General features: G+C 48.6%; 6 protein-coding genes and 1 pseudogene across 7 annotated transcripts; 3 read left to right on the plus strand and 4 right to left on the minus strand.

The window, feature by feature from the left end:
- Positions 1–2,428: 2,428 nt before the first annotated feature.
- Positions 2,429–3,622, minus strand: LOC141022931 (uncharacterized). Its single transcript, XM_073499219.1, has 2 exons — positions 3,031–3,622; positions 2,429–2,670 (listed from the first exon to the last, which is right to left on the minus strand). The coding sequence occupies exons 1-2, from the start codon at positions 3,620–3,622 to the stop codon at positions 2,429–2,431; spliced, it is 834 nt and encodes a 277-aa protein (XP_073355320.1).
- Positions 3,623–26,111: 22,489 nt separating this feature from the next.
- Positions 26,112–30,105, minus strand: LOC109762070 (putative disease resistance RPP13-like protein 1). The gene is made up of 4 exons (XM_020320888.4): positions 29,864–30,105; positions 29,337–29,775; positions 26,554–28,999; positions 26,112–26,426 (listed from the first exon to the last, which is right to left on the minus strand). Exons 2-4 carry the CDS (start codon positions 29,745–29,747, stop codon positions 26,368–26,370), a joined length of 2,916 nt encoding a protein of 971 aa, XP_020176477.1. The 5' UTR covers positions 29,748–29,775; positions 29,864–30,105; the 3' UTR covers positions 26,112–26,367.
- A 1,080-nt stretch (positions 30,106–31,185) lies between these two features.
- On the plus strand, positions 31,186–92,836 carry LOC120965224 (uncharacterized). The gene is made up of 3 exons (XM_073499220.1): positions 31,186–31,252; positions 90,380–91,245; positions 92,810–92,836. The coding sequence occupies exons 1-3, from the start codon at positions 31,186–31,188 to the stop codon at positions 92,834–92,836; spliced, it is 960 nt and encodes a 319-aa protein (XP_073355321.1).
- A 27,804-nt stretch (positions 92,837–120,640) lies between these two features.
- On the minus strand, positions 120,641–125,237 carry LOC109762073 (putative disease resistance RPP13-like protein 1; annotated as a pseudogene).
- A 173-nt stretch (positions 125,238–125,410) lies between these two features.
- Positions 125,411–128,995, plus strand: LOC109762084 (uncharacterized). The gene is made up of 7 exons (XM_020320901.4): positions 125,411–125,724; positions 125,814–125,904; positions 126,971–127,150; positions 127,243–127,434; positions 127,995–128,156; positions 128,237–128,391; positions 128,585–128,995. The coding sequence occupies exons 1-7, from the start codon at positions 125,669–125,671 to the stop codon at positions 128,730–128,732; spliced, it is 984 nt and encodes a 327-aa protein (XP_020176490.1). The 5' UTR covers positions 125,411–125,668; the 3' UTR covers positions 128,733–128,995.
- A 98-nt stretch (positions 128,996–129,093) lies between these two features.
- On the minus strand, positions 129,094–134,115 carry LOC109762063 (pentatricopeptide repeat-containing protein At3g49170, chloroplastic). 2 transcript variants are annotated; one of them, XM_020320881.4, is made up of 3 exons: positions 131,455–134,113; positions 129,670–129,834; positions 129,094–129,387 (listed from the first exon to the last, which is right to left on the minus strand). In XM_020320881.4, the coding sequence occupies exon 1, from the start codon at positions 134,038–134,040 to the stop codon at positions 131,539–131,541; it is 2,502 nt and encodes an 833-aa protein (XP_020176470.1). In that variant the 5' UTR covers positions 134,041–134,113; the 3' UTR covers positions 129,094–129,387; positions 129,670–129,834; positions 131,455–131,538. The 2 variants fall into 2 exon arrangements, with proteins under 2 accessions (XP_020176470.1, XP_020176469.1); XM_020320880.4 differs by lacking the exon at positions 129,670–129,834 and having other exon boundaries at positions 131,455–134,115.
- Positions 134,116–136,807: 2,692 nt separating this feature from the next.
- LOC109762071 (ankyrin repeat domain-containing protein 2A) lies at positions 136,808–140,940 on the plus strand. Its single transcript, XM_020320890.3, has 8 exons — positions 136,808–136,963; positions 137,791–137,909; positions 138,074–138,283; positions 138,369–138,517; positions 138,593–138,764; positions 139,631–139,723; positions 140,263–140,402; positions 140,495–140,940. Exons 1-8 carry the CDS (start codon positions 136,954–136,956, stop codon positions 140,592–140,594), a joined length of 993 nt encoding a protein of 330 aa, XP_020176479.1. The 5' UTR covers positions 136,808–136,953; the 3' UTR covers positions 140,595–140,940.
- The last annotated feature ends 2,559 nt before the right edge of the window (positions 140,941–143,499 follow it).

Raw genomic sequence — 143,499 nt, forward strand, 5'->3', positions numbered from 1 at the left:
TCACGTGCAATCAAAATATGTGACATGATATGGCCATCATCATCTTGTGCTTTTGATCTCCATCTCCAAAGCACCGTCATGATCTCCATCGTCATCGGATTTACCCCTTGATCTCCATCGTAGCATCGTTGTCGTCTCGCCAACTATTGCTTCTACGACTATCGCTACCGCTTAGTGATAAAGTAAAACAATTACATGGCGATTGCATTTCATACAATAAAGCGACAACCATAAGGCTCCTGCCAGTTGCTGATAACTTCTACAAAACATGATCATCTCATACAACAATTTATATCTCATCACATATTGACCATATCACATCACAACATGCCTTGCAAAAACAATTTAGACATCCTCTACTTTGTTGTTGCAAGTTTTACGTGGCTGCTACAGGCTTCTAGCAAGAACCGTTCTTACCTACGCATCAAAACCACAACGATTTTTCGTCAAGTGTGCTATTTTAACCTTCAACATGGACCGGCCGTAGTCAAACTCGATTCAACTAAAGTTGGAGAAACAGACACCCCCTAGCCACCTGTGTGCGAAGCACGTTGGTAGACCCAGTCTCATGAACGCGGTCATGTAATGTCGGTCCGGGCCGCTTCATCCAACAATACCGCCGAATCAAAGTAAGCCGTTGGTGGTAAGCAGTATGACTATTATCGCCCACAACTCTTTGTGTTCTACTCGTGCATATCATCTACGCATAGGCCTGGCTTGGATGCCACTATTGGGGAACGTAGTAATTCAAAAAAAAATCCTACGATCACGCAAGATCTATCTAGGAGAAGCATAGCAACGAGAGGGGAGAGTGTGTCCATGTACCCTCGTAGATCGAAAGCAGAAGCGTTATGTTAACGCGGTTGATGTAGTCGAACGTCTTCATGATCCAACCGATCCAAGTACCGAACGTACGGCACCTCCATGTTCAGCACACGTTCAGCTCGATGACGTCCCTCGAGCTCTTGATCCAGTAGAGGGTCGAGGGAGAGTTCCGTCAGCATGACGGTGTGGCGACGGTGTTGGTGATGTGATCTGTGCAGGGCTTCGCCTAAGCACTACGACAATATGACCGAGGTGGTAAACTGTGGAGGGGGGCACCGCACATGGCTAAAGAACAATTGATGTGCCTTTGGGGTGCCCCCCGCCCCCGTATATAAAGGGGGAGGAGGAGGCCAGCGGCCAAGGAGGGCATGCCAAGCGGGGAGTCAGGATTCGGCCCCCCTCCTTCCAATCAACGGAGAGGGGGAAAGGGGAAGGGAGAGAGGGAGAAGGAAAGAGGGGGGCCGCACCCCCTCCCCTTGTCCAATTCGGACTTGGCAAGGGGGGGCGCATGCCTCCTCCTGTGGCCTGCCTCCTCTCCTCCACTATGGCCCAATAGGCCCATTAACTTTCCCGGGGGGTTCCGGTAACCTCCCGGTACTCCGAAAAATCCCCGATCTTCTTCGGAACCATTCCGATGTCCGTATATAACCTTCCAATATATCAATCTTTACCTCTCGACCATTTCGAGACTCCTCGTCATGTCCGTGATCTCATCCGGGGCTTCGAACAAACTTCGGTCACCAAAACACATAACTCATAATATAAATCGTCATCGAACGTTAAGCGTGCGGACCCTACGGGTTCGAGAACTATGTAGACATGACCAAGACACATCTCCGGTCAATAACCAATAGCGGAACCTGGATGCTCATATTGGCTCCTACGTATTCTACGAAGATCTTTATCGGTCAAACCGCATAACAACATACGTTATTCCCTTTGTCATCGGTATGTTACTTGCCCGAGATTCGATCGTCGGTATCATCATACCTAGTTCAATCTCGTTACCGGCAAGTCTCTTTACTCGTTCTGTAGTGCATCATCCCGTAACTAACTCATTAGTCACATTGCTTACAAGGCTTATAGTGATCTGCATTACCGAGAGGACCCACAGATACCTCTCCGATACTTGGAGTGACAAATCCTAATCTTGATCTATGCCAACTCAACAAACACCTTCGGAGACACCTGTAGAGCATCTTTATAATCACCCAGTTACGTTGTGACGTTTGATAGCACACAAAGTGTTCCTCCGGTATTCGGGAGTTGCATAATCTCATAGTCAGAGGAATATGTATCAGTCATGAAGAAAGAAATAGCAATAAAACTAAACGATCATTATGCTAAGCTAACAGATGGGTCTTATCCATCACATCATTCTCTAATGATGCGATCCCATTCATCAAATGACAACACATGTCTATGGTTAGGAAACTTAACCATCTTTGATTAACGAGCTTGTCAAGTAGAGGCATACTAGGGACACTCAGTTTTGGCTATGTATTCACACATGTACTAAGTTTCTGGTTAATACAATTCTAGCATGAATAATAAACATTTATCATGATATGAGGAAATAGAAATAACAACTTTATTATTGCCTCTAGGGCATATTTCCTTCAAGAATGAGGCCTTTGGCCCGCTCGACCTGGCCGTTGGACTGCGGGTGCGCCACGGAAGCCAGGTCGAGGCAGATGTCGGAGACGGAGCAGTATTGTGCGAGCGCGCCCTTGGCGATGTTGGTGCCGTTGTCCGTGATGATGCTGTTTGGGACGCCGTAGCGCACCGCGATATCCTTGATGAACCGGACGGCCGTTGGCCCGTCCAGCTTCTTGATTGGCTGTGCTTCGATCCATTTGGTGAACTTGTCCACCGCCACCAGGAAATGCATCATGCCGCCTCGAGCGGTTTTAAAAGGTCCCACCATGTCGAGTCCCCAAACCACGAAGGGCCAGGTGATCGGGATGGTTCGGAGTGCTGAGGCCAGCTGGTGGCTGCGCTTGCTGAAGCGTTGGCATCCCTCGCACTTGAGGACAAGCGACTCGGCGTCTTGGAGGGCCGTGGACCAGTAGAAACCATGGCGGAAATCCTTGGCCACCAGGGATCTTGAGGCGGCGTGGTGCCCGCACTCGCCCTGATGTATGTCGAGGAGTATCTCAATGCCCTTGTCTTGTTCAACACAGCGCTAGAAAATGCCCGTCGGACTGCGCTTGACGAGCTCGTTGTTGATGATGTTGTACGCGGACGCCCGGTGCTGCACTTTCCGGGCTTCGGTCTCGTCCATGGGGACAACCCCGTTCTCCAGGAACTCCGAGATGGGTAGGGCCCACGACGGGGCCGTCACCACAGCGAAGACGGCCACCATGGCGGGTTCTTGGGCGGCAGCCCCCGAGCCGGTGGCGGCAGCCCCGGGGTCGGGAACGACGACGGCCGGGTCGAGGACGACGGTGGCCGGGTCAAGGGCGGCAGCCCCTGAGCCGGGTTGGGCGGCTCCTGGGCCGGGTTCAGCAGTCCCCGGGCTAGGTTCGGCGCTCCCTAGGCCGGGCTCGGCGGTCCCCGGGCTGGGTGGAGGCACAGCCGGGTCGTCGGGGACGAAGATGGACTCGGAGTCCAGAGACGGCTTGACGGAGGGCTTGTGCAGGTGCTCGAGGGAGACGCCGGACGAGATGGATTGCCGGGATGAGCCAATCTTGGTTAGTGCGTCGGCGGCTTCATTCTCCGCGCGTGGGACGTGGAGGAACTCGCAGCCATCGAAGAAGCCGGACAGCTGCTGGACGAGGAAGCGATAGCTTGCCATGTTGGCATCACGGGCGTCCCATTCGCCGGAGCATTGCTGCACCACCAGGTCCGAGTCGTCGTATCACAGGATCCGCCGGATGCCGAGCTCCTTGGCAAGCCGGAGGCCATGCACAAGGGCTTCGTACTCGGCTACGTTGTTGGAGGCGCATCTTGGAGCCGTCGAAGTGCATGCGGTAGTGTGTCGAATCCGGCGGCGGCGGCAAGTACTGGGTCTTGTTCCAGTCGACGAGGAAGTCGGCCAGGGCCTGGGACTTGATCGTGGTGCGGGGCTCGTAGAGGATGGTGTGGCCGGCTAGCTCGATCGCCCATTTGGCAACCCGGCCAGAGGCATCCCGGCAGCCAATGATCTTGCCGAGAGGGATCTTCCTGTGGCAATGGATCTGTGGACGCCTCCCCTCTGGGGTTGAAGTCCTCAAGCGTAATGGCCCGGGCGATGGGCTGTGCCCCATTTGTGGCACGATTGAGGATGCTAACCACATCTTTTTCTCATGCCACTCTGCCCAGTTCCTTTGGGCCTGCTTCCGCGAAACGGTTGGCGGACAGTGGTGTAATACCAACTTTCCTGACCTGCTTGCCGAGCTTAACACCTGCCCTGCTCGCTACCGCCATATTAGATGGCTGTGCGTTGGGGTTCTCGCCTGGACGCTTTGGAACATTCGAAATAAGCTTATTATTCAGAAGGTGCCCCTCCGTCGTGCGACTGACGCAATCTTCAAATTGTGTGGTTACCTGCAGCTTTGGCGGCCGCTTAGCCGCCCCCAGGACCGAGATGTCATCACCGCCCTCCTCTCCGATCTTCGCTCGATGGCGCTCCGCGTGGCTCCCCCGCTGCCGCCTCCTCCACCTGAGCCTGACTAGACCGCCTGGCGGTTATGTGGTTTGTGGCGTGTGTGTTTTGGGTTTAGGGCTTGTTGTGCTGTGCCCTCAGCATTGACCCTTTCATGTACTATTTGTCCCTGTGGACCTCCTTATGTGTGTGCGTGTGTGTGTGTTGGACCTTGTTGGATGCTTGTTGTGCGGTTGGCTTTATAATATAAAGCGGGGCGAAAGCCTTTTTCGGTAATACACGCCGTAACACATCTTCTGGTAGTGCGGGTAGTTCTTCTTGAAGGCGGAAAGCACCTCACTCAGGTAGTAGACCGGGCGCTGGACGGCTTGGACCTTGCCCTTCTCTGGTCGCTCGACCACCATCACTGTGCTGACCGTCCGCGAGGTGGCGGCAATGTAGAGCAACAACGGCTCCTTCTCGTCCGGTGCGGCCAGGACGGGTGCGGTGGAGAGCATGCTCTTGAGATTCTGGAAGGCTTCGTTCGCCTAGTCGTTCCACTCGAACGGCGTCGTCTTCTTCATCAGCTAATATAGGGGCAAGGCCCTCTCGCCCAGCCGGCTGAGAAACCGGCTGCCGAGGCCAAGCAGCCGGTGAACTTTTGGACATCGCGCAGCTGAGCCAGCTCGCGCATGTGCTCGATGGCCTTGATCTTCTCTGGGTTTGCCTCAATGCCGCGCTCCAAGACGAGGAAGCCGAGTAGCTTTCCGGCCGGGACGCCGAAAATGCACTTCTCCGGGTTGAGCTTGATCTGGTACTCGCGCAGGTTGGCGAAGGTTTCCTTCAGGTCGTCGAGGAGTGTGAGGTGCTGCTTGGTCTTCACCACGATGTCGTGCACGTAAACGTGGATGTTGCGGCCGAGTTGCGGCAGCAGGCATTTCTGCATGCAGCGCTGGGAAGTGGCGCTGGCGTTCTTCAGGCCGAACGACATGGTGATGTAGCAATACGCCCCAAAGGGCGTGATGAAGGACGTCTTCAGGGCGCCGGCCGGGTCCAGATTTATCTGGTGATAGCCGGAGTAAGCATCCAGGAAGGACATGAGCTCACAGCCGGCGGTGGAGTCGATGACTTGATCGATTCGCGGGAGGGCGAACGGGTCCTTGGGGCAGGACTTGTTCAAGCTGGTGTAGTCGATACACATGCGCCAGGTCTTGTTCTTCTTCAGGACGAGGACTGGGTTGGCCAGCCACTCGGGGTGGAACACTTCCATGATGAAGCCGGCCGCCAAAAGCTTGGCGACCTCTTCATCGATGGTTCTTCTCTTCTCCTCGGAGAAACGGTGCAGGGGTTGGCGAACAGGCTTGGCGTCCTTGCGGACGTGGAGTTTGTGCTCGGCGTACTTCCTCGGAATACCCGGCATGTCCTTTGGGGTCCATGCGAAGATATCCCGATTCTCACGGAGGAAGTCGACGAGCTCGCCTTCCTATTTGTTGTCGAGGCGGCTGCCCACGACAACGTACTTGCTGCAGCTGGGGTCTTCCGGTTCAGCTTGACCTTCTTGGTTTCCTTGGAGGGCTGGAACAAGCCCTCGTCGGCCGGCTCCTTGGCCGAAGCCGGCACGACCGGTATCTCGTTGGCCAGCGCGACGATCCGGTCGAGCTGGCGACGCTCCTCAGCTATGAACAGCGACTCGGCCAGTCGGGCGCCGCCTTGGGCGCACTCCAGGGACTTGCGGTAGTCACCAGTGATGGTGATGAGGCCCTTCGGGGCCGGCAGCTTCATCTTCAGATAGGCGTAATGGGGGACCGCTATGAACTTGGCGAGTGCGGGCCGGCCCAGCAGCACGTGATACGCGCTGGACAGATCCACCACCTCGAACCAGAGCGGCTCGTGTCGGAAGTGGTCACTGGTGCCGAACAGGATGTCGAGCCGGATCCGGCCGATCAGGGAGCAGGAGAGGCGAGGAACGATGTTGTGGAAGATCGTCCGGGTCGGCTCCAGGTCTTTGGCCTCGAGGCCGAGCTTGGTCATGGTGTCGCGGTAGAGGATGTTGATGCTGCTGCTGCCATCGATGAGGACCCGGGAGAACTTGCACGTGTGTCGAGGCGTGACAATGGTGGGGTTGAGGACGAGGGCGCATCCACCCGGGTTCGGCATGACGGCCGGGTGGTCTTCCCGGGTCCAGGTGACCGGGCGCTCCGACCAGTGCATGTACTCCGGCTTGGCCGGGACGACGGTGTTCACCTCCTGCCGGAGCAAGCGCTCGCTACGCTTGTCGTCATCGAGGCTGGTGAAGACTACGTAGGTCGCGTTCTGGTTAGGGTAGACGTCGTCGCGCATCGCGCTGCCTGCCGGAGGCGGCGGAGGAGGAGGAGGAGGTGGCTGCCCCGCTCCCGGAGCCGGAGCCGGAGGGGGCGGGATGTCACCCCGCATGATGCGCCTAGTGATGGCGCACTGCCGAAGCGTGTGCATGGACGGACTTGCGCCGCTGTAGTGCTTGCAGGGAGCGTCGAGCATCTCCTCAAAGCTCAAGGCGGGCTGCCATGCCGTCTTGCCGGTTTGCCGGCGTTTGGCGGCCGGCTCGGCCGCGGGTGCCTGCTCGGCGGCCGCGACGAGCCGGTTGTCGTAGCGCTGAGCCGAGTGGTCGGCCTTGCACTTGTTGTTCTGCTGATTGTTCTGTTGTCGGCTGCCTTTGCCGGCCGGCTTGGGAGGGGGAACCGGCTTCGCCTTGTTGGCTTCGTCCAGCGCCACCTGGATCTTCATGGCGGAGTCGGCGTTGGCGTACTTGTCCGCCGTCACCATGAGCACGGCCATAGTGGCCGGCTCGGAGCGCAAGAGCTTGTGCTTGAGGAGGGTGCCGTCTCGGCACCCGATGACGAAGTATTGGATGGCCTGGACTTCGTGGATGCCCTCGCAGCTGTTCCGGAGCTCGGTCCAGCGCGCGAGGTACTCACGACCGGTCTCCGTGGGCCCCTGCACGCACATGGCGAGCTGGCTGGGGTGGCCGGGTCGCTTGTAGGTGCCGGTGAAGTTGCGCACGAAGGCCTGCTCGAAGTCGACCTACGCGTTGATGCTGCCCACCGGCAAGCTGTTCAACCACGTGTGGGCCGAACCCTGGAGCATGAGCGGTGCGTAGCATATGGCGAGACGGCGGTTGCCGCCTGCGATGCCGATGGCGGTGGTGTAGTCGATGAGCCAGTCCTCCGGCTTGACGGTGCCGTTGTACTTGGGGGTGTCGCGGGGGAGCGTGAACCCTTTGTGGAAGGGCCCATCCCGGATGCGCGGGCCGAAGCATGCCGGCCCAACGACGTTGTTCTCCTCCAGCTCCAGGGAGAGGGAGAGTTGGTCGAGGCGGTGGCGAGCGTCGGTGTCATCGATGGCGCGCGGGCCCAGGCGGCTGACGACCGCGCCGCGAGCGGGCGGGTCGGCTGAAGCCGGATGTCGGCCGGGTTGCGGGGGAGGATCACGTCGGCGCCGGTCTTCCAGGGCCGGCTCATCGCCCAAGCCGTCGGCAGTCGCCGGAGCACGGTTGCACCGGGTCCGGGTGCGGCCGGAATGCGTGTCGCCGGGTGGCAAAGACGCCGTGTTCTGCTGGTCCTCGGGACCGTTGGTGTGGATGGAGCCGGATCCCGCCGGCTTGGCGAGTTGGTTGAGGCGGTCCTGCTGTGCGTTGGCCGCGTCGAGGAGGTCGTTCACCCGCTTCAGGCGGTCCTTCAGCTCCTCGCCGGCGAGCTGATCCAGGCCGACCACGGGCGCCTGGGCGGCGTGCATATTCTTCACGGGGGTCTCGTAGACGGGAGGGATTGCGCCGAAGGCGCGGCCGATCGCGCCGCCCCGGGCCCGCACGTTGGCGACCCGGCTTGGCTCGGCCGCGGCAGGCGTGAAGCCGTAGGCGGCGTTGCGCTCCAGCTGAGCGGAGTCCAGGCAGTGCTGCGTGGCAGCGAGCGTCTCGGACAGGTCCAGTAGGCGCTGGCGGTCTTCCTCGAGCCGAGTCCGGGTCTCGGCGATGTTGGAGGCGTCGACATCGGTGGTGATGGGGACACGAAGGCTCTGCATTGTGCCACGCAACGGGTTGGGCGAGTTGGCATGACCCGCTGCGGCCCTGGCTTCGGCGGCCTTCCTTGCCGCGCTGGACGAAGAAGAAGTGCCGGTGTCGGTGACGAACACCTCCACGCAGAGGTCCATTGCCCCGGCGGCAGCGGCGCCGCCGAGGGGGGTGGGGGAGTCGGAGATGTCAAGTTCCTCGCTGGGGTACTCATTGGTCGCGGGTGCATCGGAGATGCGGAGCACGGCGAAAGAGGCGGCGAGCGCATCGATGACGTCATCCGCCAGCGTGACGGGCTCGTCGGAGTCGGAGAGGGGCCCTGTCTGGAACATGTCTCCATCCGGGACCTCGAGTTGCCCCACGGTGGGTGCCAACTGTCGTGGTGGGCGCACGGCAGATGCCAAGGGATGGCTAAAGAGAGGAGGAGGCTCGAGGGCACCGATGGGCTCCAGAGGCGAGGTCGGCATGAGCGAGCGAGGGACGCAAGACATACCCAGGTTCGGGGCTCTCCGGAGAGATAACACCCCTAGTCCTGCCGAGTGTGGTTTATATGTAACAGTATAGAGTTGCTCCTTGAGCTGTATGGAGGAAGAAGAAAGGCATGCCAAGGCTTAGGCTGCTCCCTCTCCTGGTGTGTGTGTGTGTGAGTGGTTTGATCAAGTGTTCTCGTGCTCGTATGCATGAGGGCTCCTGGGGGGTTTTATAGGTCAACCCCCCAGGGATACAATGGTAATGTTACAAGGCCATGGGGCCTGGTTGTCATTGTCTGGGAAGCCGGTGCTGGGACCCGCCGGGTGTCAGGGCTCGCCGGATTCTCCTGGTGTGGGCCCCATGCGCCAGGGGGCATTGTTAGCCGTCTTGTCGATCGTCACGGAGTGGCCGGGTCGAGTCCGCTACAGTGGCGCACCGTCAGGTCGCCGCTTGCTGTCATCAGCAGTGATGATGGGTGCACTGTAGCCATGCCGGCCCTGGTCAGCAGGGTAGGTGGGGCACTGTTGCCATGCCTCGGCTAACCAGAGGAGTTGGTGGGGCACTGTTGCCCTGCTCACCCTTGGATGGAGACTCGTCCCATCGTACGGCCGGGACGGGACGGGAGATGACCCGTGGCCGGTTTGAGGAATACGCCAAGGGGAAGCTGGCTTGTTGGAGAAGTCTTGGTTGTGCCGGGTTCGGCTGTTTCGTGCCTGCCATTGGGGCCGGGTTGAGGAGTTTGGCCGGGTTGAGGGACTCGGCAAGGTTGAGCAACCCGGCCGAGTATGAGCCGGTTTGAGGGGCGTTGCTGGCCCCGATGTTTTTGAAAAGGATCCGGGTTCCGTTTCCTGCCCGGGGTTCATCCCCCCGACAATGATCCTACCAAGATCTTCCTCCAGCAGCCCGCATCGGAATTCCAGCTGAGCTGAGAATCCTTGCTAGAAAGCTTTCTCGACAAGTGCTCTTGATCCTAGATGCGAGCCACACACACTTCCATGTATCTCTGCCAACAACATTAGTCCATCTTCTAGACTGTTACATTTCAACTTTACACCATTCAGCCTCTTTCTGTACAGAGTGTCATCCACAAACTGGTACATACTTGATTGGCGAGCTACCTTTTCAGATTCCTCAGGATCATCGGGAAGTTCTCAAGTTTGCAAGATATGATGTGCTCATGCCAGAGCCTGAGGCTCGATGACAAGGACTAAAGACATCACCTCTGTTGTGGGAGTGCTAGCCTCAACAGCGAGAGCTCGAGGCTCCGCTGGAGAATGCAACTCACCAACCAACATAGGGCTCTCCCCGGCAACCTTCTCACCAGCGGCTTCAGGGAGCTCTGCCGGGAAATGTTTGCCGGTGTTTAGTTTTCTTCTCTTTCTGGCCAACGTTGATGGGGAAACTGATGGTCGAGTTAGATGGAGTACAAAAGTTCCTGGTTCCACAAGGAGCTTCTGAGCAGCGCACTTTGACAGGTGGTCGACAATGCTATTTTCTGCACGGGGCATGTGCTCTGTTTGCAACCCGTCAAAATGTGCTTCCAATTTTCTCACCTCTTCTACGTATGCTTTCATCAGCGGGCTCTGATACTCCTTATTCACTTACTTTACGACGAGCTGAGAATCACCACGGATAACTAGGTTCTTTATCCCCAGTTCTATTGCAATCATGAGGCCGGCAAGCAACCCCGCATACTCTGTTGTGTTGTTGGTAGCATCTTCCCTGGGATGGTGCATTTGGATAACATACTTGAGGTGCTCTCCGATGGGTGCGACAAGCAGCACTCCAGCCCCGGCATCTTGTAGCGAAAAAGCACCATCAAAGTACATTATCCACTCCTTGGGGGCCTCCTTGCCGGGGAGAATTGTCTCCAGTGTCTCTTCATCAGGTGTTGGCGTCCATTCTGCAATAAATGCTGCAAGTGCCCTGCTTTGGATGGTTGCCATGCTCTCAAACAATTATACTCAGCCAAAACGTATATGCACACTAGAGGAGTAGTGTACGTCTACTCCCGCTCGCTAAAGGCTCTGTCACCCTGGGCTTGGCCCACTTAAATTTTTCTTTCCTTTTCTTAGTGTTCAAAAAATATTGCATCAATTGGGATTCAAACTTGAAACCTACAGGTTTAGTTGAACCACAGTTAGCAGCCGGGAATGATAACTGGTTGTGAATAGTTCTATTTCATCTTCTTGTTGTGTACATTTCGCGTTCAAGTTCTGCAAGGTTTTTCTGGGAGATTTTTGTTTTTGTTTTTTCAAGCATGGTTTTCCCTTGTTTTTTCTCTTAATTTTTCGTTTTATTTTCCTTTTAATTTCTATTTTTCATGAATTTTCTTTTGGATTTGACCATTTTCAAAATTTGTAAAACATTTTTTATGACATCTGGCAACTTTTAATAAACTAGTGGACTTTTTAAATTCGTCAACTTTTTAAATAAACTCATGAAGACTTTTTAAATTCATATTTTTTCCAAATCCAGGAACCTTTTCTAAATTCATGATATTTTTTAAAATTTTAACTCGTAAAATTTTCAAAGTCGCAAAATTGTTAAAGTTTAACTTCTGAACAATTTTCAACTTTGAAGATTGTGTTTTAAACTTGTGAACTTTTTTCAAAGCTAGCGTGCAAAGCCGATGAGTAGGCGAGCGAGCTGACGCAATATTAGGCAGCGTCCGACGGGTGTGCGAGCACCAACTTCCTAACCGGCGCTTAAAGCGCTGACTAGGAGCTCCCCAAATAGACGACGCCACGCACAGGAATTTGTTTGAAATTTCATAAAATGTTTGCCATTTCAAATTTTGTTCAAAAATTGCAAATATTCACATTCTTTAAAATTGTACAGAATTTTTTTCACAAGCAAATCTGTGTTTCAAAAATGCTCAGCTCAAAACACGATCAATTTTTAAAAAGAGCAAACAAAATGTTGAACATACACAATTTTTAAATTTTATGAACTTATTTTAGAAACACTAATAAATTTGGAATTTAGTTTTTTGGAAAAATACGAGGAAAAATTTGAAACCAATTTATTTTTATGAATTTTCTCTTTTTTTGTATCTGCATCGAATTTTCTTATAAACTGAAACATTTTTGAAATTCCAAACAAATGTTGAAAGCACGAACATTATTTGCAATTCTCAGAACATTTTTGTAGTTTTTGAACAAGTTTGAAAATGGAATATTTTTGCATTTGTCAAAGAATTTTGAATACATGGACATTTGTTAATCAATGAACTTTCTGCTCTTTTTACTTAATTCAATTTCTCCTTTTTGAACTATTATTCTAAATGAAACCTGTTCAGAAAAATTGAAATATTATTTGCAATACCAAAATAACAGTTTCAAGTAAAAAATCCAAACATTTATTAAAGGCTTTTAAAAAAGCATTTACTGTTTTGAATTTTATCCCTTTGTACTATGTTAAATACTTAAAATAATAGTTTTAACTTTTAAGTACATGCTTAAATTATGATTTTAAAATATATTTTCTTTCAAATCTAGCATGGACGTCTACCATGGTCATGCCCACCTGCTCGCAAAAGTTGGGATTGTTTCAAGAATGTTCAAAAAAAAGACATGTTCAGCGTAGGTTGTCCGGATAGGCCATATCCTCTGTTTGAGAGCACGTTGTTTCTCGACATGCGTCAAATGACCCCTTTTTTATTGGCTTGTATGACCAATTCAAGGCACCATGTCGATTTGTTTTGTTTTTTCGATAAATTTCGTAGTTTCTAGAGTTTTCACGGTAAAAAATGGCCGATAAATGGCCAGATGTGTCGCAACTTGCATACGGCCTCGGAAATCGTTCAAAACTGACAATGGATGCCTATCATGGCCATGCCCACCTGCTTGCAAAAGTTGAAGTCATTTCAAGGATGTTCAAAAATAGACCATGTTGAATAGTGGATGTTCAAATAGGCCACAAGGCTCCGTCCGAGACCACGTTGTTTCTCGACATCCTTGAAATGACCCCAATTTTTTTCCATGACCTTGTATGATCAATTGCATCCATCATGCCATGTTGTTTTGCTTTTCAACAATTTTTGCTTTTTATGGATTTTTCTCGGTAAAAAAGGACGATAAATGGCCGGACGTGTCGCAACTTGCATACAGTGTCGGAAATCGCTCACACCTGACATGGATGCCTACCATGGACATGCCCACCTGCTTGCAAAACTTGTAGTCCTTTCAAGGATGTCCAAACGCGCCCTTATTTCTAGCAAGATGGGCCAGCCCAAACACGTGGGAGGGCACAACCTCATCTTTTTCACGTTTCTTTTATTATTTTTATTTCTTTTGACTTTCACTTATGCTTCCAAATATTCCAAATAGATATATTATAAACACAGTTTACATAAAACATTTGACAAGAAATGTTAATTAAGTATTTGAAAAATGTTAAATGTGTATAGAGAAAATGTTCCTCATGTATACAAAAAAATATATAATGTGTGTTAAAAAAAGTTTAACATGTATTTAAAAAGTTAATCCAAGCATTTGAAAAAAGTAAAACAAGTATTTAAAAAATGATATTCAAGCATTTAAAAATGTTAATGTGTATATAAAAAACGTTGACCATGTATTAAAAAATGTTAAAAAATTATTTGAAAAATCCAAGCATTTGAGAAAATGTTAAACAAGTATTTCAAAAATGTTAATCAAGCATTTGAAAAATGTTAAATGTGAATAGAAAAAATGTTAATCAAGCATTTGAAATATGTTAAATGTGTATAGAAAAAATGTTGACAATGTATTAAAAAAGTTAATCTTGTATTTGCAAATTGTTAATCAAGCATTTGAAAAACATTTCATGTGTATAGAAAAAATACTGACCATGTATCTGAAAATTATTAAATGTGTAATAGAGAAAATATGTTAACCAAATGGGGACATTTTTTTCCACACACTGGCATCACCATGGAAGGCATGCATGCCAAGTTCTGTTGCTTTCTGACATTATATCCATTTTCTAGGGATTTTCGAGTGAAAAAACCTAAAATACTATCTGCACATGATGCAGCATGGGTTTAGTGTCTGAATTCTTTCATATTTTGCATAGAGGCCTTCTATGGGCATGTCCGCGTGCTGGCTGATAACCCACAAGTATAGGGGATCAGTTGTAGCCTCTTTCGATAAGTAAGAGTGTCGAACCCAACGAGGAGCTAAAGGTAGAACAAATATTCCCTCAAGTTCTATCGACCACCGATACAACTCTACGCACGCTTAACGTTCGCATTACCTAGAACAAGTATGAAACTAGAAGTACATTGTATGTGAAAAGGGATAGGTTTGCAAGATAATAAAGAGCATGTAAATAAAAACTATGGGCTATTTAGATAAAGAAACAACTTAGTTAGTTTTAGTGGAGAGCTTTTTGTCACACAAGAAAGTAATTTGTCCCTAGGTAATCATTATTGCAATTTTATATGAGGGAGAGGCATAAGCTAACATACTTTCTCTTCTTGGATCATATGCACTTATGATTGGAACTCTAACAAACATCCGTAACTACTAAAGATCATTAAGGTAAAACCCAACCATAGCATTAAAGTATCAAGTCCTCTTTATTCTCATACGCAACAACCACCTTACTCGGGTTTAACCTTCTGTCATTCTAGCAACCCACCATAAGCGAATCATGAACGTATTGCAACACCCTGCAGCGGGGATCCCTCACGCTTGGGCGACACGGAGAGCACCATAGGACAACACCAATAATAAAACATGCAACTCAAACCAATCATGATCATCAATCAACCCATAGGACAAAGCGGATCTACTCAAACAATATAGGATAGCCATACATCATTGGGAAATAATATATAGCGTTGAGCACCATGTTTAAGTAGAGATTACAGCGGGGAGAAGAGGTGTTACACTGCTGCATAGAGGGGGGGAGAGTTGGTGATGACAGCGGCGAAGTTGTTGGTGTAGATTGCCGTCACGATGATGTCCCCGACGGTGTTCCGGTGCCAGCGAGAGAGAGGGGGAGAGAGCCCCCCTCCTTCTTCTTCTTCCTTGACCCCCCCCCTAGATGGGAGAAGGGTTTCCCCTCTGGTCCATGGCCTCCATGACGGCGTATTGGATTTCTCTCTCTGTTTCCTTCTGTTTCTGCGTTCCTAGATTCCGCCCTTTCACCATTTCTTAAATTCCTGGAGATCCGTAACTCCGATTGGACTGAAATTTTAACACGATTTTTATCCGGATATTAGATTTCTTGCAGCGAAAGAAGGGCACCAACCGCCTTACGGGGTGACCACAAGGGCCTAGGGCGCGTCCTACCCCCTGGGGGGCGCCCCCTGCCTTGTGGCCCCCTTGGGCATCGTCTCGCGTTGATTTTTTTCTCAAAAATTACATATATTCCAAAAAAAATCTCCGTAAGTTTTTATCACGTTTGGACTTCGTTTGATATGGATTTTCTGTGAAACAAAAAACATGCAACAAACAGGAACTGGCGCTGGGCACTGGATCAATATGTTTGTCCCAAAAATAGTATAAAAAGTTGCCAAAAGTATATGAAAGTTGTAAAATATTGGCATGAAACAATCAAAAATTATAGATGCGACGAAGACGTTTCAGCATCCCCAAGCTTAATTCATGCTCGTCCTTGAGTAGGTAAATGATAAAAAAATTGTTGTGGAATGCTACCTAGCATAGTCTTGATCATATAATCTAATCATGGCATGAATATTAAGACACGAATGATTCAAAGCAATAGTCTATCATTTGACATAAAGACAATAATACTTCAATCATACTAATAAAGCAATCATGTCGTCTCAAAATAACATGGCCAAAGAAAGTTATCCCTACAAAATCATATAGTCTAGCTATGCTCCATCTTCACCACACAAAGTATTTCATCGTACACAACCACGATGACAAGCCTAGCAATTGTTAATGTTCTCAAGCCTTTTCAACTTTCACGCAATACATGAGCGTGAGCCATGGATATAGCACTATAGGTGGAATAGAATATGATGGTGGAGGTTGTGTGGAGAAGACAAAAAGGAAAAAAGTCTCACATCGACGCGGCTAATCAACGGGCTATGGAGATGCCCATCAATTGACGTCAATGCGAGGAGTAGGGATTGCCATGCAACGGATGCACTAAGAGCTATAAGTGTATGAAAGCTCAAACGGAAAACTAAGTGGGTGTGTATCCAACTTGCTTGCTCATGAAGACCTCGGGCATTTGAGGAAGCCCATCATCAGAATATACAAGCCAAGTTCTAGAATGAAAATTCCCACTAGTATATGAAAGTGATAACTCAAGAGACTTTCTATATGAAGAACATGGTGCTACTCTGAAGCACAAGTGTGGTAAAAGGATAGTAGCATTGCCCCTTCTCTCTTTTTCTCTTTTTTTTTGTTTTTTGGGCCTTCTCTTTTTTGGCCTGTTATTATTATTATTATTATTATTATTATTATTATTATTATTATTATTATTATTATTATTATTATTATTATTATTATTTTCGTCCGGAGTCTCATCCCGACTTGCGGGGGAATCATAGTCTCCATCATCCTTTCCTCACTGGGGACAATGCTCTAATAATGATGATCATCACACTTTTATTTACTTCCAACCCAATATTACAACTCGATATATAGAACAATATGACTCTATATGAATTCCTCTGGCAGTGTACCAGGATGTGCAATGATCTAGCATAGCAAAGATATCAAAAATGGATAAGCCATGAAAATATCATGCTATCTATCTTACGATCATGCAAAGCAATATAACAAGGAATGCTCAAGTCATGTATGTGATGATGATGGAAGTTGCATTGCAATATATCTCGGAATGGCTATGGAAATGCCATGATAGGTAGGTATGGTGGCTGTTTTGAGGAAGATATAAGGAGGCTTATGTGTGACAGAGCGTATCATATCACGGGGTTTGGATGCACCGGCGAAGTTTGCACCGACTCTTGAGGTGAGAAAGGGAAATGCACGGTACCGAAGAGGCTAGCAATGATGGAAGGGTGAGAGTGCGTATAATCCATGGACTCAACATTAGTCATAAAGAACTCACATACTTATTGCAAAAATCTATTAGCTATCAAAACAAAGTACTACACGCATGCTCCTAGGGGGATAGATTGGTAGGAAAAGACCATCGCTCGTCCCCGACCGCCACTCATAAGGAAGACAATCAAAAATAAATCATGCTCCGACTTCGTTACATAACGGTTCACCATACGTGCATGCTACGGGAATCATAAACTTTAACACAAGTATTCTTACCAATCCACAATTACCCACTAGCATGACTCTAATAAAACCATCATTATATCGCAAAACTATTGCAAGGAATCAAACATATCATATTCAGTGATCTACATGTTTTATATAGGATTTTATGACTAACCATGTGAATGACCAATTCCTGATGACTCTATAAATAGATATAAGTGAAGTAAGAGAGTTTAATTCTTTCTACAAAAGATATGCCTATGCTCTAACAAATATAAGTGAAGCAAAATAGCATTCTACAAATGGTGGTTTTCTATGTGTAGAGAAACAGGCAATCCAAACTTCAAATGATATAAGTGAAGCACATGAAGCATTCTATAAAGCCATACTCAAAAGATATAAGTGAAGTGCAAAGAGCATTCTATAAATCAACCAAGGACTATCTCATACCAGCATGGTGCATTACTAAAAGAAAAATAAAAAGCACATGACGCTCCAAGAATTATGCATATCATGTGACGAATAAAAATATAGCTCCAAGTAAAATTACCGATGATCGTTAGAAGAAAGAGGGGATGCCTTCTGGGGCATCCCCGAGCTTAGTTGCTTGGGAGTCCTTGAATATTACCTTGGGGTGCCTCGGGCATCCCCAAGCTTAGGCTCTTGCCACACCTTATTCCTTCATCCATCGTGATCTCACCCAAAACTCGAAAACTTCAATCACACAAAACTTAACAAAACCCTCGTGAGATCCGTTAGTATAATAAAACAAATCACCGCATTAAGTATTGTTGAAAACCCATTCATATTTTGTTTTTGCATTATGGCTACTGTATTATAACTTCTCCATCGCTTATACCACCGATAAAATCGATAGTTTCATCAAAACTAGCAAAACAATGCATCAAAAACAGAATCTGTCTTAAACATGACAATCTGTAGTAATCTAAACATCTACGATACTTCTTTAACTCCAAAAATTCTGCAAAATTAGGACAAAATAAACAATTTAGCAGTACCGTGTAAAAATTTCAGAATTTTATCACGTTGCAGTGAATTTAAACAATTCTGTTTCTGGGAACAAAAGTTTCTATTTTTGCACCGCACATACCAAACAAGCATCTAATCATCCTAAAGGAAAATCTTGGCACATTATTTTTATAATACAATGGATTTATACAAGGGGATAATTATTTTTGTTGAAAAGTTTCTGTAATTAAGATTCACAAAGTTTCCATGGGCATGAACAAAGTTCAAGGCTAGCTCCCACTTTAATAATGCTCGTCTTTCTCACTTTCACTTTTCTTTTTGAAAAAGTTTTAGGTTCCCCACTTTATTTTTTTGTTTTTAAACTTTTTTTAAAAGCACTCAACAGAAATAAATGACTCTCTAAAACTTCCGGGTTGTCTCCCTGACAGAGCTTTCTTTAAAGCCATTAATCTAGGCATATAGTGCTGAAGTAATGGATCCACCCGGATCCCAAGGTATATCAAAGCCAATTTTAATTAACAATGATTTGTAATTTAGTAGTGAGCACAAAGCAACATATATCATGCAACAATGAAGTCTAACTCTTTTCCTATGCATCGGCATGTCATAAAAGAACAATTCATGCACATCAAGTAAAGGCCGATACATAGCATAAACAACTTCTTGCAATTTTATTGTATTGGAAACATGAGGCGGAGATGTAGTTCCTCTCTCATAATAATTGCAAGTAGCAGCAGCAAGCACATGCATATTATATTTATCAAAATCATCATGTGTAGTAGTAAAACGCAACCCATCAATATAATCCTTAATAAGCGCAAACTTCTCCGATATAGTGTAGTTGGGAGAATTCAAAAAGATAATAGGACTATCATGCATGGGTGCAATAGCAACAATTTCATTCTTAACATAAGGAACCATAGCAAGTTCATCTCCATAAGCATAATTCATATTGGCATCATGGCCACAAGCATAGCAAGCATCAATTTCATCAAAAAGGGATATTTCAAACGAATCAAAGGGATCTTAGCAATTATCATAGCAATCATCCTTCGGTAAGCACAAAGGGAAATTAAACAATGTATGAGTTGAAGAGTTACTCTCATTAGAAGATGGGCACGGGTAGCTAATCCGCTCTTCCTCCTTTTGTTCTTCGCTCTCCTCATCATGTTTTTCATCCAATGAGCTCACAATTTCAGCATTTTCTTCTTCCATAGATTCCTGTAACATATTATTCTCTTCTTGGACAGCGGAGACCTTCTCAATAAATGCATCAATATCAACATTGTATTCATAACTCTCATAGCAATATTTAAGTATAGCAAAATTTTCAAGCCTATAAACATCATCATCAAAAGCTACATACTTTTCAAACAAAGATTCAATTTCATAAGCACCATCAAAAGCAACGAATACTTCTATTCGTTCCACATCATAATAATCATATATACCATTAGCATAAGAAGCCAAGGTTTTATTATCATTAAATTTGCATGAAAAGGGAAGGTGTGGAGCCTTCATCCTAGAGCAACAAGTAAAATCATATCTCAAGCATAAATTCCGAGCATACCAATGCAACATATGAATTTGATCCCATAACAGTTTCCCTTTTTGAGTCATGCGATAATCCCTAAAGTATTCACGTTGATCCAACGTGTCTCCCATTATATAATTGAATGGGGTTTTCTTAGGATTATTAAAGTAGTGCATAATATCTTTCACATAATGAGCATCGAGGGTTTTAGGTGGTTCCCCATCTCCATGAGTAGCAAGTACACCTAATTTTTTGGGTATTTATTGTTCCATATCCATAACAAAGAACAACTTAGAACAGCAAATAAAATCTACTTAGTGATAAAGCAAACAAACACACACGAGAATATTCACCCCACGCTATTGCTCCCCGGCAACGGCGCCAGAAAAAGGTCTTGATAACCCACAAGTATAGGGGGTCAGTTGTAGCCTCTTTCGATAAGTAAGAGTCTCGAACCCAACGAGGAGCTAAAGGTAGAACAAATATTCCCTCAAGTTCTATCGACCACCGATACAACTCTACGCACGCTTAACGTTCGCTTTACCTAGAACAAGTATGAAACTAGAAGTACTTTGTAGGTGTAAGGGGATAGGTTTGCAAGATAATATAGAGCATGTAAATAAAAACTAGGGGCTGTTTAGATAAATAAACAACTCAGTTAGTTTTAGTGGAGAGCTTTTTGTCACACAAGAAAGTTATTTGTCCCTAGGTAATCGATAACTAGACCGGTAATCATTATTGCAATTTTATATGAGGGAGAGGCATAAGCTAACATACTTTCTCTTCTTGGATCATATGCACTTATGATTGGAACTCTAGCAAACATCGGTAACTACTAAAGATCATTAAGGTAAAACCCAACCATATCATTAAAGTATCAAGTCCTCTTTATTCCCATATGCAACAAGCCCCTTACTCGGGTTTAAGCTTTTGTCACTATAACAACCCACCATAAGCGAATCATGAATGTATTGCAACACCCTACAGCGGGGATCCCTCACGCTTGCGCGACACGGAGAGCACCATAGGACAACACCAATAATAAAACATGCAACTCAAACCAATCATGATCATCAATCAACCCATAGGACAAAGCGGATCTACTCAAACATCATAGGATAGCCATACATCATTGGGAAATAATATATAGCGTTGAGCACCATGTTTACGTAGAGATTACGGCGGGGAGAAGAGGTGTTACACCGTTGCATAGAGGGGGAGAGAATTGGTGATGACGGCGGCCAAGTTGTTGGTGTAGATCGCCGTCACGATGATGTCCCCGGCGGCGTTTCGGTGCCACCGGGAGAGAGGGGGAGAGAGCCCCCCTCCTTCTTATTCTTCCTTAACCTTCCCCCTAGATGGGAGAAGGGTTTCCCCCTAGACGGGAGAAGGGTTTCCCCTCTGGTCCATGGCCTCCATGGTGGCGGAGGGGTGAGAGCCCCTCCGAGACTGGATCTCTCTCTCTCTCTCTCTCTCTCTCTCTCTCTCTCTCTCTCTCTCTCTCTCTCTCTCTCTCTCTCTCTCTGTTTCCTTCTGTTTCTGCATTCCTAGATTCTGCCCTTTCATCGTTTCTTAAATTCCCGGAGATCCGTAACTCCGATTGGGCTGAAATTTTAACACGATTTTTATCCGGATATTAGCTTTCTTGCAGCGAAGGAAGGGCACCAACCGCCTTACGGGGTGACCACAAGGGCCCAGGGCGCGCCCCCTGCCTTGTGGCCCCCTCGGGCATCGTTTAGGGCGCGCCCCCTGCCTTGTGGCCCCCTCGGGCATCGTCTCGCGTTGATTCTTTTTCCCAAAAATCGCATATATTCCAAAAAAATCTCCGTAAGTTTTTATCGCGTTTGGACTTCGTTTGATATGGATTTTCTGTGAAACAAAAAACATGCAACAAACAGGAACTGGCACTGGGCACTGGATCAATATGTTAGTCCCAAAAATAGTATAAAAAGTTGCCAAAAGTATATGAAATTGTAAAATATTGGCATGAAACAATCAAAAATTATAGATACGACGGAGACGTATCACAGGCAAATTTTGGTGTCATGTCATGCATGGCAGGACCTACACCATGTTCAACCGGGACTGTTCGGGTCTGTTCGTAGTGTAAGTCTCGAACCAGTATTTTTCAAATTAACCAAATGGAGCCGAAAAATCACACACTAGCATCACCATGGAAGGCATGGATGCCAAATTTCGTTGCTTTCTAACACTATATGCATTTTCTAGGGTTTTCCGAGTGAAAAATCCCTAAAATATTGCCCGCACGTGACACAATGTGCGTTTGGTGTCCGAATTCTTTCAAATTTTGCATGGAGGTCTTCCATGGGCATGCCCACACGCTGGAAATAATTGGTGCCATTTCGTGCATGACAGGATCTATACCATGTTGAACCGGGACCGTTCGGGTCTGCCGATAGTATAAGTCTCAAACTAATTTTTTTCACATTAACCAAATGGAGCCAAAAGAAATTCCACACACTCGCATCACCATGGAAGGCATGCATGCCAAGTTTCATTGTTTTCTCACATTATATGCATTTTCTATGATTTTCCCAGTGAAAAACCATAAAATACTGCTCGCACGTGATGCAATGTGCGTTCGGTGTCTGAATTCGTTTAAATTTTGCGCGGGGGACTACCTTGGGCATGTCCACATGCTGGCAAAATTTGGTGTCATTTCATGCATAGTAGCAAACACATAATATACGACCTGAACCGTTCGGGTAGGCCGACAGGGCATGTCTCGAAGCACTTTTTTTACCTCGACCAAACAGACCTAATTTTTTCACACATTGGCATCAGCATGGCCAGCATGCATGCCAAGTTTCATTGATTTGTGACATTTTGTGCATTTTCTAGGGTTTTCCGGGTGAAACCCCCCTAAAACACAGGTCGAACATAACACAACGTGCGTTCGGTGTTCGAATTCATTCAAATTTTGCGTGGGGGACAACCTTGTTTTTTCACATTAACCAAATGGATGCAAATTTGGTTGCATGTGGGGAGAACCCTAGAAAATGCATATAAAGTTGGGTAGGACAAAAGGCTCCCTCTGAGAGCACGCTATTTCTCGACATTGTTTTTTGTCCATCAACTAGCCCCAAAATAGTTCCATCAACTTCTTTGATGAATTCAAGGCATCTCAAAAGGTTTGGATTTTGACAAGTTTTGCGTTTTCTGTAATTTTCTTGGTGAAAAGGGGCCGATAAATGGTCGGACGTGTCGCAACGTGCAAACGGCGTCGGAAGTCATTCAAACCTACCATGGACGCCTCATATGTCCGTGTTAGGCTGCTCCAAGAAGTTGGGGTTATTTATCCATAGTCCCAAAAAAAATACCAGTTTTAGGAGTGTGCTATACTTCGGGTGCATCCGTGGCCATGTAGTTTTTTCTAATTTGAATGCCTATGGTATTTGCAATTTCAGTCATTATTAATCAACATGAATATTTTCTTATATCCATGTAATTTCTTGAAATTGGTCAACAATTTTGGAATTTCAAATTGTGTACGAAAATTTTATAAACTTGAACATTTTTTCCAAAATTGTGAACAAATACCCAACAATTGATGTTGTACACAAATTGCAAACTACATACTTTTTTAAAAATCTATCTATTTTTTTGAAACGCAAACATTTCTTAACAAAAAAAATTCGAAAACAGGAACATTTTTTGAAAATCCAAAACATTTTTTAAAATTATAAACAATATTTTAAAACAACAATAATTTTTGGTGTTCCAAAAATATTTCAATTTTTAAATAGGTTTCTAAAATAATAATGAAGTTCAAAAGGAGAAAAATGATTTAACGGAAAAAGAAAAGAAAACGAAAAAATTAAGAAAAATGCTCAGGCCTTGGTTCAACTAGGCGCCGACATCACTCCCGTCGGGTGCCTGTTGGGCCGACCCAAGCATTCGCGGATTTAAAAAAAGTTCATCAATTTTGAAAAAAAATGTTCACGAATTTGAAAAAAAAACACGGGCTTTGACAAATGTTCGTAAAAGTTGAAAATAGTTCTTGGATTGAAAAAAGTTCACGGATTTTAAAATAAAATTCACCAATTTAAGAAAATATTCATGAATTTTAGAAGTTCACGGTTTTAAGAAAAGGGTTGATGTTTTAAAAATAGTTCACGAATTTTAATAAAGAAAAGGAAATGAACAAGAGAGAAAAATAAAAAAATAGAAGGAAAACGAGACAAACAAAAACCGAAAAAAAATAAAACCACAACATGTTTTGAAAGATGTTTGGAAATTGTTCATGTTTTGAAATTTTGTTCAAATTTCGAAAACTGTTTGCTAAAATTTCGTTGTTCGGCGTTTCAAAATTATTCACATTTTTTAATAAAATTTCCGATTTTTTTAAAAATATTTCATATATATTAGCGCCCTTATGTTTTCTTATATTTCGCGCTAGAATATATCACATACAGTGGTGGGGTGAAGTGGCTAGCAGCTCGCGACATACTTTTGAAAAAGACGACCTTGTCCATTTTAAAAAGAAAATTTGTATAGGGTAATCTCAACCGTTAATATTAGCCCTTGGCTTCTGGTCAGTTAGTTCCCTCCACTGTCATATTCATACATAGCTGCCGAGTTCAATCAGCAACCAAGCAGAGTAGAACGCTTCACTTTTTAAACAAGGGAGGAGAGGAATCTATTCCTCTGCTTCTACTCTGTTCGTTTCTTCATGGAGAACAATTCTACCGTCACCATTGTCTGCCAATTCCTTGCCTTGTTTCAGTTTTTTCGAGTTGCTTTGATCCGTAAACTGTCATTTAACCTAAGCCCTTCCTGTCCGTATGTGCTCGCTCACAAATGCACATCTGCTACATCGAATAAACACACCGCAGGGACAGAACAACGAATAAACACACAGGCAGAAAATACGTATATATGATAACGATAAATTGAATGTTGAGCATCTCCTCCGCAATATTACAAACCAAGGGAAACACGCGAGTTCAGTGTTCAATGGTTTTTCACACTATTTTTAAAGGGCGGTGCTAGGCTCCGGCGCACCGGCCGGACGCTTCGGCCGGTTGAACCCTAGCCGTCAGATCGGCCCATTCCGATCCGTTGGATCCTTATCCAACCAGGGCGTCGTTTTCCTCTCGCGAGCGCGGACGGGAAAGGAACCCCGTCTCGTCGCCCGTCTTCGCCGGCCGCCCCACGCTCCGGCACTCAGCTCGCCCTGCCCGCTCGCCGCCCCGGCCGCCGGTTGGAGCTGACCGCTCGCCGCCTCGGCCGCCCGTCGGAGCGCCATGGATGCAGCTCCGCGACTCAACTCGTCCAAGTCCGCTCGCCGCCCCGGCCGCCCGTCGGGGCCGCCCCGCGCTCCGGGACTCAGCTCGCCCCGACCGCTCGCTGCCCCCGCTACTCGTCGGAGTGCCATGGATGCAGCTCCGCCTCACCGATGATTGGTTCCAGCAAAAAACAGAGATGCCCCGTGGTAGCATTTTCCCGTGTCAGTCGTAGCAAATGAAGACAATGGTTGCAGCAAAAAAAAATCCATCAGCGTCGCCATTGTAGCAAACATGTTAATCGGATGTAGCAAAACACATCGCCAATGGTAGCAAAAAAGAGGTTGTTGCAACAAAAAATGTTCATCCTCGTCGTCGCCGGTCACACCTCAGTCGCAAAAAAGTACCATGGCCGCATGAATGGATGTAGCAAAACACACAGACGGTAGTAGCAAAAAATTGACACGGTTGTAGCTTTTCCCCTCTACGGTGGAAGCTTTTCTGTAAACGATTGAAACTTTTTTCGTTTTGAGCAGCGCCTGGGTGAAAAATTCATCTCTCGTTCGGTTGAAGCTTTTTTCATCGAAGGTTGTAGCATTTTCTGTAGACGGTTGTAGCTTTCCTCGATGGCACTGAACGCTTGCAACTTTCTGATATCCGATGTAGCAAAACTCGGCGCCGGTTGTAGCTGAGTGGTGTGCCAGTTGTAGCAAAATGTGATATAGGTTGTAGCATGTAACAAAAAAGCGCGATGTCTAGTGTTTGCTCGCGATGACGATGACACCGTTTTGCTGCAACAGTAGTAGATTTTTGCTACCACCGGCGATTGAATTTGCTACAACCGGTTCTAACAAAAAATCACCGTGGGGTGTAGTCTGCCATGGCTGGGGAGGCTCGAGCGCTGCAAGGTCTGGCGAGGGGCGGCCGGGGCGGATTCCAGGGAGAGGCAGAGGGGCGGATTCTGGGAAGAGACAGAGGGGTAGTAGTCTGGCGAGGGGCGGCCGCAGGCGGACGAGATCCGGCGAGGGGCGGCCGCATGCGAACGAGATCCGGCGAGGGGCGGCCGCACGCGAACGACATCCGGTAAGGGGCGGCCGTACGCGGACGACAAGGCGCTCTTCTCTGGCGGCGGCGGTCGAAGGAACCCGCTGGTCGCCTGGCCCGCGCGTGGTGCCTGCCGGCTCTGGTGCCCTCCTGTACGTGCGCTGCGCGAGGAAGAGGGAGACCGGCCGAATCGTTCCGCCGATGCCCCGGCCCCAAACGTTTCCCATTTTTAAAGGATATAGTTGCACGTCTCGTTATCAAGGACCATATATAGCCCACTGGGAGGGAAAAAAAGATAAAACCAGTGTGCATCATTTGCATACATCATCAGATTCACCGTGTAGCCAGCCGATGACGCGGCAGCACCGCTTCACTCACAATATCAGTGGCATACAATGGACCAAGTATATTGGTAGGCAGGTTTATGGATCACACGACTTCACGTTCTAGGGGGTCTCAGGCTCTGATGAAGAAGTATATTGGGCTCTGGTTTCCAGCCGGTAGCCTGGTGTTTGACAGTTTAGCAAACTGATTAAGAAACGATCATAACAACACTTGACATGGAAGATATATATGGTGATGCTATGCAGACACAAAGAAACTGATATTATTGTGAGAGCAATTTTATTTACCATCAACATATGCTACAAGAATGTGCTGAAGCTTTTCCCAAATGGGATCTCCAACTGTTCTGCACGAACTCATCAACATCTCATTGGAGCGACTGAGTTTGAAGCACTCAAGAGACTGCGGCAGCCTTGGAAGCGACCGAATATTCCGGCAGCGATTGAGGCCCAGGTCCTTCAGTGACGTCAGGTGCTCCATGTGATCTGGCAAGGTGTCCCAGCTGCAACTGAAGATATAGAGTGAACGGAGGTGAGAGCAAAACCCACCAAGTTCTGGGCCAAGTTCTGTGCTGCAACAGTGCAGGCTGAGTGTGTTCAGATACTTTGGGCCACCATTGTGCTTACCCATCATCCAACTTGGGTATCTCAAACCATCGTATGAGTACATAGTCAGTGATTCTAGAAGCTTCGGTGGGCATAGACCCTCTAGTACCTCCGTCTGAACTTCCTTTTCTTTTAACTCTGCTGTCTCATCATAATTCCACCACAGTTCCAATGTTCTGAGCCCTTCTTTATCGGCTAGGTTGGCTTCAAGAGCTTCCTGCTGGCTTTCAACGTTTTGGAGGCCCATGATTCTCAGTTTGCCGCAAAGCTGGTTTAGGTCGCTGAGTTGCTTTAACTCACACCCTTGTTCCTTTCTTACTTCAAAAGTTTCCAGCGTTCGAAGTAATGTCAGCCTGCCAATGCTTCGAATTTCCCGAAACGGCACTTGGATTATATGTCGCAAGTTGATGAGGCTAAACATATCTTCACACGAGTCAAACACCAAATCACTAATATTACCAAAATCTAGAACCTGCATGTGGTAAAGCTTGGTCAAAGTGCCTGGTAAAACCAGCCTGCTGTCTGAACCATATCTAGTCATAAAAGCAAGATATCGTAGATGCCTTAGCTGACCAATAGATTCTGGGACCGACAACATACCTTGATCACTAGCTATGATAAGCACCCGCAACTTTCTTAGCCTCGCAAACAGATTCTTGAGGACTTTCTCCTCAACTGGTTTTCTCCATTCTGCACTATCAATGATTAGAGTGCGCAGGTTGTCCAATTTACATATCTTCTCAGTGATCAATTCGGAACCATAGGTCTGAACAAAAACATGGCGGACATCTAGGGGAACTTCATCTTCACATCCTTCCATTGTCCAGTTATCTCCTGACCTTTTCCACTGATTCTCGATTCTGAAACAATCACTTCCAGCGACCTTATCCGCTAAATCAAGCAACAGATCATGAACTATATAAGCGTCCATTTTACTGGAGTACTTCCCTACTTCAGGTTGCAGAAATGAGGCTGACACTAGTACATCAAAGTATCCCTGGCAAACATCTTCCGGATCCTTCCCTTCATCGCTACTTCTAGCAAACCCTTCTGCAGCCCAAAGCTTAACTAACTCATGTCGTTCCAAGTAACGTCTTCGAGGAAAAATACTGCAGTAAGCAAAGCATCGTCTGACCTGTTCATCAAGATATTGGTAGCTCCACCACAGAGCTCCCATGGTGTCATCCAAGTGGTTCCCATCTCGGGAACTTCTCCAGTAATCAATGTTTGGCCTCATACGTAGCTGCCCTCCAACAATTTTGGCCGCCAGGGGTGATCCCTTCAGCTTTTTTGCAATGTGAGTCGCAATGTCTTCGAGTCTTATTCGGTCATCTGCAGGAACGCACACGTTGTGAAATGCATAGTGCTTGAACAATTTCAGGAAGACATCTTCACCTAGGACTGACATGGGAATACATCTCTGCTCTGCAGCACCCAGAGCTATCAATGCATCTTTAGTTCGACTAGTCACCAGGATCTTGCTTCCTGCCTCTCCGGCGTTCAGCGGTGAAAGTATCTGTTGCAGCTTCTCATACTGCCTCACATCTCTATTATTGTACCAAACATCATCTAGTACCAAGAGGAACCGTTTTCCATGCAGTTTCTTCTCCAAATTAGTCTGTAAGGTGTCAAGATTATTGAACTGAGGGCACGGAGTCCTGCTAGCGGCCTCAGACATCTGCCTGAAAATGGTATCCACACTAAAATCCTGCGAAACGTGAACCCACATAACAAGGTTGAAATGACCATCCTTTTCCTCACGAGCACAAACAAGTTGCGAAAGGGTTGATTTTCCAGAACCACCGATGCCATGAATGCCGATTATTTGTGGCCGTATGCATCGTTCTGATGCAGAGGCCGGGGAGTGAGCCCTATTGGTGTCTGGTTGAGCATCTTCTTCCTTATCATGAAGCATTGCAACTATGTTATCACAATCTTTATCTCTTCCGATTACCAGAGGTGGAGGCCTCGCCGTAGTGACCGCACCTCGTGAGTTGGCAGGTTTGCTCAAATTAACATTGCTTTTGTTTGGCAAGTTCATCTGTTCAAAAAATCCACATGCATCATTTATGACCTTTTCTATTTTTTCTAGGCTCTGCTTCAACTCGATTTTTGACATGCCACAGTCCTGCAAAACAAAATACCAAGCGAGGAAATCGATGAATGAGAAAATATTTCTACGGATCCGAGAAATATACATTAAAAAAAACTGAAGTTAGTTTTAATTTTCAGCTTGATTAGCAAAATAAGATTATTTTTAATATTATCCAACTCAGTTTTTGTTCGTCAGCTTGATATGGTTGCTAAGTTGTAAAGCCAGTGAGCCCCAAATAAACCAGAAAATCAAAGGTAGAGTTGATACTCGCCTTTTGCAATTATTCTAACATGTTTTCATGCAACAATTTAACAAAAAAAACCTTTTTATGCCCGAGATAAAATACAAACAAATAGAGGCAGTAAAGGACCTGATCTTTCAGGAAGTTGCACTTTTTCATGGCAGACGTCAAGAGCTTCTTCACATGATTCTTGTTGCGTTGAGGCGCAGCCACCTCTAACTTGTGATAGTCATCTTGTATCTGTTTCTCTAGGAGGTAATACTCAACATCATCCAAGATGTCCTCTGCTTGGTAGAAAGCAGACTTAAGATCGTTGAACAGCTGCTGCAGACGAGGCCTGTAAGGGCTCTCCTCAACTATTTCCATCACGCGCTGTAGCAGCAAAATCTTTGGCTCCAGTTCCTTGAGCTTCTGCGATGCATCAAAGTTGAGGAGGGAGGAGGCTTTCTTGTAAAGCTCGGAGATGATGGGCGAGGCAACCCACCCAGCGGCCTTCATGGCCCACCCTACAGCGACAGCAGCGGACACCGGATCCGCCATTAGAAGCCGCAAGTCGTCCGGCGATTTGCTGGAGAGATGAGAGTAAAATCCACATGGAACTCAAAAATCAAGCGTAGATGGGGTTGATCTAGAGGCTGCGGGTGGGGGGAAATTACCTTGGCAGAAACCGGTGAGGGCCTGGTCAAATCCGGCGGCTGAAGGTCAGGAGATGGTGGAAGGTGCTCGGCTGATGGAGGTCCGGACGGCGTTCAGCGGCTGGAGATCGGGGACGGCCGACGGTGGCTGGATGCGGTCGGCGTGTCTTGGTTTCCGGCAGCGGAGCCGGAAATGCAAGGGCGCTGGACTCTGGAGGCCGGACGAGAGGTGTGGCGAGAGTGAAGTCTCAAGTCTCCCTCCCTCGTTTAACTTTTCAAACTGCCCCCCTCAATTCTGGTGCAGTACAATTCCTCGCTCAATTCGAAGAAAGAAAAACCTCACAGCTGTCCCCTCAAACGCGTGACAACAGTCAAAGGTGGTCTACATCGGTTTTGACATTCTATGAATCTTTCTAGAATCCTTTTCTCTTGAATATCAGTTAAGAGAGTCTCGAGGAATAATGACAGATCGAGAAGCTCGACTAAACAAAATTGGGGGAGAAGCATCTACAACCGGACCCATACCCGCCCGAACGGATTGCCTGGTAAGTGACCGAACACAAAAATTGCACCTACCAGGCGCCCCAAATCAGGCCGGGATGCCCGGACTAACTGGCAACCCTCATATCCAGTCTAAATTTTGTGCGCATATGGGGACGCCCGGACGCGGCTGGGCATGCCTGCCCGTCGGATCTGGCTCATCCAACTCCACATAAAATGGACCCTATCTGCACCTTCGGTCGAAACCCTAGCCGCATTCCACTCCACTCCCTCCCCTCCAGTCCACTCAACTCCGCCACCCGAGCTCTTTTCGGACGATCACCGGCCTTCTCCGGCATGGCGGGCAGCGGATCAGAGTCCTACACCTCCAGATCCGTTGACCCTGAGCTCATCCCACACGACCCCGAGGAGGAGATGACCATCCAGTTTCCGCTCCGCCGCTTCTGAGAGGCGGCCGCCTGACAGGTATCCATTTGCGTCCGCCCAAATGACTCATGGATCCACCGTGAGGTGTGTCGTCGCTGCCTCACCATAGGTGGTGCGGTCCATCTGGTGTCCGAACGTGTTGGCGGACGCGCAACCCCTCTGTTGGCGTCCGCCTGGGCATCGTATGCCGCAAATATGGCACGTCGTGCCCGCTAGGCTAGGCAGCGGCAGCCCTCGCGGCAGTGGACATTGGCGAGGCGGAGTCGTATTTTCCGGCACCCCGTATGGTGCACCAGTCCGAGCGCCGCAACCGCGTTGTGGTGGACATCGCCGGCTCCTCCCAGGTCAGATTCAGCATCGATCTCACGTCCACCGGCGCCGTGAAGGTTACGGACTCCAACGAGGAAGAGTAGGCCATGGGAGACAGCAGCGCCATGACTCCTGTGAGCCGGTCCGTGTCCCATGTTCGACTCTACCTCGCTGGTGACCGGACCAACACTCTGAGGGGCGCAGCCGGTCGCTGGACTTGGGCACGGCAGAGCCGGACGAGCTCCACTTAGATTAGGTTTTACGTCTGTATGTAATAATATGAATTAGGTGATTTGGAAATGGTGTTTGTGGTTCTGGAATCAACTTTTTATGGGTTGTTCGATCACTGTCTGGACGCGCCCGGGCGCGTTCGCGGGCGTTTGGGGTGGGGTCTGGGGTCGGATTTAAGCAACTACGGTTGTAGATGCTCTTAGGGTTTCCCTCCTAAAATTTTGCATATATTTACCATATTTTAGCAAGCCAAATGTGAGATGAGATAAGGACGTTCGCAGGTGAGGGTGTTCGTGAAACAATGGTGTTAGTGTAAAATCAGGCAGACCCCTCAATAAGATATCTTTTACCATTTTGTTTTTAATCAAGTGTGTTCCGTCGGATATTGTTCTAGCTGGTAAGGTGCCACTATAAGGAGTCATTTTCTTTTATTTTTCAATTTCTTTCCTTATTTTTGCCATTTTTTAGTTTCTCCCACTATTTTTATTTTGGTTTATTTTCTTTCACAACTCTTCTATTTTTATTTATCTCAAGGAAGCTATGATGATCTTTTTGGAGTAATTACTTATCAAGTTATTTTAGTTTTTTAGCATCTCATCTCAAGTTTTCTGTTTGTTTAGCTCCTTCCCTCTTCTTCTCATTTATTCATTAGAGTTAATTACACCGGTGATGCTAGAATTGGCGTAAATAGTTACTTTAGTGCTAGAACTTGCGGTATACATCAAAGTGATGGAATAACTTGAGTTTGTCATGCAAATACGCTGCAAATCTCGTTGTATACGATCGCCACCCTAACAAGGCATGACAGCGTGGCGTAGGGCCCGCTGTCAGTGACTGCATGGTGAAGACGAGGTGTGTAGCGTGCCCTTTTGGCGAAAACCCCCACGACGCCCCCCAATTCAATCGTACACTAATCATATACGCAAATGTGTACGATCAAAATCAGGGACTCGCGGGAAGATATCACAACACAACTCTAGACACAAATTAAAATAATACAAGCTTTATATTACAAGTAAGGGGCCTCGAGGGCTCGGATACATCAGCTCAAATACAAACGAGTCAGCGGAAACAACAATATCTGAGTACAGACATGAGTTAAACAAGTTTGTCTTAAGAAGGCTAGCACAAAAGTAGTAACGATCGAAAAGGCAAGGCCTCTTGCCTGGGACCTCCTAACTACTCCTCGAAGCCGAAGTCCACGTAGAAACATCCTCGGGATCCTCTGGCTCCTGGACTCCATCATCTGGTTGCGGCATCCGAGAAAAATGGAAAAGGGGGAAAAAGGGGAGCAAAGCAACCGTGAGTACTCATCCAAAGTACTCGCAAGCAAGGATCTACACTACATATGCATTGGTATCAATCAAATGTGTAGTATCTGTGGACTGAACTGTAGAATGCCATAATAAGAGGGGGATAGCTAGTCCTATCGAAGACTACGCTTCTGGCCGGCTCCATCTTGAAGCATGAAGGAGAGAGTAGCAAGTGCAGCATCAAGTAGCAACACATAGCATAATCCTACCCGACGATCCTCCCCTCGTCGCCCTGTGGGAAAGGATCACCGGGTTGTATCTGAAACTTGTAAGAGGTGTGTTTTATTAAGTGCCCGGGTCTAGTTGTCATAAGGTCGAAGTACAACTCCGGGTCGTCCTTTTACCGAGGGACACGACTATTCGAATAGATAAACTTCCCTGCAGGGGTGCACCACATTACCCAACACGCTCGATCCCTCTGGCCGGACACACTTTCCTGGGTCATGCCCGGCCTCGAAAGGTCAACACGTCGCAGCCCTATCTAGGCACAACAGAGAGGTCAGCACGCCGGTCTAAATCCTAAGCCTGCAGGGGTCTGGGCCCATCTCCCGTTGCACACCTGCACGTTGCGTACGTGGCATGTCAGCAGACCTAGCAACCTCCATTACAAAGGAAGTTGCGCTACGCGGTCCAACCCGGCGCGCGCCGCTCAGTCGCTGACGTCAAGAGGGCTTCGGCTGATACCGCGACGTCGAGTGCCCATAACTGTTCCCGCGTAGTTGGTTAGTGTGTATAGGCTCGTAGCCAGACTCAGATCAAATACCAAGATCTCGTTAAGCATGTTATTTTGGAGTAACCGCGGACGCCGACCAGGGACCAGGCCCACCTGTCTCCTAGGTGGTCGCAACCTGCCCTGTCGCTCCGCCACAAGTAACAATCAGGGGGCTGCCGGGAACCCAGGCCCACCACTACCTGGGTGGAACCAGCTGCCCCTTCAGCCCCCCATCTCCGAATCATCAACATAAGTATGTAATATTATAGTATATACCCGTGATCATCTCCCGAGTGATCACGGCCCAGTAGTATAGCATGGCAGACGGACAAGAGTGTAGGGCCATTGATGTAATACTAGCCACCTATACTAAGCATTAGAATAGCAAGTAAAGGTATCAACAATTGTAGCAACAATGATAGGCTATGCAACAGAATAGGAGCAATCGAATCAACAACAGTAGCAAACCTAATGCAAGAATAAGAGAGAAGAGAGTGGGCGATATCTGGTTGATCAAAGGGGGTTTGCTTGCCTGGAAGCTCGGCAGAGAAGGACGGGTCGTCAACACCGTAGTCGATCGAGGCAGCAGCAGTGGCTTCAGTCTCGAAGTCTAACGGAGAGAAGAGGGGGAAGAAACAATGAATACAATGCAAACAGATGCATGACGATGCATAACATGACATTAAGTGGGGCTAGGTGTGCCCTAACGCGGTACTAGGTGCTACTGGCGAAGGGGGAAGACATCCGGGAAAGTATTCCCGATGTCTGGCATTTTCGGTCAAACGAAACGGAGGGGAATGGTTGCAGGTTCGCTATGCTAGGGACACGCGACGAACGAACGGACTGCGCATTCGGATTTGTCTCGAAATTCTGAGCAACTTTCATGTACAAAGTATTTTCATCTGAGCTACAATTTATTTTATATGAATTTTCAAAGTTTTAAACAGTTTCTAGAATTTATTTTAGTTATTAAATTCGAATTAAAACAGTAAATACTCTTTATACACAGCAGCAGCCAGCAGCTAGCCACTGTGTATGACATGTGGGTCCACTAGGGCTGAGTCAGCCCAGTCAACTATTGACCAGTTGACTGGTCAACTAAGTCAAACGGGGCCCATTTGTCATCTGGCCGCAGCCACTGACGTCTGGGCCAGTCAAAGGCCACATCAGCAAGGTCAAAACTGACGCGTGGGACAGGTCAATTAGCTAACACTAACCAGAAAGTTAAGCAGGGTTAATTAGTGGGTGGGGCCGCTGTCAGTCTCTCTGTGCTAATCTAAAAGGCGTCATTAGTGACTAACGACGCCGGACAGGTCAGCATCACTGGATCTTCGCTGGCGACGACCAACCGACGGAGGTAGTTCATTGTACGGTCGATATAGGGCCCCAATCTTCACGCGGTTTGCGGCTACGAGAAGCTGGCGCTCGCGTGTGGCCATTGGGACAAGCGGGAGGAGCTGGGGTGGACTGTGCTCGCCGGAATCGAGCTCACGGCGGCTGCCGGAGTTCGGGCGTCGAGCGGGTCGCGCGCTGGGGCTCGGGTTTGACAAGCGGATGGGTCCGGCGGCTTCACCGGGAAGCCCTGAGCACACTGATGTCTACTATGCAACTTTATTCTTGTAGACTCGTGTTGGGCCTCCAAGCGCAGTGTTTTGTAGGACAGTATCAATTTTCCCTCAAGTGGATGACCTAAGGTTTATCAATCCGTGGGAGGTGTAGGATGAAGATGGTCTTTCTCAAGCAACCCTGCAACCAAATACAAGAAATCTCTTGTGTCCCCAACACACCCAATACAATGCAAATTGTATAGATGCACTAGTTCGGCGAAGAGATGGTGATAAAAGTGTAATATGGATGGTAGAAATATATTTTTATAATCTGAATAAATAAAAACAGCAAGGTAGCAAATAGTAAACGGGCACAAAAACGGTATTGCAATGCTTGAAAATGAGGCCTAGGGTTCGTACTTTCGCTAGTGCAATCTCTCAACAGTGCTAATATAATTGCATCATATAACCATCCCTCAACGTGCAACGAAGAATCACTCCAAAGTTCCTATCTAGCGGAGAACATGTTGGGGAACGCAGTAATTTCAAAAAAAATCCTACGCACACGCAAGATCTATGTGATGCATAGCAACGAGCGGGAGAGTGTTTGTCGACGTACCCTCGTAGACCGTAAGCGGAAGCGTTATGACAACGCGGTTGACGTAGTCGTACGTCTTCATGATCCGACCGATCCTAGTATCGAAAGTACGGCACCTCCGCGATCTGCACACGTTCAGCTCGGTGACGTCCCACGAACTCTCGATCCAGCCGAGTGTCGAGGGAGAGCTTCGTCAGCATGACGGTGTGATGACGGTGATGATGAAGCTACCGGCGCAGGGCTTTGCCTAAGCACTACGACGATATGACTGAGGTGGATTATGGTGGAGGGGGGCACCGCACACGGCTAAGACAATGATCAACTTGTGTGTCTATGGACTGCCCCCTCCCCCGTATATAAAGGCGTGGAGGAGGGGGAGGGCCGGCCCTCTCATGGCGCACCCCAAGGGGAGTCCTACTCCCACCGGGAGTAGGATTCCCCCCTTTTTCCAAGTAGGAGTAGGAGAGGAAGGAAGGAAGAGAGAGGGAGGAAGGAAAGGGGGGCCGACCCCCCTCCCAATTCGGATTGGGCTTGGGGTGGCGCCCCCTCCTAGGCCGCCTCCTCCTCTCTCCCACTAAGGCCCAATAAGGCCCATACACTCCCCGGGGGGTTCCGGTAACCTCCCGGTACTCCGGTAAATGCTCGAACTCATCCAGAACCATTCCGATGTCCAAACATAGCCATTCAATATATCGATCTTTATGTCTCGACCATTTCGAGACTCCTCGTCATGTCCGTGATCACATCCGGGACTCTGGACAACCTTCAGTACATCAAAACACATAAACTCATAATACCGATCGTCACAGAACGTTAACCGTGCGGACCCTACGGGTTCGAGAACTATGTACACATGACCGAGACTCATCTCCGGTCAATAACCAATAGCGGAACCTGGATGCTCATATTGGTTCCTACATATTCTACGAAGATCTTTATCGGTCAAACCGCATAACAACATAAGTTGTTCCCTTTGTCATCGGTATGTTACTTGCCCAAGGTTCGATCGTCGGTATCTCAATACCTAGTTCAATCTCGTTACCGGAACGTCTCTTTACTCGTTCCGTAATGCATCATCCCACAACTAACTCATTAGTTACATTGCTTGCAAGGCTTATAGTGATGTGCAATACCGAGAGGGCCCAGAGATACCTCTCCGACAATCGGAGTGACAAATCCTAATCTCGATCTGTGCCAACTCAACAAACAGCATCAGAGACACATATAGAGCACCTTTATAATCACCCAATTACGTTGTGATGTTTGGTAGCACACAAAGTGTTCCTCCGGTATTTGGGAGTTGCATAATCTCATAGTCATAGGAACATGTATAAGTCATGAAGAAAGCAATAGCAACATACTAAACGATCAAGTGCTAAGATAACGGAATGGGTCAAGTCAATCACATCATTCTCTAATGATGTGATCGCGTTCATCAAATGACAACTCATGTCTATGGCTAGGAAAATAACCATCTTTGATTAACGAGCTAATCAAGTACAGGCATACTAGTGACACTCTGTATGTCTATGTATTCACACATGTACTAAGTTTCCGGTTAATACAATTCTAGCATGAATAATAAACATTTATCATGATATAAGGAAATATAAATAACAACTTTATTATTGCCTCTAGGGCATATTTCCTTCAGTCTCCCACTTGCACTAGAGTCAATAATCTAGATTACATGGTAATGATTCTAACACCCATGGAGTCTTGGTGCTGATCATGTTTTGCTCGTGAGAGAGGCTTAGTCAACGGGTCTGCAACATTCAGATCCGTATGTATCTTGCAAATCTCTATGTGTCCCTCCTTGACTTGATCGCGGATGGAATTGAAGCGTCTATTGATGTGCTTGGTTCTCTTGTGAAATCCGGATTCCTTTGCCAAGGCAACTGCACCAGTATTGTCACAAAAGATTTTCATTGGACCCAATGCACTAGGTATGACACCTAGATCGGACATGAACTCCTTCATCCAGACTCCTTCATTTGCTGCTTCCGAAGCAGCTATGTACTCCGCTTCACATGTAGATCCCGCCACGACGCTTTGCTTAGAACTACACCAACTGACAGCTCCATCGTTCAATATCAATATGTATCCGGTTTGTGACTTAGAGTCATCCGGATCAGTGTCAAAGCTTGCATCGACGTCACCATTTACGACGAGCTCTTTGTCACCTCCATAAACGAGAAACATATCCTTAGTCCTTTTCAGGTGTTTCAGGATGTTCTTGACCGCTGTCCAGTGATCCATGTCGGATCACGGGTTCCGGCAAAACCCTTAAGGTTCGAACTCTGGGGTGCGCGCGGAGATTTCCTCCCTACCGATCTACGCCCTAGCTCGCTAAGATCTCGCGGACGAACTTGACGAACTCACAACACAAGGGACACAAGATTTATACTGGTTCGGGCCACTGTTGTGGTGTAATATGATACGTCTCCATCGTATCTATAATTTTTGATTGTTCCATGCCAATATTCTACAACTTTCATATATTTTTGGCAACTTTTTATACTATTTTTGGGGACTAACATATTGATCCAGTACCCAGTGCCAGTTCCTGTTTGTTGCATATTTTTGTTTCGCAGAATATCCATATCAAACGGAATCCAAACGGGATAAAAACGGACGGAGAATATTTTTGGAATATTTGGAGAATATGGGAAGAAGAATCAACGCGAGACGGTGCCCGAGGGTGGCATGAGGCAGGGGGCGCGCCTGCCCCCCTCGTGCCCCCCCCCCCCCCCGTAAGGTGGTTGCTGCTCTTCTTTGGCCGCAAGAACGCTAATTTTTGGAAAAAAAATCTCGGCGAAGGTTTCAATCCAATCGGAGTTACGGATATCCATATATATATATACATATATATATATATATATATATATATATATATATATATATATATATATATACACGAAACGGTGAAAGGGCAGAAAACAGAAGGCAGAAACAGAGAGAAATAGAGAGACAAATCCAGTCTCGGAGGGGCTCTCGCCCCTCCCATGCCATGGAGGCCAAGGACCAGAGGGGAAACCCTTCTGATCCCATCTAGGGAGGAGGTCAAGGAAGAAGAAGAAGAAGAAGGGGCCCCCTCTCCCCTTCTCTTCAGGTGGTGCCGGAACGCTGCCGTGGCCATCATCATCACCGCAATCTTCACCAACAACTTCACCGCCATCATCACCAACTCTTTCCCCCTCTATGCAGCGGTGTAACCTCTCTCTTACCCGCTGTAATCTCTACTTAAACATGGCGCTCAACGCTATATATTATTTCCCAATGATGTATGGCTATCCTATGATGTTTGAGTAGATCCGTTTTGTCCTATGGGTTATTTGATGATCAAGATTGGTTTGAGTTGCATGTTTTATTATTGGTGCTGTCCTATGGTGCTCTCCGTGTCGCGCAAGCGTGAGGGATCCCTGCTGTAGGGTGTTGCAGTACGTTCATGATTCGCTTATAGTGGGTTGCTTGAGTGACTGAAACACAAACCCGAGTAAGGGGGTTGTTGCGTATGGGATAAAGAGGACTTGATGCTTTAATGCTATGGTTGGGTTTTACCTTAATGATCTTTAGTAGTTGCGGATGCTTGCTAGAGTTCCAATCATAAGTGCATATGATTCTAGTAGAGAAAGTATGTTAGCTTATGCCTCTCCCTCAAATAAAATTCCAATAATGATTACCGGTCTAGTTATCGATTGCCTAGGGACAAATAACTTTCTCGTAACAAAAAGCTCTCTACTAAAATTAATTTAGTTGTGTCTTTATCTAAACAGCCCCTACTTTTTATTTACGTGCTCTTTATATTCTTGCAAACCTATCCAAAAACACCTACAAAGTACTTCTAGTTTCATACTTGTTCTAGGTAAAGCGAACGCTAAGCGTGCGTAGAGTTGTATCGGTGGTCGATAGAAGTTGAGGGAATATTTGTTCTACCTTTAGCTCCTCGTCGGGTTCGACACTCTTACTTATCGAAAGAGGCTACAATTGATCCCCTATACTTGTGGGTTATCAAGACCTTTTTCTGGCGCCGTTGCTGGGGAGCAATAGCGTGGGGTGAATATTCTCGTGTGTGCTTGTTTGCTTTATCACTAAGTAATTTTTATTTGCTGTTCTTAGTTGTTCTTTATCTTTATTTATGGATATGGAACACGAAATAGCAAAAAAATTAGGTGTACTTGCTACTCATGGAGATGAGGAACCTCCTAAAACCCTCGATGCTCATTATGTGAAAGATATTATGTACTACTTTGATAATCCTGAGAAAACTCCATTCAATTATGTAATGGGAGACACATTGGATCAACGTGAATACTTTAGGGATTATCGCTTGACTCAAAAAGGAAAACTATTATGGGATCAAATTCATATGTTGAAGTGGTATGCTAGGCAACTATGCTTGAGATGTGATTATACTTGTTGCTCTAGGATGAAGGCTCCACACCTTCCCTTTTCATGAGAATTTAATGATAATGAAACCTTGGCTTCTTATGCTAGAGGTATATATGATTACTATGATGTGGAACAAATAGAAGAATTTGTTGCTTTTATGGGTGCTTATGAAATTGAATCTATGTTCAAAGAGTTTGAAAATCTTTATGATGCTGTTTATAGAACTGAAAATTTAGCTATCCTTAAATATTGCTATGCCAATTATGAATTCAATTCTGATATTGATGCATTTATTGAGAAAGTCTCCGTTGTCCAAGAAGAGACTAACATTTTGCAGGAGCCTATGGAAGAAGAAATTGATGAAACTATGAGCTCATTGGATGAAAAAGATGATGAGGAGAGCGAAGAACAAAAGGAGGAAGAGCGGATTAGCTACCCGTGCCCACCTTCTAATGAGAGTAACTCTTCAACTCATACATTGTTTAATTTCCCTTCGTGCTTACCGAAGGATGATTGCTATGATGACTATGATGATCCCGTTGATTCTCTTGAAATATCCCTTTTTGATGATGCTTGCTATGCTTGTGGCCGAGATGCCAATATGAATTATGCTTATGGAGATGAACTTGCTATAGTTCCTTATGTTAAACATGAAATTGTTGCTATTGCACCCACGCATGATAGTCCTATTATCTTTTTGAATTCTCCCAACTACACTATATCGGAGAAGTTTACCCTTATTAAGGATTATATTGATGGGTTGCCTTATACCGTTGCATATGATGATTTTTATGAATATAATATGCATGTGCTTTCTGCTCCTACTTGCAATTATTATGAGAGAGGAACTATATCTCCACCTCTCTATGTTTCCAACACGATAAAATTGCAAGAAACCGTTTATACTATGCATTGGCCTTTACTTTGTGTGCATGAATTGTTCTTTTATGACATGCCGATGCATAGGAAGAGATTTAGACTTTGTTGTTGCATGATATATGTTGCCTTGTGCTCACTACTAAATGCCAAATCATTGCTAATTAAAATTGGCTTTGATATACCTTGGGATCCGGGTGGATTCACTACTTGAGCACTATATGCCTAGCTTAATGGCTTTAAAGAAAGTGCTGCCAGGGAGACAACCCGGAAGTTTTAGAGAGTCATTTATTTCTATTGAGTGCTTTTATATAGTTCAAAAACAAAAAAATAAAGAGGGGAACCCGAAACTTTTCAAAAAGAAAAGCGAAAGTGAGAAAAACGAGCATTGTTGAAGTGGGAGTTAGCCTTGAACTTTGTTCATGCTCACGGAAACTTTGTGAATCTTGATTACAGAAACTTTTCAACAAAAATAATTATCCCCTTGTACAATTCCATTGTATTATAAAAATAATGTGCCAAGGTTTGCCTTTAGGATGTTTACAATGCTTGTTGGTTTGTACGGTGCAGGACAGAAACTTTGGCTGTAGTGCGCGATTTTACATTTTTAACTGGAATGTCAAATGGTTCTGATTCTTTTTGAACTGTATTTATATACAAAATTTTTATTTTTCCTAATTTTGGCAGAATTTTTAAAGTATCATAAGTATGGTGAATGTTCAGATTATTACAGACTGTTCTGTTTTAGACAGATTCTGTTTTTGATCCATAGTTTGCTTGTTTTGATGAAACTATCAATTCCTATCAGTGGATTAAGCCACGGAAAAGTTATATTACAGTAGCTAATGCAAAAACAAAATATGAAGTGGTTTGCAACAGTACTTAGATTAGTGATTTGCTTTATTATACTAACGGATCTTACCGAGTTTTTTGTTGAAGTTTTGTGTGGATGAAGTGTTCGATGATCGAGAAGGTCTCGATGTGAGAAGAAGGAAGAGAGGCAAGAGCTCAAGCTTGGGGATGCCCAAGGCACCCCAAGTAAATATTCAAGGAGACTCAAGCGTCTAAGCTTGGGGATGCCCCGGAAGGCATCCCCTCTTTCTTCAACAAGTATCGGTATGTTTTCGGATTCGTTTCGTTCATGCGATATGTGCAAATCTTGGAGCGTCTTTTGCTTTAGTTTTCATTTTTCTTTTATGCACCATGCTGGTATGAGATAGTCCTTGGTTGATTTATAGAATGCTCTTTGCACTTCACTTATATTCTTTGATTATGTCTTTATAGAATGCTTCATGTGCTTCACTTATATCATTTGAAGTTTGGATTGACTGTTTCTCTTCACATAGAAAACCGCCATTTTTAGAATGCTCTTTTGCTTCACTTATATTTGTTAGAGCGTGGGCATATCTTTTGTAGAAAGAATAAAACTCCCTTGCTTCACTTATATCTATTTAGAGAGATGACAGGAACTGGTCATTCACATGGTTAGTCATAAAATCCTACATAAAACTTGTTGATCACTGAATATGATATGTTTGATTCCTTGCAATAGTTTTGCGATATAAAGATGGTGATATTAGAGTCATACTAGTGGGTAGTTGTGGATTAGTAGAAATACTTGTGTTGAGGTTTGTGATTCCCGTAGCATGCACGTATGGTGAACCGTTATGTGATGAAGTCGGAGCATGATTTATTTATTGATTGTCTTCCTTATGAGTGGCGGTCGGGGACGAGCGATGGTCTTTTCCTACCAATCTATCCCCCTAGGAGCGTGCGCGTAGTGCTTTGTTTTGATGACTAATAGATTTTTGCAATAAGTATGTGAGTTCTTTATGACTAATGTTGAGTCCATGGATTATACGCACTCTCACCCTTCCATCATTGCTAGCCTCTTCGGTACCGTGCATTGCCCTTTCTCACCTCGAGAGTTGGTGCAAAATTCGCCGGTACATCCAAAACCCGTGATACGATACGCTCTATCACACATAAGCCTCCTTATATCTTCCTCAAAACAGCCACCATACCTACCTATTATGGCATTTCCATAGCCATTCCGAGATATATTGCCATGCAACTTCCATCATCATCATATACATGACTTGAGCATTCATTGTCATATTGCTTTGCATGATCGTAAGATAGCTAGCATGATATTTTCATGGATTGTCCATTTTTTGATATCTTTGCTACGCTAGATCATTGCACATCCGGGTACACCGCCGGAGGCATCCATATAGAGTCATACTTTGTTCTAGACATTGAGTTGTAAGTAAATAAAAGTGTGATGATCATCATTATTAGAACATTGTCCCATGTGAGGTTATCAAAATAAAAGAGGCCAAAGAAGCCCAAATAAAAAAAAGAGGCCAAAGAAGCCCACCAAAAAAATGAGAGAAAAGAGAGAAGGGACAATGTTACTATCCTTTTACCACACTTGTGCTTTAGAGTAGCACCATGTTCTTCATATAGAGAGTCTCTTGAGTTATCACTTTCATATACTAGTGGGAATTTTCATTATAGAACTTGGCTTGTATATTCCGATGATGGGCTTCCTCAAATGCCCGAGGTCTTCATGAGAAAGCAAGTTGGAAGCACACCCACTTAGTTTTCAGTTTGAGCTTTCATACACTTATAGCTCTAGTGCATCCGTTGCATGGCAATCCCTACTTCTCACATTGACATCGATTGATGGGCATCTCCATAGCCCGTTGATTAGCCGTGTCAATGTGAGACTTTCTCCTTTTTGTCTTCTCCACACAACCTCCACCATCATATTCTATTCCACCTATAGTGTTATGTCCATGGCTCACGCTCATGTATTGCGTGAAAGTTGAAAAGGTTTGAGAACATCAAAATTATGAAACAATTGCTTGGCTTGTCATCGGGGTTGTGCATGATTTGAATATTTTGTGTGGTGAAGATGGAGCATAGCCAGACTATATGATTTTGTAGGGATAACTTTCTTTGGCCATGTTATTTTGAAAAGACATGATTGCTTTATTAGTATGCTTGAAGTATTATTGTCTTAATGTCAAATGATAGACTATTGCTTTGAATCACTCGTGTCTTAATATTCATGCCATGATTAGATACATGATCAAGATTATGCTAGGTAGCATTCCACATCAAAAATTATCTTTTTTTTTATCATTTACATACTCAAGGACGAGCAGGAATTAAGCTTGGGGATGCTGATACGTCTCCGTCGTATCTATAATTTTTGATTGTTCCATGCCAATATTCTACAACTTTCATATATTTTTGGCAACTTTTTATACTATTTTTGGGGACTAACATATTGATCCAGTGCCCAGTGCCAGTTCCTGTTTGTTGCATATTTTTGTTTCGCAGAATATCCATATCAAACGGAATCCAAACGGGATAAAAACGGACAGAGAATATTTTTGGAATATTTGGAGAATATGGGAAGAAGAATCAACGGGAGACGGTGCCCGAGGGGGGCACGAGGCAGGGGGCGCGCCTGCCCCCCTCGTGGGCCCCCCGTAAGGCGGTTGCTGCTCTTCTTTGGCCGCAAGAAAGCTAATTTTCGGAAAAAAAATCTCGGCAAAGGTTTCAATCCAATCGGAGTTACAGATCTCCATATATATACAAAATGGTGAAAGGCGGAAAACAAAACGCAGAAACAGAGAGACAGATCCAATCTCGGAGGGGCTCTCGCCCCTCCCATGCCATGGAGGCCAAGGACCAGAGGGGAAACCCTTCTCCCATCTAGGGAGGAGGTCAAGGAAGAATAAGAAGAAGGGGCCCCCTCTCCCCTTCTCTTCCGGTGGCGCCGGAACACTGCCGTGGCCATCATCATCACCGCAATCTTCACCAACAACTTCACCGCCATCATCACCAACTCTTCCCCCCTCTATGCAGCGGTGTAACCTCTCTCTTACCCGCTGTAATCTCTACTTAAACACGGTGCTCAACGCTATATATTATTTCCCAATGATGTATGGCTATCCTATGATGTTTGAGTAGATCCGTTTTGTCCTATGGGTTATTTGATGATCAAGATTGGTTTGAGTTGCATATTTTATTATTGGTGCTGTCCTATGGTGCTCTCCGTGTCACGCAAGCGTGAGGGATCCCTGCTGTAGGGTGTTGCATTACGTTGATGATTCTCTTATAGTGGGTTCCGTGAGTGACTGAAACACAAACCCGAGTAAGGGGGTTGTTGCGTATGGGATAAAGATGACTTGATGCTTTAATGCTATGGTTGGGTTTTACCTTAATGATCTTTAGTAGTTGTGGATGCTTGCTAGAGTTCCAATAATAAGTGCATATGATCCAAGTAGAGAAAGTATGTTAGCTTATGCCTCTCCCTCAAATAAAATTCCAATAATGATTACCGGTCTAGTTATCGATTGCCTAGGGACAAATAATTTCTCGTAACAAAAAGCTCTCTACTAAAATTAATTTAGTTGTGTCTTTATCTAAACAGCCCCTACTTTTTATTTACGTGCTCTTTATATTCTTGCAAACCTATCCAAAAACACCTACAAAGTACTTCTAGTTTCATACTTGTTCTAGGTAAAGCGAACGCTAAGCGTGCGTAGAGTTGTATCGGTGGTCGATAGAACTTGAGGGAATATTTGTTCTACCTTTAGCTCCTCGTTGGGTTCGACACTCTTACTTATCGAAAGAGGCTACAATTGATCCCCTATACTTGTGGGTTATCATAATACTCGACTCCAGTGTGTGGTGAATGGATTGCCTCTTGGGCTGATGAAGAATAGTACAAGGGGAAGAACAGCCTCCTGAGGTTGAGGTGTTCTTGTGCTTGCCAGCTTGTGGGAGAGGTGCTTCTCGATGAGTTATCAGATGCCCCCTAGGGGAGTCCTGGATTAGGGGGTCCTCGGACAGCCGGACTATATACTTTGGCCGGACTGTTGGACTATGAAGATACAAGATTGAAGACTTCGTCCCGTGTCCGGGTGGGACTCTCCTTTGCGTGGAAGGCAAGCTTGGCAATTCGGATATGTAGATCTCCTCCCTTGTAACCGACTCTGTGTAACCCTAGCCCCCTCCGGTGTCTACATAAACCGGAGGGTTTAGTCCGTAGGACAACAACAATCATAATCATAGGCTAGCTTCTAGGGTTTAGCCTCTACGATCTCGTGGTAGATCAACTCTTGTAATACTCATATCATCAAGATCAATCAAGCTGGAAGTAGGGTATTACCTCCATCGAGAGGGCCCGAACCTGGGTAAACATTGTGTCCCCCGCCTCCTGTTACCATCCGCCTTAGACACACAGTTCGGGACCCCCTACCCGAGATCCGCCGGTTTTGACACCGACATTGGTGCTTTCATTGAGAGTTCCACTGTGCCGTCACGATAAAGTCTTGATGGCTCCTTCGATCATCGGCAACGATGCGATCCAGGGTGAGGTTTTTCTCCCCGGACAGATCTTCGTATCCGGCGGCTTCGTACTGCGGGCCAACTCGCTTGGCCATCTGGAGCAGATCAAGAGCTACGCCCCTGGCCATCAGGTCAGGTTTGGAAGCTTGAACTATACTGCCGACATCCGCGGACACTTGATCTTCGGCGGATTCGAACCCATGTCAGGTGCGCCGCACAGTCACGATGAGCATGACGTAGCTCTGCCGTCGGGCGGTGTTCGGGAGATCACACCTGTAGCTACTCCGGCCCTCAAGCTGGAGCAGATCGTGTCGTCCGAGGACGGGTGTATAGACCCCGCCACGGAGGCCGCACACTCAGCGGCGATAGAGCTGAATACTGACTTCACCTCCTATGAGACCTGTATTGCCGGACCCTTGGATTCGTCCCCGGCCACAGGCTCCGAACCGCTTGCGTCCGTGCCTATCGAATCTGGTTGGGCACCGATCATGGAGTTTACCTCCACGGATATTTTTCAGTGCTCGCCCTTGGGCGACGTGCTAGATTCATTGAGGTCTCTCTCCTTGTCAGGAGACCCTCGGCTGAACTATGTCCGGCTCGAGTGGGAAACGGGCGACGAAGAAATTCGTTCCCCACCCACCACCCACTTAATAGCCACTATCGACGACTTAACCGACATGCTTGATTTCGACTCCGAAGACATCGACGGTATGGACGACGATGTAGGAGAGGAACAGGGACCACCGCCCACAGGGCGCTGGACAGCCATTTCATCACACGATATATACATGGTGGATACACCCAAAGAAAATAACGACGAGGAACGGGAGGAAGTTGCGAAGGAAAGCTCCCTCGAGAAGCAACCAAAGCGACGACGTAGGCGCCGCTCCAAATCCCGCCTCGGCAAAAACAGCGATAACAGTGCAAGAAAGAATAATACCTCGGTCGACCCCAAAGGAAACGACGACCACATGGACCCAGCGATGGAGCAGGATGAGCCAGCGGACGGCGAACATAGTACGGAGCCGCTGTCCGATCACGGCGATGCCGAGGGTAAAGCTCATCAGCATGTCTCCGGAGACGAGAACAATCCGGACGACGATGCACACATCATCCCGGAAAGGCACATGGAACAAGAGAACCTCCATAGAAGGCTTATTGCCACCGCGAGGAGTCTGAAGAAGCAGAAGCAAAGGCTTAAGACCGCGCAAAATACGCTCAACAACAAATGGAATAAAGTGCTTGACACGGAAGAAAAGTACGGCGGCAGTCGCCACACAAAGAGCTATCCAAAGCGCAAGCTGTTGCCTGAATTCGACGACGAGGCTTTAGAGCCCACTCAGCCGAAAAATAAAACGGCCGATCAGCCGGACCGACCACCCCGTGGCCGCGACAGGGCGGCTAACGATGTCGCACACAAGTCAGCACACGTTTTACGTGAGGACCCACACAAAAAGTCCGGTATGACCAGGTCCATCTACGGATCTAGGAAGCACGTTCCGGCACAGAATCATCGCCGCCCAAACGACTATATTGACCGAATAACAGTTCAGAATCAAAACCGAACACTACAGTCGTCAGAATACCATGACACATCCAAATACTGTTGGAAATATGCCCTAGAGGCAATAATAAAATGGTTATTATTATATTTCCTTGTTCATGATAATTGTCTATTGTTCATGCTTTAATTGTGTTATCCGGAAATCGTAATACATATGTGAATACATAGACCATAACATGTCCCTAGTGAGCCTCTAGTTGACTAGCTCGTTGATCAATAGATGGTTAAGGTTTCCTGACCATGGACATTGGATGTCATTGATAATGGGATCACATCATTAGGAGAATGATGTGATGGACAAGACCCAATCCTAAGCATAGCACTAGATCGTGTAGTTCGTTTGCTAAAGCTTTTCTAATGTCAAGTATCATTTCCTTAGACCATGAGATCGTGCAACTCCCGGATACCGTAGGAATGCTTTGGGTGTACCAAACGTCACAACGTAACTGGGTGGCTATAAAGGTGCACTACAGGTATCTCTGAAAGTGTCTGTTGGGTTGGCTCGGATCGAGACTGGGATTTGTCACTCCGTATGACGGAGAGGTATGTCTGGGCCCACTCGGTATTGCATCATCATAATGAGCTCAATGTGACTAAGTAGTTAGTCACGGGATCATGCATTACGGAACGAGTAAAGTCACTTGCCGGTAACGAGATTGAACGAGGTATTGGGATACCGACGATCGAATCTCGGGCAAGTAACGTACCGATTGACAAAGGGAATTGTATACGGGATTGCTTGAATCCTCGACATCGTGGTTCATCCGATGAGATCATCGTGGAACATGTGGGAGCCAACATGGGTATCCAGATCCCGCTGTTGGTTATTGGCTAGAGAGGTGTCTCGGTCATGTCTGCATGATTCCCGAACCCGTAGGGTCTACACACTTAAGGTTCGATGACGCTAGGGTTATAAGGAAGGTCTGTATGTGATTACCGAATGTTGTTCGGAGTCCCGGATGAGATCCCGGACGTCACGAGGAGTTCCGGAATGGTCCGGAGGTAAAGATTTATATATGGGAAGTCACCATACGGTCACCGGAAATATTCGGGGGTATACCGGTATTGTACCGGGACCACCGGAGGGGTTCCGGGGGTCCACCGGGAGGGTCCACCTGCCCCGGAGGGCCTTATGGGCTGTAGGTGGAAGGGAACTAGTCCTTAGTGGGCTGGGCGCCAACCCCCCTAGGGCCCATGCGCCTAGGGTTTGGGAGAAACCCTAAAGGGGGGCGCCCCCCTTGCTTGGGGGGGGGGGGGGGCAAGCCACCTCCCCCTTGGCCGCCGCCCCCCCTCTAGATCCCATCTAGAGGGGCCGGCCCCCTTCCCCCTTCTCCCTATAAATAGAGGGGTGAGGGGAGGGCTGCAACACCACATCCAAGGCGCAGCCCCTCCCCTCCCCAACACCTCTCCTCCTCCGTGTGTGCTTGGCGAAGCCCTGCCGGAGAACTGTCACTCCACCACCACCACGCCGTCGTGCTGCTGTTGGAGCCTTCTTCCTCAACCTCTCCCTCCTCCTTGCTGGATCAAGGCGTGGGAGACGTCACCGCTCCGTACGTGTGTTGAACGCGGAGGTGCCGTCCGTTCGGCGCTTGGATCATCGGTGATTTGGATCACGACGAGTACGACTCCATCAACCCCGTTCTCTTGAACGCTTCCGCTCGCGATCTACAAGGGTATGTAGATGCACTCCTCCCCTCTCGTTGCTAGTAAACTCCATAGATTGATCTTGGTGATGCGTAGAAAATTTTAATTTCTGCTACGATCCCCAACAGTGGCATCATGAGCTAGGTCTATGCATAGTTTCTATGCACGAGTAGAACACAAGTTGTTGTGGGCGTTGATTTTGTCAATTTACTTGCCATTACTAGTCTTATCTTGATTCGGCGGCATCGTGGGATGAAGCGGCCCGGACCGACCTTACACGTACGCTTACGTGAGACAGGTTCCACCGACTGACATGCACTAGTTGCATAAGGTGGCTAGTGGGTGTCTGTCTTACCCACTTTAGTCGGATCGGATTCGATGAAAAGGGTCCTTATGAAGGGTAAATAGAAATTGGCATATCATGTTGTGGTTTTGGCGTAGGTAAGAATCGTTCTTGCTAGAAACCTATAGCAGCCACGTAAAAGTTTGCAACAACAATTAGAGGACGTCTAACTTGTTTTTGCAGCAAGTGTCATGTGATGTGATATGGCCAGAAGGATGTGATGAATGATATATGTGATGTATGAGATTGATCATGTTCTTGTAATAGGAATCACGACTTGCATGTCGATGAGTATGACAACCGGCAGGAGCCATAGGAGTTATCTTAATTTATTTATGACCCGCGTGTCAACTGGAACGTCATGTAATTACTTTACTTTATTGCTAACCGTTAGCCATAGTAGTAGAAGTAATAGTTGGCGAGACAACTTCATGAAGACACGATGATGGAGATCATGGTGTCATGCCGGTGACGATGATGAACATGGCGCCCCGAAGATGGAGATCAAAAGGAGCAAAATGATATTGGCCATATCATGTCACTATTTGATTGCATGTGATGTTTATCATGTTTTACATCTTATTTGCTTAGAACGACGGTAGCATAAATAAGATGATCCCTCGGTAAAATTTCAAGAAAGTGTTCCCCCTAACTGTGCACCGTTGCGAAGGTTCGTTGTTTCGAAGCACCACGTGATGATCGGGTGTGATAGGTTCTAACGTCCGCATACAACGGGTGTAAGCCAGATTTACACACGCAATACACTTAGGTTGACTTGACGAGCCTAGCATGTACAGACATGGCCTCGGAACACAAGAGACCGAAAGGTCGAACATGAGTCGTATAGCAGATACGATCAACATGAAGATGTTCACCGATGATGACTAGTCCGTCTCACGTGATGATCGGACACGGCCTAGTTGACTCGGATCATGTATCACTTAGATGACTAGAGGGATGTCTGTCTGAGTGGGAGTTCGTTAATAATTTGATTAGATGAACTTGATTATCATGAACTTAGTCTAAAAACCTTTACAATATGTCTTGTAGATCAAATGGCCCACGCTAATGTTGCCCTCAACTTCAACGCGTTCCTAGAGAAAACCAAGCTGAAAGACGATGGTAGCAACTACACGGACTGGGTCCGTAACCTGAGGATTATCCTCATAGCTGCCAAGAAAGCATATGTCCTTGAAGCACCGCTAGGTGATGCACCTGTTTTCCCAGCAAATCAAGACGTTCTGAACGCCTGGCAGTCACGTAGTGATGATTACTCCCTGGTTCAGTGTGGCATGCTTTACAGCTTAGAACCGGGGCTCCAAAAGCGTTTTGAGCAGCACGGAGCATATGAGATGTTCCAAGAGCTGAAAATGGTTTTCCAAGCTCATGCCCGGGTCGAGAGATATGAAGTCTCCGACAAGTTCTACAGTTGTAAGATGGAGGAGAATAGTTCCGTCAGCGAACACATACTCAAAATGTCTGGGTTGCACAACCGCTTGTCTCAGCTGGGAGTTAATCTCCCGGATGACGCGGTCGTTGACAGAATCCTTCAGTCGCTCCCACCTAGCTACAAGAGCTTTGTGATGAACTTCAATATGCAGGGGATGGAAAAGACCATTCCTGAGGTATATTCAATGCTGAAATCAGCGGAGGTGGAGATCAAAAAGGAACATCAAGTGTTGATGGTGAATAAAACCACTAAGTTCAAGAAAGGCAAGGGTAAGAAGAACTTCAAGAAAGACGGCAAGGGAGTTGCCGCGCCCGGTAAGCAAGCTGCCGGGAAGAAGACAAAGAATGGACCCAAGCCTGAGACTGAGTGCTTTTATTGCAAGGGAAACGGTCACTGGAAGCGGAACTGCCCCAAGTACTTAGCGGATAAGAAGGCCGGCAATACCAAAGGTATATGTGATATACATGTTATAGATGTGTACCTAACCAGCGCTCGTAGTAGCTCCTGGGTATTTGATACCGGTGCGGTTGCTCATATTTGTAACTCAAAGCAGGAGCTGTGGAATAAGCGAAGACTGGCGAAGGACGAGGTGACGATGCACGTCGGGAATGGTTCCAAGGTCGATGTGATCGCCGTCGGCACGCTACCTCTACATTTACCTACGGGACTAGTTTTAAACCTCAATGATTGTTATTTAGTGCCAGCTTTGAGCATGAACATTGTATCTGGATCTCGTTTAATGCGAGATGGCTACTCATTTAAATCCGAGAATAATGGTTGTTCTATTTATATGAGAGATATGTTTTATGGTCATGCCCCGCTGGTCAATGGTTTATTCTTAATGAATCTCGAACGTGATGTTACACATATTCATAGTGTGAATGCCAAGAAATGTAAGGTTGATAATGATAGTCCGACATACTTGTGGCACTGCCGCCTTGGTCACATTGGTGTCAAACGCATGAAGAAACTCCATGCAGATGGACTTTTGGAGTCTCTTGATTATGAATCATTTGACACGTGCAAACCATGCCTCATGGGCAAAATGACCAAGACTCTGTTCTCCGGAACAGTGGAGCGAGAAACCAACTTATTGGAAATCATACATACTGATGTGTGCGGTCCAATGAGCGTTGAGGCTCGCGGTGGCTATCGTTATGTTCTCACCCTCACTGATGACTTGAGTAGATATGGGTATGTCTACTTAATGAAACACAAGTCTGAGACCTTTGAAAAGTTCAAGGAATTTCAGAGTGAGGTTGAGAATCAACGTGAATGGAAAATAAAGTTCTTACGATCAGATCGTGGAGAGGAATATTTGAGTCACGAATTTGGCACACACTTAAGGAAATGTGGAATTGTTTCACAACTCACGTCGCCTGGAAGACCTCAGCATAATGGTGTGTCCGAACGTCGTAATCACACTCTATTGGATATGGTGCGACCTATGATGTCTCTTACCGATCTACCGCTATCATTCTGGGGTTATGCTTTAGAGACTGCCGCATTCACTTTAAGTAGGGCTCCGTCGAAATCCGTTGAGACGACACCGTATGAATTATGGTTTGGAAAGAAACCTAAGCTGTCGTTTCTTAAAGTTTGGGGATGCGATGCTTATGTCAAGAAACTTCAACCTGAAAAGCTCGAACCCAAGTCGGAAAAATGCGTCTTCATAGGATACCCTAAGTAAACCATTGGGTATACCTTCTACCTCATATCAGAAGGCAAGATCTTCGTTGCCAAGAACGAGTCTTTTCTGGAGAAAGAGTTTCTCTCGAAAGAAGTAAGTGGGAGGAAAGTGGAACTTGATGAGATGACCCCTCTCGAACCAGAAAGTAGCGCAGCACAAGAAAATGTTTCTGTGGTGCCTGCACCGACTAGAGAGGAAGTTAATGATGACGATCATGATCAAGTTACCACTGAACTTCGTAGGTCCACAAGGACACGTTCTGCACCAGAGTGGTACGGCAACCCTGTCCTGGAAATCATGTTGTTGGACAACGGTGAACCTTAGAACTATGAAGAAGCAATGGCGGGTCCAGATTCCAACAAATGGCTTGAAGCCATGCAATCCGAGATAGGATCCATGTATGAAAACAAAGTGTGGACTTTGACAGACTTGCCCGATGATCGGCGAGCGATAGAAAATAAATGGATCTTTAAGAAGAAGACGGACGCGGATGGAAATGTTACCATCTATAAAGCTCGACTTGTCGCTAAGGGTTATCGACAAGTTCAAGGAGTTGACTACGATGATACCTTCTCACCCGTAGCGAAGCTGAAGTCCGTCCGAATCATGTTAGCAATTGCCGCATTCTACGATTATGAAATATGGCAAATGGACGTCAAAACGGAATTCCTTAACGGCTTCCTTAAGGAAGAATTGTATATGATGCAGCCGGAAGGTTTTGTCGATCCTAAGAATGCTGACAAAGTATGCAAGCTCCAGCGCTCAATCTATGGGTTGGTGCAGGCATCTCTGAGTTGGAACATTCGCTTTGATGAGATGATCAAAGCGTTTGGGTTTACACAGACTCATGGAGAAGCCTGTGTTTACAAGAAAGTGAGTGGGAGCTCTGTAGCATTTCTCATATTATATGTGGATGACATACTATTGATGGGAAATGATATAGAATTCTTGGAAAGTATAAAGGCCTACTTGAATAAGTGTTTTTCAATGAAGGTCCTTGGAGAAGCTGCTTACATATTAGGCATCAAGATCTATAGAGATAGATCGAGACGCCTCATAGGTCTTTCACAAAGCACATACCTTGACAAGATATTGAAGAAGTTCAATATGGACCTGTCCAAGAAGGGGTTCTTGCCTGTACTGCAAGGTGTGAGATTGAGCATGGCTCAATGCCCGACCACGGCAAAAGATAGAGAAAAGATGAGTGTCGTCCCCTATGCCTCGGCCATAGGGTCTATTATGTATGCCATGCTGTGTACCAGACCTGATGTAAACCTTGCCGTAAGTTAGGTAGGAAGGTACCAAAGTAATCCCGGCATGGAACACTGGACAGCAGTCAAGAACATCCTGAAGTACCTGAAAAGGACTAAGGATATGTTTCTCGTTTATGGAGGTGACGAAGAGCTCGTCGTAAAGGGTTACGTCGATGCTAGCTTCGATACAGATCTGGATGACTCTAAGTCACAAACCGGATACGTGTATATTTTGAATGGTGGGGTAGTCAGCTGGTGCAGTTGCAAGCAAAGCGTCGTGGCGGGATCTACATGTGAAGCGGAGTACATGGCAGCCTCGGAGGCAGCACATCAAGCAATCTGGATGAAGGAGTTCATTGCCGACCTAGGAGTTATTCCCAATGCATCGGGGCCGATGACTCTCTTCTGTGACAACACTGGAGCTATTGCCCTTGACAAGGAGCCCAGGTTTCACAAGAAGACCAGGCACATCAAGCGTCGCTTCAACTCCATTCGTGAAAATGTTCAAAATGGAGACATAGATATTTGTAAAGTGCATGCGGATTTGAATGTCGCAGATCCGTTGACTAAACCTCTTCCACGAGCGAAACATGATCAACACCAGAACTCTATGGGTGTATGATTCATCACAATGTAACTAGATTATTGACTCTAGTGCAAGTGGGAGACTGTTGGAAATATGCCCTAGAGGCAATAATAAAATGGTTATTATTATATTTCATTGTTCATGATAATTGTTTATTGTTCATGCTTTAATTGTGTTATCCGGAAATCGTAATACATATGTGAATACATAGACCATAACATGTCCCTAGTGAGCCTCTAGTTGACTAGCTCGTTGATCAATAGATGGTTACGGTTTCCTGACCATGGACATTGGATGTCATTGATAACGGGATCACATCATTAGGAGAATGATGTGATGGACAAGACCCAATCCTAAGCATAGCACTAGATCGTGTAGTTCGTTTGCTAAAGCTTTTCTAATGTCAAGTATCATTTCCTTAGACCATGAGATCGTGCAACTCCCGGATACCGTAGGAACGCTTTGGGTGTACCAAACGTCACAACGTAATTGGGTGGCTATAAAGGTGCACTACAGGTATCTCTGAAAGTGTCTGTTGGGTTGGCTCGGATCGAGACTGGGATTTTTCACTCCGTATGACGGAGAGGTATCTCTGGGCCCACTCGGTATTGCATCATCATAATGAGCTCAATGTGACTAAGTAGTTAGTCACGGGATCATGCATTACGGAACGAGTAAAGTGACTTGCCGGTAACGAGATTGAACGAGGTATTGGGATACCGACGATCGAATCTCGGGCAAGTAACGTACCGATTGACAAACGGAATTGTATACGGGATTGCTTGAATCCTCGACATCGTGGTTCATCCGATGTGATCATCGTGGAACATGTGGGAGCCAACATGGGTATCCAGATCCCGCTGTTGGTTATTGGCTAGAGAGGTGTCTCGGTCATGTCTGCATGATTCCCGAACCCGTAGGGTCTACACACTTAAGGTTCGATGACGCTAGGGTTATAAGGAAGGTTTGTATGTGATTACCGAATGTTGTTCGGAGTCCCGGATGAGATCCCGGACGTCACGAGGAGTTCCGGAATGGTCCGGAGGTAAATATTTATATATGGGAAGTCACCATACGGTCACCGGAAATATTCGGGGGTATACCGGTATTGTACCGGGACCACCGGAGGGGTTCCGGGGGTCCACCGGGAGGGTCCACCTGCCCCGGAGGGCCTTATGGGCTGTAGGTGGAAGGGAACCAGTCCTTAGTGGGCTGGGCGCCAACCCCCCTAGGGCCCATGCGCCTAGGGTTTGGGGGAAACCCTAAAGGGGGGCGCCCCCCCTTGCTTGGGGGGCAAGCCACCTCCCCCTTGGCCGCCGCCCCCCCTCTAGATCCCATCTAGAGGGGCCAGCCCCCTTCCCCCTTCTCCCTATAAATAGAGGGGTGAGGGGAGGGCTGCAACACCACATCCAAGGCGCTGCCCCTCCCCTCCCCAACACCTCTCCTCCTCCGTGTGTGCGTGGCGAAGCCCTGCCGGAGAACTGTCACTCCACCACCACCACGCCGTCGTGCTGCTGTTGGAGCCTTCTTCCTCAACCTCTCCCTCCTCCTTGCTGTATCAAGGCGTGGGAGACGTCACCACTCCGTACGTGTGTTGAACGCGGAGGTGCCGTCCGTTCGGCGCTTGGATCATCGGTGATTTGGATCACGACGAGTACGACTCCATCAACCCCGTTCTCTTGAACGCTTCCGCTCGCGATCTACAAGGGTATGTAGATGCACTCCTCCCCTCTCGTTGCTAGTAAACTCCATAGATTGATCTTGGTGATGCGTAGAAAATTTTAATTTCTGCTACGATCCCCAACAAATACAGGGGTGTCGCGCACCCCCTATGCTTCACTGACGAGGTGCTGGATCATGAATTTCCAGAAGGATTCAAACCCGTGAGCATAGAGGCATACGACGGAACGACAGACCCTGGGGTCTGGATTGAGGACTTTATCCTTCACATCCACATGGCTCGCGGAGATGATCTCCACGCCATCAAATACCTGCCCCTCAAGTTGAAAGGACTAGCTCGACACTGGTTGAAAAGCCTCCCCGAAAACTCAATTGGAAGTTGGGAAGAGCTTGAGAACGCTTTTAGGGCTAATTTTCAAGGGACCTATGTCCGACCTCCGGATGCAGACTATTTAAGTCATATAATTCAACAGCCCGGAGAGTCAGCGCAAAAGCTTTGGAACAGATTTCTCACTAAGAAGAATCAGATCGTCGACTGCCCGGATGCCGAAGCCTTAGCGGCTTTCAAACACAGTGTCCAGGACGAATGGCTCGCCAGACACCTCGGCTAGGAAAAACCGAGGACAATGGCAGCCCTAACAAGCCTTATGACCCGCTTTTGCGCGGGCGAAGACAGTTGGCTGGCCCGTAGCGGCACCAGCGACCCAGGCACATCCGAAGTCAGGGATGGCAATGGGAAACCACGACGCAATAAAAGCAAGCGTCGAAACAATGAAAACAGCCCAGACAACACGGCGGTAAACGCCGGATTCAGGGGCTCTCGACCCGGTCAACGGAAAAAGCCATTTAAAGGCAGCAAAGATGGACCGTCCAGCCTAAACAAGATTCTAGACAGATTATGTCAGATTCATGGCACCTCCGACAAACCTGCAAATCACACCAATAGAGAATGCTGGGTCTTCAAGCAGGCCGGCAAGCTAAACGCCGAACACAAGGGGAGGGAGACACCAAGTGAAGACGAGCATGAGCCTCGCCAGCCGAACACTGGGGGACAGAAAAAATTCCCACCAGAGGTCAAAACAGTGAACATGATTTACGCAACTCACATACCAAAGAGGAAGAGCAAACGCGAACTCCGAGACGTATGCGCCGGGGAGCCCGTCACCCCCAAGTCCAACCCTTGGTCGGCCTGCCCGATCACTTTTTATCGCAGGGATCACCCGACTAGTATCCGGCGCGGAGGATCGGCTGCCTTGGTGCTAGACCCAATAATTGACGGATACCATCTCACCCGAGTCCTTATGGACGGCGGCAGTAGTCTTAATCTGATATATCAGGACACCGTCCGCAAAATGGGTATAGACCCGACAAGAATCAGCCAAAGCAATACTTCCTTTAAAGGAGTAATACCAGGCCCAGAGGCCCGCTGCACGGGCTCTATAGTACTAGAGGTTGTATTCGGTTCTCCCGACAACTTCCGAAGCGAAGAATTAACCTTCGACATCGCTCCATTCCGAAGCGGCTATCACGCACTACTCGGAAGAACGACCTTCGCTCGTTTTAATGCAGTACCGCATCACGCTTATATTAAGCTTAAGATGCCCAGTCCACGTGGCATCATCATAGTTAGCGGAAACACAGAGCGCTCCTTACGTGCGGAGGAATGTGTGGCAGCTCTAGCAGCCGAACACTGAACGGCCTCTCCAACCAGAATAAATGATCGGTCATCAAGACCGCGGACACGGTTCGACGAGTCCGGCGCACCACTAGCTGTAACAGCTCAGATAAACCTGGGATTGGGTAGATGGATATACCCCCATAGGTGGTGCTAGGGGCTTCCCGCATGTCAAAAGGGATATAGTTCGGCTTGACCCTATTTAGATTGCATTTTAATGGTTCATTAAGAATAACCAATTTTTCGCACGAAGACTTTTACATGGTTTTTTTTCCTCTTTTACAGATGATAATCGTGCTACACCCTTCCAGGATACGGCACAACGGAGACACAGGCGCAGACGTGCAGCAGGGCCCCGCTCAAAGGTTTCTTTTTAGATTAAGACCCTGTGTAAACCTTTTTTACTGTCTCTTGTTGCTTCACACCCTCCGGATACTCAACACAACCGAGAGGGATGATGGCGTTATTGACATTTTCGTCACGTCAGACTAATGCACGTACCTGGAAATTCAGGGTTTATTATCGAGGGCGTTACTCAGCCCAGCATATGTTGTAAAGTCCGAATACCTTAGGGAGTGTTTGGCGTCGCGCGTTTGGCCTTATATGCATCGGCTCCGAATCATGTCTTTGGTCAATAGTTGGGTTTGCCCGGCTCCCGTGTTTTGCTACCTTACGTTCCGCTCTATTGGCTAAGGTGGCACCGAGAGAACTGCTGTGATTGTGCCCTGGTTCAGCTGGATGAGCACCTCAGCAGAGAAAGCCGAAAACTGACTGTCATGATAAAGCGCGAGACTGGTCAACCACTCGATGACTCATCGGAATCTTCGCGATTCCTCCGCATCAACGAAGGACCGGTTTCTCGGTCATGTATGTACGCGCACCGTATTCGGATGAGCGCGGAAGTACTAGGGGCTATATGGTAGCCCCGCCGTCAAACTCCTATGGCTAAGTGAAAGTGTTAAAGCTATATAGTCCTATTGCCTTGTTCGCCGCGCTATCACCTCCTTAATGGACCAAGACGTTGGATCAAGTGTGAATACGCGCTTTTCCGAACACCCCCGCATTATGTGCGTGGGGGCTGAAGCCGACGACTTCAAACTTTTAGGTTATCTACATACATAAACGACCGCACAGGAGGCATCATAATACTTTCAGGCAAAAGTATAAATACAGCCTTTATAATCCAAATAGCATTGTTTTTACAATTGGGACACATGTCACTCGAAGATGATACTCTTCGAGCACTGAGCCTCTTTTAAACGAGCGCCTTCTAGGACTTCTTCAAAATAGTGCTCAGCCGGGACCTGGCCTACGGCCGGACCTCGGGTCGCAATAGCGGTGGCCTCCATCTCTGCCCAGTATGTCTTAACACGGGCAAGAGCCATCCGCGCACCCTTTATGCACGCCGACCTCTTTATAGCGTCGATATGCGGCACAACACCTGAAGGAAATATGCCCTAGAGGCAATAATAAAGTTATTATTTATTTCCTTATATCATGATAAATGTTTATTATTCATGCTAGAATTGTATTAACCGGAAACTTAGTACATGTGTGAATACATAGACAAACATAGTGTCACTAGTATGCCTCTACTTGACTAGCTCGTTAATCAAAGATGGTTGAGTTTCCTAGCCATGGACATGAGTTGTCATTTGATTAACGGGATCACATCATTAGGAGAATGATGTGATTGACTTGACCCATTCCGTTAGCTTAGCACTTGATCGTTTAGTATGTTGCTATTGCTTTCTTCATGACTTATACATGTTCCTATGACTATGAGATTATGCAACTCCCGTTTACCGGAGGAACACTTTGTGTGCTACCAAACATCACAACGTAACTGGGTGATTATAAAGGTGCTCTACAGGTGTCTCCGAAAGTACTTGTTGGGTTGGCATATTTCGATATTAGGATTTGTCACTCCGATTGTCGGAGAGGTATCTCTGGGCCCACTCCGTAATGCACATCACTATAAGTCTTGCAAGCATTGCAACTAATGAGTTAGTTGCGGGATGATGTATTACAGAACGAGTAAAGAGACTTGCCGGTAATGAGATTGAACTAGGTATTGAGATACCGACGATCGAATCTCGGGCAAGTAACATACCGATGACAAAGGGAACAATGTATGTTGTTATGCGGTCTGACCGATAAAGATCTTTGTAGCATATGTGGGAGCCAATATGAGCATCCAGGTTCCGCTATTGGTTATTGACCGGAGATGTGTCTCGGTCATGTCTACATAGTTCTCGAACCCATAGGGTCCGCACGCTTAAAGTTTCGATGACGGTTATATTATGAGTTTATGAGTTTTGATGTACCGAAGGTTGTTCGGAGTCCCGGATGTGATCACGGACATGACGAGGAGTCTCGAAATGATCGAGACATGAAGATTGATATATTGGAAGCATATATTTGGATATCAGAAGTGTTCCGGGTGAAATCGGGATTTTACCGAAGTACCGAGGGGTTACCGGAACCCCCCGGGCGGTTAATGGGCCATAGTGGGCCTTAGTGGAGAAGAGGAGAGGCGGCCAGGGCAAGGGCCGCGCGCCCCTCCCCCCTAGTCCGAATAGGACAAGGAGAAGGGGACGGCGCCCCCCTTTCCTTCTTCTCCTCCACTTCTCCCCCCTCCTTCTCCTATTCCAACAAGGAAGGGAGGGAGTCCTACACCCGGTGGGAGTAGGACTCCTCCTGGTGCGCCCCTCCTGGCCGGCCGCACCTCCCCACATTGCTCCTTTATATACGGGGGCAGGGGCACCCCAAAGACACAACAATTGATTGTTTGATCTTTTAGCCGTGTGCGGTGCCCCCCTCCACCATAGTCCACCTCGATAATACTGTAGCGGTGCTTAGGCGAAGCCCTGCGTTGGTAGAACATCATCATCGTCACCACGCCGTCGTGCTGACGAAACTCTCCCTCAACACTCGGCTGGATCGGAGTTCGAGGGACGTCATCGGGCTGAACGTGTGCTGAACTCGGAGGTGCCGTGCGTTCGGTACTTGATCGGTCGGATCGTGAAGACGTACGACTACATCAACCGCGTTGTGCTAACGCTTCCGCTTTCGGTCTACGAGGGTATGTAGACAACACTCTCCCCTCTAGTTGTTATGCATCACCATGATCTTGCGTGTGCGTAGGATTTTTTTTGAAATTACTACGTTCCCCAACAGTGGCATCCGAGCCTGGTTTTATGCGTTGATGTTATATGCACGAGTAGAACACAAGTGAGTTGTGGGCGATATAAGTCATACTGCTTACCAGCATGTCATACTTTGGTTCGGCGGTATTGTTGGATGAAGCGGCCCGGACCGACAATACGCGTACGCTTACGCGAGACTGGTTCTACCGACGTGCTTTGCACATAGGTGGCTGGCGGATGTCAGTTTCTCCAACTTTAGTTGAACCGAGTGTGGCTACGCCCGGTCCTTGCGAAGATTAAAACAGCATCAACTTGACAAACTATCATTGTGGCTTTTGATGCGTAGGTAAGAACAGTTCTTGCTAAGCCCGTAGCAGCCACGTAAAACTTGCAACAACAAAGTAGAGGACGTCTAACTTGTTTTTGTAGGGCATGTTGTGATGTGATATGGTCAAGACATGATGCTAAATTTTATTGTATGAGATGATCGTGTTTTGTAACCGAGTTATCGGCAACTGGCAAGAGCCATATGGTTGTCGCTTTATTGTATGCAATGCAATCGCCCTGTAATGCTTTACTTTATCACTAAGCGGTAGCGATAGTCGTAGAAGCATAAGATTGGCGAGACGACAACGATGCTACGATGGAGATCAAGGTGTCGCGCCGGTGACAATGGTGATCATGACGGTGCTTCAGAGATGGAGATCACAAGCACAAGATGATGATGGCCATATCATATCACTTATATTGATTGCATGTGATGTCTATCTTTTATGCATCTTATCTTGCTTTGATTGACGGTAGCATTATAAGATGATCTCTCACTAAATTTCAAGAGAAAAGTGTTCTCCCTGAGTATGCACCGTTGCCAAAGTTCATCGTGCCCAGACACCACGTGATGATCAGGTGTGATAAGCTTTACGTCCATCTACAATGGGTGCAAGCCAGTTTTGCACATGCAGAATACTCAGGTTAAACTTGACGAGCCTAGCATATGCAGATATGGCCTCGGAACATTGAGACCGAATGGTCGAGCGTGAATCATATAGTAGATATGATCGACATAGTGATGTTCACCATTGAATACTACTCCATTTCACGTGATGATCGGTTATGGTTTAGTTGATTTGGATCACGTGATCACTTAGATGATTAGAGGGATGTCTATCTAAGTGGGAGTTCTTAAGTAATATGATTAATTGAACTTTAATTTATCATGAACTTAGTCCTGGTAGTATTAGCTTATCTATGTTGTAGATCAATAGCTCGCGTTGTTGCTTCCCTATGTTTTATATATGTTCCTAGAGAAAACTAAGTTGAAAGATGGTAGTAGCAATGATGCGGACTGGGTCCGTGATCTGAGGTTTATCCTCATTGCTGCACAGAAGAATTATGTCCTTGATGCACCGCTAGGTGACAAACCTATTGCAGGAGCAGATGCAGACGTTATGAACGTTTGGCTAGCTCAATATGATGACTACTTGATAGTTTAGTGCACCATGCTTAACGGCTTAGAATCGGGACTTCAAAGATGTTTTGAACGTCATGGACCATATGAGATGTTCCAGGAGTTGAAGTTAATATTTCAAGCAAATACCCGAGTTGAGAGATATGAAGTCTCCAACAAGTTCTATAGCTAAAAGATGGAGGAGAATAGCTCAAGCAGTGAGCATGTGCTCAGATTGTCTGGGTACTACAATCGCTTGAATCAAGTGGGAGTTAATCTTCCAGATAAAATAGTGATTGACAGAATTCTCTAGTCACCATCACCAAGTTAGTAGAACTTCGTGATGAACTATAATATGCAAGGGATAACGGAAACGATTCCCAAGCTCTTCGTGATGCTGAAATCGACGGAGGTAGAAATCAAGAAAGAGCATCAAGTGTTGATGCTTAACAAGATCACTAGTTTCAAGAAAAGGGCAAAGGGATAGAAGGGGAACTTCAATAAGAATGGCAAGCAAGTTGCTACTCAAGAGAAGAAGCCCAAGTCTGGACCTAAGCCTGAAACTGAGTGCTTCTACTGCAAAGGGACTGGTCACTGGAAGCGGAACTGCCCCAAGTATTTGGTGGATAAGAAGGATGGTAAGGTGAACAAAGGTATATTTGATATACATGTTATTGATGTGTACTTTACTAGTGTTTATAGCAACCCCTCAGTATTTGATACTAGTTCAGTTGCTAAGATTAGCAACTCGAAACAGGAGTTGCAGAATAAACAGAGACTAGTTAAGGGTAAAGTGATGATGTGTATTGGAAGTGGTTACAAGATTGATATGATCATCATCGCACACTCCCTATACTTTCGGGATTATTGAAACTAAATAAGTGTTATTTGGTGTTTGCGTTGAGCATGAATATGATTTGATCATGTTTGTTGCAATACGATTATTCATTTAAATTAGAGAATAATTGTTGTTCTGTTTACATGAATAAAACCTTCTATGGTCATACACCCAATAAAATGGTTTGTTGGATCTCGATCGTAGTGATACACATATTCATAATATTGAAGCCAAAAGATGCAAAGTTAATAATGATAGTGCAACTTATTTGTGGCACTGCCGTTTAGGTCATATTGGTGTAAAGCGCATGAAGAAACTCCATGCTGATGGGATTTTGGAATCACTTGATTATGAATCACTTGATGCTTGCGAACCATGCCTTATGGGCAAGATGACTAATACTCCGTTCTCCGGAACAATGGAGCAAGCAACTGACTTATTGGAAATAATACATACTGATGTATGTGATCCGATGAGTGTTGAGGCTCGCGGCAGGTATCGTTATTTTCTAACCTTCACAGATGATTTAAGCAGATATGGGTATATCTACTTAATGAAACATAAGGCTGAAACAGTTGAAAAGTTCAAAGAATTTTAGAGTGAAGTGGAGAGTCATTGTAACAAGAAAATAAAAGTTTTTCTGCGATTTGATCGCGGAGACGAATATTTGAGTTACGAGTTTGGTCTTCATTTGAAACAATGCGGAATAGTTTTGCAACTCACGCCATCTGGAACACCACAGCGTAATGGTGTGTCCGAACGTCATAACCGTACTTTATTGGATATAGTGCAATCTATGATGTTTCTTACCGATTTACCACTATAGTTTTGGGGTTATGCATTAGAGACAGCTGCATTCACGTTAAAAAAACGGCACCATCTAAATCCATTGAGACGACACCGTATGAACTGTGGTTTGGCAAGAAACCAAAGTTGTCATTTCTTAAAGTTTGGGGTTGCGATGCTTATAAGAAAAAGTTTCATCCTGATAAGCTCAAACCCAATCGGAGAAATGTGTCTTCATGGGATACCCAAAGGAGATAGTTGGGTACACCTTCTATCACAGATCCGAAGGCAAGACTTTTGTTGCTAAATTTGGAATCTCTCTAGAGAAGGAGTTTCTCTCGAAAGAAGTGAGTGGGAGGAAAGTAGAACTTGATGAGGTAACTGTACCTGCTCCCTTATTGGAAAGTAGTTCATCACAGAAACCGGTTCCTGTGATACCTACACCAATTAGTGAGGAAGTTAATGATGATGATCATGAAACTTCAGATCAAGTTACTACCGAACCTCGTAGGTCAACTAGAGTAAGATCCGCACCAGAGTGGTACGGTAATCCTGTTCTGGAGTTCATGTTACTTGACCATGACGAACCTACGAACTATGAGGAAGCGATGATGAGCCCAGATTCCGCAAAATGGCTTGAGCCATGAAATCTGAGAGGGGATCCATGTATGAGAACAAAGTATGGACTTTGATTGACTTGCCCAATGATCGGCGAGCCATTGAGATTAAATGGATCTTCAAGAGGAAGACGGACGCTGATAGTAGTGTTACTATCTACAAAGCTAGAATTGTCGCAAAAAGGTTTTCGACAAGTTCAAGGTGTTGACTACGATGAGAGTTTCTCACTTGTATCTATGCTTAAGTCTGTCCAAATCATGTTAGCAATTGCCGCATTTTATGAAATCTGGCAAATGGACAAACAAAACTGCATTCCTTAATGGATTTATTAAAGAAGAGTTGTATATGATGCAACCGGAAGGTTTTGTCAATCCTAAAGATGCTAACAAAATATGCAAGCTCCAGCGATCCATCTATGGACTGGTGCAAGCATCTCGGAGTTGGAATATACGCTTTGATAAGTTGATCAAAGCATATAGTTTTATACAGACTTGCGGTGAAGCCTGTATTTACAAGAAAGTGAGTGGGAGCACTACAACATTTCTGATAAGTATATGTGAATGACATATTGTTGATCGGAAATAATGTAGAATTATTCTGCAAAGCATAAAGGAGTGTTTGAAAGGAGTTTTTCAAAGAAAGACCTCGGTGAAGCTGCTTACATATTGAGCATCAAGATCTATAGAGATAGATCAAGACGCTTGATAAGTTTTTTCAATGAGTACATACCTTGACAAGATTTTGAAGTAGTTCAAAATGGAACAGTGAAAGAAAGAGTTCTTGCCTATGTTACAAGGTATGAAATTGAGTAAGACTCAAAGGCCGACCACGGCAGAAGATAGAAAGAGAACGAAAGTCATTCCCTATGCCTCAGCCATAGGTTCTATAAAGTATGCCATGCTGTGTACCAGATCTATTGTATACCCCACCACTGAGTTTGGCAAGAGAGTACAATAGTGATCTAGGAGTAGATCACTGGACAGCGGTCAAAATTATCCTTAGTAGAATAAGGATATGTTTCTCGATTATGGAGGTGACAAAAGGTTCGTCGTAAAGGGTTACGTCGATGCAAGTTTTTTACACTGATCCAGATGACTCTAAGTCTCAATCTGGATACATATTGAAAGTGGGAGCTATTAGCTAGAGTAGCTCCGTGCAGAGCATTGTTGACATAGAAATTTTCAAAATACATACGGATCTGAATGTGGCAGACCCGTTGACTAAACTTCTCTCACAAGCAAAACATGATCACACCTTAGTACTCTTTGGGTGTTAATCACATGGCGATGTGAACTAGATTACTGAATCTAGTAAACCCTTTGAGTGTTGGCCACATGGCGATGTGAACTATGGATATTAATCACATGGTAATGTGAACTATTGGTGTTAAATCACATTGCGATGTGAACTAGCTTATTGACTCTAGTGCAAGTGGGAGACTGAAGGAAATATGCCCTAGAGGCAATAATAAAGTTATTATTTATTTCCTTATTTCATGATAAATGTTTATTATTCATGCTAGAATTGTATTAACCGAAAACTTGGTACATGTGTGAATACATAGACAAAACAGAGTGTCCCTAGTATGCCTCTACTTGACTAGCTTGTTTATCAAAGATGGTTATGTTTCCTGACCATAGACATGTTTCGAGATTAGGATTTGTCACTCCGATTGTCGGAGAGGTATCTCTGGGCCCACTCGATACTGCACATCACTATAAGTCTTGCAAGCATTGCAACTAATGAGTTAGTTGCGGGATGATGTATTATAGAACGAGTAAAGAGACTTAGCGGTAATGAGATTGAACTAGGTATTGAGATACCGACGATCGAATCTCGGGCAAGTAACATACCAATGACAAAGGGAACAACGTATGTTGTTATGCGGTCTGACCGATAAAGATCTTCGTAGAATATGTGGGAGCCAATATGAGCATCCAGGTTCCGCTATTGGTTATTGACCGGAGACGTGTCTCGGTCATGTCTACATAGTTCTCGAACCCGTAGGGTCCGCACGCTTAAAGTTTCGATGACAGTTATATTATGAGTTTATGAGTTTTGATGTACCGAAGGTTGTTCGGAGTCCCGGCTGTGATCACGGACATGACGAGGAGTCTCGAAATGATTGAGACATGAAGATTGATATATTGGAAGCCTATATTTGGATATCGGAAGTGTTCCGGGTGAAATCGGGATTTTACCGGAGTACCGAGGGGTTACCGGAACCCCCCGGGGGGTTAATGGGCCATAGTGGGCCTTAGTGGAGAAGAGGAGAGGCGGCCAGGGCAAGGGCCGCGCGCCCCTCCCCCCTAGTCCGAATAGGACAAGGAGAAGGGGACGGCGCCCCCCCTTTCCTTCTTCTCCTCCACTTCTTCCCCCCTTCTCCTATTCCAACAAGGAAGGGAGGGAGTCCTACTCCCGGTGTGAGTAGGACTCCTCCTGGCGCGCCCCTCCTGGCCGGCCGCACCTCCCCCCTTGCTCCTTTATATACGGGGGCAGGAGGGCACCCCAAAGACACAACAATTGATCGTTTGATCTTTTAGCCGTGTGTGGTGTCCCCCTCCACCATAGTCCACCTCGATAATACTGTAGCGGTGCTTAGGCGAAGCCCTGCGTCGGTAGAACATCATCATCATCACCATGCCGTCGTGCTGACGAAACTCTCCCTCAACACTCGGCTGGATCGGAGTTCGAGGGACGTCATCGGGCTGAACGTGTGCTGAACTCGGAGGTGCCGTGCGTTCGGTACTTGATCGGTCGGATCGTGAAGATGTACGACTACATCAACCGCGTTGTGCTAACGCTTCTGCTTTCGGTCTACGAGGGTACGTAGACAACACTCTCCCCTCTCGTTGCTATGCATCACCATGATCTTGCGTGTGTGTAGGATTTTTTTTTGAAATTACTACGTTCTCCAACGGCACCAAGGAATCGTTGCACTAAACCAAAATAACTATTCGGCCTTGGTCCCTCCGGCCAAAGATGATCCACGACAGACCTCATGGCAAGTCCGGACAACGTATGGAGCTCGGCCCACTCAGCCATTTGTTCATTTAACAGCAGCGGACGCGTTGGAGTACTGAACTGCGACCAGAACAATCTTTCCACTCATGATCTTTCTGATCTTTGAAAAACTCAGTCGCATCAGTAGCACTCATTGCCAAGCCCGAGTACGCGTCTGCAACACTCCATAATTGATCCAGAGGGGCATACTTCGGGTCTTCGAACTTCGTCCGCAACAAAAAGGGCTTCCCAGGCGTGATATCTCCGGCTTGACAGAGCTCCTCCTTCGCCGCTCTGATTTTAGAACGGGTTTCCTTGGCTGCTTCCATGGCTTTTTTCAGGTCAGCCGCTTTCGCTTGGCTTTCCTTTTCAAGAAGCTCATGTCGGCCGGCGGCATCTTTCAGCTCAACAGCCATCTTGGCTATTTTATCTTCGCTCTGGCGATGAGCAGCCTATTCGGCTCTTAACTCTTCGACCGCCTTTAGGGCGGCCGCATCACTTCTCCTGGCTTGTTCCTTAGCTCGGGCAAGTTCCGCCCGAAGGGTCTCCATGGCAGCAGCTCCATCTGCAGTCACAGCATATTATAGATACTTGCATCATGCTCCTCTTAATATTTGTTGACCACACGAAAATACATACCCTGTGCCTCGTCAAGCCATGATATCTCCGGCTTGACGGAGCTCCTCCTTCACCGCTCTGATTTTAGAGCGGGTTTCCTTGGCTGCTTCCATGGCCTTCTTCAGGTCAGCCGCTTTTGCTTGGCTTTCCGCTTCAAGAAGCTCATATCGGCCGACGGCATCTTTCAGCTCAACAGCCATCTTGGCTATTCTATCTTCGCTCTGGCGATGAGCAGCCTATTCGGCCCTTAATTTTGGCCGCCTTTAGGGCGGCCGCATCACTTCTCCTGGATTGTTCCTTGGCTCGGGCAAGTTCCGCCCGAAGGGTCTCCACGGCGGCAGCTCCATCTGCAGTCACAGCATATTATAGATACTAGCATCATGCTCCTCTTAATATTTGTTGACCACACGAAAATACATACCCTGTGCCTCGTCAAGCCGCTTGTTCACAAGCGCGATGTCGGCATCTGCCGCATCAAGCTGCCGCCTCAGTTCGGCAAACTCACCAGTCCGGCCAGCCACCGGACCATCAGCCGCCTGCACATAAAAGCAGCGTGATCATTACCTGGGACTATGATCCTCTGTTTGCCGCCTCTGGACAGCAACCAGAGTCTCAGGGGCTACCATCTGTATAGGGCACACCTAGCATGTGCGGTACTATCAAAATATATATATATTACTTTGCGTACCTCAAAGCCTCTTAGTAGGCTCGTAAAAGCTTCATGCAAACCACTTTTGGTGGATGAAATCCTCTCAACCACCGTACCCATTAAGGTACGACGCGCCTCTGAGATAGCCACTTGCTCCAGAAGACCCATCAGTGTGTCCAGTTGTGCACCGGACAGTCTCGGATTCTTTCTGTTGCTCTCCTTAGGAGCCGAATACTCCGGACTTCGGGTGGCCGAAGGGTTACCTTTTGGCCTTGGCGGATCAGGAGAAATCCTCCGTGACGACACCTTAGGGTCGTCCGCCCCATGAGGCGGGGAGACAAGGGGAGGCGTTTCGCTCTCCATCATCCCCGGAAGAAGATCTCCCAAAGACGAACTCTGTCGAGAAGGGCTACGAGCCGGACTGCAAGATATATGTCTCGGTTATTGTCCTCGGAGATAAAGCAGCATATATTTACCAAAGTACTCTTGTTCACTTACAGCTCGGTGGAGGGCTGGCCCCTTGCGGGCACTGTGCAGTAAGGATGCCCCCCGGGGCAGGGCCCCCTGGCGAAGGTTTCTTCCCTCGTTTGGAAACCCTCGTTTCCAAGTCTTCAGAGGCGGTCCTTTTCCTTCCTTGGGGAGAGGGGATTATAGATTCTTCTCCCCGATTATCCTCCTTCGCGGAGACACTAATTCCCCCAGTTTGGATGAGTAATGCGTGAGGCCCGCTTTCGGCTTCTTTATTCCTCCCTTTATCTTCCCCTGATGGCACTTGATAAGGTGCGTGCTCAAGCATCCTAGCTAGTACAGGATCCGGTGAGCCTTCAGGAAGGGGGGCCGAACACCTGATCATCTTCGCCTTTCTTATCCAGTCCTGGCCAAGAGCGATGTTTTCAGAATGATGTTGTGACAAATAAAAGGACAGCATGTTGGGCCGCAGAATTACTTACGTGGGTATCTAGACGGTTGCAGTTGAGACCCGCATCCTCGGTGGTGTCCGGACACTTTATTCGTGATCCGAAGAACAATCCATACATCTTTTCGCGCGTCACGCCGAAGAATTGCTGAATAGTTCGCGGTCCTTCCGGGTTGAACTCCCACATACGGAGAGATCGACGTTGGCATGGCAGGACCCGACGAACTAGCATAACTTGCATTACCTTGACCAGACTGACATCTCTCTGGAGGAGATCTCGGATGCGACTTTGCAATGTCGGCACGTCATTAACTGGCCCCCAGTCCAGCCCCTTGTTGACCCATGACGCCAGTTGTGGCAGGGGGCCCAAACGGAAGGCGGGGGCAGCTACCCACTTAGTACTTCGGGGAGCTGTGATGTAAAACCACTTCCGCTGCCATAAGTTGGACATCTCCGGGAAGGAACCCTTTGGCCCTGGAGCATCGGCGCCTTTGCTTATTATGGCGCCTCCGCATTCTGCGTGTCGCCCATCGATCATCTTCAGCTTCACATTGAAGGTCTTGAGCCAAAAGCCGAAGTGTGGAGTGATGCGGAGGAAGGCCTCACACACGACCATAAACGACGAGATGTGAAGGATAGAATCTGGAGCTAGATCGTGAAAATCGAGCCCGTAATAGAACATAAGCCCTCTAACAAAGGGATCAAGACTAAAGCCTAGCCCTTGGAGGAAGTGGGAAATAAATACGACACTCTCGTTGGGTTCGGGAGTGGGGATGACCTGCCCTTGGGCAGGCAGCCTATGCGAGATTTCAGCGGTCAGATACCTGGCTTCTCTTAGCTTCTTGATGTCCTCCTCTGTGATAGAGGAGGCCATCCACCGGCCTTGAAGGTTGGATCCGGACATTATTGAAGGTCCGAAGCACTTAGCCTGAGCCTTGGGTGTTGGAACTCAAAGTGGGGGAAGGGAAGGATCGAGTGCGAGAAGAAAAGGACAGGCCTTGACCCCTTTATAAAGAGGGCGAATATCAAGCATCCTCCGCGTAGCCGTTTGGAACTTGCCTAAAATTGAGGAGTCATACTAACAAGCACGATTGGGTTCCCACACCCGTATTGATGAGAATCTTGTGATAAGGGGAACATGATCTCTGCTTCGACAAGACATGCCAATAAACCGCCTCGCAACACGTGCAGTGGTAGGCTGGGAAAAACGGTTCGTAATAACCGAACCACAGCAGGATGTCATGTTATGGAAAGTTGTCAGCAGATTAGATTTGTGGAATATTATACTCTCTACGGTGGCATGTGGAATTTGTTTTGTAGAGCCGTACATGATCCTTGTGTTCAAAATCTTCTATGGAGTATTCGGAGGAGGAACCCGCCTTGCAATGCGTGCCGGACTCATCGTCATTGAAGCCTGGTTCAGGGGCTACTGAGGGAGTCCTGGATTAGGGGGTCCTCGGACAGCCGTACTATATACTTTGGCCGGACTGTTGGACTATGAAGATACAAGATTGAAGACTTCATCCTGTGTCCGGGTGGGACTCTCCTTTGCGTGGAAGGCAAGCTTGGCAATTCGGATATGTAGATCTCCTCCCTTGTAACCGACTCTGTGTAACCCTAGCCCCCTCTGGTGTCTATATAAACCGGAGGGTTTAGTCCGTAGGACAACAACAATCATAATCATAGGCTAGCTTCTAGGGTTTAGCCTCTACGATATCGTGGTAGATCAACTCTTGTAATACTCATATCATCAAGATCAATCAAGCAGGAAGTAGGGTATTACCTCCATCGAGAGGGCCCGAACCTGGGTAAACATTGTGTCCCCCACCTCCTGTTACCACCCACCTTGGACGCACAGTTCGGGACCCCTAAGCGTGCATAGAGTTGTATCGGTGGTCGATAGAAGTTGAGGGAATATTTGTTCTACCTTTAGCTCCTCGTTGGGTTCGACACTCTTACTTATCGAAAGAGGCTACAATTGATCCCCTATACTTGTGGGTTATCATAATACCCTACTCCAGTGTGTGGTGGATGGATTGCCTCTTGGGCTGATGAAGAATAGTACAAGGGGAAGAACAGCCTCCTGAGGTTGAGGTGTTCTTGTGCTTGCCAGCTTGTGGGCGAGGTGCTTCTCGATGAGTTATCAGATGCCCCCTACTGTGGTGGCTAGTTCTACTTATATAGGCCCTGGTCCTCTCCCCAAATATTGAGCGGGAAGGGAGCCAACAACGGCGGCCAATTTGAAAGGGGACAGCTAGTACAAGCCATCCTGACAAAAGCGGTCTTCGCCTGCAAAAGGGCTCTGGCGGTGACGACGTCTTGGGCTCCATGGTGACCTTCGTCCTGGCGTCCTGCTGGTCTTGGTCTCATTGCACTGATATGGAAACCTTTGCCTGATGCCTCGGTACTCCGCGCCTGCGCTTGCCCCTTTGGCACCAAAGAGGAAACAAGGACGCTGCGCGTCCTGGCGCCCGCCTGGTGTCGATCGTCATGGCTCACATCACGAGAGCCTCGCGAGGTTTGCCCCGCCTTGATATCTTCGCTCCTCGTGAGCCTGCCTGGAGAGGCCGCTCCTGAGGAGGTCTTGCGTCGTCCGCCTCGCAAGGCTTGGCCCCTCGCGAGGGTCTTGAATGCCTTGTTGATGATGATGGGCCGTACAGGCCTGCTTGCACAGCCACGCCGTGGGTCGCAGGCAGGCAAGTCTGGGGACCCCTGTTCCCAGAACGCCGACAGTAGCCCCCGGGCCCAAGGTGCGCTTGGGCTTGGCTTCGAGGTGAAGCCAAAGGTCAAGCGCGGAGCGCCGCGGGCCCCAAAAGCCTGCGGCCTTGGTCGATGCATGGCGGTTGATTGGACGTGGGCGTCTCCACTTCCCCACGCTGCCTCGGCAACTGCTCGATTTGACAAGTCCCTGCAACATGCAACGAAAATCATCATTACCTATGATCGTGGGAGGCGCCGGTTGGCCTTCTTGCGCTATAAATGGGGAGGGGGGCGGAGACCCCGTCGCCCATCTCTTCTTGGTTCACTTGCTTCTTCTCCTTGCTCTACCGCCAGCAGCAATGGTGCCCATCCGAAGGTTCTCCGCTGAAGAGAAAGGAATGGCCCCCCGCGATGATCCAGGGCCCCTTCCGCCGAAGAAGAGGTCGGTCCATCGCCGCGACGAAGTGACGATGCAGGTGGTGGCGAGGCCTTGGTGCGAGCGGCCTCCTCCAGGGTTGCTACCCTTGTACACCGAGCCGAGGGCTCAGGAGGGCGAACGATGAGCGGCGCCGCCCGCACCGCGCCCATGGTCACCGCGCCATGGCGGCACGCGCCGTCGCCCCTGGAATCTACGCCTCTGATTCCTCGCGCGAGCTTGTGGTATGGGCGCCGATGCCCCAAGCTCTTGGATCCACTTCCCGCGGTTCTTCTCCGACGTGATGCCGCCGAGGGGGCCTCTCGAGCTCTGGCTGCAGCACGCCGACTGCGACGCTCCGGCAACCGGAGCAGAGATCGAAGCGGTCCCCACCGGCAAGATCTTCATGACCCGCGGCTGGGGCGAGGTTGCGCAGGTTTGCCGTACGGAAGGCGCCCTCGCGATCCACTTTGAGTACGACGGCGCCACCACGCTCTTCTTCAAGGTCTTCGACGCGGAGGGCCGCCGCCTGGAGTGTTGCCCTGGAGGGGAGCGTCAGGCTGACGCGCGCTCTGCTCGTGGCTACTCCAGCAGTAGCAGCCCCTGGGAGTCTAGCGATTGTCCTGAGCTTTACGAGACTCCGGAGACGAGCGACGACAGCTATGTGCCCCCGAGTTCTCGCTGCGCTCGAAGCAGGGCTGCGACGTCCGGCCGTCGCCGCCGCTGATCTGGATGGGGTTGGCGCCGGCCTCCCATGGCCCACTGTTGATGATGGCGTCCACCATGGGAGGGTGTAGATAGGATTCCTTTAGTTCTCGTTTCTGTTCCCTGCGATGAATCATGAAGTACCCCGTGGGGGTGTGTAAAGGGTCTGTAATGTCTTTTGCGCATATCTTCCCTGTTATGAAAATTTGCGAACGCATGTCCTGTTAAGGCTCGGTCTCCCCTTTCCATCCTCGTGATAGCTCGTTGCTCTACGCTGACAGGTCCCGGTCCCCAGGCAGGCTGCAGCCGTCGCTGGTATGCCAGGTCGCGTGCCGTGGTCAAGGCCAGGAGGTGAGCGGCCCGAGGTCCAGTAAGAGCCCCTGAGGCGCGATGCTCAGGAGGTCCCCCTTAGCGTTCAAGCAGCTATGGTAAGGCAGGAAAGGGATGCGACGTGGCCGCAACAGGGATGCGGCGAGCGTAACGCCTAGGTTCCCACAACTTAGTTGTTCCGAGCTCGAGACTTATCTTGGCAGTTCGGGGTCGATCCTCCGCGCTGCGCCAGACCTATGCGCAATCATTCGTAACGTAGCTAGGTTCGGCCCGTACGGGTCCTCCCCCTTCCAATGCTTTCCTTCATGCTCTACGTCCTCAGGTCCCGGCCCTCGAGCGAGCTCAGCCGCCGCTGGTATGCCAGGTCGCGATGTCGTGGTCAAGGCCAGGGGGTGAGGGCTGGAGAGCCAGTAAGAGCTCCTGAGTCGCGATGCTAAGGAGCCCCCCCTTTAACATGCAAGCGGATTACTCGGAAGAGGTGGGAGCCCGCGGTGCCGCCTGGTGCTATCCTCGTGATATTCCTGTGAGCCAACATAAGGAGAAACACGGTTTTGCCGTTATGGTTGCCAGTCTGCCACTGGTTGCTCCGCGAGGAGGTGAAGGCACTGAGGGCCGGATGAGGTGACGTGCGCGGGGCGCGCCGCGAGCCAGAGCTCGACCGCTCAGGTTTGTCGACGTGGCAGGGACGGACCCATGCACCAGCGTCGTGCCAGTGTGAGCAGGCCCCGTGGGAGGTGACGACTGAGCAGGTGGTAATCATAGGCAGATTAAGCATGGAAGGCAAATCAGCTTGGGTAAATGCAGAAAGATACATGCCACTGGGTCAGGCCCGAGCGGCTTGGAGATGATGCAGCCCGAGGGGCGCCCCCAACAGGGTAAACTAAAGGCATAAGCAAAAGGGGTACATGCCACAAGGACGGAACCATGCGGCCTGGGAATAATGCAGCCCGAGGGGCGCTCCTAGCTGAATGAACTTGGAAAATGTCACCTAGTTCTGTCGACGAAGGAGAGTTGGTGCAGCTGAAGGCGTGCCGCGAAGGGGTAGCTCCTCACGAGCCACCGAGGCCTTGAGCCTCGGGAGGCTCTGGGGGCTCTGCTGGTTCCCTGAGGACCGTCTCCATCTCTGCCAGGACGGCGCGGTGCCTGGCCTCCTGAACAGCCCTGGCGCGCCGCAAGTTGCGCTGGTAGGCGAACGACACGCTCGGCAGGCCGAAAGGCATGCGAACGTAGCTGTGCGCTGGACCCTTGTAGCGGCCCGCGTGTGAAGGCCAGAAAAGCTCCTGAGACGCGGCCCTGTTGAGCCCTGGAACATCGATGCAGACGCGCAGCCCAGCATCCTCGCCTGGATGGGGAGCTACGCCTCGTGAGCGGCGGTCACCGCGCATGGCCCTTGCGTCTTGCAGTTCCTGAGTGGTCTTGGTGATGAACTCCTGAGCGGTGAGCGCTCCTTGCCCTGTGTTCTCCTGAGGGAAATGTGCTGCGAAGCACGCCTCCAAGTGGTGCCCAAGCGCCTCCCTCGTGATGCTGGCAAGGTCTGAGGCCCTCCAGAAGAGAGCCCCCGAGCCCTGCCCGAGGAGGGCGCTGGGCGCGTATTCCTATGCGATGGAGGGAGGTGCCCCTGGAGCGGGCGCCGATCCTAACGAGGTTCCAGCCGCGACGCCACCCTCCTAAGGTCTGGTACGGCACAACTGCTTCTTCTTCTTGGGGATGGCCTCAGGAAGATCCTCGCTCTTGCTGTCGGGGTCGTTGATTGCAGCAGCTTGAAAGGCGCGCTCGAGGGAGCACACCACATCTCTTTCTTCGCACGGGACCGTGATGATTCCGCCACTTCCTGGCATCTTGAGGACATTGTAGTCGTGTTGTGTTACCTCCATGAACTTGGCCAGGGCTGGATACCCGAGGATGGCATTGTATGGCAGGCGGATGTGCGCGAAGTCGAAGTCGATGAGCTCGGTGCGGTAGTTCTTGCGTTCTCCGAAGGTGACAGGGAGGCGGACTTGCCCTATCGGTGTGGTGGAACCGTCGGTCACTCCTGAGAAAGGCTTGGTAGGCTGAAGTTGCTCATATGGCACCTAGAGGTTGTCAAACGTGTCGACGGACAGGACGTTGAGCCCTGCGCCGCCGTCGATGAGGGTCTTGGTAACTTGCACGTTGCTGATGACTGGTGAACAAAGCATCAGAAGGGTGCCAGCGGTGGTTGCGCACTTGAGCTGATCTGCCGAGTTGAAGGTGGTGGCGCACTGGGACCACCTGAGCGGGCGCGTGGCCTCGAGCTTGGGGAGGACTGCGTTCACTTCGCGAGCGAACTGTTTGAAGATACGCTGCGAGGCTGGGGCCTGAGCGCCGCCCAAGATGTAGGCAATCACGCGTGGCTCCTGGAAGCCCCTAGCCCCCTCGTCTTGATGGTGATCGTCATTCCTTCTTGGTGGTGGCGGCAGCGGGGGAAGACCGGCGTTGCCCTGAGGACGATCCTCACGAGGCCGGTCCCTCCAGGCGCCCTCACAAGGATGATCCTGCCAGCGGTCCTCACGAGGCCTGTCGCGCCACTCCTGGCGCGGGCCACGGTCGTCCCAGCGTCCGCTTCCACGCCCTCCTCCTCGGCCGTAGCCCCGGTCACTGCGCTCGGGGCGTCGACCAAAGCGTCCTTCGCGAATGGCTCTGAGTTCTTGACAGTCGCTGGTGTTGTGGGTGTTCAGGTTGTGGAAGGCGCAGAACGGTCGGTTGCTCTTGGATGACTCGGGCAGGTCCCTGCCTCGCTTGGTGCCCGGCTCCGCTGCGAGCACGACTGCTTCCTTGCGCTTCACGTCCTTGGCCTTGGCCTTCTTCTCCTCTGCGCCCGTAGCTGGCAGCTCGAGGAGGGAGAGGCTGAAGGAAATATGCCCTAGAGGCAATAATAAAGTTGTTATTTATTTCCTTATATCATGATAAATGTTTATTATTCATGCTAGAATTGTATTAACCGGAAACATAATACTTGTGTGAATACATAGACAAACAGAGTGTCACTAGTATGCCTCTACTTGACTAGCTCGTTGATCAAAGATGGTTATGTTTCCTAGCCATTGACATGAGTTGTCATTTGATTAACGGGATCACATCATTAGGAGAATGATGTGATTGACTTGACCCATTCCATTAGCTTAGCACTCATTCGTTTAGTATGTTGCTATTGCTTTCTTCATGACTTATACATGTTCCTATGACTATGAGATTATGTAACTCCGGTTTACCGGAGGAACGCTTTGTGTGCTACCAAACGTCACAACGTAACTGGGTGATTATAAAGGTGCTCTACAGGTGTCTCCGAAGGTACTTGTTGGGTTGGCGTATTTCGAGATTAGGATTTGTCACTCCGATTGTCGGAGAGGTATCTCTGGGCCCTCTCGGTAATGCACATCACTTAAGCCTTGCAAGCATTGCAACTAATGAGTTAGTTGCGGGATGATGTATTACAGAATGAGTAAAGAGACTTGCCGGTAACGAGATTGAACTAGGTATTGAGATACTGATGATCGAATCTCGGGCAAGTAACATACCGATGACAAAGGGAACAACGTATGTTCTTATGCGGTCTGACCGATAAAGATCTTCGTAGAATATGTGGGAGCCAATATGAGCATCCAGGTTCCTCTATTGGTTATTGACCGGAGACGTGTCTCAGTCATGTCTACATAGTTCTCGAACCCGTAGGGTCCGCACGCTTAAAGTTTCGATGACGGTTATATTATGAGTTTATGAGTTTTGATGTACCGAAGGTTGTTCGGAGTCCCGTATGTGATCATGGACATGATGAGGAGTCTCGAAATGGTCGAGACATGAAGATTGATATATTGGAAGCCTATATTTGGATATCGAAAGTGTTCCGGGTGAAATCGGGATTTTACCGGAGTACCGAGGGGTTAATGGAACCCCTCGGGGGGTTAATGGGCCATAGTGGGCCTTAGTGGAGAAGAGGAGAGGCGGCCAGGGCAAGGGCCGCGTGCCCCTCCCCCCTAGTCCGAATAGGACAAGGAGAGGGGGGCGGAGCCCCCCTTTCCTTCTTCTCCTCCACTTCTTCCCCCCCCCCCCCCCCGTTGTCCTATTCCAACAAGGAAGGGAGGGAGTCCTACTCCCGGTGGGAGTAGGACTCCTCCTGGCGCGCCCCTCCTGGCCGGCCGCACCTCCCCCCTTGCTCCTTTATATGCGGGGGCAGGGGTCACCCCAAAGACACAACAATTGATCATTTGATCTTTTAGCCGTGTGCGGTGCCCCCCTATACCATAGTCCACCTCGATAATACTGTAGCGGTGCTTAGGCGAAGCCCTGCGTTGGTAGAACATCATCATCGTCATCATGCCGTCGTGCTAACAAAACTCTCCCTCAACACTCAGCTGGATCGGAGTTCGAGGGACGTCATCGGGCTGAACGTGTGCTAAACTCGGAGGTGCCGTTCGTTCGGTACTTGATCGGTCGGATCGTGAAGACGTACGACTACATCAACCGCGTTGTGCTAACGCTTCCGCTTTCGGTCTATGAGGGTACGTGGACAACACTCTCCCCTCTCGTTGCTATGCATCACCATGATCTTGCGTGTGCGTAGGAAATTTTTTGAAATTACTACGTTCCCCAACAGTGGTATCAGAGCCAGGTTTTATGCGTAGATGTCATATGCACGAGTAGAACACAAGTGAGTTGTGGGCGATATAAGTCATACTGCTTACCAGCATGTCATACTTTGGTTCAGCGGTATTGTTGGATGAAGCGGCCCGGACCGACATTATGCGTACGCTTACGCGAGACTGGTTCTACCGACGTGCTTTGCACACAGGTGGCTGGCGGGTGTCAGTTTCTCCAACTTTAGTTGAACCGAGTGTGGCTACGCCCGGTTCTTGCGAAGGTTAAAACAACACCAATTTGACAAACTATCGTTGTGGTTTTGATGCGTAGGTAAGAACGGTTCTTGCTAAGCCCAGTAGCAGCCACGTAAAACTTGCAACAACAAAGTAGAGGATGTCTAACTTGTTTTTGCAGGGCATGTTGTGATGTGATATGGTCAAGACATGATGCTAAATTTTATTGTATGAGATGATCATGTTTTGTAACCGAGTTATCGGCAACTGGCAGGAGCCATATGGTTGTCGCTTTATTGTATGCAATGCAATCGCCCTATAATGCTTTACTTTATCACTAAGCGGTAGCGATAGTCGTAGAAGCATAAGATTGGCGAGACGACAACGATGCTATGATGGAGATCAAGGTGTCGCGCCGGTGACAATGGTGATCATGACGGTGCTTCGGAGATGGAGATCACAAGCACAAGATGATGATGGCCATATCATATCACTTATATTGATTGCATGTGATGTTTATCTTTTATGCATCTTATCTTGCTTTGATTGACGGTAGCATTATAAGATGATCTCTCACTAAATTTCAAGAGAAAAGTGTTCTCCCTGAGTATGCACCGTTGCCAAAGTTCGTCGTGCCCAGACACCACGTGATGATCGGGTGTGATAAGCTCTACGTCCATCTACAACGGGTGCAAGCCAGTTTTGCACACGCAGAATACTCAGGTTAAACTTGACGAGCCTAGCATATGCAGATATGGCCTCGGAACACTGAGACCGAAAGGTCGAGCGTGAATCATATAGTAGATATGATCAACATAGTGATGTTCACCATTGAAAGCTACTCCATTTCACGTGATGATCAGTTATGGTTTAGTTGATTTGGATCACGTGATCACTTAGAGGATTAGAGGGATGTCTATCTAAGTGGGAGTTCTTAAGTAATATGATTAATTGAACTTAAATTTATCATGAACTTAGTACCTGATAGTATCTTGCTTGTCTATGTTGATTGTAGATAGATGGCCCGTGCTGTTGTTCCATTGAATTTTAATGCGTTCCTTGAGAAAGCAAAGTTGAAAGATGATGGTAGCAATTACACGGACTGGGTCCATAACTTGAGGATTATCCTCATTGCTGCACAGAAGAATTACGTCCTGGAAGCACCGCTAGGTACCAAACCTGCTGCAGGAGCAACACCAGATGTTATGAACGTCTGGCAGAGCAAAGCTGATGACTATTCGATAGTTCAGTGTGCCATGCTTTATGGCTTAGAACCGGGACTTCAACGACGTTTTGAACGTCATGGAGCATATGAGATGTTCCAGGAGTTGAAGTTAATATTTCAAGCAAATGCCCGGATTGAGAGATATGAAGTCTCCAATAAGTTCTACAGCTGCAAGATGGAGGAGAATAGTTCTATCAGTGAGCATATACTCAAAATGTCTGGGTATAATAATCACTTGATTCAACTGGGAGTTAATCTTCCGGATGATAGCGTCATTGACAGAATTCTTCAATCACTTCCACCAAGCTACAAAAGCTTCGTGATGAACTATAACATGCAAGGGATGGATAAGATGATTCCCGAGCTCTTCGCAATGCTAAAGGCTGCGGAGGTAGAAATCAAGAAAGAACATCAAGTGTTGATGGTCAATAAGACCACCAGTTTCAAGAAAAAGGGCAAAGGGAAGAAGAAGGGGAACTTCAAGAAGAACAGCAAGCAAGTTGCTGCTCAAGAGAAGAAATCCAAGTCTGGACCTAAGCCTAAGACTGAGTGCTTCTACTGCAAACAGACTGGTCACTGGAAGCGGAACTGCCCCAAGTATTTGGCGGATAAGAAGGATGGCAAGGTGAACAAAGGTATATGTGATATACATGTTATTGATGTGTACCTTACCAGAGCTCACAGTAGCACCTGGGTATTTGATACTGGTTCTGTTGCTAATATTTGCAACTCGAAACAGGGACTACGGATTAAGCGAGCACTGGCCAAGGACGAGGTGACGATGCGCGTGGGAAACGGTTCCAAAGTCGATGTGATCGCCGTCGGCACGCTACCTCTACATCTACCTTCGGGATTAGTATTAGACCTAAATAATTGTTATTTGGTGCCAGCGTTGAGCATGAACATTATATCTGGATCTTGTTTGATGCGAGACGGTTATTCATTTAAATCAGAGAATAATGGTTGTTCTATTTATATGAGTAATATCTTTTATGGTCATGCACCCTTAAAGAGTGGTCTATTTTTGATGAATCTCGATAGTAGTATACACATATTCATAATGTTGAAGCCAAAAGATGCAGAGTTGATAATGATAGTGCAACATATTTGTGGCACCGCCGTTTGGGTCATATTGGTGTAAAGCGCATGAAGAAACTCCATATTGATGGACTTTTGGAATCACTTGATTATGAATCACTTGGTACTTGCGAACCATGCCTCATGGGCAAGATGACTAAAACGCTGTTCTCCAGTACTATGGAGAGAGCAACAGATTTGTTGGAAATCATACATACAGATGTATGTGGTCCGATGAATATTGAGGCTCGTGGCGGATATCGTTATTTTCTCACCTTCACAGATGATTTGAGCAGATATGGGTATATCTTCTTAATGAAACATAAGTCTAAAACATTTGAAAAGTTCAAAGAATTTCAGAGTGAAGTTGAAAATCATCGTAACAAGAAAATAAAGTTTCTACGATCAGATCATGGAGGAGAATATTTGAGTTACGAGTTTGGTCTACATTTGAAACAATGCGGAATAATTTCGCAACTCACGCCACCCGGAACACCACAGCGTAATGGTGTGTCCGAACGTTGTAATCGTACTTTACTAGATATGGTGTGATCTATGATGTCTCTTACTGATTTACCGCTATCATTTTGGGGTTATGCTTTAGAGACGGCTGCATTCACGTTAAGTAGGGCACCATCGAAATCCGTTGAGACGACGCCTTATGAACTGTGGTTTGGCAAGAACCAAAGTTGTCGTTTCTTAAAGTTTTGGGGCTGCGATGCTTATGTGAAAAAGCTTCAACCTGATAAGCTCGAACCCAAATCGGAGAAATGTGTCTTCATAGGATACCCAAAGGAGACTGTTGGGTACACCTTCTATCACAAATCCGAAGGCAAGACATTCGTTGCTAAGAATGGATCCTTTCTAGAGAAGGAGTTTCTCTCGAAAGAAGTGAGTGGGAGGAAAGTAGAACTTGATGAGGTAGATGTACCTGCTCCCTTATTAGAAAGTAGTTCATCACAGAAACCGGTTCATGTGACACCTACACCAATTAGTGAGGAAGTTAATGATGATGATCATGGAACTTCAGATCAAGTTGTTACTGAACCTCGTAGGTCAACCAGAGTAAGATCCGCACCAGAGTGGTACGGTAATCCTATTCTGGAGGTTATGTTACTAGACCATGACGAACCTACGAACTATGAAGAAGCGATGGTGAGCCCAGATTCCACAAAATGGCTTGAGGCCATGAAATCTGAGATGGGATCCATGTATGAGAACAAAGTGTGGACTTTGGTTGACTTGCCCAATGATCGGCAAGCCATTGAGAATAAATGGATCTTCAACAAGAAGACTGACGCTGATGGTAATATTACTCTCTATAAAGCTTGACTTGTTGCAAAAGGTTTTCGACAAGTTCAAGGGATTGACTACGATGAGACTTTCTCACCCGTAGCAATTGCTGCATTTTATGATTATGAAATTTGGCAAATGGATGTCAAAACTGCATTCCTGAATGGATTTCTGGAAGAAGAGTTGTATATGATGCAACCAGAAGGTTTTGTCGATCCAAAGGGAGCTAACAAAGTGTGCAAGCTCCAGCGATCCATTTATGGACTGGTGCAAGCCTCTCGGAGTTGGAATAAACGTTTTGATAGTGTGATCAAAGCATTTGGTTTTATACAGACTTTTGGAGAAGCCTGTATTTACAAGAAAGTGAGTGGGAGCTCTGTCGCATTTCTGATATTATATGTGGATGACATATTGTTGATTGGAAATGATATAGAATTTCTGGATAGCATAAAGGGATACTTGAATAAGAGTTTTTCCATGAAAGACCTCGGTGAAGCTGCTTATATATTGGGCATCGAGATCTATAGAGATAGATCAAGACGCTTAATTGGACTTTCACAAAGCACATACCTTGACAAAGTTTTGAAGAAGTTCAAAATGGATCAAGCAAAGAAAGGGTTCTTGCCTGTGTTACAAGGTGTGAAGTTGAGTAAGACTCAATGCCCGACCACTGCAGAAGATAGAGAGAAGATGAAAGATGTTCCCTATGCTTCAGCCATAGGCTCTATCATGTATGCAATGTTGTGTACCAGACCTGATGTGTGCCTTGCTATAAGTTTAGCAGGGAGGTACCAAAGTAATCCAGGAGGGGATCACTGGACAGCGGTCAAGAACATCCTGAAATACCTGAAAAGGACTAAGGATATGTTTCTCGTTTATGGAGGTGATAAAGAGCTAGTCGTAAATGGTTACGTTGATGCAAGCTTTGACACTGATCCGGACGATTCTAAATCGCAAACCGGATACGTGTTTACATTGAACGGCGGAGCTGTCAGTTGGTGCAGTTCTAAACAAAGCGTCGTGGCGGGATCTACGTGTGAAATGGAGTACATAGCTGCTTCGGAAGCAGCAAACGAAGGAGTCTGGATGAAGGAGTTCATATCCGATCTAGGTGTCATACCTAGTGCATCGGGTCCAATGAAAATCTTTTGTGACAATACTGGTGCAATTGCCTTGGCGAAGGAATCCAGATTTCACAAGATAACCAAGCACATCAAGAGACGCTTCAATTCCATCCGGGATCTAGTCCAGGTGGGAGACATAGAAATTTGTAAGATACATACGGATCTGAATGTTGCAGACCCGTTGACTAAGCCTCTTCCACGAGCAAAACATGATCAGCACCAAGGCTCCATGGGTGTTAGAATCATTACTGTGTAATCTAGATTATTGACTCTAGTGCAAGTGGGAGATTGAAGGAAATATGCCCTAGAGGCAATAATAAAGTTGTTATTTATTTCCTTATATCATGATAAATGTTTATTATTCATGCTAGAATTGTATTAACCGGAAACATAATACTTGTGTGAATACATAGACAAACAGAGTGTCACTAGTATGCCTCTACTTGACTAGCTCGTTGATCAAAGATGGTTATGTTTCCTAGCCATTGACATGAGTTGTCATTAGATTAACGGGATCACATCATTAGGAGAATGATGTGATTGACTTGACCCATTCCGTTAGCTTAGCACTCGATCGTTTAGTATGTTGCTATTGCTTTCTTCATGACTTATACATGTTCCTATGACTATGAGATTATGCAACTCCCGTTTACCAGAGGAACGCTTTGTGTGCTACCAAATGTCACAACGTAACTGGGTGATTATAAAGGTGCTCTACAGGTGTCTCCGAAGGTACTTGTTGGGTTGGTGCCGGAGTAAATGACCACGGGTAGCCAAACCGACTCCCCCTGGCTCTTTGAAAAATTATCGGGCCGATCGAGCCTTCAAGCACCCAAAGCACAGGGCCGCCTTCCCCTGGCCGGCTGTCTCACAGGCCGACTACTGGAAGGCGACCCGGCCCTAAAAACCCTCCCGAAGAGAGCCACAAGATGGCCGACTCCAAGAAGCCGGCCACAAGAGGACCGACTCCCAGAAGCCGGCCACAAGAAGACCGGCTCCCGGCAAGCGGCCGAGATTGCACCCTCAAGGGCTGCACCCACATAACGGTGACGAGACGGGGTGTGGCTATAGTACAGCCTGCCACCCCCGAATCTCGGAGCACGCGTGGCCACAGTGCGCCGTACGGGTCAGCCATCCCCCGTCCGGCGCGGCACTGTTGCCATGTTGACCATGACGCCACCCACGACAGGCTGTCAGTACGGCCCGCGGGCGACGGGCCCCTTCAGCCAGAGAGATGCTCGAAGACGGCCAAGCCTCCCCCAGTCGGCCTGGGGTGTAGCCGGCTACCTCACTCCCTCGAAGTATGTGCATCATTAAGGAGACAAGACGAGGTAAGGCTACAGTGAGAGCCCGCCAGGCGGTGGCACTATAGCCATGCTTACCTCAGCAAAGCCCTCGTCATCAGGGGCGAGGCTACAGTAACCAGCCGCCGGTAAGATCCCCAAGCGGTGGGCCCGGCCTGTCAGCCAAGAGGCCGGCAGCCGGCGGGACCCACCAGTCGGCGGGCCCCAGCGGCCAGCGGAGAAGCAGGCGAATACAAAGACTGACGGCTAGGACCTGCGTCCAGCCGGATTACCATTGTACCCCTGGGGGGTAGACCTATATAAACCCCCCGAGGCACCCATGCAAAGGGTTGATCTCTTAGAGTTTTAGACACCACATAGAGAGAAGAGGAGAGCTAGCCGTGCCCTTCTTCTTCCTCTAACCAAACAGCAAAAGGAGCCACTTGTAGCCACTTGTGTTGATATAGAGATCATGCGGAGACCCCGCAGAGCAGGACTAGGGGTGTTGTCTCCACGGAGAGCCCCGAACCTGGGTAAGATTCGCCGGCGTGCATGTCTTCGCCTTATCCCGTTTCCAGGCACCGGCGATGTCTTACTGGCTCCCACAATGATAAGCCACCCGTTGGCATATGTCGCACCTACCACCCGACATTTGGCGCCCACCATGGGGCCAGGTGCACCATCGTCCGGAGACCTGTTCTGGACGGGAACCCTTCTCCTTCCCAGCGAGCGTAGCCAGCCCGGCACGCCCGATGGCGCTTGCCCCGACGCGCTGCCTCGCCGGTCTTCTTGGCGAGGCTCGCATCTCCAACGAGCCTGCGTCCGACGCGGACACAGACTGCCCCGAGAGCCGCCTCCTCAGCCTCCTCGACCAGCTTCACGTCTCCAGCGAGCTTGCTGCGGACTTGGAGTCGGTCGGCTCCACCGACCCGATGCTTGTCGACTCCGACACGGCATCTCTTGACGCCTTCCCCACCAACATGGTGATCAACGACCCTCTTCCTCGAGCCGACAGTGGCAGCAGCGCTGTCACCGAGGTGCTGGTCATCAGCCACGGCGCCGCCTCAGGCGAGAACGCCCACGACGCCCTACAAGCGGCGCTACACGACTTGTCCGCCCCCATCCCGGCCAACGCCGACGCCGAGACACTGGAGGCACGCCGCCTCGCCCTCATCGCGGAGGGCCAGAAGATAGCATCCATGAGACGCCTCACTGAGGCTCACCAGCGCGAAGTTGATCGCGCCGCCTTTGGTACGCCGCCTCCTCGCGGGCCGAGCCGAGCCGGCATCGTCAAGAAGCGCGGCGCGGCCATCGCCAGCATGCTGGGAGCAGACCGCCCAGTCTACGCCACGCCACTCGAGAACCTGCGTGCCGCTCAGGCGGCCGTAGACGAGCTGAATGGGCTGGGGGCCGACGAGCTCCCCTACATGACTAGACGCATCCAGCAGCTGATCGACGCGGCCGCAGAGCGGCATGAAGCCAGCGCCCGCGCTGAAAGTCCTCCCCCACGCCGAGAGCACGGCGCAACATCCCGGACGCCGACTGCAGACAGCGCCCGCGAGAGAAAAGACAAGGAGCCGGCTGCTAGCCGCAGTCGGACTCGGCTCACCATCGAGCGCGACGCAGAAGGCCGCCCCCGAGCTGTGGAACGACGAGGCGATCCGCCTCCTCCCCCGCCTCGTGGGGAGAGATATCCCACCCCGCCGCCTGTTACGCATCCGACTCTCGGCGGCCGACTAGGCCACCGCGAAGGAGTCAGCGAGAATGACGCCCGCCACCGGATCGACGGCCTAGCGCAATCCCTGGCGCTAGAAGAAGAAGATGATGTTGGCCCGCCTTGCTTTGGCCCCCGCATCCGCGACGAACCCTTCCCCAAAGGGTTCTCACTCCCAAGAGACACGCCAAAATACAACGGCTCCGTGAAGCTGGAAGACTGGTTGATCGATTACTCCACCGCAGTCCGCATAGAGAACGTCAACAGGCGCGTCGCCGTGAAGTACATCCCGCTCATGCTTCAAGGCACGGCACACACTTGGTTGAACAGCCTCAAGCCCTACAGCGTCAACAGCTGGCTAGACTTCACAGAAGTCTTCATCCGCAATTTCACCAGCATGTACAAGCGGCCTCCCAAGCCCCACCAGCTCTCCTTGTGCGTCCAAGGGCCCAGCGAATCAACTCGCGACTACCTCACGCGTTGGGCCGAGCTCCGCAACTCCAGCGAAGGGGTGCACGAGGTTCAAGCCATAGAGTACTTCACCGCCGGGTGCCGAGAGGGCACCCTCCTCAAGCACCGGCTCCTCTGCGACGAGCCGACTACCCTCGACGAGCTGCGGATCATAGCAGACAAGTACGCCACGGCCGACTCTTCAATGAAGACCGAGCTTTGAGTGGATGCCTCTGGAAAGGTGCTCGCTCTGGCTCCCAAGACGCCGGCTGGTGACTCCAATCGACGCCCTTACCAGAACGACAACAAGCGCAAGGCCCCTATGCCGCCTTCCACCAGTCGGCAAGTAGCCACAGTCGAAGACGAACAACCTGAAGAGTGGCCCATGCCCAAGAAGCAGAAGGGCGGCAGGCCGGCTTGGTAGCCGGCTTTCTCCTACGAGCAAACCCTTGATGCCCCCTGCAAGTTCCACAGCGGCGCAAAGCCGTCCAACCACACGACTCGGAAGTGTCATTGGCTCACGCGGATCTCCAAAGGCGAAGGACTGGTGCCGCCTCCACCTGCTGGCCAGCCACCTCCAGCCCCTCAGCAGCCGGCTGCTCGACCAGCAGTCGGAGCCATTCAAGACGAGTTCCCGGATGAGCATGCCGCCTACGTCGTCTTTATAAGCCAAACTGAAGACAGGCGCAGTCGATGCCGACAACACCAAGAAGTCAACGCGGTCGCCCCTAACAACCCAGAGTTTATGCATTGGTCTGAGAAGCCTATCAGCTGGAGCCGGGCCGATCATCTAGAGGTGATGCCGTCTCCCGGCTCTTATGCGTTGGTGTTAGACACCACCCTCGCGACAGAAAGGCGAGCTGCCCATTTCTCCCGTGTACTGATTGACGGTGGGAGCAGCATCAACATACTATACCGCGACACCATGGAGAAGCTGAACATCAAGACGAAGCAACTCATGCCAAGCCGGACTGTGTTCCATGGCATCGTACCCGGCCTGTCCTGCTCACCAATCGGCAAGATCAAGATGGCTGTTCTCTTCGAGACAAGGATCACTTCCGCCGAGAGGCAGTCTGGTTTGAAGTGGTGGATCTAGAGAGCCCTTACCACGTGTTGCTTGGCCGACCTGCCCTGGCCAAGTTCATGGCTGTGCCCCACTACGCCTACCTCAAGATGAAGATGCCAAGTTCAAAGGGGATCATCACCATAGCCGGAGACTACAAGAAGTCCTCTGAGTGTGCTGCAGCCAGCAGCCGGCTGGCCGAGTCCCTCGTGATTGCTGAAGAAAAAAAGATGCTGGACCGAGTCGTGGCCATGGCCGGCAAGCAGCCGGCCCTGTCCCCTGACCCCAAGGAATATGATGCTCAAGGCTCCTTCCAGCCGGCCAAGGAAACCAAGAAGATACCTCTGGACCCAGAGAACCCGGAGAGGTTTGCCGTCATTGGAGCAAACCTGGACAGCAAATAGGAAGGCGAGCTCGTCGATTTCCTCCATGAGAATCGGGACATCTTTGCATGGTCCCCAAAGGACATGTCGGGTGTTCCGAAGGATTTCGCCGAGCACAAGCTACACGTCCGAGCAGACGCAAAACCAGTCAAACAACCTCTCCGCCGACTGTCGGAGGAAAAGAGAAGGATCGTAGGAGAAGAGATAGCCCGGCTTCTGGCAGCCGGCTTCATTATGGTAGTGTTTTTTCCAGAATGGCTTGCCAACCCGGTCCTTGTATTGAAGAAAAACAATAAATGGCGCATGTGTATAGATTATACCAGCCTCAACAAAGCCTGCCCCAAAGATCCGTTTGCCTTACCTCGAATCGATCAAGTGATAGACTCCACAGCCGGATGCGAGCTGTTGAGTTTCTTGGATGCTTACTCAGGCTACCATCAGATCAAGATGGATCCAGCCGACCGCCTGAAGACCGCCTTCATCACGCCATTCGGAGCTTTCTGCTACCCGACTATGACATTCGGCTTAAGAAACGCCAGTGCCACTTTTCAGCGTTGCATGCAGAAATGCCTCCTCAAACAACTCAGCAGAAATGCCCACGTCTATGTAGACGATATTGTGGTGAAGACGGAGAAGCGCGACACCCTGCTGGAAGACCTCAGAGAAACATTTGACAACTTGCACCGGTTTCAGATCAAGCTCAACCCTGAGAAATTCGTGTTCGGAGTACCAGCCGGCCAGCTTCTAGGCTTCTTGGTCTCCGAACGCGGCATCGAGTGCAACCCAGTGAAGATCAAGGCCATAGAGAGAATGGAGATTCCTACCAAGCTGCGAGACGTCCAAAAGTTTACCGGGTGCCTGGCCTCCCTGAACCGCTTCATCAGCCGGCTAGGAGAGAAGGCTCTCCCCCTGTACCGACTCATGAAAAAGTCCACCCACTTCAAGTGGAACGACCAAGCAGACCAAGCTTTTCACGAGTTGAAGAAGATGCTGACCACGCCGCCTGTCTTGGCGGCGCCGACTGAGAAAGAACCCATGCTCCTTTACATTGCCGCGACTAGCCGAGTGGTCAGCACAGTTATTGTGGTCCAACGCCCAGAAGATGGCCGGGCTCAGTTAGTCCAGAGGCCGGTGTATTATTTGAGCGAAGTACTGTCCACCTCGAAGCAAAACTACCCGCACTACCAGAAGATGTGCTATGGAGTATACTTTGCCGCCAAGAAGCTGAAGCCCTACTTTCAAGAGCATCCCATCACGATCGTATGTACTGCCCCGCTTGCCGAGATCATAGGCAGCCGGGATGCATCCGGCCGGGTGGCCAAGTGGGCCATTGCGCTGTCTCCTTACACGATCTTCTAGCAGCCTCGCACCGCCATCAAGTCCCAAGCATTGGCCGACTTTCTTGTCGACTGGGCCGAGACCCAGTACCTATCGCCGGCTCCCGACTCCACTCATTGGCGGATGCACTTCGATGGATCCAAGATGCGCACCGGCTTGGGAGCCGGCATCGTCCTCACCTCTCCCAAGGGCGACAAACTCAGATACACATTGCAAATTCATTTTGCCGCCTCCAACAACGTGGCCGAGTACGAGGCGCTCATACATGGGCTCCGGCTAGCCAAAGAGCTCGGCATCCGCCGGATCCTGTGCTATGGCGACTCGGATTTGGTAGTCCAACAATCATCCGGTGACTGGGATGCCAAGGACGCAAACATGGCGAGCTACCGATTCCTCGTTCAGCAAATCAGCGAATACTTTGAAGGATGCGAGTTCCTCCACGTGCCACGGGCCGACAACGAGCAAGCAGATGCCCTGGCACGAATTGGCTCCACCCGACAAGCTATACCAACCGGCGTCTCTCTCCAACGCCTCCTCAAACCGTCTGTCAAGCCGTCTCTAGAATCAGACTCCATCTTTGTACCGCCTGACCCTGATGCAGTCGGATCCGACTTGGGGAACCCAGCAGGCGGCTCAGGGACTTCGACAGGTGGCCCGGGGACTGCCGTAGTCGCACCCGGCTCAGGGACTTCGACAGGCGGCCCGGGGACTGCCGTAGTCGCACCCGGCTCGGGGACTTCAGAACCCGGCCCGGGGACTGCAACAGTCGGCCCGGGGACTGCAACGACACAACAGGCGGTGGCCGACTCCAACTCTTCACCACCCAACCCACCCACCCTGGTCGCAGTAGCCGTGTTGGCAATAGAAGAAGTCACAGCTCCATCATGGGCCCAACCCATCCTCAACTTCCTGGTAAACAGAGAGCTGCCGACTGACGAGATCTCGGCAAGACAAGTTCAACGCCGAGCCAGAGCATACACAATAATAAACAGAGAACTCGTTAGGCGCAGCGTCACTGGAGTCTTCCAGCGCTGCGTCGAGCCAGAGAAGGGCATAGCAATCCTCAAGAACATCCACCAAGGCGAATGCGGCCACCACGCGGCCTCAAGATCACTTGTCGCCAAAGCTTTCTGCCATGGTTTCTTCTGGCCGACTGCTTTGGAAGACGCCAAGGAATTAGTCAAATGCTGCAAAGGGTGCCAAGTCTTCAGCTCCAAGCAACACCTGCCGGCTTCTGCACTCAAGACCATCCCCCTCACCTGGCCCTTTGCCGTCTGGGGATTGGACATGGTGGGCCCATTCAAGACGGCGCGCGGCGGCATGACACATCTGCTTGTCGCCGTGGACAAATTCACCAAGTGGATTGAAGCGAAGCCAATCAAAAAGCTGAACGGGCCGACTGCCGTGACATTCATCGCAGATATCACCACCCGGTATGGCATACCACACAGCATCATCCCCGACAATGGCACGAATTTTTCCAAAGGAGCACTGGCACGTTTCTGCGCGACACTGGGCATCCGACTGGACTTAGCGTCCGTTGCCCACCCGCAGTCAAATGGCCAAGTCGAGCATGCAAACGGCCTCATCCTCTCCGGCATCAAGCCTCGACTGGTCGTACCACTGGAGCGTTCGGCCGGCTGCTGGCTCGACGAGCTGCCGGCCGTCCTCTGGAGTCTGCGTACTACCCCAAATAAGTCAACCGGCTTCACCCCTTTCTTCCTTGTATATGGTGTCGAGGTTGTCATCCCAACTGACATTGAGTTCGACTCACCTCGGGTCACCATGTACACGGAGGCGAGGGCCAAGGAAGCGCCCGAAGACGGCGTTGACCTGCTGGAAGAGGGCCGGCTGTTAGCACTCGGCCGGTCCGCCATCTACCAGCAGGGTTTGCGCCGTTACCACAACCGGAAGGTCAAGCCAAGATCCTTCCAAAAAGGCGATCTTGTGCTCCGGCTGATCCAGCGAACAGCCGACCAGCACAAGCTCTCGGCCCCTTGGGAAGGCCCCTTCGTCATCAGCAAGGCCCTAGGCAACGACTCCTACTACCTGATCGACGCACAGAAGCCGAAGGCACGCAAGAGAGATGATTCCGGCAAGGAGTCGGAACGACCATGGAACGCCAATCTCCTCCAAAGATTTTACAGTTAAAAGCAGTATGTACCACGCTACCTTTTGTATTAAGTACAAGACAACGGGCCCCCCGAGGAGCACTCGGGGACTACCATCTTTTATCTATGTATGACGAGTGTCATACCTATGAATGTATTACTACATTTGTTTTTCTGTCCGGCACCGGGTTCGATCAGTCGGCCCAGGGACTTGCCGCCTTGAGTTATATTAAAGTTCTACCTGCAGTCAGACAAGTAGTGTGCCGGCACCCAAGCCCTCTCTTGTTGAAAGTCGCAGCTCGAAGAATCGACTGTCCGACTGGCAAGAGTCAAAGGCAGGAAAGGATGCCCACGCGAAAAATGGCTAAGGACTAACGAACTTATATAACACAAGCCGTCCTCCCACCCCGCCAACCGGCTGTCAGAACAGCCGGCTGGCCGGCTTCCCATTCACCTTGCTACAATCTAAGAAAGCTAGAGTACTTGCCCTCCCAAACGGCCAAGCCCTTCCCCAGCCACAGACTGCAGAGCAGCTGTCCGGCTGGGAAGGCGGCGACCAAGGGAGGGCGGCAAAGGAAACAACCAAAAGGATGAAAAGCAAATACAATCGGAAGCCAAGCACATGCATGATTATATTTACACAAAAGGCCTTCGAAAGGCCGGCATTCAACATAGTTTGAATACACCCCCAGTGGGTGGAACTGCGCAAACTTAACAAATACTGTTCAAAGAGTAATAAACAGGAAAGCAAAGGTGGCGGATCAGGCTAAAGGTGCAACAGGCGAGCCAGGCAGGTCAGTGGAGATGGCAGTACTAGCTGGAGGAGTGGCCGGCTGGCGAGTCTCAGCTTGATCATCACCGGCTGCAGGCGCCGCGCTCGCACGTGCCTCGTTGCTGGAGGCACGATCAAGCTGAGGCTGGCCGGTTGCTCCACCGTCTGGCACGGCGTCTTCACCATCCTCTCCCTCCTCCTCTTCGCCCTCGTCGCTGGAGTCGATCTCCTCCGCCGAGTCCTCACCATCCGCTGGGTTCAGCCCAAACCACTCCTCCGGCTGAGCAACACCGTCATCATCCACCTCAGGGGCAAAGACACTGGTGTCGGTGTAGTCGGCGATCGCCCAGGCGCGCTGGATGATAGCCGGCCGCACCGCCTCCAGCTCCTCGTCGGCCTCCTACCGCCAGGTGGCCAGCTGGTCCATTTCCAGCCCAGGATACCAAGCTCGGACGAACTCCAGCGCCCGCCTGGCGCCTGACCGAGCTGCAGAAGCTTTCTAGGCCTCGAAGCGGCCAACCGCTACCTCCAGCCAGTCGGCAGTCCGACTGGGGGTACGGGGAACCACCTCGCCGGGCCAGAGGGAGGCCAGCACTTGCGTCCCAACACGCTGAAGAAGGTAGAGCATGCGGTGAGCCGGCTGGAGGCGGGCTTGGATCGCCAGAAGCTGCTCCTCAAGCGACCAGCGAGCATCCAGCGCGATCTCAGCTCCAGCCTGCCTTTGCGCCTCGCGGTGGGCCTTGATGACTTGGCTGGCGGCAACGGAGTAACAAGGGAAGTACTCTGCACAAGTAAGAAGGGAAAAAAACACAAAGTCAGAAAATCGACCAAATGGCAGGCGGCAAGCAAAGGAACGAAGAAGAAGGCGGCCTACCGTCAACCAAATCTTCGATCTGGCCGTAGCCGTCGCTCAGCGATTGCCTTGCCTCAGCCCAGCTCGCCGCCTCGGTCTCGTATTCGTCTTGGAGGGCGGCCTCGCTGTCCTGCGCCGCCTTCAGGGCCGCCTTATGGCTCTCCTCCTGGTCGGCCAGCTTCTTGACCAAGCGGTCACGCTCCTGAGCCAAGGCGTTGCACTCGGCTTCCTTGGCGCGAAGGGCGGTCTGGGCACCACCCAACTGCTCCCTCAGGTCGGCATTGGCCTCTGCAGATATGGAAAAGAAGAAAAAAGCAATAAGAAAGAAGTCGCCAGGAAAGATCCGGCCCGACTGCTCAGCAGTCGGCCCGAATCTCGGGGACTACACCCAGTGGGTGCGCTGACGCGCCCCCACGTGAGATAAAAGATGAAGCACTTACTCTGGCTCTTAGTCAGATCAGCGGTCTTTTGGTTCAGCTCCCGGACCTGGGAGTTGGAGGTAGCCGCGCGGAGGTTGTGATAGTCCTGCAAATAGGACAGAGGAGCGGATAAGAACAAGATAGCAATCGAAGTCTACTAAGAAGTTCCAAGCCGCCTGCTCAGCAGCCGACTCGGAACTCGGGGACTACACCTAGTGGGTGCGCTGACGCGCCCCCACGGAAGAAATCAAGAACAAGAAACAAATAAGCGGGAAGACTCACCCGAATGGCCGTCCGTGTCGCGAGGAACTCTTGAGTATACTGCTTCAGCACGGTGGCCTGGGATTGAAGCCGGTTCCGGACTTCTTGCGCCGCCACATTCAGCACGGCCGTCCCACCACCCGGCGTCCACCCCGAGCTGGCACTGGCCGTCTCCAGATCCTGGGCCGACGAGCTAGAGCCCGTGGCCTTCTGCGGGTCCGGCGTCGAAGTTGCCTTCCCCGCGCGCTGGCGTGATGGCGACCGGACCACAAGGTCTGCCCTCGCAGCCGGCTCGCCCCCAGCCGGTTGCATAGGCGGCGCGCTAGGCCGGCTGCCTTGGTCCGCCCCAGTCGGCGATGGCGGTGCCGCCTCCCTCTCCCGGACGACAACGTCGTCCTCCTCCCTCTTCATCCCCAGCTGGTCGCCACCGGCTTCCTCCGGCGGGGGCTCCGGGATCTCGGGTGCCACAGCGCGCGGGGGACGACAAGCTGCGGAGGCCGGTTACACAGGGCCTCCGCCGCCCTCTCTGCGGCTGCAGCCTCCACCTGAGCCTTGGTCGCTGCGTCGGCTTGCGCGTCCGCCGACTCCTCCGCCGCCTTGGCAACGGCCGCCCTCAGCTCCTCTGCCTCCCGCTCCTCCCGCGCATTCCGCTCCGTCGCCGCTTGAAGCTCGGCACGGGGGTCCACGCGGCGGGCGCTTGCAGATCCTCCCGCCGATCCAACCACGGAGGCAACAGCGATCCGCTCAAGAGAAAGCGGAGCCCTGTTTGATAAGTCAAGACAAGGACTCAGAAGAATATCAACAAAAAAGAAGAAGGAATACGCGAGAGAATTGACACTTACGCCGAAACCATTTGTGGCTGCTTCACCACCTTGCGGAAGCGGGCAGCCTTCGCGGCTGCCTCGTCCCGCTTGGTCGCCGCCGCCGTGCTCTTGGGCTTCTTCGGCCGACTGCCGAATAGGCTCGGCGCGGCCCGGCGCTTCTGCTAGTCACCTCGGGCAGCCGGCGCGGCAGATGAACCCGCACCATGATCGGACGCCGGCTGGCGGCGCGGGACGACTTCCGCCTCGTCATCATCCGGCCAGTCGTCGAAGCTGGCTCCAAGCCCGGAGCCACCTGCCTCGTCGCCTCCCCCCATGGTGTCGTCGTCCAGAGCGGCCGCCCCCAAGTCGGGGTCGTCCAAGTCGTCCGTCGTCCGGTCGGGAAGATATTGGCGCTCCACCCCCGCTGCCCCGGCTGCCGGACGAAGGAGGGGGCTCTGTCAAAACAAACCGACTGGTCAGAGTCGGCCAAGAGAAACTTGGTGACAAAGTAAAAAAGAGAAGAAAAAGAAAGCTTACCATAGGCGGTGGATTGGCACGGGAGTACGGCTCCTTGCCGAACTGCCACTCGTCGGTGAGCTTGCAGTTCGCAAGGTAGTTCACCATGTGAGCTACCTCTGCATGAGGCATCTCCTTGGTACACAGCCGACTCGGATCGAGTTGGCCGCTCATTTGACAAATCATATGAGGGCGGCCTTGGAGCGGGAGCACCCGGCGCGCCACGAAGGCGGTCAGCAGGTCGGGCCCGGTCAGGCCCTCCGACTGGACCATTACCCGGAGTCGCGCGACGGCGGTGGCTCCAGCGGGCGATAGCGTTCTGGCCCGATAGGACCATTGGGGCCGCCTCCCAGCCGGCGGGCCGGCTACGTAAGCCGGCAAGTTGACGAAGTCGCCTTGCGGAGCGACGTTCCTCACATAGAAGTAGGATTTCTGCCAGAGCTTCACCGACTGGATCAGCATGATGGGAGGAAAAGGGTTGTCGGATACCGGCCTCTGCACCGCGATGAAGGCGCCGCTCTGAGCCGGCACGCCCCTCATGGCGGTGCCGAGCTTGGACTGGAAGAATTCCCCCAGAGCTCGAGGGTGGGAAGGACGCCGAGGAAGCCCTCACACAAAGTGACAAAGGCAGACAGCAGCACCACCGTATTTGGAGTGAGGTGGTGCGGCTGGAGCTGGTAGAACTCGAGGAAGGAGCGGAAGAAGCCGCTCGCAGGCAGGCCGAGGCCGCGCAGGTAGTGCGAGCGGAAGATTACCCGCTCGCCCTTCTCCGGCGCAGGCGAAATCTCCCTCTCCGGCACGAGACGGGCCCGCACATCATCCTTGCTGGGCAACCGCCGCGTCCTGCGGAGGAAGTCGATGTGGTCCGCGTGGACGTTGGAGCCATCCCAGTCTCCGCCGCGTGACATGAGGGCAAGAAGTCGAGGAAAAAGGCGCGGCGACGGCGAAAACACGGCCCTGCGGCGGCGAAGCTGTGGGGTAGTGCGATGACTAGAGGGACGGCGCGGCGGCGAGGGGCTGCAGCGACGGAGAGGAAGAAGAAGAAGATGGCGGAGCGAGGGCGAGCGTGCGAGCGTCTGCCGCTCCCCCTCCTCCCCCTATTTATAGCCTCGTGCGGCGAAGCCGAGGAGGTGAGGCGTGGGGGGCGTGGGATTAACTGCGCCCACTCCCCCACGTCCCGTGATTATTGCATCCTGACGGCGTGCGGAAACTGCCGTTGGAAGGCGAACGGCCCGTTTTGGGCCACAGAAGATCCACACCTAGGCCTAGGCGTGGAAGTGGCGGGCCCCGGCCTGCGGCGACGTCCCGTCGCGCGCGTGGGCTGGCAGGCTATTCCAGCCGGAGGGCGCCATGTGGCGCGCGGGCGGCAAGCGGCCGACCCGCAACCTGGCGTGCGCGCCAGCTGGTTCCCGCCTTCAGACTTCAAAGCCTTACCAAGATGGCACACCTGATCAAAGCCGACTCCTAGCTGCTGGCTCTTCAAGATAGGAAGCTGATTGAGCTTCTCGTCCTCCTTTCAGCCACGAAGCCCAACCAGCTTCGGGGACTACTGTCGGAGTAAATGACCACGGGTAGCCAAACTGACTCCCCCTGGCTCTTTGAAAAATTATCGGGCCGATCGAGCCTTCAAGCACCCAAAGCACAGGGTCGCCTTCCCCTGGCCGGCTGTCTCACAGGCCGACTACTGGAAGGCGACCCGACCCTAAAAACCCTCCCGAAGAGAGCCACAAGATGGCCGACTCCAAGAAGCCGGCCACAAGAGGACCGACTCCCAGAAGCCGGCCACAAGAAGACCGGCTCCCGGCAAGCGGCCGAGATCGCACCCTCAAGGGCTGCACCCACATAACGGTGATGAGATGGGGCGTGGCTACAGTACAGCCTGCCACCCCCGAATCCTGGAGCACGCGTGGCCACAGTGCGCCGTACGGGTCGGCCATCCCCCGTCCGGCGCGGCACTGTTGCCATGTTGACCATGACGCCACCCACAACAGGCTGTCAGTACAGCCCGCGGGCGGCGGGCCTCTTCAGCCAGAGAGATGCTCGAAGACGGCCAAGCCTCCCCCAGTCGGCCTGGGGTGTAGCCGGCTCCCAAGGGCCGGCTACCTCACTCCCTCAAAGTCTGTGCATCATTAAGGAGACAAGACGAGGTAAGGCTACAGTGAGAGCCCGCCAGGCGGCGGCACTATAGCCATGCTTACCTCAGCAAAGCCCTCGTCATCAGGGGCGAGGCTACAGTAACCAGCCGCCGGCAAGATCCCCAAGCGGTGGGCCTGGCCTGTCGGCCAAGAGGCCGGCAGCCGGCGGGACCCATTAGTCGGCGGGCCCCAGCGGCCGGCGGAGAAGCAGGCGAATACAGAGACTGACGGGTAGGACCCGCGTCCAGCCGGATTACCATTGTACCCCTGGGGGTAGACCTATATAAACCCCCCGGGGCACCCATGCAAAGGGTTGATCTCTTAGAGTTTTAGACACCACATAGAGAGAAGAGGAGAGCTAGCCGTGCCCTTCTTCTTCCTCTAACCAAACAGCTCAAGGAGCCACTTGTAGCCACTTGTGTTGATCTAGAGATCATGCGGAGACCCCGCCGAGCAAGACTAAGGGTGTTATCTCCACGGAGAGCCCCGAACCTGGGTAAGATTCGCCGGCGTGCATGTCTTCGCCTTATCCCGTTTCGAGGCACCGGCGATGTCTTACTGGCTCCCACAATGATAAGCCACCCGTTGGCATATGTCGCACCTACCACCCGACAGTTGGCGTATTTCGAGATTAGGATTTGTCACTCCGATTGTCGGAGAGGTATCTCTGGGCCCTCTCGGTAATGCACATCACTTAAGCCTTGCAAGCATTGCAACTAATGAGTTAGTTGCGGGATGATGTATTACATAACGAGTAAAGAGACTTGTCGGTAACGAGATTGAACTAGGTATTGAGATACCGACGATCGAATCTCGGGCAAGTAACATACCGATGACAAAGGGAACAACGTATGTTGTTATGCGGTCTGACCGATAAAGATCTTCGTAGAATATGTGGGAGCCAATATGAGCATCCAGGTTCCGCTATTGGTTATTGACCGGAGACGTGTCTCGGTCATGTCTACATAGTTCTCGAACCCGTAGGGTCCGCACGCTTAAAGTTTCGATGACGGTTATATTATGAGTTTATGAGTTTTGATGTACCGAAGGTTGTTCAGAGTCCCCGATGTGATCACGGACATGACGAGGAGTCTCGAAATGGTCGAGACATGAAGATTGATATATTGGAAGCCTATATTTGGATATCGGAAGTGTTCCGGGTGAAATCGGGATTTTACCGGAGTACCGAGGGGTTACCGGAACCCCCCAGGGGGTTAATGGGCCATAGTGGGCCTTAGTGGAGAAGAGGAGAGGCGGCCAGGGCAAGGGCGCGCGCCCCTCCCCCCTAGTCCGAATAGGACAAGGAGAGGGGGGCGGCGCCCCCCCCCCCCTTTCCTTCTTCTCCTCCACTTCTTCCCCCCCCCTTCTCCTATTCCAACAAGGAAGGGAGGGAGTCCTACTCCCACTGGGAGTAGGACTCCTCCTGGCGCGCCCCTCCTGGCCTGCCGCACCTCCCCCCCTTGCTCCTTTATATACGGGGGCAGGGGCACCCCAAAGACACAACAATTGATCGTTTGATCTTTTAGCCGTGTGCGGTGCCCCCCTCCACCATAGTCCACCTCGATTATACTGTAGCGGTGCTTAGGCGAAGCCCTGCGTCGGTAGAACATCATCATCATCATCATGCCATCGTGCTGACAAAACTCTCCCTCAACACTCGGCTGGATCGGAGTTCGAGGGACATCATCAGGCTGAACGTGTGCTGAACTCGGAGGTGCCGTGCGTTCGGTACTTGATCGGTCGGATCGTGAAGACGTACGACTACATCAACCGCATTGTGCTAACACTTCCGCTTTCGGTCTACGAGGGTACCTGGACAACACTCTCCCCTCTCGTTGCTATGCATCACCATGATCTTGCGTGTGCGTAGGAATTTTTTTGAAATTACTACGTTCCCCAACAGAGGCGCGCCTCCTCAGCTCTTGCGCACTTGGTCGCCAGGTTGAACAGCTCCTGAGATGTGCACAGCTCCTCGTGGATAGCGAGCTCCTCCTTCATCTTGATGTCGCGGACGTCGTCAGAGAACGCGGAGATGATGGCCTCGTCCGTGACCTTGCGGATCTTGAGGCGAGTGTTGTTGAAGCGCTGGATGTACTTCTGGAGGGTCTCTCCTGGTTGTTGCTTGATGCGGCGCAGGTCACCCGCGGCCGGCGGGCGGTCTCGAGTGCCCTGGTAATTGGCGATGAAGCGGTCGCGCATCTCGTCCCAGGAGGAGATCGAGCCATGAGGCAGGTTCAGGAGCCACGAACGGGCGCCGTCTTTGAGGGCCATAGGGAACCAGTTCGCCATGACTTTCTCGTTGCCGTTGGCCGCCTCGATGCTCAGCTCGTAGAGCTGTAAGAACTCCGCGGGGTCGAGGGTGCCGTCGTAGCGAGGAGGCAGATCCGGCTTGAACTTGCCCGGCCAGGCGACGCTACGCAGCTCGGGGGTGAAGGCGCGACAGCCGACCGTGGTTGCCGGGGCCCGTCTCGGAGGTGGAACTTGGTCTTGACGAGGCCCGCGTGCCGCCACCACAGGTAGCGCGCGGTCTTGGCGAGGCGGCGCGGGGAGCGCAGGTGCAACTTCTCGCGGCCGAGGAATTTCTTGGCAGCTTCTCTCTTCGCGCGCGGGCACCGGGCGTGGTGGATCGCGCCGTGGGGCCGCGCGCCTCGGTGCCAAGGCACCGTCTTGGGGCAGAGGTGGTGGAGGCGCTCCATGAGCCACGTCACCTGTGGCTGGCGGAGGGCGAGGCAGAGAGAGGGACGGCGCCGGGGAGCCCCCTGCGGCACGGACGAGCTCGGCGACGCGGTCGAGCCAGTCCTCGTAGAGGTCGTTGACCGGGCGGTAGCGCAGGAGCTTGTTCGCCATGAGGAGCACGGCCTGCGCGTCCATGGGAGCGCGACATGCGTGGGACGAGGAACCGGCCGGGGTCAGTGATGGAGTGGCGGTGCGGCTGTCCTGCCGCACCGGCGGGTGCAGCGAGGATGCTTGCTGCTCGTTCCCCGCTGGGCCAGTGGCGGCGTTGGCAGCAGGCGACGGGGAATGACAAGGTGGCCCGCCGACGGGAGCCGTCTGAGCAACGCGGGCGGTGAGGGCAGCCCGACGCTCAGCTCTAGCGCGGCGAGCATCCGCCATGGAGACGACGGAGCGACTGAGCGCCGATCGACGGAAAGGAAGCTACGGCACACCCCTACCTGGCGCGCCAAATGTCGGATCACGGGTTCCGGCAAAACCCTTAAGGTTCGAACTCTAGGGTGCGCGCGGAGATTTCCTCCCTACAGATCTACGCCCTAGCTCGCTAAGATCTTGCGGACGAACTCGACGAACTCACAACACAAGGGACACAAGATTTATACTGGTTCGGGCCACGGTTGTGATGTAATACCTGTTGGGGATCATAGCAGAAATTTAAATTTTTTCTACGCATCACCAAGATCAATCTATGGAGTCATCTAGCAACGAGAGATAGGAGTGCATCTACATACCCTTGTAGATCGCGAGCGGAAGCGTTCAAGAGAACGGGGTTGATGGAGTCGTACTCGTTGTGATCCAAATCACCGATGACCGAGCGCCGAACGGACGGCACCTCCGCGTTCAACACACGTACGGTTGGGAAGACGTCTCCTCCTTCTTGATCCAGCAAGGGGGAAGGAGAGGTTGATGGAGATCCAGCAGCACGACGGAGTGGTGGTGGAAGCAGCGGGGATCTCGGCAGGGCTTCGCCAAGCTCAGCGAGAGGGAGAGGAGTCACGGGAGGGAGAGGGAGGCGCCAGGGGCATTGGTGCGGCTGCCCTCCCTCCCCCCTCCTTTATATAGGGCCCCTGGGGGGGCGCCGGCCCTAGGAGATCCCATCTCCAAGGGGGGCGGCGGCCAAGGGGGTGGCTTGCCCCCCAAGCCAAGTGGGGCTCCCCCCCACCCCTAGGGTTTCCAACCCTAGGCGCAGGGGAGGCCCAAGGGGGCGCACCAGCCCACCAGGGGCTGGTTCCCTTCCCCACTTCAGCCCATGGGGCCCTCCGGGATAGGTGGCCCCACCCGCTGGACCCTCGGGACCCTTCCGGTGGTCCCGGTACAATACCGGTGACCCCCGAAACTTTCCCGGTGGCCGAAACTGGACTTCCTATATATAATTCTTCACCTCCGGACCATTCCAGAACTCCTTGTGACGTCGGGGATCTCATCCGGGACTCCGAACAACTTTCGGATTTCCGCATACTAATATCTCTACAACCCTATCATCACCGAACCTTAAGTGTGTAGACCCTACGGGTTCGGGAGACATGCAGATATGACCAAGACGACTCTCCGGTCAATAACCAACAGCGGGATCTGGATACCCACGTTGGCTCCCACATGTTCCACGATGATCTCATTGGATGAACCACGATGTCGAGGATTCAATCAATCCCGTATACAATTCCCTTTGTCAATCGGTACGTTACTTGCCCGAGATTCGATCGTCGGTATCCCAATACCTTGTTCAATCTCGTTACCGGCAAGTCACTTTACTCGTACCGTAATGCATGATCCCGTGACCAAACACTTGGTCACATTGAGCTCATTATGATGATGCATTACCGAGTGGGCCCAGAGATACCTCTCCGTCATACGGAGTGACAAATCCCAGTCTCGATTCGTGCCAACCCAACAGACACTTTCGGAGATACCCGTAGTGCACCTTTATAGCCACCCAGTTACGTTGTGACGTTTGGCACACCCAAAGCACTCATATGGTATCCGGGAGTTGCACAATCTCATGGTCTAAGGAAATGATACTTGACATTTGGAAAAGCTCTAGCAAACGAACTACACGATCTTGTGCTATGCTTAGGATTGGGTCTTGTCCATCACATCATTCTCCTAATGATGTGACCCCGTTATCAATGACATCCAATGTCCATAGTCAGGAAACCATGACTATCTGTTGATCAACGAGCTAGTCAACTAGAGGCTCACTAGGGACATGTTGTGGTCTATGTATTCACACGTATTACGATTTCCGGATAACACAATTACAGCATGAACAATAGACAATTATCATGAACAAGGAAATATAATAATAACCATTTTATTATTGCCTCTAGGGCATATTTCCAACAGTCTCCCACTTGCACTAGAGTCAATAATCTAGTTACATTGTGATGAATCGAACACCCATAGAGTTCTGGTGTTGATCATGTTTTGCTCTAGGGAGAGGTTTAGTCAACGGATCTGCTACATTCAGGTCCGTATGTACTTTACAAATATCTATGTTTCCATTTTGAACATTTTCATGAATGGAGTTGAAGCGACGCTTGATATGCCTGGTCTTCCTGTGAAACCTGGGCTCCTTGGCAAGGGCAATAGCTCCAGTGTTGTCACAGAAGAGAGTTATCGGGCCCGACGCATTGGGAATAACTCCTAGGTCGGTAATGAACTCCTTCACCCAGATTGCTTCTTGTGCTGCCTCTGAGGCCGCCATGTATTCCGCTTCACATGTAGATCCCGCCACAACGCTTTGCTTGCAACTGCACCAGCTTACTGCCCCATCATTCGAAATATACACGTATCCGGTTTGTGACTTAGAGTCATCCAGATCTGTGTCGAAGCTAGCATCGACGTAACCCTTTACGACGAGCTCTTCGTCACCTCCATAAACGAGAAACATATCCTTAGTCCTCTTCAGGTACTTCAGGATATTCTTGACCGCTGTCCAGTGTTCCATGCCGGGATTACTTTGGTACCTTCCTACCAAACTTACGGCAAGGTTTACATCAGGTCTGGTACATAGCATGGCATACATCATAGACCCTATGGCCGAGGCATAAGGGACGACACTCATCTTTTCTCTATCTTCTGCCGTGGTCGGGCATTGAGCCGTGCTCAATTGCACACCTTGCAATACAGGCAAGAACCCCTTCTTGGACTGATCCATATTGAACTTCTTCAATATCTTGTCAAGGTACGTACTCTGTGAAAGACCAATGAGGCGTCTTGATCTATCTCTATAGATCTTGATGCCTAATATATAAGCAGCTTCTCCAAGGTCCTTCATTGAAAAACACTTGTTCAAGTAGGCCTTTATGCTTCCCAAGAATTCTATATCATTTCCCATCAACAGTATGTCATCCACATATAATATGAGAAATGCTACAGAGCTCCCACTCACTTTCTTGTAAACACAGGCTTCTCCATAAGTCTGTGTAAACCCAAACGCTTTGATCATCTCATCAAATCGAATGTTCCAACTCCGAGATGCTTGCACCAGCCCATAGATGGAGCGCTGGAGCTTGCATACCTTGTTAGCATTCTTAGGATCGACAAAACCTTCCGGCTGCATCATATACAATTCTTCCTTAAGAAAGCCGTTAAGGAATGCCGTTTTGACGTCCATTTGCCATATCTCATAATCATAGAATGTGGCAATTGCTAACATGATTCGGACGGACTTCCGCTTCGCTACGGGTGAGAATGTCTCATCGTAGTCAACCCCTTGAACTTGTCGATAACCCTTAGCGACAAGTCGAGCCTTATAGATGGTCACATTACCATCCGCGTATGTCTTCTTCTTAAAGATCCATTTATTTTCTATGGCTCGTCGATCATCGGGCAAGTCAGTCAAAGTCCATACTTCGTTTTCATACATGGATCCTATCTCGGATTTCATGGCTTCTAGCCATTTGTTGGAATCTGGGCCCGCCATTGCTTCTTCATAGTTCGAAGGTTCACCGTTGTCTAACAACATGATTTCCAAGACAGGGTTGCCGTACCACTCTGGCGCGGAACGTGTCCTTGTGGACCTACGAAGTTCAGCAGTAACTTGGTCTGAAGCTTCATGATCATCATCATTAACTTCCTCCCCAGTCGGTGCAGGCACCACAGGAACATCTTCCCGCGCTGCGCTTCTTTCCGGTTCGGAAGGGGTGAATATCACCTCATCAAGTTCCACTTTCCTCCCACTCACTTCTTTCGAGAGAAACTCCTTCTCCAGAAAGCATCCATTCTTGGCAACAAAGACCTTGCCTTCGGATCTGAGGTAGAAGGTATACCCAATGGTTTCCTTAGGGTATCCTATGAAGACGCATTTCTCCGACTTGGGTTCGAGCTTTTCAGGTTGAAGTTTCTTGACATAAGCTTCGCATCCCCAAACTTTTAGAAACAACAGCTTAGGTTTCTTCCCAAACCATAATTCATACGGTGTCGTCTCAACGGATTTCGACGGAGCCCTATTTAAAGTGAATGCGGCAGTCTCTAAAGCATAGCCCCAAAATGAGAGCGGTAGATCGGTGAGAGACATCATAGATCGCACCATATCCAATAGAGTGCGATTACGACGTTCGGACACACCATTTCGCTGAGGTGTTCTAGGCGGCGTGAGTTGTGAAACTATTCCACATTTCCTTAAGTGTGTGCCAAATTCGTGACTCAAATATTCTCCTCCACGATCTGATCGTAAGAATTTTATTTTCCTGTCACGTTGATTCTCAACCTCACTCTGAAATTCCTTGAACTTTTCAAAGGTCTCAGACTTGTGTTTCATTAAGTAGACATACCCATATCTACTCAAGTCATCAGTGAGGGTGAGAACATAACGATAGCCACTGCGAGCCTCAACACTCATTGGACCGCACACATCAGTATGTATGATTTCCAATAAGTTGGTTGCTCTCTCCATTGTTCCGGAGAACGGAGTCTTGGTCATCTTACCCATGAGGCATGGTTCGCACGTGTCAAATGATTCGTAATCAAGAGACTCTAAAAGTCCATCAGCATGGAGCTTCTTCGTGCGCTTGACACCAATGTGACCAAGACGGCAGTGCCACAAGTATGTGGGACTATCATTATCAACCTTACATCTTTTGGTACTCACACTATGAATATGTGTAACAATACGTTCGAGATTCATTAAGAATAAACCATTAACCAGCGGGGCATGACCATAAAACATATCTCTCATATAAATAGAACAACCATTATTCTCGGATTTAAATGAGTAGCCATCTCGAATTAAACGAGATCCTGATACAATGTTCATGCTCAAAGCTGGCACTAAATAACAATTATTGAGGTTTAAAACTAATCCCATAGGTAAATGCAGAGGTAGCGTGCCGACGGCGATCACATCGACCTTGGAACCATTCCCAACGCGCATCGTCACCTCGTCCTTTGCCAGTCTCCGTTTATTCCGCAGCTCCTGCTTTGAGTTACAAATATGAGCAACCGCACCGGTATCAAATACCCAGGAGCTACTACGAGTGCTGGTAAGGTACACATCAATAACATGTATATCACATATACCTTTGGTGTTGCTGGCCTTCTTGTCCGCTAAGTACTTGGGGCAGTTCCGCTTCCAGTGACCACTTCCCTTGCAATAAAAGCACTCAGTCTCAGGCTTGGGTCCATTCTTTGGCTTCTTCCCGGCAACTGGCTTACCGGGCGCGGCAACTCCCTTGCCGTCCTTCCTGAAGTTCTTCTTACCCTTGCCTTTCTTGAACTTAGTGGTTTTATTCACCATCAACACTTGATGTTCCTTTTTGATTTCCACCTCCGCTGATTTCAGCATTGAATATACCTCAGGAATGGTCTTTTCCATCCCCTGCATATTGAAGTTCATCACAAAGCTCTTGTAGCTCGGTGGAAGCGACTGAAGGATTCTGTCAATGACCGCGTCATCCGGGAGATTAACTCCCAGCTGAGTCAAGCGGTTGTGTAACCCAGACATTTTGAGTATGTGCTCACTGACAGAACTATTTTCCTCCATCTTACAACTGAAGAACTTGTCGGAGACTTCATATCTCTCGACCCGGGCATGAGCTTGGAAAACCATTTTCAGCTCTTCGAACATCTCATATGCTCCGTGTTGCTCAAAACGCTTTTGGAGCCCCGGTTCTAAGCTGTAAAGCATGCCGCACTGAACGAGGGAGTAATCATCAGCACGCTGCTGCCAAGCGTTCATAACGTCTTGGTTCTCTGGGATGGGTGCGTCACCTAGCGGTGCTTCTAGGACATAATCTTTCTTGGCAGCTATGAGGATGATCCTTAGGTTCCGGACCCAGTCCGTATAGTTGCTGCCATCATCTTTCAGCTTGGTTTTCTCTAGGAACGCGTTGAATTGAGGGCAACATTAGCGTGGGCCATTTGATCTACAAGACATATTGTAAAGATTTTAGACTAAGTTCATGATAATTAAGTTCATCTAATCAAATTATTCAATGAACTCCCACTCAGATAGACATCCCTCTAGTCATCTAAGTGAAACATGATCCGAGTCAACTAGGCCGTGTCCGATCATCACGTGAGACGGACTAGTCAACATCGGTGAACATCTTCATGTTGATCGTATCTTCTATACGACTCATGCTCGACCTTTCGGTCTTCCGTGTTCCGAGGCCATGTCTGTACATGCTAGGCTCGTCAAGTCAACCTAAGTGTATTGCGTGTGTAAATCTGGCTTACACCCGTTGTATTCGAACGTTAGAATCTATCACACCCGATCATCACGTGGTGCTTCGAAACAACGAACCTTCGCAAAGGTGCACAGTTAGGGGGAACACTTTCTTGAAATTATTGCGAGGGATCATCTTATTTAAGCTACCGTTGTTCTAAGCAAATAAGATGTAAAACATGATAAACATCACATGCAATCAAATAGTGACATGATATGGCCAATATCATTTTGCTCCTTTTGATCTCCATCTTCGGGGCGCCATGATCATCGTCGTCACCGGCATGACACCATGATCTCCATCATCGTGTCTTCATGAAGTTGTCTCATCATTTATTACTTCTACTACTATGGCTAACGGTTTAGCAATAAAGTAAAGTAATTTACATGACGTTATATGTTGACACGCAGGTCATAAATAAATTAAGACAACTCATATGGCTCCTGCCGGTTGTCATGCTCATCGACATGCAAGTCGTGATTCCTATTACAAGAACATGATCAATCTCATACATCACATATATCATTCATCACATCCTTTTGGCCATATCACATCGCACGGCATATGCTGCAAAAACAAGTTAGACGTCCTCTAATTGTTGTTGCAAGTTTTTACGTGGCTGCTATAGGTTTCTTAGCAAGAACGTTTCTTACCTACGCCAAAACCACAACGTGATATGCCAATTTCTATTTACCCTTCATAAGGACCCTTTTCATCAAATCCGTTCCGACTAAAGTGGGAGAGACAGACACCCGCTAGCCACCTTATGCAACTAGTGCATGTCAATCGGTGGAACCTGTCTCACGTAAGAGTACGTGTAAGGTCGGTCCGGGCCGCTTCATCCCACGATGCCGCCGAAACAAGATAAGACTAGTAGTGGCAAGAAAATTGACAACATCTACGCCCACAACAAGTTTGTGTTCTACTCGTGCATAGAAACTACGCATAGACCTAGCTCATGATGCCACTGTTGGGGATCGTAGCAGAAATTTAAATTTTTCTACGCATCACCAAGATCAATCTATGGAGTCATCTAGCAACGAGAGATAGGAGTGCATCTACATACCCTTGTAGATCGCGAGCGGAAGCGTTCAAGAGAACGGGGTTGATGGAGTCGTACTCGTCGTGATCCAAATCACCGATGACCGAGCGCCGAACGGACGGCACCTCCGCGTTCAACACACGTACGGTTCGGAAGACGTCTCCTCCTTCTTGATCCAGCAAGGGGGAAGGAGAGGTTGATGGAGATCCAGCAGCACGACGGAGTGGTGGTGGAAGCAGCGGGGATCTCGGCAGGGCTTCGCCAAGCTCAGCGAGAGGGAGAGGAGTCACGGGAGGGAGAGGGAGGCGCCAGAGGCTTTGGTGCGGCTGCCCTCCCTCCCCCCTCCTTTATATAGGGCCCCTGGGGGGTGCCGGCCCTAGGAGATCCCATCTCCAAGGGGGGCGGCGGCCAAGGGGGTGGCTTGCCCCCCAAGCCAAGTGGGGCTCCCCCCACCCCTAGGGTTTCCAACCCTAGGCGCAGGGGAGGCCCAAGGGGACGCACCAGCCCACCAGGGGCTGGTTCCCTTCCCCACTTCAGCCCATGGGGCCCTCCGGGATAGGTGGCCCCACCCGGTGGACCCCCGGGACCCTTCCGGTGGTCCTGGTACAATACCGGTGACCCCCGAAACTTTCCCGGTGGCCGAAACTGGACTTCCAATATATAATTCTTCACCTCCGGACCATTCCGGAACTCCTCGTGACGTCGGGGATCTCATCCGGGACTCTGAACAACTTTTGTATTTCCGCATACTAATATCTCTACAACCCTATCGTCACCGAACCTTAAGTGTGTAGACCCTACGGGTTCGGGAGACATGCAGACATGACCGAGACGACTCTCCGGTCAATAACCAACAGCGGGATCTGGATACCCATGTTGTCTCCCACATGTTCCAAGATGATCTCATCGGATGAACCACGATGTCGAGGATTCAATCAATCCCGTATACAATTCCCTTTGTCAATCGGTACGTTACTTGCCCGAGATTCGATCGTCGGTATCCCAATACCTTGTTCAATCTCGTTACCGGCAAGTCACTTTACTCGTACCGTAATGCATGATCCCGTGACCAAACACTTGGTCACATTGAGCTCATTATGATGATGCATTACCGAGTGGGCCCAGAGATACCTCTCCGTCATATGGAGTGACAAATCCCAGTCTCGATTCGTGCCAACCCAACAGACACTTTTGGAGATACCCGTAGTGCACCTTTATAGCCACCCAGTTACATTGTGTCGTTTGGCACACCCAAAGCACTCCTATGGTATCCGGGAGTTGCACAATCTCATGGTCTAAGGAAATGATACTTGACATTTGGAAAAGCTCTAGCAAACGAACTACACGATCTTGTGCTATGCTTAGGATTGGGTCTTGTCCATCACATCATTCTCCTAATGATGTGATCCCGTTATCAATGACATCCAATGTCCATAGTCAGGAAACCATGACTATTTGTTGATCAACGAGCTAGTCAACTAGAGGCTCACTAGGGACATGTTGTGGTCTATGTATTCACACATGTATTACGATTTCCGGATAACACAATTATAGCATGAACAATAGACAATTATCATGAACAAGGAAATATAATAATAACCATTTTATTATTGCCTCTAGGGCATATTTCCAATAATACCCTACTTCGGTGTGTGGTGGATGGATTGCCTCTTGGGTTGATGAAGAATAGTACAAGGGGAAGAACAGCCTCCTGAGGTTGAGGTGTTCTTGTGCTTGCCAGCTTGTGGGCGAGGTGCTTCTCGATGAGTTATCAGATGGCCCCTACTGTGGTGGCTAGTTCTACTTATATAGGCCCTGGTCCTCTCCCCAAATATTGAGCGGGAAGGGAGCCAAAAACGGCGGCCAATTTGAAAGGGGACAACTAGTACAAGCCATCCTGACAAAAGCGGTCTTCGCCTGCAAAAGGGCTCTAGTGGTGACGACGTCTTGGGCTCCATGGTGACCTCCGTCCTGGCGTCCTGCTGGTCTTGGTCTCGTTGCACTGATATGGAAACCTTTGCCTGATGCCTCGGTACTCCGCGCCTGCGCTTGCCCCTTTGGCACCAAAGAGGAAACAAGGACGATGCGCGTCCTGGCGCCGCCTGGTGTCGATCGTCATGGCTCACGTCACGAGAGCCTCGCAAGGTTTGCCCCGCCTTTATATCTCCGCTCCTCGTGAGCCTGCCTGGAGAGGCCGCCCCTGAGGAGGTCTTGCATCGTCCGCCTCGCGAGGCTTGGCCCCTCGCGAGGGTCTTGAATGCCTTGTTGATGATGATCGGCCGTACAGGCCTGCTTGCGCAGCCATGTCGTGGGCCGCAGGCAGGCAAGTCTGGGGACCCCCGTTCCCAAAACGCCGACAATCCACTCTTGGATTACTTTCGTACCTCCCTGCTAAACTAATAGCAAAGCACACATCAGGTCTGGTACACAGCATTGCATACATGATAGAGCCTATGACTGAAGCATAGGGAACAACTTTCATTTTCTCTCTATCTTCTGCAGTGGTCGGGCATTGAGTCTGACTCAACTTCACACCTTGTAACACAGGCAAGAACCCTTTCTTTGCTTGATCCATTTTGAACTTCTTCAAAACTTTATCAAGGTATGTGCTTTGTGAAAGTCCAGTTAAGCATCTCGATCTATCTCTATAGATCTTGATCCTCAATACATAAGCAGCTTCACTGAGGTCTTTCATTGAAAAACTCTTGTTCAAGTATCCTTTTATGCTATCCAGAAATTCTATATCATTTCCAATCAACAATATGTCATCCACATATAATATTAGAAATGCTACAGAGCTCCCACTCACTTTCTTGTAAATACAGGCTTCTCCAAAAGTCTGTATAAAACCATATGCTTTCATCACACTATCAAAGTGTTTATTCCAACTCCGAGATGCTTGCACCAGTTCATAAATGGATCGCTGAAGCTTGCACACTTTGTTAGCATCCTTTGGATTGATAAAACCTTTGGGTTGCATCATATACAAATCTTCTTCCAGAAATCCATTCAGGAATGCAGTCTTTACATCCATTTGCCAAATTTCATAATCATAAAATGCAGCAATTGCTAACATGATTCAGACAGACTTAAGCATCGCTACGGGAGAGAAGGTCTCATCATAGTCAACTCCTTGAACTTGTCGAAAACCTTTCACGACAAGTCGAGCTTTGTAGATAGTAACATTACCGTCAGCGTCGGTCTTCTTCTTGAAGATCCATTTATTCTCTATGGCTTGCCGATCATTGGCCAAGTCAACCAAAGTCCACACTTTGTTCTCATACATGGATCCCATCTCAGATTTCATGGCCTCAAGCCATTTCGCGGAATCTGGGCTCATCATCGCTTCCTCATAATTCGTAGGTTCGTCATGGTCAAGTAACATGACCTCCAGAACAGGATTACCATACCATTCTGGTGCGGATCTTACTCTGGTTGACCTACGAGGTTCGGTAGTAACTTGATCTGAAGTTTCATGATCATTATCATTAGCTTCCTCACTAATCGGTGTAGGGATCACAGGAACTAATTTCTGTGATGAACTACTTTCCAATAAGGGAGCAGGTATAGTTACCTCATCAAGTTCTACTTTCCTCCCACTCACTTCTTTCGAGAGAAACTCTTTCTCTAGAAAGGATCCATTCTTAGCAACGAAAGTCTTGCCTTTGGATCTGTGATGGAAGGTGTACCCAACAGTCTCCTTTGGGTATCCTATGAAGACACATTTCTCCGATTTGGGTTCGAGCTTATCAGGTTGAAGCTTTTTCACATAAGCATCGCAGCCCCAAACTTTAAGAAACGACAACTTGGGTTTCTTGCCAAACCACAGTTCATAAGGTGTCATCTCGACGAATTTAGGTGGTGCCCTATTTAACGTGAATACAGCCGTCTCTAAAGCATAACCCCAAAAAGATAGCGGTAAATCAGTAAGAGACATCATAGATCGCACCATATCTAATAAAGTGCGGTTACAACGTTCGGACACACCATTACGTTGTGGTGTTCCGGGTGGCGTGAGTTGTGAAACTATTCCGCATTGTTTCAAATGAAGACCAAACTCGTAACTCAAATATTCTCCTCCACGATCAGATCATAGAAACTTTATTTTCTTGTTACGATGATTTTCCACTTCACTCTGAAATTCTTTGAACTTTTCAAATGTTTCAGGCTTATGTTTCATCAAGTAGATATACCCATATCTACTCAAATCATCTGTGAAGGTGAGAAAATAATGATACCCGCCGCGAGCCTCAATATTCATCGGACCACATACATCAGTATGTATGATTTCCAACAAATCTGTTGCTCGCTCCATTGTTCCGGAGAACGGAGTTTTAGTCATCTTGCCCATGAGGCATGGTTCGCAAGTACCAAGTGATTCATAATCAAGTGATTCCAAAAGTCCATCAGAATGGAGTTTCTTCATGCTCTTTACACAAATATGACCCAAACGGTAGTGCCACAAATAAGTTGCGCTATCATTATCAACTCTGCATCTTTTGGCTTCAATATTATGAATATGTGTGTCACTACTATCGAGATTCAACAAAAATAGACCACTCTTCAAGGGTGCATGACCATAAAAGATATTACTTATATAAATAGAACAACCATTATTCTCATATTTAAATGAATAACCGTCTCGCATCAAACAAGATCCAGATATAATGTTCATGCTCAACGCTGGCACCAAATGACAATTATTCAGGTCTAAAACTAATCCCGAAGGTAGATGTAGAGGTAGCGTGCCGACGGCGATCACATCGACTTTGGAACCATTTCCCACGCGCATCATCGCCTCGTCCTTAGCCAATCTTCGCTTAATCCATAGTCCCTGTTTCGAGTTGCAAATATTAGCAACAGAACCAGTATCAAATACCCAGGTGATACTGCGAGCATTAGTAAGGTACACATCAATAACATGTATATCATATATACCTTTCTTCACCTTGCCATCCTTCTTATCCGCCAAATACTTGGGGCAGTTCCGCTTCCAGTGACCAGTCCCTTTGCAGTAGAAGCACTCAGTCTCAGGCTTAGGTCCAGACTTGGGCTTCTTCACTTGAGCAGCAACTTGCTTGCCGTTCTTCTTGAAGTTCCCCTTCTTCCCTTTACCCTTTTTCTTGAAATTGGTGGTCTTGTTGACCATCAACACTTGATGATCCTTCTTGATTTCTACCTCCGCAGCCTTTAGCATCGCGAAGAGCTCGGGAATTGTCTTGTTCATCCCTTGCATATTATAGTTCATCATGAAGCTCTTGTAGCTTGGTGGCAGTGATTGAAGAATTCTGTCAATGACACTATCATCAGGAAGATTAACTCTCAGTTGAATCAAGTGATTGTTATACCCAGACATTTTGAGTATATACTCACTGACAGAACTATTCTCCTCCATCTTGCAGTTGTAGAACTTATTGGAGACTTCATATCTCTCAATCCAGGAATTTGCTTGAAATATTAACTTCAACTCCTGGAACATCTCATATGCTCCATGACGTTCAAAACATCGTTGAAGTCCCGGTTCTAAGCCGTAAAGCATGGCACACTGAACTATCGAGTAGTCATCAGCTTTGCTCTGCCAGACGTTCACAACGTCCGGTGTTGCTCCTGCAGCGTGTCTTGCACCTAGCGGTGCTTCCAGGACGTAATTCTTCTGTGCAGCAAGGAGGATAATCCTCAAGTTACGGACCCAGTCCGTGTAATTGCTACCATCATCTTTTAACTTAGCTTTATCAAGGAACGCATTAAAATTCAAAGGAACAGTAGCACGGGCCATTGATCTACAACAACATAGACATGCAAAATACTACCAGGTACTAAGTTCATGATAAATTAAAGTTCAATTAATCATATTACTTAAAAACTCCCACTTAGATAGACATCCCTCTAATCATCTAAGTGATCACGTGATCCAAATCAACTAAACCATGTCCGATCATCACGTGAGATGGAGTAGTTTTCAACGGTGAACATCACTATGTTGATCATATCTACTATATGATTCACGCTCGACCTTTCGGTCTCAGTGTTCCGAGGCCATATCTGCATATGCTAGGCTCGTCAAGTTTAACCTGAGTATTCCGCGTGTGCAAAACTGGCTTGCACCTGTTGTATGTGAACGTAGAGCTTATCACACCCGATCATCACGTGGTGTCTTGGCACGACGAACTTTCGCAACGGTGCATACTCAGGGAGAACACTTGTACCTTGAAATTTAGTGAGAGATCATCTTATAATGCTACCGTCAATCAAAGAAAAATAAGATGCATAGAGGATAAACATCACATGCAATCAATATAAGTGATATGATATGGCCATCATCATCTTGTGCCTTTGATCTCCATATCCAAAGCACCGTCATGATCACCATCGTCACCGGCACGACACCTTGATCTCCATCATAGCATCGTTGTCGTCTCGCCAACTATTGTTTCTACGACTATCACTGCCGCTTAGTGATAAAGTAAAAACAATTACAGGGCGATTGCATTGCATACAATAAAGCGACAACCATATGACTCCTGCCAGTTGACGATAACTTCGTTACAAAACATGATCATCTCATACAATAAAATTTAGCATCATGTCTTGACCATATCACATCACAACATGCCCTGCAAAAACAAGTTAGACGTCCTATACTTTGTTGTTGCAAGTTTTACGTGGCTGCAACGGGCTGAGCAAGAACCGTTCTTACCTACGCATCAAAACCACAACGATTTTTGTCAAGTATGTGTTGTTTTAACCTTCAACAAGGACCGGGCGTAGCCACACTCGATTCAACTAAAGTTGGAGAAACTGACACCCGCCAGACACCTGTGTGCGAAGCACGTCGGTAGAACCAGTCTCGCGTAAGCGTACGCGTAATGTCGGTCCGGGCCGCTTCATCCAACAATACCGCCGAATCAAAGTATGACATGCTGGTAAGCAGTATGACTATTATCGCCCACAACTCATTTGTGTTCTACTCGTGCATATAACATCTACGCATAAACCTGGCTCGGATGCCACTGTTGGGGAACGTAGTAATTTCAAAAAAAATCCTACGCACACGCAAGATTTATGTGATGCATAGCAACGAGCGGAGAGTGTTTGTCCATGTACCCTCGTATACCGTAAGCGGAAGCGTTATGACAACGCGGTTGATGTAGTCGTACGTCTTCACGATCCGACCGATCCTAGTACCGAAAGTACGGCACCTCCGCGATCTACACACGTTCGGCTCGGTGACGTCCCACGAACTCTCAATCTAGCTGAGTGTTGAGGGAGAGCTTCGTCAGCACGACGGCATGATGACGGTGATGATGAAGCTACCGGCGCAGGGCTTCGCCTAAGCACTACGACGATATGACTGAGGTGGATTATGGTGGAGGGGGGCACCGCACACGGCTAAGACAATGATCAACTTGTGTGTCTATGGAGTGCCCCCTCCCCCGTATATAAAGGAGTGGAGGAGCGGGAGGGCCGGCCCTCTCATGGCGCGCCCCAAGGGGAGTCCTACTCCCACCGGGAGTAGGATTCCCCCCTTTTTTCCAAGTAGGAGTAGGAGAGGAAGGAAGGAGGAGAGAGGGAGGAAGGAAAGGGGGGCCGCCCCCCTCCCAATTCGGATTGGGCTTGGGGGTGCCCCCTCCTCTCTCCCACTAAGGCCCAATAAGGCCCATACACTCCCCGGGGGGTTCCGGTAACCTCCCGGTACTCCGGTAAATGCCCGAACTCATCCGGAACCATTCCGATGTCCAAACATAGCCATCCAATATATCGATCTTTATGTCTCGACCATTTCGAGACTCCTCGTCATGTCCGTGATCACATCCGGGACTCCGAACAACCTTTGGTACATCAAAACACGTAAACTCATAATACCGATTGTCACAGAACGTTAAGCGTGCGGACCCTACGGGTTCGAGAACTATGTAGACATGACCGAGACTCATCTCCGGTCAATAACCAATAGCGGAACCTAGATGCTTATATTGGTTCCTACATATTCTACGAAGATCTTTATCGATCAAACCGCATAACAACATACGTTGTTCCCTTTGTCATCGGTATGTTACTTGCCCGAGGTTCGATCGTCGGTATCTCAATACCTAGTTCAATCTCGTTACCGGCAAGTCTCTTTACTCGTTCCGTAATGCATCATCCCGCAACTAACTCATTAGTTACATTGCTTGCAAGGCTTATAGTGATGTGCATTACCGAGAGGGCCCAGAGATACCTCTCCGACAATCGGAGTGACAAATCCTAATATCAATCTACGCCAACTCAACAAACACCATCGGAGACACCTGTAGAGCACCTTTATAATCACCCAGTTACGTTGTGATGTTTGGTAGCACACAAAGTGTTCCTCCGGTATTCGGGAGTTGCATAATCTCATAGTCATAGGAACATGTATAAGTCATGAAGAAAGCAATAGCAACATACTAAACGATCAAGTGCTAAGCTAACGGAATGGGTCAAGTCAATCACATCATTCTCTAATGATGTGATCCCGTTCATCAAATGACAACTCATGTCTATGGCTAGGAAACTTAACCATCTTTGATTAACGAGCTAGTCAAGTAGAGGCATACTAGTGACACTCTGTATGTCTATGTATTCACACATGTACTAAGTTTCTGGTTAATACAATTCTAGTGATATAAGAAAATATAAATAACAACTTTATTATTACCTCTAGGGCATATTTCCTTCAGTCTCCCACTTGCACTAGAGTCAATAATCTAGATTACACGGTAATGATTCTAACACCCATGGAGTCTTGGTGTTGATCATGTTTTGCTCGTGAGAGGGCTTAGTCAACGGGTCTGCAACATTCAGATCCGTATGTATCTTGCAAATCTCTATGTCTCCCTTCTTGACTTGATCGCGGATGGAATTGAAGCGTCTCTTGATGTGCTTGGTTCTCTTGTGAAATCCGGATTCCTTTGCCAAGGAAATTGCACCAGTATTGTCACAAAAGATTTTCATTGGACCCGATGCACTAGGTATGACACCTAGATCGGATATGAACTCCTTCATTCAGTACTCCTTAATTAGTGATTTCGGGATGAGGTGGATCGATCCTAGCGATCGTAGACGAAACGACAGCCCCAGCCCAGTACGTTTCGTAACTTCCGCTTCCTATTCGCTGGGCGCTTAGTTTTCCATCTCGCCTTCGCTTTGGACTGAATCGGCGGCTCGGCGGTGACGGCTTTGCAGGTTGCAGCGAGGCGACGAGCCGAAGCGGAACTGCAAGTGACTTTCGAGCGCCGGACTCCGCCGCGCCGGTGGCCGGCCAACACTGCCGTGGTGCCGCCTAACAGGAACAGAAGACCATCCCGTGTGGTGCCCTCCCTACGCTCTTCCTCTTTTCTCTAATTTTGATACAAATTACAAAGTTGTGTTAATATTTTAATAATATGTTTTGGAACGATTTTTTGTGTAGCCGTTGAAGTTCAGAAGTAGTCACAGATTCAAGAATTCACTAGTTGCTCGTCCTATCGTCCAAGTCCAGAATCAAGGTTCTATCTGATTCTAAGTTTCTATTTATCTATGCAAGGCACGAGCCTATATTTCACTACTTGCTCGTCCTATTGGTTTTAGTATTTTCAGTTGATACTTGAGAATTTTCTAAGCATTATATGAAATGACATAAATTTTAATTACATAATTAGGTGATTATGCTTGCGTTATTGTATGTTTTTTTAATGTTAGGGCCTCATTTTGCTTTTCGCACTGGGGCCCCGAATTCCTGGAGACTACTGTTGAGGCTAAGAAATAACGAATTTTAAGATTTGTTTTTTGGATTCGAAAATATCATCTTTATGGAATATTTTCAATATACCTTTTTAGGCAAAATTTCAAAATACCTTATTCACATCCTTTTTTTTCTTTACTTGCTCAACTTGCACACGTTTTTTTTTTTGAGAAATCTCGCCCACTTTATTGATTCGTAGCGATGTTCCATAGGTACAAGATTTGGGTCATGAACTTGGGCTCTCGTAATATGCATCTATTGCAAGATTTTCCGAAATCAATTAAGGAGTACTCGTTGCAAAGAACACTCCATCTTCCCAGGTCACGACAAGTGGCGCACATGCAGCGCGCCACTTGTCGCAACCTGGAAGTTTTCCCTTTTTTCGTAGATTCGTTTATTCAAAATGTTTTTATCTTTTAAACCATGCGTCGAAATCTCAAACCGTTTTTACCATTGGATTCCTCGCGTCGAGATCTTCAAAACTAGATCCCATGTTGATAGGTTTTGACGAACTTTTTTTTCACGAAAAAAACGGACGAAAAAACCAAACCGGGAGCACGGTTTTTCCCTTTCCGAAAGAGGCACGCCCGTGCCTCTCGTGAAAGCAAAACCGTGATTCTCGTGGAAATAAAAAAACAGAAAACCCGTTTTTTTCCCTCTCCGAAAGAGGCACGCCCGTGACTCTCACGAAAGCACAACCGTGCCTCTGGCAAAAGCAAAACCGTGACTCTCGCGAAAGAAAAAAAAAATAGAAAACGCGTATTTTTTTCCCTTTCCGAGAGGCACGGCCGTGACTCTCGCAAAAGCACAACCGTGCCTCTCGCGGAAGCAAAACCGTGACTCTCGTGAAAGAAAAAAAAAAACAGAAAACGCGTTTTGTTTTTTTCTTTCCGAGAGGCACGGCCGTGACTCTCACGAAAGCACAACCGTGCCTCTCGCGGAAGTAAAACCGTGACTCTCACAAAAGAAAAAAAATAGAAAACGCGTTTTTTTTTGTTTCCGAAAGGCACGGCCGTGACTCTCGCTAAAGCACAACCGTGCCTCTCGCGAAAAAAACGTGACTTTTCACGAAAGAAAAAAAAAGTAAACGCGTTTTTTCGCGCAAAATAATTTTTTTTTGGTCGAAACGCTAAGGAAGACCGAGGAAAAACAAAAACGTCGAAAAAACCCGGGAAAAAACCGTTTAAAAAGCCGAAAACGCGTGCGGAAAAATAAAAAAAAAACAAAATCTGAAGGGAGCGTCCAGAGCGCGACACGTGGCGAATGGCTGAGAGCGCGCCAAGTGGCGCTGATCGTTGCGAGGCTTCCGAAGGAGCGCTCGTTAACTAGTTACCCCCAAGATTTTCAATCCGAACAAACTATAGTAGGCCCAAAACAGGCCTACACATAAAACTCACCACCAGTCAGCTCATGGGCCAGGCAAAAACAAACAGACACACAAGCCCATACACATATGCTAGTTGCAAACGCGTGCTGGGGAGAGGAACGTCCATGCCTGAAAAACGATCCTCAAAAAAAAAAAGTCCATGCCTGAAAAACTGAAAAATCTGGGGGCGGCCGCTGCTCTGCCTCGTTTTTACGCCGCCGCCTCTGTGGGACAGCCGCTGCATCAGGTTCTCGCGGCGTCCTGCCGGGCTGTGGGGCTGCTTCTGCCGGTGCTGACGTTGCGGAGGGGCTGCCGGTGCCGCGTGCGCTCCTCCTCTTCGTTTTCCAACAGATTTCGTGGCTCCCTGCAGCCCTGGTGGCTGTACTGTATGTGGTGTTGGTGGATCGTGAGTTCCTGTGTTGCCCTTGTTCTAGGGTGGGTTGATTTTGCGCCGCCGGGTTGCTCGTCTTGCTTCGTGGCCGTTGGTATGTACTCCACCCATCAGCCAGAACAGGGCTCTGTACTCGACCCACACCTTCAAGATCTTGTTCAAGGAAGGTGGATGTGGTACCTTTGTGCCACTCCTCCTGAACCTGATCACATCAGTGCAGGCAGCACAGACTCCTGTCGACGACGTGATGCGCCATGCACGATCTGAAATCTCCCTGTTCCAACTATTCCCCTGTTGACTGTTGTGTTGTGGACTCACAGCTGCTTTGACGTTTACAGGTACGTCCATCCACACGATCCTGCCAAGATCTTCCTCCAGCAGCCCGCACCGGAATCCCAACTGAGGAGGAGAAACTACCACGGCCCCGCTGACAACGCGTACTGATGCTCTGGCCTGATTGCCAAGTGCATGTGCTTTCGACGAGCTATGTGGTGCTGGTGCACATGAGCAATATATCTATTTCGTGTCATTCCAGTGACTCTCACTGAAGAATGTGATGGAAGTATAGTAGTATGATGCTGTCAGACAATTGTGTGTTCCACTGTTGGATACTTGGATGCAATATAGACCTAAGGGAAACACGCAGGGGCTCAGTGTTGATCGTTTCACAGCATTATTACGGTGCACTGCAAACCAATCGGAAACAAATACATTTGGATGTCTAGCATCTCTTCTGCAATATTACAAACCAAGGGAAACACGCAGGGGCTCAGTGATGATGGTTTCACAGCATTATTACAGACATAGTCGCACGTTATCAAGAGCCATATATGGCCCAGATGGAGGGAAGTGTGCATCATCTGCATATAGTCCTACATAATCAAATTTTGCACTCCATATATAGCTGATGACACACTGACTGCAGCAGCACCACTTCACTCGCAAAATCAGTGACATACAAATGGACCAAGTATAATCGCGGGCAGGTTTAAGGATCACACTTCAGGCTTGAGGGGAATTCGGGAGGGAGAGAAAAGTGGTCCGAGAGAGGGGATTTGAGTGAGCTGGGTATGTCGGAGTCCTACATGGTGAAGGTCTGAACTCGCGCAAACCTCTCCCCATTTTGTGACCGGTTTGCGGGAATTCGGACACGGACCCGTCCGCGGACATTTGCAGCACCGCGTTGGATTGCAAAACGCATCCGGACGCCTCGGTTCGGACGTTTGCGGGTGATTTGAGGGACGGCGTTGGAGATACCCTTAGGCACTGATGGTGAAGAGCCGGCATCTACTTGGGCTCTCGTCTCCACCCTCCGGTCTGTTGTTTAATAGTACAACAAATAGATTAAGAAACGATCATAACATGTCTTGACATGGAAGCTACGGTGATCTTATGCAAACACACAAAATGATATCATTGTGAGAGTCACTTGATTTACCTTCAACATATGCATCAGGAACGTGCTGGAGCTTTTCCCAATTGGGATCTCCAACTGTTCTGCACATACTCATGAGCATCTCATTGCATCTATTCATTGTCAAGCGCTGAAGAGCATGCGCCAACGTTGGAAGCGATTGAATATTCGTGCAGCCCGCGAGGCTCAGGCTCTTCAGTGACATCAGGTGCTCCAAGTAATCTGGCAAGGAATCCCAGCTGCACCCGCTGATAACGAGTGAACGGAGGTGAGTGCAAAACCCAAGAAGCTCAGGACCAGGCTCTGGGCTGCAATCGTAGAGGCTGAGATTGTTCAGATACTTTGGGCCACCATTGTGGTTACCCATCATCCAACTTGGGTATCTCAAACCTCGCTAAAAGTAGAGCTCCAGTGATTCGAGATGCTCCGGCGGGCAGAGACCCTCTAGCACCTCTGTCTGAACTTCCTGTTTTTCTAATTCCTCAACTGTATCTTTTTTATTCCACCACAATTCTACTGTTCTGAGCCGTTTTTTATCGGCGAGACTGGCTTCAAGAGCTTCCTTCTGGCTTTCAACTCTTCCAAGGCCCCAGATACTCAGTTTGCCACGAAGCTGGTTTAGGTCGCTGAGTTCCTTTAACTCGTACCCTTGATCCTTTCGTACTTCGAATGTTTGCAGCGTTCGAAGTAATGTCAGCCTGCCAATGCTTGGAATTCTCCGAAATGGCATTCAGATTATATGGCGCAAGTTGGTGAGGCTAAACATATCTTCACAAGAGTTAAACACCAAATCACGAATAAGACCAAAATCTAGAACCTCCATGTGGTAAAGCTTGGTCAAAGTGCCTGGTAAAACCAGCGTGTTGACTGTATAATATGTGCTCATAAAAGCAAGATACCGTAGATGCCTTAGCTGACCAATAGATTCTGGGACTGACAATGTACCTTGACCATTGTAGACAGGTACGATAAGCACCCGCAACTTCCTTAGTCTCACAAACAGACTCTCCAGGACTTTCTCCTCGACTGGGTTTTTAATTTCTACACTATCAATGATGAGAGTGCGCAGGTTGTCCAATTTACATATCTTGTCAATAATCAATGCTGAATCATAGGTCTGAACAAAAAGATGGTGAACTTCTGGGGGAACTTCTTCACACATTGTCCAGCTTTCTCCTGTCCGTTTCCATCCATTCTCGATTCTGAAACAATCACTTCCAGCGACCTTATCCGCTAAATCAAGCAACAGATCATGAACTATATAAGTGTCCATTTGACCGGAGTACTTCTTTACTTCAGGTTGCAGAAATGAGGCTGACACTAGTTCATCAAAGTATTCATGGCAAACATCTTCCGTATCCTTCCGTTCATTGCCACTTCTAGCAAACCCTTCTGCTGCCCAGAACCTAACTAACTCATCTCGTTGGAAGTTACGTCTTCGACAGAAGATACTGCAGTAAGCAAAGCATTGTCTGACCTGTACATCAAGATTTAGGTAGCTCCACCATAGAGCTCCCATCGTGTCATCCAAATGGTCCGCGTCTTGGGAATTTCTCCAGGACTCAATGTTTGGCCTTATATGTAGCTGCCCTCCAACAATTTTGGCCGCTAGAGGTGATCCCTTCAGCTTTTTTACAATGTCAGTCCCAATTTCTTCAAGTATTCTTCGAACATGATCATCAACACTTACGTTGTGAAATGCATAATGCTTGAACAATTTCAGGAAGACATCTTCATCTAGGACTGACATGGAAATACATCTCTGCTCTGTAGCACCCAGAGCTATCAATGCATCTCTAGTTTGACTAGTCACCAGGATCTTGCTTCCTGCCTTTCCAGCGCTCAGCGGTGAAAGTATCTGTTGCAGCTTCTCATACTGCCTCACATCTCTATTATTGTACCAAACATCATCTAGTACCAAGAGGAATCGTTTTCCATGCAGTTCCTTCTCCAAATTAGTTCGTAAAGTGTCACGATTATTGAACTGAAGGCACGGAGTCCTGGTAGTGGCCTCAGACATCTGCATGTAAATGTTATCCACACTAAAATCCTGAGAAACGTGAACCCACATAACAAGGTTGAAATGACCATTCTTTTCCTCACGGGCACAAACAAGTTGTGCAAGGGTTGATTTTCCAGAACCACTGATGCCATGAATGCCAATTATGGAATAACATTGAGAACTATTGGTGTCCGGTTGAGCATATTTTTCCTTACCATGAAGCATTGCTACTATGTCATCACAGTCTTTATCGCGTCCGATTACCACAGATGGAGGTTTCGCAGTAGTGACTGCACCTCGTGAGTTGGCAGTAACAGAATCCCTCAAATTAGTGTTACTTCTGTTTGGCAAGTTCATCTGTTCAAAAAATCCACATGCATCATTTATGACCTTTTCTATTTTCTCCAGGCTCTGCTTCAACTCATTTTTTGACATGCCACGGTCCTGCAAAACAAGATAGCAAGAGGAAATCGAGGAATGAGAAATCATTTCTAAGGAAGTTCAATTCACAGTTTGATTTGCAAAAAAGAAGTAGTTGGATCACATCTACTTGTTCGTTGCATCCTTTATTTTATTTTTTCTCCTCGCGATTATGCTAGCATGATTGTGTTCCAAATAGAGGAGATAGATTCTCATTAAGAACTTATAGTTGTGATCCAAGTACATTCAGAGAAGAACAAACGTTTCACTATTTATCGATGACATCAAGACTAATGTGTAGGGGCCATCATAGATTTCCTTGGAACAAGGATACCTGTGCTAGTGATTGCTACGGTGTATAGGAAGATTTTTGTACCGAAGCAAGTTTGTTTCGTCGCTTTTGGTAGGAAAGGATATGGTTGCTAAGTTGTAAAGCCAGTGTGCCCCAAACCAGAAAATCAAGGGTAGGATGATATTCTCCATTTGCAATTCCAACATCTTTTCATGCAGGGCTCCTTCGATTTGAAGGAATTTCATGGATTTTTAGAGTATTTAGATCCTTAGGAATTTTTCCTATGATGGTCGTTTGATTCGTAGGATTGCAATTCTTAGGAAATTTTCCATAGGATTCATTGTACTTCATTTGGGGGGAATTTTTCATTCACACAAACCTCTTGGTATAATTCATTTATTTTCCTTGTGCTATCAAACAATCTTTCATCCAAATTCCTATAGTTTCGTGATCCTGTAGAATATAAGAGGACATGCCACTCCATTCCTAGGTTTTTTCCTATTTCTGCATTTTGAGAATGCACATTTTTGCACAAAAAGTTTTTATGTCTGAGAGAAAATACAAATACATAGAGGCAGGAAAGAACCTGATCTTTCAGGGGATTGAACTTTTTCATGGCAGACATCAAGAGCTTCTTCACGCGATCTTTGTTCCGTCGAGGCGCGGCCACCTCTGACTTGAGATTGTCATCTTGTATCTTTTTCTTGAGACGGTAATACTCAACATCATCCAAGATGTCCTCTGCTTCGTAGAAAGCAGACTTAAGATCGTCGAACAGCTGCTCCAGTCGAGGCCTGTAAGGGCTCTCCTCAACTACTTCCATCACACGCTGTAGCAGCAAAATCTTTGGGTCCAGTTCCTTGAGCTTCCCCGAAGCATCCAAGTTGAGGACGGAGGAGGCCTTCTTGTAAAGCTCAGAGATGATGGGCGAGGCGACCCACCCAGCGGCCTTCATGGCCCACCCAACAGCGACAGCAGCGGACACCGGATCCGCCATTAGAAGCCGCAAGTCGCCGGGCGATTTGCTGGAGAGTATGCCGACACGAGAGTGAATCCACATGGAGCTCAAAAAAGCAAGCGTAGCGCAGATGGGGTTGATCTAGCGGCTGGGTGTGGGGGTAAATTACCTTGGCCGAAAGCGGTGAGGGTGAGGTCAAATCCGGCGGCTGAAGGTCCGGAGATGGTGGAAGGTGCTCGGCTGATGGCGGTCGATTCCGTGTGACCAGGAGGTCGGGGACGGCGTTCAGCGGCTGGAGGCGGTCGGCATGTCTAGGTTTCCGGCAGCGGAGCGGTGACCGGAAATGGAATGGCCGAGACCATAGCGCCCGCTGCTGCACGTGTGGGGCCGGCGAGAGTGAAGGGAAAGTTTTTCCAACTCTCCAACGGGAAATACCCAATGGTTCCTGGTTGGGTATGCACCCTATATGGGGATTTTTTTTAATATAGGTCGCGATAAATGACGTATGCGCAGCGCGGCTGAGAGGCTCTTTTGCATCGGCTGGGCCAGGCCACACAGGACACCAAACGGGCTGGTTTTTGCACGCCCGATGCGAGCCAGGGAAACAAACACGCCCCTAGGGTTTTTCTTTTTCCTGTGCACAACCAAACCCGGCGGCGCCCTCCTCCGGCCCTCCCCACTCCCCCCACTGCCATCCGGCGCCCTCCTCCGCAGCGCCACCGCCCCGGCGCCCGGCGGCTCGTTTGCTCGCGCGGCCGCCCCTTACCGGCGACCCCCCTGGACTCTCCCCGTCTCGGGCAGGCAGAGAAACGGCGATGACGGCCGCCGTCGCCGGAGCGGACGACGAGAGGAAAGCGCAGGCCCTCGTGCGGTAATCCCCCCTCGCTTCCCGCAGAATCGCTCGCCCGGAAAATACCAAGGAGGGTTCACACGGGTTTGGTTTTGTTCATTCATTAACAGGGATGACGCGCCCAAGCTGCTCGCCGCTCTCAAGGAAATGAAGGACGGGCTCGACCTCGTCAGGTCCAAGGTCGAGTCGCTCACCCGCAAGGTACCCCCGCTTTCCCCCCTCGCGGGCTCCCCGTCTCGCGCTATGATTGTGATGATTACGCCCGTGTTTAGCCGCCGGAATTTGGATGTGATTCTGGTTAAGCTTTTGGGGGTCTTGTTTAGGAAGAACCTAAACGTGGGCATTTAGTTAATCCCGCTTCCAAACATCAGCCTGCAAACATGGAAGCCTGTTAGTAGGCAGGAAGAAGGAGCAACGGGGCTGGAAAAATAAAACTACTCTATCTGATCCATGATACCTTAGTTCAAAACTGCAGCACTTATTTTGGATCGGAGGGAGTACTGATTAAACAACACCAGTAGTTAGTCTCTAACTTGCCATAGTTCCCACCATCTCCAAGCCGAAGCACAATATCAATCCAATGAAGCCTAAAAAACATCTCAATCAACACCTCTAATCAAGCAAGCCCTGTTGATTGAGAAAACCGGAGAATAGAAGGGGGCAACAGAAATACAGAACAGAGGGCATGGTGCACACTTTCAATCTCAGTTGTTGGCCTTTGGCAGATTCTGCTGCTTCTGGTCTGAAAATTAGTAACATTTTCAGGTCAGATGAGATCAAAATCTGGCTGTAAACAATCTTTAGTTTAGAAAACCTAGAAAAGGACCAGTCTGGAGAGCTGTATGCCCAAACAGAGGTGCAAGGAAGCTACCACCTATTCCAGCTGAGACAATATTTAGCATTTTGTTGCCCCAGCTTGCATTTGAAGAAGTAGCGGTGATTAATCTTTACTGTTTCTGCTATATTTGCCAAGTTAAGAGATTTGTTTCAAAAATTACCCATGAACCACTTTTAGAAGTTTCTGGAAACTGCTTGATTTTATCTCTAATAGCCCAGACTTCAGGAACCACATTCACCCCATCACTGTTTATGACTGCATCTCTTGGAGTCCTTAGAGCCACATAATCACTGATCTGTTCTCTGTACTATTTACCTGACAAGCAAATCAATCAAGTCAACTTTGACATGTCTTCCATCCATTCCTGATGTTAGCTTTTTGGTGGGTGGCAAAAACTGACAATTCTGTTCAATTTTCTGTGTGGTGTAGGTTAGGAAAAACCAGCTGCCGACAGGCGATGGCATTGGGTACCTGGAGGCCAAGCACCACCTGCTGCTGAGCTACTGCCAGGACCTCGTCTACTACCTACTACGCAAGGCCAAGGGACTGTCCGTCGATGGCCACCCCGTTGTGCGCAGCCTTGTCGAGATCAGGCTGTTTCTTGAGAAGGTGTGTGTGTCCTTAAGTGTTGATTGTTAAGCTGCCAGTCTCCATTTATGCAGCTGTCTAATAGTATATGGTGTTTGTTTTCTGTGTGCTAGATTCGCCCAATAGACAAGAAGATGGAGTACCAGATCCAGAAGCTCACCAATGCTGCAGATGGTGCGGCTGCCCAGGATAAGGTGCCAGATGATGAGGTCAATGTCAAGGGCAGGCAACAAGGCGAGGACGACCTGTTGGGGTACCGGCCAAACCCGGATATGATGGATCCCAAAATTGTTTCTGAAGGACAGGTGAAATTCTCACTAACTAATGTTTTCCCTTATATGTGTTAAGGTGATAATGTTTGACTGTTCGTCACTCTGTTCACGCTCACACACACACACACACACACCTATCAGTTACCATCAAAATTTGTGCATTGAATTTAGCAGCTTCTTTAGCCCAAACATCAATCAATAAATCTTTTTTTTATGACATCAAATCTATCCATCCTTACCGAGCTGTTTTCTGTACATAATATAGTTGTCAGTTGGATGAGAAATCGATATTTCCAGTGCAGTGTCTTGCAGAATCAAATTATGTTGCTACCTAACAACTTCTGATGAATTTGGGATTACACTGTAACTTGGTTTATGTGCCTGGTTTTAAGTGAACTGTATCATAGCTTATATTGTTGCTTTTGTGGATACTGCTACCCGTTGCTTAAATGCTGCCATATTCTAACTGCACTATTCCTGTTAATGACGTGAATATAGGTCACTCTGTTTTATATCAGTAATGATGATTTCGTGACTAGAGTTCAATTTACACAGATTTGTTGTGTCTGATGTGTGTAGCTGTTTGACTTCAGGGCAAAGATGGTATCTACGTTCCTCCGAGAATTGGGCCAGCTGCCATGGATGATAGTCATAGTAAAGACGCTGTAAGGAAAGAGAAAAGATTATTGCGTATGGCAACAGAGAATCCTTACTTCAAGGAGATGATTGATGATGCTGCTGATAGACCTGAAGAGGTTTGTATATTGTGTCTTTTTGTATAGTTGGCTACACTAAGCTACATCGAGGTGACTAAGTTTTCTGGGCAATCTTGCAGTGGAAGGAAACAGCGGGTGACGAAAGCAAAGAATTTATGGCCTACATGCGGCAGAGAGAGAAGCAAGAGAAGGCGGAAGAGGAGCTGTTCACCCGAGCTCCCGTCACCAAACGTGAAAAGTACATGGAGAAGCAGATGAAAAAGCAGCTTCATGGGTATGCTATTCCATCGTTCTACAGAGTTTATGGATTTTCTCTTGTGGTGCAGGCTTCTTCCCCCTTATAAAGTGAACCCGCCAGCCACATGAGTTTAATGAAGATAGCTTTGGGCACATTTAGCTGAGCTTGCCCTTTTAAGATCTTTTGCTTTTCCTAACCGACTTATGAACTGGCATGTTTCTGTGTACAGATTACAAGGCCTGACCGACGGATTCGACCTCGGGATGAACACGCTGCTCGATGGCGAGAAGGAAGACGACGGTGGTTCCAGCGAGCCGCGTAGACAGAGCGCGGGGCGGAGAAAACACCAGAAAGGAGGCAAGAGGAAGCGGCATTAATTCAGACCTGACAATGACAGTCCTCTGAAATTTTGCCGTGTTCTCAATCCAAACAAGAGATTTTGGTACCACTAGAAACTGAACCAATTGTGCACCGTAGGAACAGAGATGAATTTTGCCTAGAAGCAGCAGTTTTGTCCTTGAGACGATTGCCGCTTGTTTATCCTCAGCTGTTTGCCTGTGTTTTCCGGTTCTGACTCCTTTGAATCTGTTATATGTGTATGAAAAGATGTTCTGTTGAGTATGAGAGTATGATCAGAGAACTGCGAAAGTGCACGGTGGTTGCCGATTCCAACATCGATCTCCACGTACAATTAGTCTGGCCTTAATCCTGATCACTATTGCCAAAATCCACCATCTGTTGGATGTTCCATTTTTCATATTGAAAAAAAGAAAACATGTTGACACTCTATAGCAGTACAAAATTTAAACAGCACAATGCCCACATACCCATATACTCCACATAACACATACTCCATTACAGGCAACCTGGTCGACCATTACACAATTTGAGCAACACATACTCAATTACATAATTTCTCATGTCTTCAAGATGCTACAAACATCAATCTGGCCCTTTCTTCAAGAAGTAGGGGTGGATATTTCCTGCCTAGATTGAACAGTCAGAAGGTCCATCGGCTGATGTTGAAGCTCCCTAAAACAAAGTAAATTTGCAGCAGGTTATGTAAGAACTAAACTGAACTACACCCTCTGTAAACTAATATAAGAGCATTTAGATCACTAAAGTAGTGATCTAAATGCTCTTATATTAGTTTACGGAGGGAGTACTAAATTTGCAATTGCACAGAACTGAAGATGGCTGCTATATAGGTTAGTGCGAGATAACAGCAGAGCGACATCTTAACAATGGCAAAGCCAAGGGACATGCTGCCACTGCTAGGAGGAAGGGAACAATAAAAGTTGGATAGATTGAAACCTGGAAGAAACGCCAGAACTGATCGCCCTTTCCAGCATAGACCGTTTGATTTGTAGATTAATTTTTCTTTATGTCCGGTGGCAAGGCATGAGTACATGGTGGCGTGGCATGCTACTCTTTTTGAATCCTTCCATCAAAACTTCGTTACTTTGAACACTGCCAAATCTGGAGTATCGATGTTAATATTGCATTTTCTAAAGCGCAGCGGATAGAGGTGGTGCTGACGGGGCTTCCCCCACTCCAAACTATATTCAAAAGGTTGATGCGGGTAACAAGGGTAATAACAATATCATTGTTTTAGTACCTATTTATCATCAGTATCAAGGGTAAGACTCCAAATGTGTAACCTTTTGTTCCCAACAAGATAGGAACACATCAGAGATTCTTTAGAGTTGAAGAGGACGACATCCAGAGCTACAATAATTGTAGCGAGGCAACCAGGAACTAGCCAGCATTCAACTAGTATCTTTGTAAGTCTAAATCTAGAGGATGCACCACTGTCAGATGAAGCTATACCTCGCCCTTGGCTGGCATCCTCTCGAGCAGTCAAATATCAATACCTAAAAAGTGATTTCTTGTCTGACCCCGCATTGCATGTCCCGTGTTCCGCCTCAAATTTGACACATCTTGTTTTTTGTGGGATTTGTGCCCCCCTGCCCAGCTACATGTGTTGGATTTAAGTGGCTGCTGGATCTTAACAGGAGATGCCATCTCAACATTTCGTAGGCATCACCTGGTGATAGAGGTGAGACATGAACTAATGCAGGAACTTGAACCAAATCGTGGTGGTACTTCACAAGTTGACAAGTCTAGGAAACTTCCATGGGCAAAACCAAAAGCTGTTAATGGCTTGTCTGACTGACTCTAGCAGCCTAGCAGGCATCCTTCTAGTATCTTCTTCGTAGGTAAGGATGCTGTGACTTCACACTGCTTTATTCTCTTTCAGTCAGAAGGAGTATAATCTCAGTGAGCTAAGTTTGCCTTTTGTTTGATTTAAATAGATGAAAGGATAAAATACAGCAGGGACGAATTGATGGAGATCCAAGACTTCAGTGTTACATGGTGTGTGGCTTCCACCAGAACTGCGAAGGATGGAACGAGACAAGTTATGGTTTACTTTTCTCGTGCACTTCAGCCTGGGCATTTGATTAGGTAGTGCAGCTATTTTGACTCTCACTGCATACTGCAAACTGCCTGACAGTGGTGATATGAAGAATTAGCTTGTACAGTATGATCCATATACTCTTGTGATACTGAAGTATGTATTCAGTCAGCTTGTCTGTTTTAACAGAAGGCTTTTGTATTATGTTGTCAGATGTGACCATGGGTTCAAACGGTTGATGCTTCCTGATCTAGGATGATTTTTGTCTTCACCATGTGTATGTATTTGCCATTTTGATCACCCTCAACCTTATGAGCAGCACATGGTAACCCAAGGAGAGTCCATGAGATGCAGCATTTTCCATGTAAACATTGTTCCTGGATGTGTACTAAATGGGTCAATTTGTTCCTTCCTGGGTGGAAAACAACTAAGTTCACTCCCCCTACTGGGAATTAAATGGATGTATTTATTCTTCTAACCAGCTAGCAGCTAAGGACTTCCGGAAGTAATCCAAGTATGCCCCAAAAGATAAGAAACATGCTGCTAGTCAAGTTTGTATTGTTCATGTAACTGTACATACTCTATAACTTTATGGTAGACTGACTATACAGAAACAACATCTAATCCTTTGCAAAATCAATGGTTTAGAAAAGCTAAAAAAATGAACATCAGTCAGTATTTACCAGCAAAAAGGCCACGCTGAGCAAGAAATCTCTAGGGTTTCTTAAGCAAAAAACCAAACCGGCTCATCAATCGCCATTCACAGCTCACCAGTACTCCCTGCATGAGCATTTCCCATCTTTCATCCTATGGAACCTGTTGCTATCTCTCAATATTACCTCCCTTCCAGTGGATTTAGAGATATACTTGATTGCAGAATGGCAATCTGCGCACACACGGAGATTCTTAAAGATCCTTATTGGTTTTGTTGGCGATGTAGTAATCAAACCAAATGCCACAGCAATCTTCTCGCTGTGCTGGAGCAGACACTCCTCCTTGAGCTCATCCGACATGTCATGGAGCACGATGCTTGTGTCTGGTACGTAGCCAATGTCTTTAATTTCTCTGATCAACGCAGACAACTTTGCATAGATCTCTTGTGCTTGCGGATGGCCGGTGTCACCAGCTCTGAACTCGTGAATTGTGTTTCCAACATGCATCCAACTCAAGCCAGTTTCTTTACTCAAGTTCTTGTGTCTCATCAGACTCCTTATTCTTGCAACTTCATCCCATAAACCACCATGGGCATACAAGTTTGAGAGAAGGACATATGGAGCTGGATCTCGCGGCTCGAGATCTATGACATGATTCGCTGCAATTTTACCAATCTCAATATTATCGTAAGTCCTACAAGCACCGAGGAGAGTCTTCCAAATCAATGCATCCGCTTTACAGGGCATTTCATTAATGAAATCCAGGGCTTCTTGAACAAGACCTGATCGTGCAAGAAGATCCACCATGCAAGAATAATGTTCCATCCTCGGTACGAGTCCGTGATCCTTCTGCATTGATCTGAAGTACTCCTTTCCTTCTTTCACTAGACCAACATGGCTACAGGCAGATAACACAGCAATGTATGTGACATCATTTGGTTTGACACCGGATAAGATCATGTCATGAAACAATGACAACGCTCGTTCCGCGTGCCCATGCTTGGCTAAGCCACTGATTACTGAAGTCCATGAAATCACATTATGGTCGTCCATTTCATCAAATGCTCGACAAGCATCATCCAAATATCCACACCTAGAATACATGGAAACAAGGGAATTGCTTATACCTTTATCAGACTCAAAGCCTGCTTTGATTGAAAGCGCATGCAGTTGCTGACCCTTGGTTGGCAACCCTACAGTGGTAGCAGCACTAAGCAGACTAGCAAATGTGAAGGTGCTGACTCCGACGCCCATGCTCTCAATCTGAGAACTCCAAGAGGCATTGCTGCTCTCAGTTCCACCAATATCAGAACTGGTGGAAAGTATGTTGCTTTCATAAAGCTGGTCGAACACCTTTCTAGCCTCCTCCATGCAACCAGATTCAGCATACATGCTGACCAGAGCATTCCCAACAACGTTTACATTCCCTATGCTGGTTTTCATGACACGGGCATGAATCTGTCTGCCTGAATCTTGATCAGAAAGGTTTGCACAGGCTTTAAGAAGACTAGAATATGTGATGTGGTTTGGTTCGATGCTCTCATTTAACATTTCGCAGAGGAGTTCTATTGCACTGTTTTCCTGTGCTCCACATTGCACGTATCCTGATATCAGTGCTGTCCATGACATGACGTTATGTGTGGGCATTCGTTTGAAGACTTTCCTTGCACATTCCATGGACTGTTCCATTTGCAATTTTGTGTACATGTCCACAAGTCCACAGCTCACACAAGTATCAGAAACCAGCCCCAGCCGTAGTACTAGAGAATGCAGTTGCTGCCCGAATCTGAGTGATCCCTGCTCTGCGCATGCCGAAATCATGCTGCTCATGGTGTATCCGTCGGGCTCAAAACCATCTTCTAGCATGCCAAGAAATAACTCAACCGCCTTGCCTGCACACCCGCCTTGCACATACCGTGTAATCATCAGCGTCCAGACGACCACTGTCCTCTCAACCAACCCATCAAACACCTTCCGTGCTGCCACCAGGTCCCCGTTCCTGGCGAACATATCAATCAAGGCGCAGCCCACCGACACGTCGGTGCCCCAGAACCCCGTCTTGAGCACAAAACCAAGGACCGCGCCGCCAGACAGGCGAAAGAGCTCCCCCGGAAAGCAGGCACGAGCCGCGGCGCAGAGCGTGAACGCGTTGGGCCGGAGCCCCGACTCGAGCATCTCGCCGAGGAGGAGCAGGGCCTCCTGCTCCGCGCCGTTTCGCGCGAGGCAGAAGGCCATTGCCGTCCAGGACACGAGGTCCCGCAGGCCGCGCATTCCGTCGAACACCCTGCGCGCGGCGCTCACGTGGCCGCACTTGGAGTACATGGTGAGGAGTGAGTTGGCGACCAAGGCGTCGGTGTCGAGGATCTCGGTGCCGAGGAGGCGGCGGTGGAGCGCGCGGCCGAGGCGGAGGTCGCCGGCGCGCGCGGCGGCGGCGAGGAGCGACGCCGCGGCGGAGGCGGAGGGGTTTTCGGACGAGAGCGCCTGCAAGTTTGGTATCCGTGGGTTGAAGTGGCGATGCGGGGTCTGGAATGGAGGTGACGACGGTGGGAGCCCGGGGGGAAGGCCGGCGAGGGTTGAAGCCATGGCAGCACCGGCGGGAAGGGAGGGAGAGGGCATCGACGTTGATGCCGGCCGTTGGGCAACTGACAGCCGTCCCGCTCTCGGATAAGCCGAGAAATGGACTGCGGCGTCGCGTCTTTCTCTTCTTCTTTTTTTTAAGGTCCCAAAGGACCCCCAAAACTTTAGATTTTTTACTTTTTGATGAGAAACGACCCCAAAACTTTAGATAGGAGTATGCTCGTGCGTTGCAAACGAGGTGACATAATTCAGCCTTTAAACGAAAATAATATTAGTGTAAATGCTGAAATTGTTCACCCAACCTTGTTTACTTATTTTCTCGTTCCACAGTACAAACCTTTTGTTTATGCCAACCGAGATATCTTTATTTATTGTTTTTGTTTCGCAGACAACAATCCCTTTTATTTATACCGCAACACAGTTTCTTTTTATTCATGCCAATGAGTGGACATTGTTTACTTTTCATTTCATGGACCAAAATTCCTTTTTATTTATATAATCGTGGTTTTTCGTTTCGCATACTACAGTCTGTTGCAAATAGGGATTTTTCGTTTCACAACCCACAATTCCCTTTATTTATGTCAACCGAGACATTTCGTTCCGCAGTCCACAATTCCCTTTATTTATGCCAACTGGGGTTTTTCATTTCGCAACCCACAATCCCTTTTGTTTATGCCACTGGGGATATTTTCTTCACAGTCCACAATTTTATTTATTTATTATGCCAACTGGATGATTTATTTCTTTCCTGCCCACAACTCACCGTCCATTAGTTGATTCTCAGGCTACTTGTTAATTCTTGTACTCTTGAGCATATATAAATTGGTGAAATTAGGTGTAAAGAAGTTAGGTGGGACTTGTAACCTGTTAACAAACTTGTTTCATATTTTGCGGAAAAAAAAATACTTGTTTTACAAGCATGAGCAGAATCTATGCAACTTGGCCCAAAAACATCAACGTCGCAGTGAGGCCCAGTAACATCACCGACTCATTATTCTGGACAGATAAAACTTTCAAGAAACGTTCAATTACAATATAACGAACTGTGCCTTGGTTTCTCACATATATCAAGAGATTTCTACAAAAGTACATGTCAAACCGAGAATATACTTCCCTTTGTTAATAGGTATAGATTCAATATAGTACAACCAAAAACAAGAGGGCACACAACAAACACGAAATTACATAGCAGTCCGTCAAATATGCAGAAAGGACCCCAAATATTTGAATCAGAACGCAATCAGGTCCAAAGGTGTGATGGTTTGTGGTCTTTGGAGATTGATAATTTGGTTTGTATGATTTTTTCGATTTCATATCGGTTTTTCTTTTTCAAATACGTCATAAGGGCTGCAACGCCTGCATGCACACGTGCGTGTAGGGAGGCCGAGTCATTTTCATGCAAAACGTCTTCCTGTACTCCAATTGCCCCCGTCATCATCTGTGTGCTGCAACACCACACTATTGGAGGGGGATCCCATTAAAACCCACATTGTTCTGGTGCATGGATTCTTGCTATAAGATTTTTTTTTTCTACAACTTTTTTCTTATGCATCACATTCGTTTTATAGGAATGGATTATTTAGGATTGTGGCCATATCACCTAATTCTAAAATTCTGGGCATTATATGTTACCTCATGAAAAAATTATAAGTATCGGATGGAGAGGGCATCACAATCCTTTACTTTTTCTTATTATTTGATTTATTTTGACAGAACAAAATGATAAGAACAGAGCATAATTATGCATCACACGATTGCACTATTCTCCAATGTCACCTATCAGACAAGTACACACATTTTGACAAAACAAATTGATAAGAGTAGGGCATACTTATGCATCACAAGATTACACTATTCTCAATTGTCACCTACCAGGCTATCAGCAGAGTGACATGAGAGGGAGGCACCTGTGGTCGTGGGCCGTCGGGCACGTCGGAGTTGATGCTTCAGAGTGGCAGCTCGAACACCTCGTCTCCTCTTGCGGCGATGAGCTTCCAGCAGATCCACCCGATGTGGTCGTTGTCTATGTCAATTCATAAAACGGCAGGGGTGTATATGAAAAGCCGCCGACGATGATTGGATCAGCCAACGCAGCGCCACTTGTTGCTTCTTGATCGGCTTTGGACCAAATTGTCACATTCCATGCAAGTTGTTGGGTGGCGGGATGGAGTTTTGCAATTACCTGGACTAAATCATCATATTATGTGCAAGTTCTTGGGCCTGTGGTGTTTTTATCTCACTATCAAGATGTCCGTGCATTGCACGGAACATCAAGATGCATTTTTTTTACAAAACACGTGTTGTGATTGACCCATGTAGGAGTAATCCCATGTGTAAAAACTAATGATATCTCGAGAATTTTATCGGAAAAATGGTATCTCGAGAATTTCATTGAAAAAAATGAAAGATGAGGGATAAGGTGAGGAGGAGTGGGGCGTGGTGGTGACTGATGGTCGGACTGGGCAGATGCATGGGGATGGACGGCGCCGGCAGACGGCAGCGACCACCATGCTAGATTGTTCCAGAGACTTCCTTTTTTTAATTGCTCAGCCATGAGGTTGTGGGAGATAAGGATGAACGAGGCAAGGCCTTATCTATAAATGTGGAAAGATGTGCGGATATCTTTTGTAAAATTGTCATAGTTTGCTTTCTATCTGTCAAATATAGATCGGACGGTCTATATTACAAGATGGCAGACATACCATCATCACGAACTCGGCTTTTTATAAGAGTAGAGAGTAGAGAAATAAATAATTTCTTGTTAGAGGGGAAAATCATAAAAATACGTCTACTTGCTCTCCGCCTTTTCCCGATCAGCAACCTCCCCTCCCCTCATCAAGGGTTTTCCTCCTCTCCTCTCCTACCCTTCGCCGCTTCACCGCTGCTGCCTTCCCTCCCTCGCAAGCCTCCTCCGCGTCGCCGCCGCCCGCCCGCCCGGCCGTCGGATCCGCCATGGCTTCCGGTAACTACCTCCCAACGCCCCTCCCCTCCCCTCCGGTCCTCCCCGCCGTTCACGCGGTCTTCGCTCGATTTTCCCGTGCCCTCCCTTCCCGCGCCGTTCCATGGCCCCTCTTCGCCGGCTAGCGGCCAGCCGCTAGATCCGCGGTAGGGCCCGTGGTTTCCGGGGTTCTGGTTGCCGCGGCGTGGGAACCGGAGCGTTCCGTGCGCGCGGCTTAGATCGATTTCGGGGGATGCGGCATGTGGCCGAGGGGAACTACCTACTAGTAGTACCTAGTGTGGTCCGTGGAGTGGTGGGTTTGGAGTTCATCGTGTCGCAGGGCAAGGGCAGTTATGGTTTGGTAGGTTTCGGGTCGATTCTGTGAGAACATGGCAACGAGGGCCGTTGTTCTGTACTTTGATGGCTTCAGGACTCTTCGTTTGTCGATTGTAAATGTGAAGCACAGGCGGCGTGCTTGTAATGCCTGGCTAGATGTGCGCTTCTACTTCGCTGCTCTTGCTGTTGCTGTGCAATGATGAACTGATGATGAACAGGACATGTCTAGGTGCAAATCATGAAACCATTTGCTGCTGGTGTAGGATGTAGCTTGGCTGCCTAGGAGTTTGCTGTCTTCAAGAAAATTGTTATGATTGTAATTTTGTTGAGCATGAAATCGGCATTCATTTCGCTACCGGTTAAGATACTTACTTAAATAGCGCTTGTAACTTGATTTGTGTCATTAAGACAGAAAGACAAGCAATGGTAGTTTGGCCTTTTATTATTATTATTTCTAATGCATAGTTTGATAGCCTCTGATGTGCTCCCCTTTCTATCTGCTGATTACATTTCAGACCAGAACAAAGATTCAAAATCGGAGGGGCTGTCTGAGGCAAAAAAGGGGGCTTCCCCAACAGGTGGTGCAGGCCTGCCCAGTCCTTTTGATTTCTCCAACATGAGCAGCTTGCTCAATGTATGTTTTCTCCTTGTGCCCTTAATATATTTTTATAAGTATGGAGTTGAAATGCTTTTTGCCTCTGCTGTGCTGGATTCATGAAACATATCCTATTTTGTGCATTTCAGCAGTTCTGCTTTGTTTTTCTTGTATATATCTAACTTTCTTGTTTTCACCTGAAGGATCCATCTATAAGGGAGATGGCTGAGCAAATCGCCAGCGACCCTGTATTCAACCAGATGGCTGAGCAGCTTCAGAAAAGTGCGCAGGGTGCAGGGGAACAGGGTGTTCCAAATTTGGATCCTCAAGCATACATGGAAACCATGACACAAGTTATGCAGAATCCTCAGTTTATGTCAATGGCGGAGCGTCTTGGGAATACTCTTATGCAGGTATCACATTTTCTTTCCTTGGTTGTCACCCAAAATTTATGCTCAATGCAATTTTTCTTCTCAAGTGTTCTCCTATGTATGGCAGGATCCTGCAATGTCCAGTATGCTTGAGAACTTGACTAGTCCAGCTCACAAAGAGCAGCTTGAAGAGCGAATGGCCCGTATCAAGGATGATCCGTCTTTGAAGCCAATTCTTGATGAGATAGAACGTGGTGGTCCATCTGCAATGGTGAAGTAGGTATTGCATGCGAGTATGGATACCTGATTACAGCTTAAAGTTGCTGAGATATTCTTCTTTACTTCATGTAGGTACTGGAATGACCCTGAGATTCTTCAAAAGATTGGCCAGGCCATGTCATTGAACTTCCCAGTAGATGCTGCTACTTCCACTGTAGTATCTGGACCTCAAGAAACTGATGAAGAGGGCGAGGATGATGATGAGTCCATTGTCCATAACACCGCCAGTGTTGGTGATGCAGAGGTAATTGCGTCAAAGAATCTTCATAGGTGATTTACCAATTTTGTTGGTATTTATCCATGTTAGTATCCTTATAAGGATGCTCTGTGCTACTTAGTGGTTAACATTTAGTGTTTACCATATTTGTCACCGTGCAACCATTTTTTGGTTAAGGCAAGGCATGTATCTCCAACTTGGCTCACAAACTTATATTTTTGTGACGAAGGAATGCTCCCCTCCCTTGATGGTTTTACATCATGATCAGGCTTCTTTGGTTTATAGCCTACAGGCACCGTGCTTATAAAACGAGTCATCTAATCTGTTTATTCAAAGGCAACTCTCAAATTGTCCAGTAATTTACATGGATCCTGAAAATGGGTCCATTCTCAGATGATTGCTGTTCTCTGTGGTAGAACTATCTAAGCTTGAACAGGGCCATTTCTCACTGGATACCATAGCTTTGTTTTCTTTCTAAATAGGAATTCCACTGAACTTTGCACTAAATGTGGATTTACTTCTAGCATCGATCTTTTATTGGCGCCTGTGGTAGAACTATCTAAGCTTGAACAGGGCCATTTCTCACTGGATACCATAGCTTTGTTTTCTTTCTAAATAGGAATTCCACTGAACTTTGCACTAAATGTGGATTTACTTCTAGCATCGATCTTTTATTGGCGCCTGTGGTAGAACTATCTAAGCTTGAACAGGGCCATTTCTCACTGGATACCATAGCTTTGTTTTCTTTCTAAATAGGAATTCCACTGAACTTTGCACTAAATGTGGATTTACTTCTAGCATCGATCTTTTATTGGCGCCTGAGGAAATATCTATGAAATTGTTGTACTTATTTACTATTAAGTGCTGCATTGACAAGCTGAATATGACAACAGGGTCTGAAGAAAGCATTAGATGGTGGAGCAAACAAGGATGAAGAAGACGTGGAGGGAAGAAGGGCCTTACATTTTGCATGTGGATACGGCGAGGTGCGTGATAAGCTGAACTTTTGTCAACTTAAATCAATGATCCAACATTCAGACCATTTTGAGTATCCCCTTTATACTGTAGCAGATTTCCACATTTAGCCTTTCCTGTTATGTCACTTGTAAGTTTCAAATTCCATGAGTTGATAAAAAGACCTGGTTCAGTTGACTTGTTTCTAGTCATGGTATATCTCATTGTAGCCAATTTGAGCAATATACTTTGTGATTTGGTAAATTGTTAATTTTTTGCAGATATAGGTTTGCAAGGTCTTTATTAACATTTCCTAGTCCTTAGTTGTTGAATTGTAACTTGGAATTACAGAACTTGTATACTACTACGAGTTCTCACTTCAAGGCCACCTGTGTTGTTTGATTATTTGTAGTATATGTTACTCCCTCCGTAAAGAAATATAAGAGCGTTTAGATATATTTCTTTACAGAGGGAGTACTGGATATCTTGTTTAGCGTGTCCCGCATATATTGAATTAAAAAAGATGTTGATTATCAGCAATTGATTGGATCAACTTGTGTATTTTTTTCAGTTGAAGTGTGCAGAAATCCTTCTGGAGGCAGGTGCTGCAGTTGACGCACTGGATAAGAACAAGAACACCCCTCTGCACTATGCCGCTGGATACGGTCGGAAGGAATGCGTGGATCTTCTCTTGAAGCACGGCGCTGCTGTGTAAGTGAAACCATCTCTTCTCTTCTCTGTCTAATTAACCAGCATGAATCGCCGAGCCCTCGCTCACATTCAACTGTTTTTAAACGTCGCAGCACGCTCCAAAATCTGGACGGGAAGACCCCCATCGAGGTGGCCAAGCTCAACAGCCAGGACGAGGTGGTCAAGCTGCTCGAGCAGGACGTGTTCCTATGAAGCAAACCCTCAGACCTGGCCGCGCTCATCGATCCTAAAACTCTCCCTTGGTTCTGGACTCTCGGCGGCGTCATATCGTGGCATGGTGTTGGTTGCTTTCCCTCGGTTTTACTTAGTCGGTAGCTCTCGCCTGTAACCTGTGTGGCCTTGCGGTGCTGCTTAACAAGAGTCCATCTTCTTCTCCGTTGGTTTGATCCTGCTGTGCAACCCTGTTCTTGGTCCATCTCCGTGCACGGGGGATATGGGTTCGCTGTGGGAGCTGTCAGGGGTGATGATTGCGTATATACCCCTGTCGTGAATATTTCTTGGTGTTGAAAATGATACGTAAGGTGCAAATTTTGTTTAATCTGTTGTTTAGGCTTGCTGCTTCTGTTCTCTTGATGTTTAGAAAATCTTTGTGAGTCCTGCAGCGAGAACTCGGTTTCAGACTGATTTTAGAAGGCGATTAGAAAAAGGCACGAGGGCGAAACCAGCTCACAAGTGTGTTAGAGCAACCTCACTCGTTCGGCCCTCCAGCGCATAGGCCGGCGCTATTTCGGACGCTCGCCCGGTGATTTTATAGGCCCTGGCGATCTAGGTCCCAGTCACGCCCCCAAGGCGTCGTAAATTCAAACTTGCCCATTCCTGGTACCCAAAAAACGCCACAAGTCCGGCGATCAGCGCAACAAAGTCCCGACGATCGACGATCACCTTACCACAGTTCGGCGATCAATAAAAAGTTCGGCGTGCAAAAAAGAAAAGACGCGTAGGCAATGCATCAAACGGCAGCGTCGGACTGGCGGGAGTTGGCGTGCGCGGGCTGGACGGCGTCGGCGTGGCTTTTGTGCTGGGCGTCGTGGAGGCATCATCGCTCGGGCTTGGCGGCGGCGTTGCGGTCGGCGTGGGAGTTAGCGCCGTCGACGGCATCTGGTTGAGGATGAGGCCACGCTTTGTCAGGTACCACGCCTTGACCTGCTCGTCGATCGCCGACATGTCCGCCCCCCTCCCCATCAGGAAAGCCAGGTCGGTGTTCCTCTTCTTCGCGGCGACGTTGGTCCGGAGCAGGTCGACCTTGACGGCGCTGTTCGTCACCAACGCCGACCATCTCACTTTGGTTTTCTCTTCCCTCTGGGCGGCGCGGGTCTGGGCGTTGGCGATGCATTGCTCGATGGACTCTTGCAAGCGCGCGGTAGCCGGCGCGACGTCCTTCGCCAACTTGGCTCACTTGTTCCCGTCCGGGCGCCCATCGGACGCGTCCGGCGTCGGCACGTACGGCTTGTACGTCTCCTTGGCCTTGGCGAGGGTGCGCCGGACTTCCGCCCACTTCTCGATCAGGGAGAACACGTGGAGGTACTTGAAATCTTGGTCGGTGCTGCTGTCCTGGCGATACATGGCGAACATCCGCACCATCTGCGCCCAGGAACAACAGTCGGTGGCGCACCACGGCGAAAGAATGAGCAAGAGACAGGCGTGTCATACCTGACCCTCGATGTTGGCGCCGCTCTCCGGGCGAGCCGCGATCTCCTCGACGATCCCATGCCATTTGTTGCACGCCGTTTGGATGAGCGCCCAATGATTCGCCATGGCCTTCGAGCCGCGCTGCATGTGGACGCCCTTGAAGTAGGGGTCGACGAGCTTGCGCTCGTCGAACTCGGACTTGATGCGCTCCCAATACGTGTCGACGTTCTGGTTCGTGCCGGTGATCGGGTCGAGGCAGATGATTTCCACGCTTCGGCGAGGCACTCGTCCTCTTTGGACGCCCACTTGACACGCGGCTCGCCGATCCTGGCCGCCCGCTTCTTCTTTTTCCCTTTCCTCGCCGGAGCAGGCGTCGGCTCCTCCTCCTCCTCTGGCTCCTCCTCGCCGTAGTCGAGCTCGCCATCCATGTCGCCGTTGAGGTCCATTGTATCATCTTGGGCAGTGAACCGGGGGGAGGCGGCGGCGGCCGAGCCGGTCGTGATGATGTCGTCCATGTCGGCCTCCGTCGCGTCGGTGTCGCCGAGATGCGACGAGGAGGCTTGTGAGAAGAGCAGCGCGTCACGGCGCAGAGGTGGCGTCGGGGAGGTTGCGTAGGCCGGCGGCGAGTAGGTGTAAGGGGGTACTGGACGCCGGCGAACGCGGGCGAAGGCGTGCGTTGGGCCGGGTGACCATGTGGAAAAGTGATGTTGGGGTTGAACCCGCCATGCGCGTCGCCGTTGGCGTAGCCAGGCAAGGGCGTGCAACCCCAGGGGTGTGGCGAGGACAAGAAGCCGGCCGGACACCCAACACTCTGATGGCTCCAAGACGCGTAAGGGTCGTGGCCGCCGGGTGGATTCATCATCCCCGCGCGAGATGCCTCGGTTTGTTCGGCCGCGCGATCTGCCTGCTCGGCCACGGCCGCAGCCGCCGCCGCCGCCAGCGCCGCCCTGCCCCGGGCCTTCTTGGTGTTGGCCCTGTTCCGCCGGTCGGTGGTGACAGCCTCCCGGCGCTGAATTTCCGCCTTCCAGTCAGCGTTAGACATGCCTGGGGGCTTGGACGGCGGCGCCTCTGCTTCCTCTGCTTCGGCTGGGTGGCGGCGGTGGCTTTGGCATCAGTAGCGGCGCGGGGGCCCTGATAACCCACAAGTATAGGGGATCAATTGTAGCCTTTTTCGATAAGTAAGAGTGTCGAACCCAACGAGGAGCTAAAGGTAGAACAAATATTCCCTCAAGTTCTATCGACCACCGATACAACTCTACGCACGCTTGACGTTCGCTTTACCTAGAACAAGTATGAAACTAGAAGTACTTTGTAGGTGTGATAGGATAGGTTTGCAAGATAATAAAGTGCATGTAAATAAAATCTAGGGGCTGTTTAGATAAAAACACAACTAAGTTAGTTTTAGTAGAGAGCTTTTGTCTACAAGAAAGTTATTTGTCCCTAGGCAATCGATAACAAGTACCGGTAA

Source organism: Aegilops tauschii, chromosome 5, assembly GCF_002575655.3.
Source record: "Aegilops tauschii subsp. strangulata cultivar AL8/78 chromosome 5, Aet v6.0, whole genome shotgun sequence".
Taxonomy (NCBI): Eukaryota; Viridiplantae; Streptophyta; class Magnoliopsida; order Poales; family Poaceae; genus Aegilops; species Aegilops tauschii.

Excerpts from the sequence above, each read along its gene's own strand:
- LOC109762071 (XM_020320890.3), top strand. Across the intron at positions 139,724-140,262 it reads TTGCATGTGGATACGGCGAG|TTGAAGTGTGCAGAAATCCT; the intron begins GTGCGTGATAAG and ends TATTTTTTTCAG. Across the intron at positions 140,403-140,494 it reads TTGAAGCACGGCGCTGCTGT|CACGCTCCAAAATCTGGACG; the intron begins GTAAGTGAAACC and ends TAAACGTCGCAG.
- LOC109762063 (XM_020320880.4), bottom strand. The coding sequence starts at position 134,040 with ATGCCCTCTCCCTCCCTTCCCGCCGGTGCTGCCATGGCTTCAACCCTC.
- LOC141022931 (XM_073499219.1), bottom strand. The coding sequence starts at position 3,622 with ATGGCAAGCTATCGCTTCCTCGTCCAGCAGCTGTCCGGCTTCTTCGAT. Across the intron at positions 2,671-3,030 it reads CAACGAGCTCGTCAAGCGCA|CACAGCCAATCAAGAAGCTG; the intron begins GTCCGACGGGCA and ends AATGGATCGAAG.
- LOC120965224 (XM_073499220.1), top strand. The coding sequence starts at position 31,186 with ATGGGAGACAGCAGCGCCATGACTCCTGTGAGCCGGTCCGTGTCCCAT. Across the intron at positions 31,253-90,379 it reads TGTTCGACTCTACCTCGCTG|GATGCGAGTTCCTCCACGTG; the intron begins GTGACCGGACCA and ends AATACTTTGAAG. Across the intron at positions 91,246-92,809 it reads CCGTCTGGGGATTGGACATG|GAAAGCAAAGGTGGCGGATC; the intron begins GTGGGCCCATTC and ends AGTAATAAACAG.
- LOC109762084 (XM_020320901.4), top strand. The coding sequence starts at position 125,669 with ATGACGGCCGCCGTCGCCGGAGCGGACGACGAGAGGAAAGCGCAGGCC. Across the intron at positions 127,151-127,242 it reads TCAGGCTGTTTCTTGAGAAG|ATTCGCCCAATAGACAAGAA; the intron begins GTGTGTGTGTCC and ends TCTGTGTGCTAG. Across the intron at positions 127,435-127,994 it reads AAATTGTTTCTGAAGGACAG|GGCAAAGATGGTATCTACGT; the intron begins GTGAAATTCTCA and ends GTTTGACTTCAG.
- LOC109762070 (XM_020320888.4), bottom strand. The coding sequence starts at position 29,747 with ATGGCGGATCCGGTGTCCGCTGCTGTCGCTGTAGGGTGGGCCATGAAG. Across the intron at positions 29,000-29,336 it reads GCAACTTCCTGAAAGATCAG|GACTGTGGCATGTCAAAAAT; the intron begins GTCCTTTACTGC and ends TTTGTTTTGCAG. Across the intron at positions 26,427-26,553 it reads TCTTGTAGCATATGTTGATG|GCTACCGGCTGGAAACCAGA; the intron begins GTAAATAAAATT and ends GTCAAACACCAG.